General features: G+C 41.0%; 5 protein-coding genes, 1 long non-coding RNA gene and 1 other non-coding gene across 23 annotated transcripts; 3 read left to right on the top strand and 4 right to left on the bottom strand.

Annotated features, from left to right (window-relative positions):
- Positions 1-29,659: 29,659 nt before the first annotated feature.
- LRRC31 (leucine rich repeat containing 31) lies at positions 29,660-43,362 on the top strand. The gene is given in 10 exon segments (XM_059065083.1): positions 29,660-29,751; positions 29,998-30,071; positions 35,683-35,739; positions 35,742-35,807; positions 37,890-37,951; positions 37,954-38,062; positions 40,801-40,965; positions 41,186-41,353; positions 42,148-42,315; positions 43,322-43,362. Coding segments are annotated over 10 exon segments (1,002 nt in total).
- Positions 43,363-50,634: 7,272 nt separating this feature from the next.
- LRRIQ4 (leucine rich repeats and IQ motif containing 4) lies at positions 50,635-70,499 on the bottom strand. The gene is given in 7 exon segments (XM_059063912.2): positions 50,635-50,646; positions 52,973-53,105; positions 61,561-61,756; positions 62,788-62,926; positions 64,356-64,529; positions 69,496-69,768; positions 69,771-70,499. Coding segments are annotated over 7 exon segments (1,656 nt in total).
- LOC136794323 (uncharacterized) lies at positions 56,082-57,523 on the bottom strand. Its single transcript, XR_010840927.1, has 2 exons — positions 57,117-57,523; positions 56,082-56,222 (listed from the first exon to the last, which is right to left on the bottom strand). It is a non-coding gene; the product is annotated as an uncharacterized lncRNA (long non-coding RNA).
- Positions 70,500-80,421: 9,922 nt separating the features above from the next.
- On the top strand, positions 80,422-111,096 carry LRRC34 (leucine rich repeat containing 34). Of its 13 annotated transcripts, none has more exons than XM_067033988.1 (12): positions 80,422-80,557; positions 84,734-84,848; positions 85,359-85,477; positions 85,576-85,640; positions 86,633-86,716; positions 90,341-90,469; positions 93,149-93,244; positions 96,342-96,496; positions 96,876-97,031; positions 97,666-97,792; positions 99,351-99,540; positions 109,870-111,096. In XM_067033988.1, exons 1-12 carry the CDS (start codon positions 80,458-80,460, stop codon positions 109,917-109,919), a joined length of 1,386 nt encoding a protein of 461 aa, XP_066890089.1. In that variant the 5' UTR covers positions 80,422-80,457; the 3' UTR covers positions 109,920-111,096. The 13 variants fall into 13 exon arrangements, with proteins under 13 accessions (XP_066890089.1, XP_066890091.1, XP_058921058.2 ...); XM_067033990.1 differs by having other exon boundaries at positions 84,728-84,848; positions 99,351-99,519; XM_059065075.2 differs by having other exon boundaries at positions 84,728-84,848.
- On the bottom strand, positions 104,697-122,878 carry MYNN (myoneurin). Of its 5 annotated transcripts, XR_010840664.1 has the most exons (10): positions 122,768-122,864; positions 122,203-122,428; positions 121,016-121,312; positions 115,487-116,277; positions 114,378-114,537; positions 112,369-112,547; positions 111,398-111,481; positions 110,254-110,340; positions 107,977-108,297; positions 104,697-106,362 (listed from the first exon to the last, which is right to left on the bottom strand). XR_010840664.1 is itself a non-coding variant. In XM_067033983.1 (9 exons), exons 1-9 carry the CDS (start codon positions 122,802-122,804, stop codon positions 108,035-108,037), a joined length of 2,124 nt encoding a protein of 707 aa, XP_066890084.1. In that variant the 5' UTR covers positions 122,805-122,878; the 3' UTR covers positions 104,697-108,034. The 5 variants fall into 5 exon arrangements, 3 of the variants coding, with proteins under 3 accessions (XP_066890084.1, XP_066890083.1, XP_066890085.1); XR_010840665.1 differs by lacking the exon at positions 111,398-111,481 and having other exon boundaries at positions 122,768-122,869; XM_067033983.1 differs by having other exon boundaries at positions 104,697-108,297; positions 122,768-122,878.
- Positions 122,879-125,105: 2,227 nt separating this feature from the next.
- Positions 125,106-125,178, bottom strand: TRNAV-AAC (transfer RNA valine (anticodon AAC)). The gene has a single exon. It is a non-coding gene; the product is annotated as a tRNA-Val (tRNA).
- Positions 125,179-126,704: 1,526 nt separating this feature from the next.
- ACTRT3 (actin related protein T3) lies at positions 126,705-128,404 on the top strand. The gene is made up of 2 exons (XM_059065079.2): positions 126,705-126,904; positions 127,486-128,404. The coding sequence occupies exons 1-2, from the start codon at positions 126,705-126,707 to the stop codon at positions 128,402-128,404; spliced, it is 1,119 nt and encodes a 372-aa protein (XP_058921062.2).
- The last annotated feature ends 15,775 nt before the right edge of the window (positions 128,405-144,179 follow it).

The following is a 144,179-nucleotide window of genomic DNA, read 5'->3' as shown; positions in this document are numbered from 1 at the left end:
TCTGGATGAACAGCAAGGTTTCATTTATTTCAACAACACTTTATGGTTCCTGTATGGAATATTTAACGGAGAGCACTAAGTGCTACAGGATTTCCCTTTCTAGAGTGGAAATCCTGTATAGAACAATAATCAAGATAATCAAGGCCTCTTTTTCTTGGCTTTTCCTTAGAGATGAGATTGGTCCATTTCATGTAATTTTGTTGGATTCCACTAGAGCCTTTGAAATTCTTGTTTCTGAAGAACATTCTTTGCTATGTGGTTTAGAAATACAAAGGGGGATGGTGGTTGAACATAAGCCCTAAACAAATCTTTTTATTGTGGATAATTTCAAACATATACTAAAGGAGACAGACTAGAAGGATGATCCTGAGTATACCAATTATGTCGCTACAACAATTACAAACTTGTGCCTACTCTTGTTTCAGTGATGCCTTCCACTTCTCCTTCCCCACACTGGTTTATACTGAAGTAAATGCCAGCTATGATATGATTCAATCCACAAATACTTCTCTAAAAGAGAAAGACCTTCCAAAAATTACAATGACCTCATTACCACACCTAAAATAGTAAGTCTAAGTGGCATCTATTGCCCAGTCAGTGTTAAGTTTCCCTGACGGTCTCATCACTTTATTTTAAAAGTGTTTTTGTTTTATTTAATTTAATTAATTAATTTATTTTGGCTGCATTGGGTCTTCATTGATGCACGTGGGCTTTCTCTAGTGTGGTGAGCGGGGGCTGCTCTTCATTGCGGTGCGCGGGCTTCTCATTGCGGTGGCTTCTCTTGTTGTGGAGCACGGGCTCTAGGCGCGCGGGCCTCAGTTGTGGTGCACGGGCTCAGTAGTTGTGGCACAGGGGCTTAGTTGCTCTGAGGCATGTGGGATCTTCCCAGACCTGGGATCAAACCTGTGTCCCCTGCATTGGCAGGCGATTCTTAATCACTGTGCCACCAGGGAAGTCCCTCTCATCACTTTCTGAAAAGTTGGTTTGTTTGAATGAGAATCCAAAAAATGTCCACTTGTTGCATTTAGTTTACGTGCCTTGAGCTTCTATTAAGCTGTAGGTTCTCCTCCCCCTTCTTTTTCTTCGAAATATATTTGTTTAAGAAAACAGGTGGGCTTCCCCGGTGGCACAGTGGTTGCGAGTCCGCCTGCTGATGCAGGGAACACGGGTTCGTGTCCCGGTCCGGGAAGATCCCACATGCCGCGGAGCGGCTGGGCCCGTGAGCCATGGCCACTGAGCCTTCACATCCAGAGCCTGTGCTCCGCAGCGGGAGAGGCCACAACAGTGAGAGGCCTGTGTACCGCAAAAAAAAAAAGAAAACAGGTTATTTCTGTCGAGTTTCCCACAGTCTGGTTTTGCTTACTGCATTCCTGTGGTGTTAATATGTTTCACAGGCCTCTGTATTTCCTGAAACCTTGTTATGAGATTTAGATGCTTGGTCTGATTCAGATTCGGTATTTCATCAAAGATGCTGTTGGATCTCCCACCAGGAGGCACATCATGTTCAGTTCTCTCTCTACTTGTGACGTTAGTGCTATTGATAGCCAGAGCCTAGATCTTATTTCATTTGAGGTTTGCCAAATGATGATACTTTAAGTCTACTATTCCTTGAGTGTAAAGATACAGCTCATATAGGAAAGGCAGGTTCAAGCTTTATTCTTTTCCAAATATTTAGTTGGTTCACTAACATTCTCCAAAGGTGACCAATGAAATTATTTTAAAAATGTCATTATGACTTTTATAATAAATTTATTTAATGTTTGTCTTAATGCTCAAATTGTTCCATCTTTGCCCAGTTGGTGCTGTTTCAAGCTGGTGCTTGAGTCTTGCACATAAGATTTTTAACTACTTTTGGGAAAAGGGCATAGACACTCTTTCCAGAACTTTCACTCATAGAGCAGTGGTGTCCAAACTTTTTTTTTTTTTTTTTTTTTTTTTTGTGGTATGCGGGCCTCTCACTGCTGTGGCCTCTCCCGTTGCGGAGCACAGGCTCCGGACGCGCAGGCCCAGCGGCCATGGCTCACGGGCTTAGTTGCTCCGCGGCATGTGGGATCTTCCCGGACCAGGGCACGAACCCGTGACCCCTGCATCGGCAGGCGGATTCTCAACCACTGCGCCACCAGGGAAGCCCCAAACTTTTTTATTGTTAACTCCCATTAGAAAATATTTTCAAGTGCGAATCACCACTGTATGTTTATTTATAAATTATACACATGTACTATTATTTAATATATTATGTCCATAACACCCCAAATATAAATTTTAAAGGATGAGATAAAGCTGAAATAAATAATGTTTTTAAAATGATGGCCACCTAGGAGATCACTGGATATGGCTCTCTTAGCCAATATCTTGGCAATGGCAGAGAGCTCCACCTTTGTCTGGTGAAAGCCAGCCATCACAAAAGAGACCAGCGTGCTGGACTCCAATACTGGGGCCTGGAAAACTCAGCCCAGTTTCCTGCCAAGAGTTTGGCCTTGAGCACAGCTGAGATTCCTAAAGTGTCCTGGCACCCCACCAGGCTCTTTCAATGTCCAACGATCTGGTGAGCAGGCCTGAGTTGGGTAAATGTTCAGAAGAGGAGACACACAGGCTGGCTTCATAGATATGGAAACAGAATCATATTCATCTCTCTGAGAAGGAAAAATCTGAAGTTAGAAAGTATGATTTCCTTTGAGAAAGGAATCAGCTGATTAAAAAGAATTGATAAAGCAAATTACTGAAAAGTATTTTTTCATTGCCTTCCTATGCTGATAAACAAAGCCAAAGGATAAACAAATATTTATGACTCAGGCTGCTAAATGGAGGACTTTTTAAAGTAATCTGGTTGAGACAAACTCTCAAAGACTCAAGTAAAGATTTTGCTCCATCACGAGTAAGATTTCCTCAGTTGTGCTTTTATGATATTCAGTTTATGAGGACTCTCTTACTGCCAAATTGTTTTGATATTCAACTAAACTGCAAACCTTCATGCTTGTCAATAACTCTGAAACATATTTAGAAATTGTGAAACATTAATAAGTAAGGCTGGTGTTGGAAGTAATGGTGGTTTATGGAAGGAGCCTGTTGTTATCTCTTCAAGCTGTTTGAACATAAAATCAACTCTGATATTTATAAAAACGATCTTTTCTCCAAAACAATAAAAAAAAGTCAGAACAGCATCTGGCTGTACCCTGCCTCTCTTCTGTAAAAGTTTAGAAGCAAACCTGGAAAAAATAAAAATTTCTCCTTTGACAGTTTCTAAATTTGAACATGGAATTTTACTCATAATTTGCAATTGTAGCAAAGAAAGTTAAGAGCTGAAAGGACCTGAGAGAGTAAGATAATCTTTAAGAAGAAGCAGAAACTTCTAAATGGTTCATCACCTGAAATTTTACTCTAAGTTATTCATTTCTATGAGTTAAGGGTTGCTAACCCTAGAAGAATGCAAATACGCCTAGGAAGCAGAATATAGTACTGCTAACATTTTGGGTTAATCAGTCAGTTTTCCTACTGATTGAAGGGACCCAGGCAGAGAGAGTTTACAAATTTCTTGTGAGAATCTCTTCAAGAAATGGGAAATTTTTTCACCTACTGACTTTTTTCCGTACAAACACTTAAGCCCTGTTTTTGTAATGCCAACCACTCTTACTGAAAAACAAAATTTGACCAATTTTAGCATCTATAGTAGATATTTATCCCAAAAGTTCAGTTCTCAAAGTTGGAAACAAAAGGCCTGAGCTTTTTATTTTGTCACAGTCACCTTCGCCTTCAGGAGGGCTGGCTAGCTCTTCAATTATGTGATGAGAACCCACCACCCTTACTGCTTCATTTATAAAATACCTTGGGATTCTAAATGATTTTTCTACAAATGCTCACCATCACTAATTTATCCAAAAAGGAGACAAGTAAACTACATCATCATGGAAAAATCTCCTATTCTGGGTGATTTCCCAGCTGGATTAAGTACTTAGAGGCCCTGGGCGGGCAGACGTTGAAAAGACAACTGTGCTCTATTATGTTAACAAGTAAAAACAATTTCAAACTATAAAATACTTGTACAGAATCCAGCAAAGCATTTGTATTTCCCATGATGACCACTTCAATTTATTTTTCAAATATAAAATATCAAATTTTTTTAAAAAAGGTTTTTTGTTGCTTCTCTTTTTGCTGATCAGCATGTGCCTGATCTTCTTCTCCTCGGCTGACCCAGTCCCACGTGTTTTCGTCACAGAAGACAACTTGCTACATAAAGCTGGATTCATGTCAGGATTTCAGTTTCTTGGGAATGGGTTTACCAGTTAATAAACAAGTTTTTTTTTTTTTTTTTTTGCGGTACGCGGGCCTCTCACTGCTGGTCTCTCCAGTTGCGGAGCACAGGCTCCGGACGCGCAGGCTCAGCAGCCATGGCTCACGGGCCCAGCCGCTCCGCGGCATGTGGGATCCTCCCGGAACGGGGCACGAACCCATGTCCCCTGCATTGGCGGGCAGACTCTCAACCACTGAGCCACCAGGGAAGCCCAATAAACAAGTTTTTATTAGCATTTGCTAATGCCCAGTACTGTGCTGAGTACTGCAGGAAACTCCAAGTACTTTGCCACTTATAAGTATGAAGGTGGTATTTCATTCAAAGTGTTTATAACCTGGGAAAGAAAGGTGAGTACGTGAAAAATAGTTGTTACACAACATGGACCTGGAATTGAGTATCTGGGAGACACTCTGGAAAAAAGTTGGACTTGTGGGTTTTTTTTTTTTTAATTACTTAAATTTTATTTTCTATTTTGAGTAAAAATATCCAAAATTCCAAATTCAAAGTTCCAAAGATCTTCCTCTCTCCCCTATCCTTCAACTCCAAGTTTCCTCCTCAAAGGCAATTGACATTACTGCCTTTTTGTATATTTTTTCAGAGCTATCTCATGCATATATAAATAAATGTGAGTAGATATTTTCTCTCCCTTTGGAGTTACAAATGGTAGCTCGTCTGTGCCTTGAAACACAGAGGTAGTATGGTGTAGCAAGCTATCAAAAGCTGAGGCTCTAGGTGGGGGGTTGACAGCAATAGATGAGGGAGACTAAGAGGTACAAACTTCCAGTTACAAAATAAATGTCATGGGGATGAAATGCACAGCCTGGGGCATAGAGTCAATAATCATGTAATATCTTTGTAAGGTGACAGATGGTGACTAGATTTATTGTGGTGATCATTTTATAATGTACAGAAATACTGAATCACTATGTTGTGCACCAGGAACTAACATAGTGTTGTAGGTCAATTATTCTTCAAGAAACAAACTCACTCACAGAAAGAGAGATTAGATTTGTGGTTACCAGAGGCGGGAGATGGGGGGAGAAGGAATTGGAGGAAGGTTGTCAAAAGGTACAAACTTCTAGGTATAAGATAAATAAGTCCTAGGGATGTAATGTACAACATGATTAATGTAATTGACACTGCTGCATGTTATGTATGAAAGTTGTATGGAGAGTATATGCTAAGAGTTCTCATCACAAGGGAAAAACATTTTTTTTCTTTTTCTTTTCTTTTGTATCCTTATGAGATGATGGATGTTCACTGAATATACTGTGGTGATCATTTCATGATGGACCTAAGTCAAATGATCATGCTGTATGCCTGAAACTTATACAGTGCTGTATGTCAACTGTATCTTAATAAACTGGAAGGAAAAAAAAAAGCTGAGATTCTGGAGCCTGTGTTCCAGTCTTGGCTCTGTCATTTTTTACCAGGGTGACCTTGGGCAAAAGTCACTGAGACAGTTCACCAATCTCTAAAATGGAGGAAAGTATGAGTATCTGCCTCTAAAGGTTGTTAAGGATTAAATGAGCTAAGGTATATTAAACGCTCAGAACACTGCCTAGTATGTAGAAAGCACTGTAATATGTTAGACGTTACTATTTTCACATAATATGTCTTGGAGTTTGTTCCTTATCAGTATAAACAGAGGACTCTATTTATGATTGCTTAATGTTTCATTGAAGGACATACTATATTGTGCTTGGCCTTGAAGGATGAATAATATTTGGAAAATACCGGTGTTATAGGGCATCAGGAGATAGAGGAAAAGTAACAAGTTATCACTCTGCACCTTCAATTGGCTAAATTTTATTTATTTATTTATTTGCCACGTCTTGCAGCTTGTGGGATCTTAGTTCCTGGACCAGGGGTCAAACCTGGGCCCCCTGTAGTGGAAGCTCGGAGTCCTAACCACTAGACTGCCAGGGAATTCCCTAAAATTTAAAAGACTGACCATACAGTGTTGGCAAAGATGTAGGAACAAGTGGAACTCTCTCACACACTGCTGATAAGTAGGTAAAATGCTGTGATCATTTTGGAAAACAGTTTGGCAGTTTGGCAATTTCTTATGAAGTTAAACACACATCTGTCATATGAGTCAACCATTGCACTGCCAAGTATTCACTTGAGAGAAATAAAAATATATATTTGTTACTGGTAAAGCCCAATGGGTCCCTGGGGAAAAATAAGATGGTATCTACGGGATAAGGTCTAATCTCTTCCTTTGTGCTTAGTCTAGTTTCACTTGCTTTTAGGGGGTCGTGTGTAGTGGCCTTGTGCCTCACACATTGGATAAGGGTTCCCAGCACAGAACTGCTGCTCCTGACACCCCAACTTGGCAAGCTGTGTACAGAAGTGCTGCACACGACACCTCAATTCAGGACAGTGACTGTGGACCGTGTGCAGACATGCTGCCCCTGGCACTCCAGTGTGAAGTGCCGTGAGCCACAGAACTTCGCCTGAACTGCAAGCACTCCAGCCCTCCCTCTGCTCATGAGAACCCCATAAAGTAACCCAGCCAAGGGCCTTTCAGAGACAACATGTACTTTAGAGCTTGAGCTCCCACCTCTCCATTCTTTGATCAAAGAATAAAGCTTTTCTTTGCTTCTGAACCAAACTCAGTCTCATTCTACTGGCATGAAGTACACCAGGCAGGAGGATCCTTTTGGGGACCTAACTGAAAAGGGTCGGTGACAAATTCTGGCGACCACGAAGGATGGACTGTGGCCTTCTCAGCCACACCTATCCACCAGACTCCAGGCTCACCCCGGCTCCAGAGGGAGGATGGCAGAGGTTTGGGGAGGTTTGCATAAGGATGACTGACTCTGATCTTTGAGTTCACTCTGATGGGGTAGAACAGTGGCAGCCTTTGGCCAAATTCAGAGCAACTCTGCCCAGCAACCCAATACCCAGGTGTGGTAAGCACACAGCATGCCCCCAGAGTCATCTGGACTGCACCTCCTTGAGGGGATCATAGGGTGGCAGTGCTGAGGATTGGAGACTGAAACTCACACGTGTCTGCCCACTGCCTCTGGCTGGCTTCCCACGTTACCAGACAAGACGGAGCCAGGCAGTCTATCTCACTGTCTCGCCAGTAGTGCTGGCCTCTTGACCCCTGTACAAGGCAGTAGCAGCTCCAACAGGGCTTCTTGCCCTCCTTGCCAACCTCCAGGGATCAACAGTGCATTCTCCATCATCACAGTTTGGTAAAGGAAAGTGGCCTGCCGTGTGAGTCAAGACGCTACATGGGGAAAAGGCCCAGGTAGTAAAGACTGCCTGACAAAACGGAATGAGGGCACAGGATCTGCGTTCAGGAAAAGGCACCAGGGACGCCAGAGTATGAAAGGGCCCTAGGTACAAGACCGGTGACTTGACCGTTTCTGGTCAGTGACAGTCTCCCTGAAATGGGCTGGGAAGCCCCATGAGCTGTTCGCAAGGCCAGGAGCCCCATTATCAGGAAGCCCTGTGAGCTGCTGGCAAGAACAGGAAACACCCACCGTCTGACCTCACCCTGATCTCTTTTCCTTCTAATCTTCCAAGCTCCTTCCCCCTTCTGCTTGTGAGGCAAGCCTTGGGTGATTCTTTATCAACTGAGGTACCACGGACACTCCTCCCGGTATCAACCCTCGTGATCTGGTGAGTACCCTGGCGGCGGGGGTTGGGGGGGGGGAGGGTGTGGTGGGGTGGAATCCCTCATGCGTTTAGCTCTCACTTGACAGGAAGTCTAAAACTCCTTTCCAGCTGAAAGAAAGAAAGACACCCGCCTCAGCTAAGCTGCTCTGGCCTGGATGCAGTCCCGTCTTCAAGCACCGACTGAAAGTCAAGGGGAACCCCCAATCAGAGCTCACTCCTATTTGGGTCTCTTGAGGAATCCATTAACAGTCTGGTGCTGGTTCCAAATTTCCCAAACTGGAAATCTTATTTGGGTCAAATCTTGTGGCATTTGAATGCCAACAAATCACTCCAACAGCTCCGATGGTAGTTGAAAAAAAGTCATAGTAAGGGGTTGAGGGAAGATGCAGAGGGGTTCCTGAATTTGATTAGTGGAATCTTTTAGACCCATGACCCACATGGGCTGACATCTAGAGCCTCATCAATGTACTCCTAATGGGGGAAGAAAAGGCCATGGTCTTTTAAAAAGCCTGAGAGGGAGCAAAGAATAGAAACAAGGTAGGTCATGTTATTTTCAGACCAGGAAGTCAAGGGGTCCCAGATAACAAAAGCAACTGGGACCACTGGGACAATGGATAAGGGGGTAGAAGTCAAAGGCTAACCAATTATAAAAATATGATCCTAAAGGGAATCCAAGCAGCAGGAAAGACACCTGTCAATTAGAATAAGAGAAAGGAAATCAATCAAGACCCAACAGAAAACCCGTTGGCATTCCTAGACTGCCTCAGGGAATGCCTCTGTACATATACTACAACTGACCCTGGGTCATTGGAAGGGAATGCAGTCCTGAGGTCCTGTTTCATTTCCCAAAATGCCCCGACATCAGGTGCAAACTTCAGAAACTGGAAATAGAACCAGATACCTCTACCCCTTGCCTGGTTGAGGTTGACTACCAGGTGTTTAATAACTGAGATACAGAGGAAGAAAAGTCAGAAGATAAAAAGGTGTGGAGGCAAGCCCACGTCCTGGCCGTTGCCCTTCAATGTCAACTGGTCACAAGGGAATCTGGACTAACTGCCCAGACTCCACTGAGTGACCCCAAGTCCACACCGAGGGATAACAAGCCAAGGAAACTAGGACCTAATCAATGCCCGTGTGCCACATGTAAACAAGAGGGACGGGCTTCCCTGGTGGCGCAGTGGTTGAGAGTCCGCCTGCCGATGCAGGGGACACGGGTTCATGCCCCGGTCTAGGAGGATCCCACGTGCTGCGGAGCGGCTGGGCCCGTGAGCCATGGCCGCTGAGCCTGCGCATCCGGAGCCTGTGCTCTGCAACGGGAGAGGCCACAGCGGTGAGAGGCCCGCGTACCGCAAAAAAAAAAAAAAAAAAAGAGGGACACTGGAAGGAGAATGCCCTTGTCACTCCCAAAGGGAGACAGAAATGGAAGATCCTGGCCACTACCCTTGAAGGCAGATGGTCCAAACAGATGAAGAATGATGGGGCCATGGGGCTCCTAAGCTGGTGCTCCATCTGGCCCCCGAGGAGCCCTGGCTAACAGGGGACATAAGGGGAAAGCCTGTCAAATTCTTAGTCGACACCAGTGCCACTTACTTGGTTCTGAAGACCAGATCAGGCAAACTCAATTGCAAGAGTTGTAAACTTCTAAGTGAAATAAGTCAAACAGAGATAGACAAATATCATATGATATCACTTATATATGGAATCTTGTAAAATGATACAAATGAACTTATTTACAAAACAGAAATAGACTCATTGACAAAGCAGACTCCCTGACAGAAAACAAACTCACTGACTCACTACCAAAGGGGAAGGGGAAAGGATAACTTAGGGCTTTGGGATTAATATATACACACTACTATATATAAAACAGACAAACAACAAGGACCTACTATAGGGTCTTGTATATACTATATATACTTGAATATATACTATATTCAATATCTTGTAATAACCTATAATGGAAAAGAATCTGAACAAGAATACACATACATATGCATAACAACAACTTTTCTGTACACCTGAAACATTGTAAATCAACTATAATTTAAAAAAAATTGTTCGGGCTTCCCTCGTGGCACAGTGGTTGAGAATCCACCTGCCGATGCAGGGGACACAGGTTCGTGCCCCGGGCCGGGAAGATTCCACATGCCGCGGAGCGGCTGGGCCCGTGAGCCATGGCCGCTGAGCCTGCGCGTCCGGAGCCTGTGCTCCGCAACGGGAGAGGCCACAACAGTGAGAGGCCCGCGTACCGAAAAAAAAAAAAAAAAAAAAATTGTTCATCTGAATGTATAATTCTAGGCCAACAGTTATTTTCCCTCAAAATTAATAAAATATAATAAAATTAGTTTTAAAACGAGTTGTAAAATTATGGGGGTAACAGGGAAGGCCCAAGAACAGGCACTCATAGAGCCATTAGATAACCCAGTGGTTACCATAAAAACCTGTCACACACTAAATCCTGCCACTTTACTACCTACAGAAACAGGGTCCTTGGAACGTGATTGTTTAGAAACAATAGATAGTCCATGCCAGTTCCCGCAACCTAGAAAGCGAGCCTCCCCAAACCCTAAAGAGGAATGGTTCATGGACAGGAGTAGTTTTATGAGGGAGGGAAAAAGGCTGGCAGGATGGCAGGATACACAGTAACCTTCCAGACTCCAGTAATAAAAAGCATTACAGAAGATGGACCAGCGTCCCTCAAAACTGAGGGGCAGGACAAAAGACAGAGGAGGGATTTGTCACTGCCAAAGCCCATTAACAATTCCCAGGAAATAAAAACAGAATCTGGGTAATAAAATAAAGTCTCACCTTTTTCTTTTCTTTTGTGTTTAGTCTAGTTCCACCTGTTCATAGGGAGCCGCGAGCAGAGACCTCACGCCCAGCACTTCAGCAGAGTTCCCATTGCAAAACGGCAGCACCCGACACCTCAGCTCCAGCCGTGTGCAGAGACGCTGCACACGACACCTTAACCCAAGATGGAGGTGGTGGGCTGTGTGCAGAGGGGCTGCACCTGGCACTGATACGAGTGAAGGCAACGAGCACCACATCTGCGCCTGCCCAGTGAGAACTCCACCCCCCCACACCCCACCCCGCCCCGCCCCGTCCCACCCCACACCGCCCCTTCCACGAGATCCCTGTAAAGTACCCACGCCCAGAGCCTGTCGGCCTGTTGTGGAGAGTGAGTGCCGAGCTCACAGCTCTTCGTTCTCTAATCAAAGAATAAAGCTTCCCTTTGCTTCTAAACCGAACTCGGTCTCCTTCTACTGGCACTGGCGACACTGGGCAGGAGGGCCCTTGTTTGGCTTGACTGGGGAGGGTTGGTAACACAAGGACTTGTACGCAAGTGGACATAGCAGCTTTCTTTTAAATTGCTAAAACCTGGAAACAACCCAGTGTCCATCAATGAGTGAGCAGAATAAACAGGTTTTGGTGAATCTATACAGTAGAATACTACTCAGCAATAAAAATGGACAAACTAATGATAAATGCAACGTGATTAAGTCTCAAAATAATGTTGCAAAAGAGTATATACTGCAGTGAGTTCATTTATATAAAATGCTAGAAAATGCAAACTAATCTATACCAGACAGAAAATAGATTAGTGTTTGATGAGTGGAGGAGTGGGGGTGAATTATAAAAGGAGACTGGGAGGGATGATGAATATGTTTATTAACTTGTGATGATAGTTTCACAGGTATGTACATGCGTCAAAACCCATCAAATTATGTACTCTAAATATGTGCAGTTTATTGTGATAAAATATACCTCAATAAAATTGGGGAAGGAAAAAGAAAATAAAATTGTATGTATTCAAAACAAAAGCGTTAGAGCACCCATAATAAGCTAATAGAAAAACTAAAATTTTTTGAATATCCAAATACAGTTCATTTGAGTATGCATACAAAAATAGAGTAATACCAAATAACCCCCAAATCACTTGCATTTAGTTCTATTTCACGCTTTCCCTTCCTTGCTCCCATACCCAAACTGAGTATGTTCGTAGGAGAGGAAAAGTCTTTTCTTCTACCCTTCTATGGTCTCAGCTGGGTCTCTACAAAGACAGATTAATAGAAAACAAACAGAAGTTTGTTAACATCTCACACATGCATGGGAAAAACTTGGGGAAAGAGAAGAGTAACTAGAAAAGGTGGCTTAGAACTCCTGCTTTTATAGCATTTTCAACAAAAAGCAATAAATTTGTAGAGAAATGACAAGACAAAAGAAAGCAGTTTTAGGCTTCCAAGGGTGGCAAACTGTGGGAAGGTAAACATATAGGAGGAAAATAATGGAGTAAGGTTTGTTTGCAGATTCCTCGTGTTGTCTCTGGCCTCATAATTATGAGTTCAGAATCAACTCTAGTAAAGGAGAATTTATATCCTGCCTTTAGGCAGAAAAGGTGGACAGTACAGACAGTTTTTCCTCTGTTTGCTTCTTCTTAATTGCCTTCAGCTCAAAATAAATTTATGTCAAAGAGGGGTATTTGGGGGCGGCATATTCTGTTTTCCTCTACTTTTATTACTCAGTTGGGAATTTTTTTTCTTTTAATTGCTTTGTTGAGTCACTTAATATTTACTTACTGAATTAAACTGTTTTTTTTTTCCTTCAGTAGGCTATGGGAAAGAGCTTGATTGGGATGTGTGTGTGTGTGTGTGTGTGTGTGTGTGTGTGTGTGTGTGTGTGCATGCTCTTCGAGGTGGGATGTGTGGAGAGGTGGCTAGTAAGTGGCAGGGATATCTCTATTCAAAGCTGTTTCCCTTACACCAGTGATTCACAAACGTTTTTGGCCTCAGGATCAATTTTGCTCTTAAAATGTATTGGGTACCTTAAAAAAGTTTTGTTCAAATGGAATGTATGTCAATATTTACTGTGTTAGAAATTAAAGCAGAATTTCAAAAACATTTATCAATTCATTTAAAAATAACAATGAACCCATTGCATGTTAATATAAGTAAAATATTTTTATTAAAAAGATATTTTCAAAAAAAGTTAGTGAGAAGAATGGCACTGTTTTGCATTTTTGCCAATCTCTGTCATGTATGGCTTAGAAAAAGACAGATGGATTCTCTTCCTTCTTCATTCAATCTGTTGTGACATCACATATCATGTAGCCTCTGGAAAACTCCACATGTCATGTACAGTCATGAGAGCATAGGAGTGAACAAGGCAAATAACATCTTAGCATTGTTAAAGTGAGAATTGTTTTCACTCTAAGGACTTCAGTGAGAGGGTTCGTTTTTTTTTTAATTTAATTAATTTATTTATTTTTGGCTGTGTTGGGTCTTCGTTGCTGCGCACTGTCTTTCTATAGTTGCAGCGAGTGGGCTTCTTATTGCGGTGGCTTCTCTTGTTGCAGAGCATGTGCTCTAGGCATGTAGGCTTCAGTAGTTGTGGCACATGGGCTCAGTAGTTGTGGCTCGCGGGCTCTAGAGCACAGGCTCAGTAGTTGTGGCACACAGGCTTAGTTGCTCCACTGCATGTGGGATCTTCCTGGACCAGGGCTCAAACCCGTGTCCCCTGCACTGGCAGGCAGATTCTTAACCACTGTGGTACCAGGGAAGCCCAGTGAGAGGGTTTTTACCAGCCCCAAAGCTCTTCTCTGGGAGAGACCTTGAGCCCCTGTCATTAGGACCACCCTTGTCACAGCATCCAGCTGACACTCTATCCTGTTTTACAAGAGTTACCATTGAAAGAGGGTCAACAACGTTCCCAGTTTTACAAAATATTTACCAGATAAAACAGCTGGAGCCTCAGTAATGTTGGGGAAAGTGGATATGAGGCCAAAAATTACAAGAAATGCTTATGTATCTGATTAATGTTTGTCCTCAGAGCCTTAAAGATGTATCTAAAACTGGATTTAAAAAAATCTTTATTATGGCCAAATTACTCTGAAAACTGGCCCACTAAATGAAACACCTGGAGTTGCATAAGCCATCAAGGGAACAGTCCCCTGACCATATTTTTCTTGAATGGCACAGAGTTTCACTGTTTTTGTAGACAACAATAGGTAGTCATTAAGGACTCTTTTAGGGCAGAACATGGTCTTTCCAGTCAGTCTTGCCTGAACCAGTGGGTTAATTTAATGAGCAGAAACCCGGTATTGTGTTAATGATACTGTTCCTCACCACAGAATTTGAGAACTAGTGGTAATTGTGCCTCCAGGAAAAGTCTAACTTCATTTAATGTATAAATTACATAAAGCCTGTTTAAGAAACAAAAAAGTCAGAGGTTTTTGTTGTGCAGTGGTTCTTGAGGTTAATTGCTTACTCTCTCAGCGAGAAAAAAAAAATTAAAAACCACAGTAAAATTCCAATGGCAAAATCCCTCCTTTCCTACACTCAGATTGCTTCTGTTTTCATTTGATCATGTTTACTTTCATCTTTTCAGCATAGTGCAGAAGATATGTGATAAATAGGTATAGAACATTATTCTTGAGGGCTTTACTGGAACTTGTGGTACAGTACTTTGTAACAAGAATAAGGATGGGAGGGTAAAGGAGCTTGTTTTTTAAATTTAGAACAAATAAATATAGGCAAAAGAACCTGCAAAAATATAAATTGTTTATTGTCAACAAATGTTTATTGAACCCCACTACGTGCTCTGTCATCAGTATCATCAAAGGGTTCTGTGCTGGGCAATGTGCAGTGTATGCACATGTATGAGGTGTTCTACTCTGGAGTAGAGATAACACTTTGGTTGTAGAGATAAGCACTCAAGGTACTATCAGATCAGAACAGAGACACAGCATTGTATTATTATTATAATATTGCATTTTTATTATCATATTAGATCAGAGCAGAGGTGTGACAAAACGATCAAAAGGTTGAGAGATCCCTTCTGCTATAGATTGCATGTTTGTGTCCTCCCAGAATTCATGTGTTGAACCTAATCTCCAATGTCATGGTGTTTGGAGGTAGGAACTTTGGGAGGTGATTAGGTCGTGAGGGTGGAACTCTCATGAATAAGATTCGTGTCCTAAGAGAGGCCCCTGAGAGCTCCCTAGCCCCTTTTGCCATGTACCAACACAGATCAAGATGGCTGTCTATGAACCAGGAAGCAGGTCCTCACCAGGCACTGAATCTGCTGGTACCTTGATCTTGGACTTCCCAGCCTCTAGAACTGTGAGAAATAAATTTGTGTTTATAAGCCACACAGTCTGTTAAAGCGGCCCAAAGGGACTAAGAAAACTCCTGTCTGGGAGAAGCCTTTGTGGATCTGGTGTGATTTGAGCACTCAAGTTCTAGAAGAATAGAGTCATGTGGTATCACTAACACCAGCACTATTCTTCATGATTTCCTGGCCTGAAACTAAGTTTGCGGTATGTTGAATGTTTGAAATACCTGCTAGTATAAACTTCTTTGTTTCCCACAACCCCACTCCCCAAGATTTAAAGAAGGAGACAACCAAAGAATTTACATTGTGAAATTTTTTAATGAGTTAAGTGTAAATGATTCAGAAACATAAGGATTTTATTTCCCTTAAAATAAACAGAGATCCCAGCCCAAGGGGAAAATATGTGGCCAGTGCAGCTTGCTGTTTGCCATGTTCAGGCAGGGTGTGAGGTTGGGAGGACCACTTGACCAGGGCTTCTTTGCGACATGTTGAGCTGACTGCTGTCAAGGACACTTTTTGCTATTGAGTAAACTGATGGTCATTCACATTTTGCTTGATTAAATAACTTTTTTGAGAAAAAAAAATTAGACATTGTTGATTAGATATTTCCCTAGAAAAATCTAATGGAGTCAATTCTGTTTTGGTGTTGTGTAGTGAAGAGTCTATCTTTTACTGCAAAAAGAGGTCTGGCCTTTGTCCTCAGTTGCTGCTTTTTTAAAAAAAATTTTTTATTTTATGTTGGAGTATAGTTGATTAACAATGTTGTATTCGTTTCAGGTGTACAGCCAAGTGATTCAGTTATACATACATATGTAACTATTCTTTTTCAAATCCTTTTCTCATTTAGGTTGTTACATAACATTGAGCAGAGTTCCCTGTGCTCTACAGTAGGTCCTTGTTTGTTATCCATTTAAAATATAGCAGTGTATACCTGTCAATCCCAAACTCCCTGACTATCCCCCCCGTCCCCCCTGGTAACCATAAGTTCATTCTCAAAGTCTCTGAGGCTGTTTCTGTTTTGTAAATAAGTTCATTTGTATCATTTTTTTTTAGATTGCACATATAAGCGTTATCATATGATATTTCTCTGACTCAGTATGACAATCTCTAGGTCCATCCATGTTGCTGCAAATGGCATTATTTTATTCTTTTGAATGGCTGAGTAATATTCCATTGTGTGTGTGTGTGTATATATATATATATATATATATATATATACACCACATCTTCTTTATCCTTTTCTCTGTCGATGGAAATTTAGGTTGCTTCCATTTCTTGGCTATAGTAAACAGTGCTCCAATGAACATTGGGGTGCATGTATCCTTTTAGACCATGTTTTTCTCCAGATACTTGCCCAGGAGTGGGATTGTAGGATCATATGGTAGCTCTATTTTGAGTTTCTTAAGGAATCTCCATATTGTTTTCCATAGTGGTTGCACCAATTTACATTCCCACCTATACTGTAGGAGGGTTCGAAAGAAGGCATACAGATGGCCAAGAGGCACATGAAAAGATGTTCAACATCGCTGTTAGAGAAATGTAAATCAAAACTATAATGAGATATCACCTCACACCAGTCAGAATGGCTGTCACAAAAAATCCACAAACAATAAATGCTGGAGAGGGTGTGGAGAGAAGGGAACCCACCTACACTGTCCTCAGCTTCTTGACAGGAGAGTCTTTGTTAGCCTGGGGGCCAGGCAATTAGTCACAAAGTGAGGTAGGGTGGGTGTTTTGAGGTGGTATCAGTGGACCTCTTGAGGGGCTGGAACTTGAGGTTACCCACTGGATAAAGACTGGACACCGAGGCTGGAGTAAACTTTCTTGGTTGATGATATTCAATGCGTATTGTCACACATCAATGTCAAGAAAGTGACAGTGTCATGACTCCATGGGAAGAGGAAACAGAAACAGCATTTCGTACTCTCTTGGACTCTGTCCTGTGTATGTCTTCCCTTGCCTGATTCTAATATGTAGCGTTTATCTGTATTAAAGCATAACCATATCGGCTTTCAGTGAGTTCTGTGAATTCTTCCAGCAAATTATCAAACCTAAGAGTGGTCTTGGGAACCCCTGAACTTGCAACTTGTGTTAGAAGTGAGGTTGGTCTCTTCTGTGGACTGTTTTCTTCTCATTTCTCAGTTGGCTAAACTCTCACAAGTTTAAAGGCACATCTGTATGGCCTGCAAAAATCCCTACCAGCTCGGCTTTGCTGCCTGAAACCCATCAATCCTGACCTATCCTAATAAAGCGCAGGCCAGGATATTTCTCCCAATATTTTGGTCAGGAGAAATGATATTAAAATAAAGATAAAGGGCAGTTTGGGAAAAGAGGACATATACACAGATAAAGCTGTCCATCAAAGTATTTATCAGAAGAGTGAATAGAGAACTGATTATATAAATTATGATATTCCATAGAGTGAATATTATTTTAAAAATCAGATAGATATTTTTGTCCTAACATGAAAAGATCTCCAAAATAGCTTATTAAAGTATAAGAGCAAGATGCAAAGAATTAGCCTTTTTTAATTTTAATTTTTTAATTAATAACTGAAGCAAAGGGGTAAATGCTTTACTGAAGAAGTAAAGAAGTTTCAACTGTTTTCTTTGGGGGGGGGTGTCCTAACTTGGGCATAGGATTTGCTTATTGGGGGACCTGGAATTGTGAAACAGAAGGAAGAAAAGTCAGTACTGTGTGTGTTAAAGAGGAGGTTACTCTTCACAGTTTACTCCCCTCTGGGGAACTCCTGAGAAAATGTGTAAAACGCCTTCACAGTTGTCGGCTCAAGGGACAGAAGAGGGGAGCATGTACCTGCTGCACGGCCCCCAAGTTCCCCTTGGCCAAGGTTTGTCCAAGGCGGGGTGTGAACTTCCTGGCACTTCCAGGCTTGCACCTGCAGTAGAACTCTGGGCAGCTCCCTCCAGCCTCCCTCAAGGTGGCGGCAGAGAAGCTCCAGGGCCAAGAATCAGAGCTCCTGGGTTCAGCCAAGGCAGTGCTGTCCTGTGAGGCCTGCACACACCCAGGTGTCCCAGCAATGCCTGAAGCAAGCTGTGGGGAGGATGTCAGTCGGGACACAAAGATCTCTGATGTGGAGTAGCATTCTCATATAAATCCAAATGCTGGACTCGCAGCAGATGTAGAATTTCTGGAATGCCAGGTGCAGTCATGACCTGGGAAGACTCAAAGTCAGAACTGAGACGACTGGACCAAGGGGAGGCCACCACTGGCCCTGCTTTCAGGATTTCTCCCCGCCGCTCCAGCAACATGCCCTCCACACCCGTTGACGGCGGGGGCTCTCTCCTCCACAACTGTTGCTGATCTTCCTCCTCCTTTTCGCCCCTCTTTCTCCTGCCTCTGAAATTCTTTCATTGCCTGACAACCCATTCTGTATTTAAACATACACGGCCATGAATTTAGGTAATATTGGGCGGATTTACATCTCGTTTCCTCAGTTGGAGCGTTAGCTCCTTGACGACAAGAGTCATGAACTGTGTTTCTCTGCACCTATCAACACCTGGTAAAGGAACTATGGGTAACAGATGGCCAATCCATACATGGTTGATTGTGGATGCTGGCCCCATGCTGCCAAGCTCCAAGAGCAGCTAGTTTCAAGGCAAATGAATGAGAACAGCAGCACAGCCAGGGGTCATGTGTAACAAAGGGACTAAATGTGCTTGTCCTCATTGAGGCAATGAATAGATTATAAGCCAGCTTGGGTAAGCACATTCTGCTACTGGCCTAAAGTTCATTTTCACAGAGACATTTCTGGTAAAGCCCTGAGCTTAGGACTGCCTAGTCAAGAATGCACATTAGCCAGTAGAGAACATGACAATAAAAGTGAAATGGGGAAAATATGCCTCAGAACAAAGAATACGATGTGCTTGCTTTAGGAAGTAAGACTCAAGTCACGAGTTACAGAATAATGAATACTTTCCACCTTCTAACCTTAATGTTTAGGTCAGCTTCTAGGGTAGGGGGCTGCAGCAGACCAGTATTCATAGTTCTCCTCCCCTTCCTGGATTGCCCTTTTGAAGCTAGGTGGCCTCGTGACTTGTTTTGGCCAACGAAGTATTCATGGAGGTGATGCATGTCATTCCCTCACAGAAGCATTTAGGAACCGGTGGCCAAGTCTCCAAGCTATCTTCCTCTGCTGCAACAGTCATGGGAGCAGGTATTCAGATAGAGTTGCAACAAAACCGGAGCAGGAAGATGGAGTGCATACACTTAACCTATACTTACTGAGCCCCAGCTATGTGCAAATCTCTTTTAGATACTGAGGGTATGGCAGCCTCTACTCTCATGGACTTTCCTGTCTGCAGGGCAGACATCTATTAATATTTTTGACTTATATAAATCAGCATTTAACTCTGGCTGTGACTCATGAAGGGAGGTAGAACGTGTCAAGAGAGCACATCACATGGACATCCTGAGGTCTAATGAGAGAGTTCATTTAACAACAAGTAAGAGTTACCAGTTAAAGAATATCCGCAGCTGGGGTTCTGAGGCAGAGAAGGGAGTAGTGAATCTGAAGAAGAAAAGGCCAGCATGGCTGGACAAGAGAAAGTGAGGGCACAGTCCACCAGGCTCATGAAACACGTAGAAATCACATTGTACAGACTTGTGGGCTTTGTTAAAGATTTCAATCTCTTTTTCTAAAACTTATTTTGGCATTCCTGAAACAATTAATGGTCATGTATCACCCTCCTATCATACTTTTCTCCACCCCGGAAGCCCTTGTGGAATGGCACGGAGTTCCTTCTTGCTGAGAGAGATTTAGGCAACTTGAGAGATTGAGCATGTACTCCTGTCCTATGAGGTTCCTGACTGGTGTCTCCCACTCCTCCATAGCTCCCACCATCCCAGCCACCCAGTATCGGGCAGGGTTCTTCAGAACAGACCAGGATCTGCTCTAGTTAGATTGGCAAAAAGGGATTTGTTACAGGTACTATATCATTTATGGAATCACGGGAAAAATGGATTCTGAGTTGTGTTTCCAGGAAGACTCTAAAGCCACCCCATATTACTGGGCCACCAAGAAAACTGCTGCCCTGTCACAATGAGGCCTCTGCCTGTTGAAACTGGAAGCAGCTGCTACAGCTGCTGACCCCAAACCACACACATCAGGAAACTGGACATCACATAACCCGTCCCTCTCCCCATGTACCTCAGCTGCAAATTCAAGGCTTGCACAAATGCACCGGATCAGCAGAACCTAAATCACATCCAGAGCCTAGCTCTGGGGGAGGCTGGGAAAAGGCATTTTAAGTTTGTAGTCTCTGCAGTAGGGAAAACCTGCTGGACGGGGTTGAAAGAGATTTTGAGCGTGTAATTCATGGTGTTCATCACACCACATCTAGAAAGAATCAAAGTGAGATCCCCACTTTTGAAAATCTTCCATTTCTCACATTAGCTCTTTAAAATCCTACACTTATCTAGTGCCACTCTCCCTTGTCTTTCTATTGTCTTTTCCCCATCAAGAATAAAGCCACTGTAAAAGTGTGTATTGCTCCACTTCTTTTGCATTTGGCTAAAGCATGTGCCTTTCTCTCCATCTGTTCCTTGCTTTAGGAACATTAGAAGCTGTAAGAGGGCAAGTTCCTTATCACAGATGAGCTTTGTCAGAACCCAGCACTGCGTAATGTATACATGCTTATTATACAAATGTTATTTGTCTCATTAAGTTCCTCTGTAAGGAAGCTGCTCCTGTTTTGAGAATTTAAAAGGGAGCATAGGTAATGCAATTGGGATGAGGTGCATTGAGCCTCCAGCTTAAGGACCAGGTGAAGGTAGATACTTCAAACCTCTCCAGGCCTATAGTATTTTCTGTGACTAATCAGACAGTGCTTTTACAACTCTCTAATTTTCTTTGCATTTCCTTTATCTTGGGCTGCTTTCAAGATCAGGACATGTCTAGGTAGAACTTTGATTCTCAGAATTCTGCGAGTCCTGATGTTCTCCTGGTGCTGGGCACAGGGGAGGTCATATCTAGGTAAGGAGAATGTTGGGAGCATCTAAACCCATCTGGTGACTTTTTGAGCTCAGATGGATACGTTCCTCATGCTACAACAGTGGTCCCCAACCTTTTTGGCCCCAGGGACTGGTTTCCTGGAAGACAGTTTTTCCACGGACATTGGTGGGGGATGGGGGAGGAGATAGTTCAGGCAGTAATGCGAGGGCTGGGGAGGGCAGATGAAGCTTCAGTCACTGGCACGCCACTCACCTCCTGCTGTGCGGCCCGGTTCCTAACAGGCCATGGACCGGTACCGGGGACTGGGGGTTGGGGGACCTCTGTGTCACAATTTGCCAATAAGGAGATGAGTTCATTGCAGGAAACGACTAATGACCAATAGCCCTAAAACGGGAGAGAAGATACCATGGGCGGGCTTGTCACTACATCCTTCATGATAACTCACGGCATAATAAGGGATGCATGGGTGGATGATGATATAAGGGACTAAGTTTTAGGGGCTGTGGAGAGGCCAGGAAGGTATTGGCTGCACCTAAGATCCTACACTCAAGACTGGTCTCTGTCCTCTGTTACCTTGGGACCCCAGAGGGGCCTTGGGTACAAGTGGAGGGCCTCACAGCAAAGAGAAACCATCATTCCTACTCCCTGGTGGTTATTTCTAGATCTTCCCATGAGCATCCGATTAGCCCTGATGGTTGGAATAAATGCCAGCTACCTCATAGTCCTGGTGGTGATCATGATTATGATCATGATGATGTCAGAATCTAACATTTATTGAGTTCTTGCTATGTCACAGGCACTATAATAAGCATCTGACATGGATCATCTCATCTAATCATCACAAGATACTCCGTATAGTATGTTATTATTATAACTTCTATCTTACAGAAGACAGTATTGAGTCTTAGAGGTTATAGATGTCCAGGATCACCAAAAAAGAAGTAGCTGAGAAAAACCTAAATGTAATAAGATTTTATTCAGGCAACATATTCCAACTCTTCTATTCTTTTGTCTACTATTTACATCTGTATTTCTAAATAATACACTTATACTGTCATTTCAACTTAGGTACTATCTATTGTCTTCCTGGTAGGGCAGATGAGAATTTATTTCTGTAAACCTCTACAAATTTCCCCTTTCCACGGCCCTTCAATATGGTTATTCCAGAGTTTTGTAATATAACATTTACTGTTATATTATTACAGCTCTGTAAAAACTGTCCACATCTTAACCATAAAGTATGTCAGAAACGTATATACATTTTTTTCCTGTAGTTAATAACAGCTTCATTTTTTAGTAACAGCTTTATCAAGATAAAATTCACAAAATATAATTCACTCATTTAATGTGTACAATCCATTGGTTTTTAGTAGATCCACACAGTTGTGCAAACTTCACTACAAACAATTTTAGGACATTTTAATCTCATCGAAAAGAAACCACTTACCCTTTAACTATCACCTTCCCCTACCCCACTTTCCCTTACCCCTCTCAGCTTTAAGCAATCATTAGTCTACTTTCTGTCTCTATATATTTGCTTATTCTGGATATTTAATATAAATGGAATCTTATATGTAGTCTTTTGTGTCTGGCTTCTTTCACCTAACACAATGTTTTCAAGGTTCATCCATGTTTAGCATATATCAGTACTTCATTACTTTAAAAAATATATATATATATATATATATACTTTTTTGTGTGTGTGGTACGCGGGCCTCTCACTGTTGTGGCCTCTCCCGTTGCGGAGCACAGGCTCCGGATGCACAGGCTCAGCGGCCACGGCTCACGGGCCCAGCCGCTCCGCAGTATGTGGGATCTTCCCGGACCGGGGCACGAACCCGCGTCCCCTGCAACGGCAGGCGGACTCTCAACCACTGCGCCACCAGGGAAGCCCTAAATATATATTTTTTAAATTTTTATTTATTTATGGCTGTGTTGGGTCTTCGTTTCTGTGCGAGGGCTTTCTCTAGTTGTGGCAAGTGGGGGCCACTCATCATTGCGGTATGCGGGCCTCTCACTATCGCGGCCTCTCTTGTTGTGGAGCACAGGCTCCAGACGTGCAGGCTCAGTAATTGTGGCTCACGGGCCCAGTTACTCCGCAGCATGTGGGATCTTCCCAGACCAGGGCTCGAACCCGTGTCTGCTACATTGGCAGGCAGACTCTCAACCACTATACCACCAGGGAAGCCCCACTGCATTACTTTTTTTAGGACCAAATAATATTCCATTGTATGAAATCACATTTTATTTATCCATTTATCAGTTGATGGACACTTGGATTGTGTTTACCTTTTGGCAGTCTGGCCGTTCCTCAAAACTGTTGACAAACAAATGTTGGTTTGTCTTTGCCTATCTTCTATTCACAGCTCTCGCTTTCTCTCTAGTCCTTTCGTATCTTAGAGCAGTTTTTAAATGCCCATAATTCTTTGATACTCCTTCCTTCAAAGAGTGGAGCTCTTGGACTTCCCTGGTGGTGCAGTGGTTGAGAGTCCGCCTGCCGATGCAGGGGACATGGGTTCGTGCCCCGGTCCGGGAAGATCCCACATGCCGTGGAGCGGCTGGGCCCGTGAGCCATGGCCGCTGAGCCTGCGTGTCCGGAGCCTGTGCTCCGCAACGGGAGAGGCCACAACAGTGAGAGGCCCGCGTACCACAAAAAAAAAAAAAAAGAAGAAAGAGTGGAGCTCTTTCTTCACCTTGGGTATGGGCTGGACTTAGGGACTCACTTCTAACGAATGGAATATGGTGGGAGATATGGTGTGTGACCAGCTCACCGCAGGCATCACAGCTTCCTCCTTGCTTTCACCCACGAATCATGTGCTCTGGCATGTCAGCTGCCAGTTTGTGAGAATATATCAGGCAGCCCTATGAAGAGGTCCACATGGTGTACCTTAGGAGAGGAGGGTACACCAGTACTGCTTTCCTAGCTCGTTGGAAATAATAATAGCTTAGTTTAGTTTAGTATTTAGTCTAGTATTTAGCTCTTGTCATGCTAAAGAGTCAAACGGTATTGCCTTATGCTTTTTGAAACTACCTTTTCTTCCCCTTCTCCCACTTCATCTGGATCTTCTCTTGCCTTTGCTCGTAGTAGCTCTGTGCTGCTCAATTTAGATTCTGCTGCCAGCAGATCCTTCTCCGTGACAGACTTTGTCCTGGAAAGGAGAGTCAATTGGTTAGTTCTGAGATTTAATAGGGCCCAGACTGTCCCACACCACCTAATCTTTCCTTTACCTTCACCCTTAGAACCTAGCTCTGGCACTGTTCCCCAAAAACCCAGTTGGCTTTCTATGCTGAGTGGGCACATTTAGATTTTAGGGTAAGTACCTTTGGCAGTTTGATTATAAGTCGGATGCCGTTCAGTGCCACCGGAAGACCCTTTGCCTGCTTTCGACTTCCTCTTGCCCACTTGTTGATACCCTTCTGGTCTTTCTACTGTCAGTTAATCTGCCCTTTCCTTGTGTTTGAAGTTCACAGGATACCTTACTACTTTTATAGTAGATAATTGTTGTGCGTCTGTTTGGTGGTGGTCACTGTTAGAGGAATAGGTAGATTCAAAACTACACGATTGACACTTTAATCTTGCACAGAAATGATCACATTTTTAATTTCTAGAAGTTCCTTTATTCCCTAGATTTCCCCCTTTTTACATCTTCTGATTCTTGGTTTATGGGCCCAAGAACTCTCTAAGTATAATAGTGATTTAAAAACTTTTTTCTTCTCCTTACTTTGTCCTTATTTTCTCCAAGTTCCCTTTTTCTTACGGTTTCTGCACCTCGTTTTCATATTAGAGTCTTTCCTCAACTATCTTGAGGTCTTTGGTTCTCCGAGCACTTGTAGAATGAGGGGCTCTGTGTATATAGGTAGGACTTGTCAATCAGTGGGCTTCTCTGTAATTGCTTGGGCAGCAACAGATTCATTTAGTTGAGGGACTCTACACAGTCAATATCTGCAGATTTTTTGTCTTGGGTTGGTCAGTTTCCCAGGTAGGTGTCCCCGCACCTACCTCTATTGGGCAGGGGAAGAGGGTGATTAAGCTTGGTTGCCAGTGTGTTCTTAGAGGAACTCAAGGAGGCTTAGGGAGAGATCTCATGCTTCCATGCACAGACTTTACTTCACCCCCTATCCAATAAGGTACTCGAACCATGACCAGTGTCTGAATCCAGATCCTCTGTGTGTTTCAACACTTTCTGAAAATAAACTTTCTATCTTTTCCAGGGTAGGGATGAGGGCATTCTCCTGTCTGCCCCGGGCTGAGAAATGGAATTTAATAGTTTAACTTCTTATACTTTTAAAGTAATCATCCTGTTTTCAGCCCTACCCATTCCTACCTCTTCCTTCAGAGTTACCTGGTATAATTACTGGTTCACTTACTGAACCTCTGGGGATTCTGAAATTTGAAAAATCTGTTACCCCAAACTTTGCAGGTAATTAACTGTCAAGTCAGGTAAACGTACCTTCCTCATGCTCTCTAGATTCCAAAATTTTGTTGGCATCTGTCCAGTTCTCTTTATCCTTACAGATTCATGAAGTGATTGTGTTTTTCTAATTCCTTAATTGTTTAAATGGAGTTCAAAAGGAGTGGAGGTAAACACATGTTTACCTTTGTCATCTTTTTAATAGAAGTTTTGTCATCCTTTTAATACATCCCTTTTCTGCTTAAATTAACTGAGAATAGTAATATTAACTAATGCTAGAAATATATCTGCAATAATATGTTTTCAAGGCAAGAGGTCTGAAGAGGACTGAAGTAAGCCCATCAGACATGTAACTCAAGACACTGCATGCCACCAGAATGATTTAGAGCTGAGTGACTGAAGTTGCTAAAAACTACTTAGGCTTTTTACTTTATACTTATTAAAACTTATTTAGACATTTAGGTATGGATTTTTAAAAATTATGTCATACTTGTACATACATAAGAAGAAAAATAAAAGCAGAAATTGATTAAGGTACTCTTAAAACTTCTTTACATTTAGAGTCCTAACCTTCTGAATCATGTTTTTTAAATATATTTTTAAAATATTTTAATTGTAGTAAAAAAGCCCCACAAAAAAGTTACCATCTTAACCATTTTTAAGTGTGCAGTTTAGTAGTGTTAAATATATTCACATTGCTGGAAAACAGATCACCAGAACTTTTTCATCTTACAGAAGTGAAACTCTGTACAGATTAGACAACTCCCCATTCCCCCTCACCAAGCCCCTGGCAATCACCGTTCTACTATCTGTTTCTATGAATTTGACTGCTTTATATACCTCATGTAAGTGGAATCATACAGTATTTGCCTTTTTTATGACTGGCTTTCTTCTCTTATGTCCTCAAGTGTCATTCATGTTGTAGCATGTGTTATGCTTGCAGGGGCTCCGGACGCGCAGGCTCAGCGGCCATGGCTCACGGGCCCAGCCGCTCCGCGGCATGTGGGATCTTTCCGGACCAGGGCACGAACCCGCGTTCCCTGCATCGGCAGGCGGACTCTCAACCACTGCGCCACCAGGGAAGCCCATGTTATGCTTTTTAATAAAGTAAGTTTTGTGGAGAAAGAAAATGCATTTCCCTTTAAGAAGCAACACTGAAAATATGATTCACTCTGAAAACACTGGATCAAAAATTTTAAGGCCTTTGAAAGCATTCCTCAAAAATGCTTTAAAATATATGTTAAGCCTGAAGTGAGAGAGTGGCATGGACATATATACACTACCAAACGTAAAATAGCTAGTGAGAAGCAGCCGCATAGCAGAGGGAGATCACCTCTGTGCTTTGTGACCACCTAGAGGGGTGGGATAGGGAGGGCGGGAGACGCAAGAGGGAGGGTATATATGTATATGTATAACTGATTCACTTTGTTATAAAGCAGAAACTAACATACCATTGTAAAGCAATTATACTCCAATAAAGATGGTAAAAAAAATGAAATATACATTAAGCCTAAACCTAAGGATGGAAAAGAAAAAAAAGTATACCTCACTTTTACAAAAACAAAAATTGCTTCAGTGCAAGAGAAATTACATGCCAAATATGTATTATCCTTGGTTTCATGGCAAGTTACCTTACCTACTGATAATACAGTAAATATAATACAGTAACTACTCTGTTAAATGCCAGCCATTAGTTTTCCCAGAGGGCTCTTAAGTGAATGCCTCTGATCCTGGGAGAAGAGGAAAAACCCTAGTTTTTAGCTGCTGTAGTCTGGTTATGTTGTGATCTGAAAATTTCCCCAAATTCGGTTTCCAGGATTTACCTTCACAGAGTAAAACCCAGTGCAGAGACAAGGGGGAAGCCATTCTTAAAGTTGGAGTTGGTGTGGCAAGCCTGAGTACTTGCACACGTTTGTATATAAAGAGAAATTTCCCAAATACATTTTGAAAAAAATTCTTCTCTAAGCGTGAGCTTGGTAACATACTGCTTAACCCACTGTATATTAAGAAATATGCAGGTGCTCTCCCCCCTGTTCTCACAAATCTGCCTTTCTCGCACTTGTTCCTTTTCTGATTCCCTGTTAGCTCTCATTTGCTTCCTTTTCTTGCTTTCCTCTCCTTTCTGCCTTCCTTGTTCCCTACGGTATTTTGTTTCCTCTTCCGGTCACTCCAGTCCTGTATAGTTTCTGACCTTCCCTGGCTCCCTGGGCTTTCCCATCCTGCTCTGCGGTGTACTCATCTGCACATAGAACCCAGCGGGGCCTCACCAGCTGGGTGGGGTTTCACTTGGGGAAATTACCACATCCTGGAGCACCATGCAGCAGTGTTTTCTTAAGACGTGGGAGCTGGAGTCACAGCAACTGTGCGGGGGGGGGTGGGGGGGGTGGAGTAAAAGCATTTACTGTGATGGCTCTCCAAAGAATGGCAGTGTATAAACCTCCCAAAGGTGAAAATGAGTGAAAATGACCATAGAGGTAAGTCTTGGGTGGGAGCCAGGGGACCATTGAAAAGAAAAGCATGCCCGGAGGGATGGTGGAATCCGGATGGGGCAGTCTGGGCAGCAAGTTGTGGCTGGATTCACAAGCTGAAGGTCTGTCTTTCCCACCCAACCTACTGAGGCTCGGTCAGCTATGGGGCTGTGGCTGGGACACCTGTCTGGTTCCATTGCTGTCTGTTCGTGCGTAAACCTGGTGGGCCGGATCCTGCTTCTAGTTTGGAGAAAAAAAAAAAAAAAAAGGATGCCCAGTTGTGACTTCTAAAATAGTACTCCGGGTATATGGAACAATCCATCCCCCAAGCATGGAGGTGGGCTCTGCAAAGTCATTTTGAGGATCGCCTGTGTGCAAAATGTTTCTTGAACCACTCTGGAACATTGTAAGACCTACTTTATAGGGAGGAAGCCATGAACATTGTAACTTTAAGAATACCTTAAAAAAAAAAAAAGAATACCACCTATTAGGCCCTAGCCTAAGGACAGAATCTAAATTTTATTAACAGAATTTAAAATTCTGGGCTTCCCTGGTGGCGCAGTGGTTGAGAGTCCGCCTGCCGATGCAGGGGACGTGGGTTCGTGCCCCGGTCCGGGAAGATCCCACATGCTGCTGAGCAGCTGGGCCCGTGAGCCATGGCCGCTGAGCCTGCGCGTCCGGAGACTGCGCTCCGCAATGGGAGAGGCCACAGCAGTGAGAGGCCCGCAAAAAAGAATCTAAAATTCCATTTATAGTTTTATCCTTTTAGTTTCAGTCTTGAACCCTCCCTTAAAATGTAAGCAAATCCCCGGAGGGATTCACAGATTGACCCTTATGATTCTTGAGCCTCAAATCATACCAGAACTACCCCTAACCTCCATCCTCCATTCTTGCTCCAGGCAAACCAGAATTCACTCCTAGAGGCAACCCCAGTCTCCTTTACATCTTCATACCTGGAAGTTTCTGAGCCTGATTTTTCTGCCTGGGACACTTCCCTCTCTCTCCTCTTTTTAGCTATCTCAGTTCTTCAAAACCCAGGCAATACCACTCATCGTTCAAAGGCCGTGCTCCAAGACAGGCTTGGTCCAACCGTGGGTTCCCTGACTACGTGGGTCTCTCCTCCCTGACAGCCCTTGTTCCAGTGTAACCATCTTTCCACCAGGTTAAGACTTCAGTGACATGAGCTGTGTGTTTATCATTGAATCTCTTAGCATCGAGTTCTGTAGTGAATTAATTCTTTACTGCCAATGTGTTTTTATGGGGTGTGGGTGAAGGGCTGCAGTAGAGAAGGTGAGAATGCCAAGAGAAAAAGGAACGGTAAGCCAAGAGATGCGACTGGGGTCCCTGGGAGCAGACTCCTCTGGGTGACAGTTTTGCAAAGGGCCAGACAGCTTAGAAGCATGCTGAGTGCTCTGACACTATCCCGGAAGGTAACTTAAATAGACTGTTGAAATTTTAAAAGTATTGACACATTTAATGCAATTGCCAGAGGTATTTAATGAATTGTATCTCACAATAAAATAAGGCAAAGTTTAAAACTCAAATTTGCTTTGGATTTGTATCAGCTACCATCTGTTAGTTCCAGGATCCTGGGTTGCATCATTCTTATATTTTAAACACTACCAGCAATAAAAACAAAGTAAGGGGGAAATAAAGACAGGTGTGGGAAGTTAGGATTTCACACGGGCTTGACAAACTCTTGTTTTCTTCTGAAATCCTAGAAAACAGAAAACCACAGGAAGATGGCTTATTGAGAAAGACTCCCTTCAACTTGTCCATGAGTCAAACAGGGAACAAGAGTTCCTCAGATGGAGAAACTCAACACCAGACTTCATTTGTCAACAAATGCATCAGGGGGTCAAAATTCAGGTCCCCCAAAGCTGAAAACAGAAAAGAGAGCAGGGCTTCCCTGGTGGCGCAGTGGTTGAGAGTCCGCCTGCCGATGCAGGGGACACGGGTTCGTGCCCCGGTCCGGGAAGATCCCACATGCCGCGGAGCGGCTGGGCCCGTGAGCCATGGCTGCTGAGCCTGCGCGTCCGGAGCCTGTGCTCCGCAACGGGAGAGGCCACAACAGTGAGAGGCTCGCGTACCGCAAAAAACAAAACAAACAAACAGAAAAGAGAGCAATGACCTTAAAACAACTGATTTTCGACCCAGCGACGAGACACCAAAAACTAATATGATGATGAGTCTGTTCTAAACATTTATTTTGTTAAATGCTTTAAATAATTTGCTCATTTTACTTTTTTGTTTTGGCCGTGCCACATGGCTTGTGGGACTCCAACCAGGGATTGAACCCGGGTCCCCAGCAGTGGAAGCGTGGAGTCCTAACCGCTGGACCACTAGGGAAGTCCCCTCACTTTCCTTTTAAATTATCAAAAGTAATATGTTGCAGAAAGGTTTAGAGAAAAATACCCTATTTCCTTTCATTCTAACACAAATGGTCATTTATTCAAGATTTTTTTCAGCCTTTTATTCATATACATGCATTTATGGTTAACCAACCAGTCAGACACTGAGTATCTGCTATGTGCCAGTCACTCTTATTAGAAGTACAGCCATGAAAAAGAGAACATTTACGTACATAAAGAACCAAAAGCAGATATAAGTTCAGTGCGATAAGTCATATGAAGACAAAGCAGGCTGAGGAGACAGAATGGTGGGCTGGGGGTGCTATCTTAGATGTGGTTGGAAGGAAGGAGTCTCTGATTTGGTGGCATTTGAGCTGAGATCTGAAAGTCAGCCACGTAGAATGAATGAAGCCAGCTACACAGGTATTTGGGGGGGAGTAGTTTTCCAGGCAAAGGGATGTATAAATGAAAAGGCCCAAGATGGGAGTGAGCCTGGAGTGCTTGAGAGCAAGCCAGGAGGTTAGGCAGGCTGAAGCAAGATGAGAGATGGAGAGAGGATGAAAGTAGTAGACCAGTCAGAGAGGTAGCTGGGGCCAAAAGGACGTACTTTGTACAGTTATAAGCGCTTATAAAGCCCACTTGATCTTACACGGAGCTGTGATTCTACTGAGACATATTATACTGCTCAGTTCTCATATTGTTACATGATGCTCATATGCCTAATTTTGACAATGGCATAATATTCCATTACATGCCTATGCCATAATTGCTTAAGTTCCTTTTCTGCCCTTTAGTGAATATCTTTGGCTTTCCCTCTCCCCTATTTTCTGCTTTACTGTTTCAGCTAATTAGCACAAATTCCCAGAACAGAGATTACAAAATACAAGGCTTATGAAAATATTGCTAAATCTCTCTCCAAATTTGTGTCATATACAATGCCATCACTATATTATTAGATTAAATGTATTTTTAAAACACTTCAAACTTTTTATGCAAACATATACAAAAGAAGAGAGAACAGTATGAGTCCCCATAGGACCACCTCCCTCTAACAATTACCAGTCCATGGCCAATCTTGTTTCATTTATACTTACTCTCATGTCCGTCAGGTTATTTGCACCAAATACCAAAAATATCATTTTACCTGTAAGCACATTGAATGCATTTTTGGAAGTAAAAATTAAGAAGTCTACCGTTAAAAGAGGGCAATCAGAAAGTTGTTGATATTTGTTCTAAAGTATGATTTGGAGCTTCAGGAACATGGTTAATGGATACCCATAACCATGATTCAATTAACCGTGCAAGACCAGTCAGCTGATTATCCCAGCTGGGCAACACCATGCGTGGCTTCCCCATGTCCATTTCTCCCCAAATCCAGTGGCCCCTGGAGTCATGTGAATTCTGTCCTCCAAACAGCTCTGGGACCTCATTCCTTCTCTCCGCTGCTGTCCTGGCTTTCGTCGTCTCTTGCCTGGACCACTGCCACAGCTTTCTCCCTGGTTTCTCTGCTCCCGGTCTTTGTGGCCAGCCTGTCCTCCACACTGCTACCGGGTGCTCCTTCTTTTTTTTTTTTTTTTTTTTTTTTTTTGCGGTACGCGGGCCTCTCACTGTTGTGGCCTCTCCCGTTGTGGAGCACAGGCTCCGGACGTACAGGCTCAGCAGCCATGGCTCACGGGCTTAGTTGCTCCACGGCATGTGGGATCTTCCCGGACCAGGGCACGAACCCGTGTCTCCTGCATCGGCAGGCGGATTCTCAACCACTGCGCCACCAGGGAAGCCCCCGGGTGCTCTTTCTAAACCACAGATACTGTGGTGTCTCTCACCGGTTTAAAAATCCTTCACTGAGTCTTTCTTGCCTTGAAGAGAAAGTCTATACTCTCAAGCATGGTCTTCAAGGTGTTTGTGATCAGTTGACTAGCTCTTCACAACCTCTGCCTTCCCCCCAATCTTACGTTCATCCTCTACTCCTGACATTCTGACTGACTGTTTTCCGAACTGGCCACATCCCCCCGAAGTGGGTCCCTGTGCCTAGAAAGACCTTCCCTTGTGGCATCCTCCCTCTGCACCCCTCCCCCATTTATCCCTCCCTCATGTCCACCCACCTGGCTGACTTTCACTCACCCTTTAATGTGCAATTTATCTACCACGTTCACCTGGAAGCTTCCCAAGACGCACCCACTGGACTTTGGACCCTCTGTAATGCGACCGTGGCTTTCTCGTCTGTCTGCTCCATTAGACAGGTAGCTCCCTGGCAATGGGAACTTGTTACCTTGGTTCCCTGTACAGCATCACCCATGTTACAAACGTGTAAAAATGTTTTATGGAAGCATTGGGATTCTTGGTTGTAAACAACAGAAACAAGCCCCTACAGATTTAGCTTGGAAAAGAACCTAATGAGAAGATACTGCTTAGCTCACAGAATCACCTGGAGAAGCAAGAGCTCGGTTCAGCAGTAAAGCAGCCAGAAAAGGCCCCGAGTCACTCCATGGAGCTGCTTATGTGTGGTCACTTTGCACCCTCCACGGAGAGCCAGCCCTCCTGCCTCAGCCAACCTGTAGCAGCTCTGACTCCTCTGTTTTATATATTGAGGTGTGACATAAGATATTTTTTGAAGGAAGGGTTTTATAGATTTTTTAAAAAAGAAATATATGGTCTGTAAGGAGATGTCCATGGGCCTCATAAATTGGTACTCATATTTATACTTAGGTGGTTTGATAAAGATTTGTCATCTTGATTTATTTTGGTAATTGAGGAACTGTAAAACTAATATTCATTCATTCGTTCAGTTATTTGCTCATTCAACAAATGTTTACAAAGTACCTCTGATGTAAAAGGCATTGCAGAGTCCCATCTTCCTGGGAAGACTCAGTAACTTTAAATCACTATGCTCCTGAGAAATGAACCAGGCAGGAATTATAATTTCCATTTTATAGATGAGCAAACCAAGGCTCAGAGAAGTTAAGGGACTTGCTTACCTGATGGACCCACGAGTTGAACCAGGTTTTCCAGTTGTGCTGCCTTGGACTTGCCAATCTTATAAATATTACAGAGTGCCCAAGTAGGCTGTGGTCTGAGAAGAGATTTCTGAATCTGTCAACTGGTTGGTTGGTGGACCGCACCCCACCAGCCTGCAAATCTTGTAGCTGCTCAGCCTTGAGACCAAAGAAAAAGCCTGGAGACAACAACAGAGACATCAAAGTTCATTGGTTAAGGGGCATCTTACACAAAGGTCTTGGAGCAGCACTCCTTCCATGGATGGCCGACAGCAGACAGGACACGGCAACAACCTCCACTACTTGGTGGAGAAGGAGGCTACCATTTATAGGGGAACTGATGTCAGGTGGGCTCATCAGTTACCACAGAAACCAGCAGCAGGGGCAGGGGGCAAGCACGCAGGCAGTTACTGATTAAGCCCTATAATTAAGAGGATTGGATAGTCATGTGAGTGAAGCAGGGCCTGGTGGAACAGGGGATGGACAGAGAGCGAGAGAACAGCCATCTTGAATGGCCTGACCATATGTAGGTCATTGGTGGTGACCTCTGAGAAACTATTTATTTGGCTAGGCGAGTGTGGCAACCAGAATGTAGAGGGTTAATTGGTAACTGTGGTGAAGAAGTGGGGTCAGCAAGTACAAACCATTCTTTCCAAACATTTGACAGTAAAGGAAATGATTGACAGAACAGTGGCTTGAGGAGAAAACAAAGAAAAAGAAGGTTTGGTGAGGCTGGAACTTGAGCATGATTGTAGATTGAGCCTATGGAGATAGAAAGCTAAAAAACAAAAGAGAGAGCAATAAGATACAATGCAGAGAAAATTTTTTTAAGAACAAAAATTTTAAAAAGCACCTGCACATAATGGGCTTTGGAGTCGATTGCTCTGGGTTCAAATTCTGACTCTGCTGCTTACTACTTAACAGTCTCTCTGAGTCTCAGTTTCCAAATTTATGAAATAGTGTAATTGTGACTCTTTGCATTAAGTCTACACAAAATGCCCTGTACTCACATCCTCCATCCACAACTCTCCTCACCCAAAATTAGGGCTGCCAGAAAAAATACACACAGTATTTGGGACATACTTTTACTAAACAATGATTCCTTGTTTACCTGAAGTTTAAGTTTAATCGGACGTGCTATTTTTATTTTTCCTAAATCTGGCACCCTACCCAAAACAAAACACCTGTATCCGATGTACCATAATAAAAATTGAAGGCCAAAATGAAGAGGTAAACGGTAGGTGGATGATGCTGCCTCCTACTGGTAGAATGTGGCAACACCAACCGTCCCTGCAAAGATGTATAGCCTGTAGACGGTTTCCTTAAAAATAGCAAGCCACCAAGAAAACAAAACAAAACAAAGCAACAAAACAAAACAAAAATAGCAAGACACACTGTGGAGGAGAGGGGGAGTTTTTATTATCCTGCTAATATTTTAGTCTAAATTTACTACTACTGTAATGCCATTATCTTTTCATTTCCACTGGTACTAATACATTTCTTTTTTGCTATGTGGTTGTATATGTTTTGTCAGGGGTAGTAGAGTATTACTGCACATTCAGAACTTATGCTTTCCTGTTGGATTCCAGTATACTCTTTGCATGTGTTTTAAACTGTACATTTTCACTTACAAAACCTCTTTAAAGTCACTGTCAATACATGCCTATTCATTTTTCCTTACAAAAGTATGATGAGTTTCACATGTGTCTTAAATGTTGACACATGCAGTAGGTAAAGCCCTGGTACATAGTAGGCACTCAATAAAATTATAGCTTTTTATTTTTATTTATTTAACTTTAAAAAATTGTAGTGTGGTATTATTACAGTGGAACTTGGTAAGGGTGCCACATAACAAGTCCCTTATAACGAGGACACATGAGGCCTTCTGCGTGTATTCTCTGGCAGGAGTTGAGAAAATACAAAAGCTCTCCCAGGGACCACTCTCTCCGGATGTGTCCATCGAAGGGTCTAGGAAATGAGCAGCGAGTGTTTCACTCGCTCCCTTTATCCATCTGAGGCTCCTCAGTGGTGACTGCGGTGCTTCCCCTTCCTCACCTGTCTGGTTAGGAGGCCAGTACCTGGGCAAACCCCCAGCATTGCATTCAGCAAAGATGTTTGTGCATCCTTCCAGCGGCGCTGTCTTAAACGCTGTGCTAACAAGTTTACCTCTTTGTCCAGGAGCAAAGCTCCATCTACATGCAAGCCCAGGTCAGGCCACGAAAGAAAAGCCACTGAGTTCGTCAGGCTCCTTTGTAGGAAACGGGTCACTGGAGCGGCCGGTGTTGACCACCGACCGCAGGAACAGAGGTCACGTTTTGTCCCCTTCTGAGGTGGGGTTTCACAAGGGACCAGTTCAGAGTTGTTGTCTGTCTTGTCACTTGTCTTATGGTGATCATTATGCCTCTTTAATACACTCTGCCATTCACAGCAAATTTTTCTTTATTTTTATAATGCAGCTAAGACTATCACTTCAGAAATGGAATTAAGATCCAGGATGGAGGAAAATGAGCCGTTCCTGCTGTCGACAGGTGTCTAGATTTGAACAACTGTAGACTAACAACAGCGGATGTGAGGGAGCCAGGTCTGTATGGAGTTGACCTTGCCCAGAGGCACAGAGGGCCTTTGGGCTGGGATGAGCAGGGAAAGTGCTTGGTCCTCCCTCGGTAACCCGAGGTCTGCAGGGTGGCCCAGACAACTCAGGAAGCGCAGATGCCACGCTATTTAAAAACAACAACAACAACAAATTAATTGATTCTTCCTCAAGCTTCAAAGATTTGAGCCGAGTTTAAGAGGGAGGTTTGTTTGTTTTTCCTGAGCAATTTTACTTCTCCACTGATTACCTCCAGCTCCCTGAAACACATCTGTTCCTGCATAGGATGTAAGCCCATCCATAAAACTGAGCCCTGCTGGGAATTTAAAGGGGCATCTCGCTGTTATCTGTGGAATGAAAACTATCACTACCAGCAATTACTGCTCACACCATTTTACACAAAAGTGCAACTACTGTTTGTGACACTCTAGCAGGAGTTTGGTTGCGAAGAATCATCTTCCCAACAGCACTGTCACCACCTTTTTAAAAAACTCTCTTTTTTCAGATACCTTAAATCAAGTCTTGAATCAAATTGGGTGTGTCTACCAACAGAGGTATCAAAAGAACTGCGTTTTGAGTGAGGGGTCCTTGAGCATTTTAATTAAAATCCATGCCATTATATTTGAGACAGATCTCTTATGAGGGAGCTCTAACCATGCCTGTGATTCTCAAATGCCTATGTACATGTCAGAATCTCTTGCAGAACTTGTGGAAATGCAGGCACTTGAGTCCAACCCAAACCCACCGAATTGAAATATTTGAGGGTGGGCCCCAGGAATCCTATTTTTCCCCTTCTTAATGTGTTCAATAGGCTCTCATACTTTATAAAGTTAGGATCATGGTGAACAAGATGAAGTTGCTAAAGTGCTTTGAATGCTAGTAGAAAGAAAACATATTTTTGCCCCCTAAGCATGTTTTTAGAATTTCTTCAGAATTGTGGAAGGTCAGGAATTGCTATGCCTGTAACTCTAGAAGCTCACCATGCTGCATCTGACTGCTGCCACTATTTTAACATTCAAGACAGATGTTTAAAAGCAAGCAAGCAGGGCTTCCCTGGTGGCGCAGTGGTTGGGAATCCACCTGCAAATGCAGGGAACACGGGTTCGGGCCCTGGGCCAGGAGGATCCCACATGCCGCAGAGCGGCTGGGCCTGTGTGCCACAACTGCTGAGCCTGCGCTCTAGAGCCCGTGCTCTGCAACGAGAGAGGCCACCGCAATGAGAGGCCCGCACACCGCAGCGAAGACTAGCCCTGGCTCTCCACAACTAGAGTAAGCCTGCGCACAGCAACGAAGACCCAGTGCAGCCAAAGATAAATAAATAAAATAAATGAAAAGGAAAACATTTAAAAAAAAAAAAAAAAAAAGCAAGCAAGCAAAGACACTTTCGCCCCTTGACATTGGCATTTTCCACTCTCCAGTCTTGTTGCTGCAGGAGATAAAAATGACCTTTGAGAATCTTGTTCACAGAGAGTAGCTTCAATTTTCGTGAGCAAAGGAGGAGACTCAGAGAAGGTTCTGGTCAGGGTTTGTGCCAGTCTAAACCTGCACATGTTGGCCCATGTAGGTATAACAGGAACTTTATAAGGTGGTGACACCCAGGTGATCAAGATAACAAAGAAAATGGAACGGGCACCCTCATTCTCAGCAGTCCTGCCACCGGAGTATTCCCCAGACCTTCAGCCTGAGGGTCCAATAGGACGACAGGGTGACGGGTGTCAGGGGGTTTTGTGAAATAAAAGGACCAGTATACACATTACAGTGACAGTGGTAGTAAGAGTCCTAGCAGTAGAATTACAATTTCCACTACAATAAAGGAGTTCTTATGAAATCTTATGGAAACACCACTGCATTTTCAGAGTGCAGTTATTTGGCAGAAATAGAAAATGTCCCAAGAAATAGGTAAAGTAAATGTCACAATGTCTCCAGCTGTGCGGCTGAGAGATCCCTGCTTTGTGGAAAGTCAGCAAGTCCACCCTCCTTCTATCTTCTTACAGAGCAACAGGCAGTGGATCCTATTTACTACAAATCACAAATTACACATGCAAATCTGTTTTTTCTTGTGTTCACTTCTAGTTGCTTTGCTGCCTTCTCTCCCAGACTTGGAAAAACTGGATATTTCCTGGAATGATTTCATATCATAAGCAGAACCCTCCATTTACTCGTGCAGCAAATGCATCTTGTCAGCAAGTTAAAAATCTTGAGGCTGGGTAGTTGCAGACTTACTGCTGATGATGTTCGAGCACTGGGTATGATGAATGCTTCCCTTAAGAGATGGCTCCTTTGGAAGGATCTTTGCAACCCAAACCCTCAGGGGTGAATTATCTGGGTCACCACCCCCTCAGGTGCCCATGGACCAGGATGAGAGCGCTGCCTGTACATGATGTGATGCTGTGTTGAGCACGTGTATACCTTCTAAGGAGCTGTGTAACCTGCACCTAGCATTGTGCTAAGCCCTGGGATAGAGAAGGGAACAGGCTGACCAAGCATCTGTTCTCATGGAGTTTAAGTGGAGATAGTAAGTGTAAAATTTGCTTACTTTGGGTCTGTTACCTCATCTGTAAATTAAAGAAGTTGGGATAGATAATAATTAAGTTGCTTTCCAACTCCAAAATAGTACTTCTCTCTTCTATTTTCCCATTCCCATTTTTTTAAAAAATGATCAAAACAAGATTTTTCAATTAAAAGCAATGATTTAAATAGGACTAGAACCTCAATTAAGTTAGTTTATAGTATATCAAACATTGGTTAACATAGAACATAAGATAAAATTTGTCATGCTACTAACCCAGCTGCTTTACTGGGTTATGAATGCTGGGTTATCTGGAATGCTTGCTGGTTTTAGATGCAATTAATACGTTTTCTGTCTTCTTCTTGTCTGAAGTTTCTTATTTCGATCATGTACTTTGATCGTTTACATCTCTGCAAAGATTTCTGTAAAAGCAACAAAATTTATGCCAATGTCTTCTCTCTAATCCTTCCCTAGAAAATGGGGGCCAGCTGGTTCACCCTTCCTATAGCTAAGGAAAAACGTTATACATCTCAGAGCTGGCCAGATCCTTTCAAATCCTAGTCCCACTTCTAATTCTCTTTGTGACCATGGACAAAATACTTAAACTTTCTGAGCCTCAGTTTTATTATCTCTGAAAAGGGGTGATATCCACCTCAAAAAAATTATTGTGAGCATTAAATAATTTCTGTAAAGTACCTACTAGGTGCTTGACACATAGTAGGCACTGAATAATCGATAATTCTTTCTTCCCCTATTCCCTCATCCAAAATTACCTTTCTGTGGTTTTTCATAATCAATTTAGCCCCACTGGTTAGCAGCTGGTTATCGTGTACCAGGGTCTCAAATTTAACATACTCTTACTCAGGCATGAAAAGAAGTATAGATTATTTTCTATGACTAATCTAATCTTTTTCATGATCTACCATCCTTAAGAAACCAGGAAGTGGAATTTCTGCCCTGGGACCCACTCTAAACTCATCTGGTCCAGGAGAGAGTCTGCACCCTTGTCACTAATGTTTTGTATCCTTTCCCCTCTCCCGGAGATTTTGTCCTCTCTGGAAGGACTTCTGCATCCTCTCCACCAGGAGGGGCTATCTTATCATCCTTACTCTGCTTAGCCTTAATGGCAGATGGAGTATAAGGAGAATAAATGGTTTACTGATAAGAAAACATAAATCAGGAGGCATTTCAACATTATTACACCTGTTACAATTGCTTAGTGCAGGATTGCAAATGCCTAGGCCCTCCAGTACCATATGCACTGCAGACAATCTTGTATTCTTTCTCCCTGGTCCTGGGGGATGCCTCAGGGCAATACATATCCATGCCCCTGGCAATGGCATACAAAATGACACCTGTTTATCCCTGGCTTATGATATTACAATTCCTGGAGAATTTGCATTTTAACCTGGGACTCCTGGACTCCAAAAACCTTAAACCATGGAATAAATAACCAGTGGCAGAACTTTCTGCCCAGTAGTGGATGGTGGAAGAGAGGCTTCTGGACACAGTGGACCTTCCAACACTCTTAACTGGTGCTAAAATTGACTCCAGACATTGAGAAAGCACATTTGTTATGTGTGTGGCTCACACACAGAACCATTCTGTTCTGCCCCCAAAACAGTGAAAATTATTCCTAAGGGCTGATCTCCCCACACTTCCCCTGTTCTCTCCCAGCTTCCACTCTGTAGCCCTCAGATGTTTCCTGTATGAAATGGTATCAGAAATGTCGTTTCACCCCCCTCACTGCATCCTCCTCCACCCCAAGGTTGCATCACTGTTATGAGCTACTAGTGCCTGATGCTCTCTTACTGGTTCCTCCCTGCAGTGGTTGGATCAGTTGTATGTGATATTCTTGATGTCAAAGTGAGCTTTTCCTCTGTGGTGGCCAGTGCCCTGCTTTGCTTCTACCTCTGGCCAATCTTCCTCTGGCCAAAATATAAACAATGGTTATGCTGGGGAATAATATTATGGGTGATTTAAATCTTCTTCATTTTTTTTTTCAAATGAGGAACATTCTATTAAAGGGCTTCTTCATGTTTTATTTTCTAAGTCTTTTACACTTCTACCTCTGGCCGAGCTTCTCAGCAATGCTCATCCCCGGAGAAGGTGGATGAGAGAAAGTAGATGGACTGGTAGAAATATTTACCACCATAAAAACAATTCGGTAAAACCACCCCTACTAACAGGTGTTTGGGTGTTTTTTTTGTTTTTTTTTTTTTTTACACAATGTTTGCTTATAAGCATGGCTTCAGAACTCTGGAGGGACTAGACTTGCTATGCCTGCACACATAGAAGCTCACCGTGCTGGGAGTGGACAAGAACTGGGTCCTTTTCTCCTCCCTGTTCCCTGGCATCTAACCAGTAGCTGGCCCGGCTTCAATACTCTGAAAACAATGGCTGTATTGATTTTGAAATGAATTCCCTGCTTTGCAGATTAGCGATCAACCTGATCTTTGGGCCATTTTGTAACAGGATAAGCACTTAAAGCGTTGCCTGAGCTTGAGTTGAATTTGTCCTGGAACAGTAAAGTGGGAGGAAACTTGCCTCTGATCCTCCAGACATTCCGAGAAGGGAGCAAGATACAAATGCTTGAGCTTGTGGACTATGCCCTCACGTCAGAAGATGGGGCGTGTGTGGGTAAGTGGAATTTGGAAGAGTCCTTCCCAGGAAAAAAATGTGAAGGCACCCATGATTGGATAGCTTGGAAATCAACGTTGGCTATGTTTTCTCTCACCCTGAATTGAAAGAGTGGTTCACTATATCCCGGGTCACATGAAGATGTACCTCCCTCCTGCCTGCCCCAACTTTCACACCCTGCATCTTTACTGAGTTGTCCTTTGGATTTCCTTCCTTCCAGGTCAGTTGCTACTTAGGCTGCAAAACCTTGAAGTACTTGATCTTTCTATTAACAGAAACATCGGTGGCAGTCTCAACAGTATTATTGCTCAGGGATTAAAAAGTAGCTTAAATCTGAAAGTCTTGAAGTTACATTCATGTGGATTATCACAAAAGAGTGTCAAACTACTGGGTGAGTTAGCAATGGCTAAAGTTTCTATATAACTTTATATTATACGGAATTTTTAAGCTGTTAGGAAATACAACAAAATATAAACAGTGCTTATGTTGGGGAATAAGATTATGGGTGATTTAAATCTTCTTCATGTTTTATTGATTTTCTAAGTCTTTTACAGTGAGCATGTACTTTCATCATTACAAAAATAATCTTTAAAAACAGCTGACTCTGAAAAGGCCAGGATATTTTAGGTCTGAGAGGAGACACTGTGCAAAATAAGTGTGCTACTACAGCAGTCCATTTTTCTCTTACTTTTGAAAATGCCAGCATTATTTTATGCTTAGTAGTAGGAAGGAATTGGTACTGATAAAAAGAACAGCTTCAGTGACATCTGTAGTTAAAATTTACTCTGCTATAGAGTATCCACATTAAAGAATAGGAAATGAAATGTGTTTTTGTCCCTTCAACTTCTAGAGCCTGTAAAATCCTTCTCCCTGGCAGTTTGAATAAGTCTAGAATGCTATGACAGCACCAATGCTCAAGGATAGTAGGGGAAGATTCATTAGTTGAAAGATTTTGATCAAAACCATTGACGATCAATGCAGATCACAGGGAGTGTGTATTTGAAGCCATTGTCAGGTCCGAAGGGGTAGATGGTACAAAGTGGACAGTTATCCCACTGTCTGGGCTTTTGTCAACATAGTGTACATACTGTCTCAGTCTCCCTTCTCCACACCTGCCCCTCTCCTGCTCCACTCCTGCCGACTGCCTTGTAATATGTCAGAATGGGGTTCTGACCTTCTTTGTGGATGCTGCTTTTAGATACTTGTGTGAGCTGAGGACACTAGACCTTTCCTGCAACAAGGAGATGAGTGGAGGGTTTGAAGACTCCCCGGGGCTGGCCACGCTCGAGCATCTGGAGGGGCTGGATCTTCACCAGTGCTCGCTGATGGGCGACCACATGGTGTGGCTGAGTAGGTACTGCAGAGCCGAGGGAGGACTCTTGGAGCCTTGCCACGTGTTTGCAAACCTGGCAAATTTGAGATGTGCTGTTTATGAAGTTACCGGAAGGATCACATCATAAAAGTGTTGTGAATGTCCCGATACAGTATTTGGCAAATAATAAGTGCCCAGTAATTGTTAGTGAATCTAAACTCCTCCTATACACATCCGTAAAGGATAGATGTGGCACTCGAGGGAGAAAACTTTTGAATTTATGGGGCTGTTTAGAAATGGATCTGGTACTGTTACAAAGTGTATTACAAATAGGGATGTAGAAGGAAAGCCCAAACGAAGGGTGTTGAGTCTTTCTCACTAACCAAGTGAAGCCTAGGCACTTGGATGCAAATGAAGTTACAGAAAGTCAGTGGGACGGTGCATAACGGGTGTACATTACAACTTTAGGTCACTACGCTTACTTTCCTAACCACAGACATAGTCCTGTAACCTGTAATGTGTAAGTGCAGTTTCCCCTAACAAACAGCAAGCATACTCTTGAGATTAAGGGTTTTATTCCACCTGCAGCCACAATAAACCTTCAGAATGCATCCAGACTCTGACCATGGCTTACCATCTAGACCTCTACTACCCTGGCCCAGCCCACTGTCACCTCATGCCTAGATTATTACAAGAGTCCAGATGGTTTTCCTGCTCCTCTGTCACTCTGACTGCATTCTCTATTTCTTCCCCCCATTGACCACACCAGCCATGCTATGCTCTCCCTCCGTACTACGGGCTCCTCCTGTGTAGGGATGGATTTTTTTTTTTTCAGTATCTCTCTGTTGTTCATGCACTGAGTCTGGCACATAGTTGGCAGCCAGTAAATGCCTGTTGGGAATGTGATTGATTGAATGAATCAATCAATCAAGAATGAGAAAAAGAAATTGTTGTTGTTGTTTTTAGTACAATTGGGGGAGAAAAAGAGTAAAATAGGTCTTTAGGTCTAATATTGATGTTTAGCCCTGCTAAGTTATTTCTTAGACTCTTATACCTCAATTGGGGAAGATGAGAAGAGTTCATGAAGAGTTTCATGAAGATTTTAAAGTAGTAAACAATCCCTTTTTGGGCTCCAGGTGGAGACTGTGAAGTGTCACCATCCCCTTTTCTTATGAATGTCGTACCTGTGGAGACACTCCTGAATTACCAATCCACCAGATTCCAAATAATGAATTTCCCCTGCTACAACTGAGTAACACGAACGTCCTGTCTCATCTTATTGCTCAGAGGAAGATTAAAGTGCTAGAGGATCTGAATTGTTAACGTTAGTACAACAGAGGAATTAGCCTCTGTTATCCAGATCTGCAGCCACTAACACGGGTAAATGGCCCCAGAAAGGTAATGGTTATTTAATAAGTGTAGTGCATTGCATTGTTCTCCCACTTAATTTTGAAAAGATGGAATTGAAAATACATCCTGTTTATACCTTATGATGTTAAAGAATTGAACATTCTTTTATGTGATGATTCTCGATAGCTCCAAAGGAATGGAATTACAGGTCATTTAGCCAACAACGTTTGATTGATCATCTAATTGTTCAAGGCACTGTTCTGTGGGCTGAGGGAAATTCACAGGCAGGAGCTTCAGTCTGGTGGGGGCAGGAATAAACCAAATACGTGGTGAAGTACAAGGTGCTGGGGGCATTAGAAGAGGGAGACACCACAGCAAGTACCTGCCCTTTTTTCCTTCCCTTCCCCTTCCTTTCTCCTGTCCTTCCCTCCTTCCACTAACATTTGTGCCTCTGATTTCCAGGCTCTGAGGCACACTCTGGGCACGAAACAGCCCCTACACACAGAGCTCACCTTTGGAGAGGGCAGGCAGAAGACAAGCACATACACAAACAAATCACATAACGGGGGTGCTGGGAGGAAAAGAAAATAGGGAGATGTAATAGTGACCAAAGGGTTACTGTGGCTTTGGTGGCCCTGGAAGATTCTGAGGAGGTGAGCCAGCCCCACAGAGATCCCAGGATACTGCATTTCCCACATTGGAAAGAACTAGGGCAAAGGTCTGGAAGCAGAAAAAGCAGCAGAAAGATAGCGAAGCAGGGGTAACTCCTGGCACAGCAAGGGCCTTCAGGACCCCACTCCAGTGCTGTTAGCCACAGATATCTGTTCTGATTTCTTGATTTCATTGCCTTTCTAGTACTTCTGACTTATATTCTGAGAAAAGAATGATCGTATCAAACATTAATTGAGCAGTTAGTGTGTGCCAGGCACTGTACCAGGCATTTTACATATACCAAGTCGTTTTATCTTCCCATTGCCTCTGTGAAGTAGTATTGTTATTCTTATTGAGAAAACTGAGGTTCAGAGAAGTTAAGTAACTTGTCCGAAACCACACAGTTCTTTAGTAGCAAATCCAGGATTAGAACCACCAGTTCTGTCTCCAAAGTCTTTGCTCTTAACTTCTAGCCTTGAGAGAGGCTTGGAGAAGAGCCCAAGCTGCATACTGGGAAGAATGGCTGGTGTGTATGTGGTGTGTAATTGTGTGTAAGGCAGGGTAGGGGTCAGAGAGGGAAGAGCTGTGCTTGCTGATCAAGAAGACTGTGGGACCCAAACACCCAGAAGACCCTTTGCGAGATGCTGCCTAAAACATGTCACTGTTGATGTTTTAATAGCCCAGGTAATCCCTTTTCTCTCGCGTTTTCAAGAATTGGATTTATCTGCCAACAGAAAGATGGGCAGCTCTTCTGAAAACCTACTCAGCAGGCTCTGATTTTTACCAGCATTGACGTCATTGTTAATCAACAACTGTGCTTTGGAAAGTGAGACTTTTACTGCCCTGGGTAAGAGCATTCCCCAAATCCCTGCAGGTACCGGTACCATAACATCTGAGAGGGGAGTCCTCTCTTTGCCTACAAATGAATTTCATTCCAAGGCTCAGCTGTAGACAAAGTAAAGTATTAATTTGTCTTTCTTTCGAGAAATATGCTCTCTTAAAAGTGACTTTCAAAGCCACATGAATGATTTCTGGCATTGTAAATTTAACATTTAAAATTTAAAGTGTACACAGTTGGCCCTTTGTAACCATGGGTTCCAAATCCATGGATTCAACTGACAGCAAATCGAAAATATTTGGAAAAAAATTTCCGGAAAGTTCCAAAAAGCAAAACTTGAATTTGTCTCATTCAGGCAACAATTTACACAGAGAGCATTTACATTGTAATAGGTATTATAAGTAATCTAGAGTTGATTTAAAGTATATGGGAGGATGTGCATAGGTTATACGCAAATACTGTGCCATTTTAAATAAGGGACCTGAGCTTCCATGGATTTTGGTGTCTGCAGGGTGTCCTGGAAACAATGCCCCTGTGGATACGGAGGGACAGCTGTATAACCAACTCTGAAGGCTCACATTCCTGGTAACTTGTACAGTATAATTTGGAATTGCTGGAAAGGGAGGCAATTACTAGTGTGTGAGCCTAGCTGGCTGCCTAGCACCTAGTCACAACAGGGTTTGTTGTCCTCTCTCAGGAATCTTGGCGTGCCTGCAGACCATGGATACAGCCCGGCCTGCATCAGGGATTTACTAAATCTGACATTTCTGCCTATGCTGGGGCAAGGGCACTGTCAGTGAGTAGAGGGAGACATTTTGAGGCAAAGGGACTTTGCCCAATTTTCCCAAATATACCACCCAGGCATCCAACACTTTAAGCACATGGTGCCAGGGGTCCTCAACCACCTCCAGCTTCAGTGATTCACTGGAGGGACTCACAGATCTCACCGCTGAGATTTATTACAACAAAGGGATACAAAGCAAAATCAGCAAAGGGAAACATGCGTGGGGCAGAGTCCAGAGGACACCAGCCCCAAGCTTCCAAGATTCCTTTCCCAGCAGAGTCATAAGGATGCGCTCCGTTCCTGCAGCACGTTATGGTGACATGGTCTGAAATGTTTCCTGGGAAGGCTCGCCTGAACCTTCAAGTCCAGGGTCTTTAGTGGGGCTTGGTCGTGCAGGCACCCTCTACGAAGCACATACCAAAATTCCAGACTCACAGAAGAAAAGCTAGTGTTCAGCATAAATCATCTTATTTGTACACAAACACTGTAGGCACAAGGAACCACCCTTATAAGCTTATTAGGGAAAGGTGACAGCACTTCCAAATTCCAAGTTCCCAGATGTCAGCCGAGGGCCAACCTTGCCAGCAGGACTTTGTAGGGATAGTGGTCTCAGGCCTGCTAGGTTAACTCTGTTTTGTATACATGCACAAGACTAGTGTGGTTGGATTCTGGTGCTTCCCAGGTAACAGTGAAAACAGAGCCCTTCTCTCTGACCTTCCCTCGAGGGTTATGTCTGTTGACACTCCCTTAAAAATGAATTGTCCTATGGACCCAGCAGGGCTATTATTAATGAAATAAAGGCATTCTATTAATAAAAAAAAAACAAGTAGTTATTTATTAATATCTGTTAATAAAAATAAGTACATATAATTTATCGCAAGTTTTAAGAACTCTCTATTTAGGGTACTCTTGCTCTCCTTTTCAGCCCAACTATGCTGTTTGATCCACAGGGTCTTGGTCCTTGCCATGTACTGCTCCCAGCTCTCCCCCAGCGCTGCTTATCTCATTGGCCATGTGTCTGGATGGGGAAAAGTAGCAGGATATGAACGTTTCTTAACCTGAGGTCCATGGCTCCTCCCTTAAGAGAGTCAGTCTATAGTTAGGCCTGGGCAGGGGGCTGTGAACTCCCTAAAACTGATTCCAATTCTTCTGTTGGTGGGGAATGTATGGTACATTTTTCTGGCTCCAAAGCACCTGGGATCAGACATCTGAACAACTTAACAACTCTGTGCTTCAGTTTCCTTGTCTGTAAATGGAATAATAGGATCATATCTCCTAGGGTTGTAAGAATTAAATGGCTTATTACATGTGAAGTTCTTGGAAATGTGCCTGGCTCATAGTAAATGCTCAATAAATTCCAGTTGTTAATATTATTATGGGGAGAGTCTATACATTTTACTTAAAAAGTAAATTTGGGGACTTCCCTGGTGGTCCAGTGGTTAAGACTCCACATTTCCACTGCAGGGGTGCAGGTTCCATCCCTGGTCGGGGAACTGAGATCCCACATACCACACGGTGTGGCCAAAAAAATAAAGTAAATTTTATTGTAAAAGCCAGTGGTTGCCTGGAGCACTTCTGGTAAGATCCAGATTCCTTCATGTGATCTAACAGGCCCCCTGGTGGCTCTCCCCCTTGCTCCCTGAACCCAGTCTCAGTTGGCTTCTTTCTGTTCCTTCGTATCACCGAGCTTTCTCCTGCCTTTGACCTTCCTGTTCTCTAGAATTCCCTACCCTCCAGTCTTTCCTGGGGAGCTCTGCAGGTCTCAGTGTAAATGTCCCCTTTTAAGACAGCCCCTCTCTGAATTAGAAGTCCCTGTATCTTCCTTATAGCCTTTATCAGAATTTATAATTATGTATTTACATGTGTGGTTTTTTAATGTTGATACTTCCCCCAGACTGTTACCTTCTTGAGGGCAGGGATTGTGTTTACTCTTCACTGCATCCTTCAAAGCACATTTTCAGTATTAGTTAATAAGTCAGTAAGTAGATAGGCAGGTTAGTAGATAGATAGACAGACATACAGACAGACAGACAAATTTCTCAAAGGGGGCTATAATCCCCCAAATGGCTAGGTAAACACATACACACACACCCCACATTCCACTGCTCAGACTAATGTTGTTAGGAAAATTCCACAAAAAATAAATTTGGGGACAACATGAGATTTCATAAATATACTTCCTAGATGAAAAATGTTGAATATTTTTAAAGAACATTCTGTTTTTAACTTTGTGTCTTCTGCCATCAGAAGGCACAACTCTTTTCAATTATAGCTACATAATCAATGGATCATAATCGAGTAGATATTACACAAAATTACATCATCTGACATAAATCTTTAGACAGTCCCTGACTTACAACAGTTTGACTTCACACTTTTTGGCTTTACGGTGGTGTAAAAGCAATACACATTCAGTAGAAACCATACTTAGAATTTTGAATTTTCATCTTCTTTCAGCCTAGTAATATATACATGGTGCAATACTCATGCCATCACGAGGGTAAACTTAACAATCACTCTGTACCCAGACAACCACTACAAAAAATAGTATTTTCATGACCTATGATACTCTTACCCAGATTTTTAAAAAATATAACGCATCTAAAATACTAAAATATAATAAATAGAGTACTCACATCATTGGAAAATTCAAATAGCATAGGAAAGGTAAAACAATGTCTGAGATTTGCTTTAAAATACTAAACAACAAACAAACAAAAAGTAGGGAAAGGGGACTGGATGAGCCAAGATCAGTGGAATGAAAAGAGCGTTGAAGCTGATTGATGGGAACATGGGAGTTCTCACTCCTATTCCATCTATTTTTTATATGTTTGAAAATGTCTGTAATAGAAAATTTTCTAAAGGGAAAAAGCATGCACATTATCTTTAACACTTAGCTAGGTCTTGAGAACATGGTGAGTAATGTTCCGAGACAGAAAGATAGGAAGGGACACGATCGACAGGAACACCTAGGGACCAAATGCAGCTGTTGAGTGTCCCTGACTGGGATAATGAAAATGATGGGGATGGAGCATCCCACTTGGTGTGGAAGCCATGATGTGTGAGGAGTGATTGAAGGACCAGGGCGTGTTTAGGCCTACAGGGGGGACATTTGAGGGGACCTGACTGTTGTCCAACACTGCATGGTTGGCACGAGGAAGGAGCTGAGGTTCCCAGCAGGCTGAGATGGGCAGTGGGGAAAGTCAGATAGGGCCTAGAGGCATGGCTTCCTCCTGCTGAGAGTTGCTTCCCTCTGTTGGGGCAAAACCTTGAAGAGGGACTTCAGGCAGAGTTGGGCTGGTCCCCAGTAGAGAAGCTGTAAGAGGGATTTCTCTCTGATCATCGATCAGGTTGAATGAGGAGCCCTCCAAAGTCCCTTCCAACTCTGAGAGTCTACACATCTCATCTCTATAATCCATTCCTGTTTTTGGCTAAAAAGGGAAGCATGTCCTGTCTGCTTTGGCTGTCTCTCCTAGCTCCTTTTCTTAGCTTCATCATTAACTGCCATTTGGGGTAGTACTGTGATATGTGCTATTCAAAGGAAAACTTGATCCATGTATTAAAGTCTCTAATTGACCCATGAATTAGAAATTATCCAAGCATATTTTGCCCATGGAAAGTGCTCAATTAAATAACTGTTGAATGAAGAATTAATAAGCAATGAATAATTAAACAGCAAGAAAACTGTTTAGAAATGGTCCTGAGTTAAAGCCAGTGAGCCATCACTCTTCACCTTTAATTAGAGAAAAGTGTGCAGTAAGAGTTGGGACTCCAGTGGAGCAGAGAGCAGGAACTCGACAAAAAAGACACTCTTTGGAATGGGATTTGGAAAGAGAAAGAAAAATCCATTTTCAAGCTGTACATGAAATGCAGAGAGGAAATTTGTTACTAGAGTAATTTCAGATGCCCTGAATAAAACTGCTAGTTAGGGCTTCCCTGGTGGCACAGTGGTTGAGAATCTGCCTGCCAGTGTAGGGGACATGGGTTCGAGTCCTGGTCTGGGAAGATCCCACATGCCACGGAGCAACTGGGCCCGTGAGCCACAACTACTGAGCCTGCGCATCTGGAGCCTGTGCTCTGCAGCAAGAGAGGCCACGACAGTGAGAGGCCTGTACAACGCGATGAAGAGTGGCCCCCCCTCGCCGCAACTAGAGAAAGCCCTCACACAGAAACGAAGACCCAACACAGCCATAAATAAATAAATTTAAAAAACAAAACAAACAAAAAAAAAACGGCTAGCTAATAACATTTCATTACTAAGTATCAGTCCTGACATTACGAATCCTGGAGCTACTGGGTTGTGTTATTGGAAGTGGGAAATGGTCACACTAGAAAGTATCCTTGGCTTTTAGCATTTAGAGTGATTTTGTTTTTCAGCATTGGTAACCCAGGCAGGTCACCTGGCCAGGCTGCGGAAGCTGGACCTGAGCTATAATGACAGCATCTGTGATGCAGAATGGACCATCTTCTGCCAAAACCTGTGGCTCCTCAAAGAGTTAACCGAGCTGGATATTAGGCTTCAGCCATCAGCTTTTCGGGAGTGTGGACAATGGTTTAGACACTTGTTATGTGCCGTGACCAAACTTCCTGAGATCACTGAAATAGGAATGAAGAGGTGGGTCCTCCCCGCCTCACAGGAGGAAGAACTAGAAGGCTTTGACCAAGATCACAGAAGCAGCATTCACTTTGACCATGGTGGGTTTCAGTAAGCTGACTTCTCAAGGCTCAACTAAGCTACACACCATCCTAAGGGGGAGGAAAAAACAAGAGTGAATCCCGGTGAAATCAAGGAGTATCAGCTTCTGGGCTGTTTGGTGGGATTTACAGTACAAGAGATTTGTAAATATATATTGTCTATAATAATCTAATGTGAGCATGTCTTTATTCTCTATTTTATAAAATAAGAGTGACACTTTTCAATGGATTTTCATTTGTTTTGATATATAGTTAGTTCATTTACTGTTTAGAAGCCCTGACAAAAATGCTTAGATTCTGGTACTGCATCTCCTTTTGTCTTGCCCTGGAATTTTCTGCCTCTCTTTTCCTAAATATTTTAAATATAAGGGTGTGTGTTTATGTGTATGTGCGCGTGTGTGTGAAATTCTAATGTGAAAGGCACTAACTGTGGAACATTTTCATGCTCTTCACCATTACATGTATCTTAATGTGGTCCACTCACATTTTTATCAGAAAATATTCCTTTCAGTGGTTAATCATTTTATGTTCTCTTGGCTTATATCTCAGATATAAACCATGAACACTAATGATGGCCACTGACATACAAATCTTCATTAAAAGTGGTCAAAAATTCAAAACCCAGTATGAAAAAATACCTTGTTAAAATAAAGTAAAATATTTTGTTGCTAAAATAAACAAATTAACATATTACTTCTGAGCATTTCTTTGACATGGAATTTGCCACATAAAACCTACTTAACTCATTAAAGTTTCTGTGCTGCTCTAAGTGATGTTTAGAATTTTTTATTTTTTTCTTACTAGAGCATGAAATTCATTGCATGGCAGAAGGGTCTGTTCACACATTTCTATTCTGATACGCTCCAGTCAAGTTATGTTTTGCTTTCTTCTTGCTACACTAATAATTCGTATTGCAATCATTGCTTGAAAGACATGTAGAATTTGAAATCAATACCACTCTAAAAGAAAAAGTCATCATGGGAATTCCCTGGCAATCCAGTGGTTAGGACTCACTGCTTTCACTGCTGTTGGCCTGGGTCCAATCCCTGGTCGGGAAACTAAGATCTCACAAGCCATACAGTGCGGCCAAAAAAAAAAAAAGAAAGAGTCATCAGGGTGAGGAGGTCTTGAGTGGTATAAATGGGGATGTTTTAGGTAATGATTCTTCACTTCTTTGGGCATTCCCATGAATTCCATGAACACCTGTGCTCACGCAAAAACCTATGAACAAATGTTCATAGCAGCTTTATTCATACTAGCCAAAAACTGGAAACAGAGCAACACCCTTCAAAGGGTGAATGGTGAAACAAACTATGCAGTACTACTCAGCAACCAGAAAGGAATGAACTATTGATACATGCACTACTTGGATGGACTGGAAGTGAATTATACAGAATAAAAAGGCCAGTCCCCAAATGTTACATACTATGTGATTCCATTTACATGATCTTCTTGAAATAACAAAATTACGGATTGGAAGAGGGGTAGGTGGTAGGTGTGACTAAAAGCAATAGTACAAGGTAGATTGGTGGTGATAGAAGAATTCTGTATCTTGATTGTGGTGGTGGCTTCACAAAAGCTACATGTAAGAAAATTGCATTGGACTACACACACTCACACACACACAGACACGCACACGCACACACACAGAAGTGCACGGATAAGTGATGGAATCTGAATAAGCTCTGTGGCTGTTAGTGATGTCCATTTTCTGGTTTTGTTACTGTACTATAGTTATGTAGGATGTCAACACTGAGGGAGGGTGAAGGGTGCATGGACCTCCCTGTACATTTCTTTGGAACCTCCTGTGAATTATTTCATAATTAAAAGTCTTAAAAGTAGACATGGGCTTCCCTGGTGGCGCAGTGGTTGAGAGTCCGCCTGCCAATGCAGGGGACACGGGTTCGTGCCCCGATCCGGGAGGATCCCACATGCCGTGGAGCGGCTGGGCCCGTGAGCCGTGGCCGCTGGGCCTGCGCGTCCGGAGCCTGTGCTCCGCAACGGGAGAGGCCACAACAGTGAGAGGCCCGCGTACCGCAAAAAAAAAAAAAAAAAAAAAAAGTAGACATGATAGTACAGTGAACCTCCATGTACCTATCACATGCTTCTACAATTATCAATTTTTGGCAAATCTTGTTTCATTTGGATCCTCCACACTTCCCTCTCCCTGATATTATTCTGAAGCAATTCCCAGGCATCACAGCATTTTTATGCATCAACATTTCAGTAAAAGAACCTTTATTTTTATACAACCATAACTCTGTGAATAATTTTTGTGTGGTAGGCATCTAATTCCTAGAGATTTTGCCTTCTTAATCCATCAGGGTTCATTACCTCAATTCATACATTTATAGAATTGTTTCTTAGTTTTCTTTACAGATTTTCCTTTTACATCCTTCTTTCCTTTCTTATCTTTTGGAGAATTCCTTCCCTTCTTTTGCAATTTTAGCAGGTCTTCAAATTTCCCAAATCCTTTGCATACCATTATTCCACATCACCATGCCTGAATCCGAAAACAAGAACAGCATCAGCTCGTATCACAATGGACTGGCGATGGTTACAGCTCTTTGTTCTGGTATGTAGTTTTCAAGATGTGGAGAATGGAATGTCACTAGAACTCTGAACCTTATTTTCTCTCTTTCTCAACTGGCCAGTCATCCAGGCAAAGCATTTTTCAAGTATTTGGTGCTTCATGTGCCAGGCACTGTTCTAGACATTTGGGAAACAGCAGTTAAATACCAATGTCACTGACCTTGTGGAGCTCACATCCCAGTGAGGGGAACAGACAATAAACAATAAACACATGACTATATAATTTGACAGATGGCGGAGGTGACAGTGCACAGCAAGGGGAATGGGTTTGCCTGTACCCTGCCTTCGTCTTGTTCCTGGACTACCTGTGCTCCAACCTACAGGCAGCCCTTACTTGTTCTTGAGATCCTATTCCTTCGCACCTACTCAGGAAATCTCTTCTCTAGTAGACTCTTCGAACCTGCCAGTGGCTCCCCATTTCTCTCAGAATAAAAACTCAAGTCCTGGCCTCTCACCTTCTGAGATGGCCCACACTCTGTCTGTGGAGTGTGTTTCTCCCAAGGTCACTTTCACCTTTTGAGATGGACGGCATTCTGTCCATGGAATGTGTATCTCTCTAAATAAATCCACGTCTTATATAAAAACAAACAAACAAACAACCTCCCCCCCCATAACTCAGGGCCTTGCAATGGCTTACAAAGCCCTATCCGATCTGCCTCTCCCTCCTGATCTCTTAACTCTCTCCCTCTTGCTCACTTGCTCCAGCAATGCAGGCCTCCTCACTGCTCAGACACACGCAAGCACTGCTCCAGCTCAGGGCCTTTGCCTTTACTGTTTCCTCTACCTGGAACACTCTTCCTAATATTCAGATGGTTCACCCCTCCACTTCTTCAAGAATTTGCTCAATTGTCATTCTATGGACTGAACTGTGTCCCCTGCTCCCGCAATTTGCATGTTGAAAAGGGTAAGCTGCGACCAAGTGAGAGAGTGGCATGGACCTATACACACTACCAAATGTAAAATAGCTAGCTAGTGGGAAGCAGCCGCATAGCACAGGGAGATCAGCTCGGTGCTTTGTGACCACCTAGAGGGGTGGTATAGGGAGGGTGGGAGGGAGGGAGATGCAAGAGGGAAGAGATATGGGAACATATGTATATGTATGACTGATTCACTTTGTTGTAAAGCAGAAACTAACACACCATTGTAAAACAGTTATACTCCAATAAAGATGTTAAAAAAAAATTGTAAGTGAAGATGTTACCTAAAAAAGAAAAAGAAAAGCCTTAATGCCCAATATGGTGGTATTTGGAGATTGGGCCTTAGAAGGTAATGAGGTTAGATAAGGTCATGAGGGTGAGGCTCTCGTGATGGAATCAAGTGCTCTTATAAGAAGAGACATCAGAAAGCTTGCTCTTTCTCTGTCATGTGAGGACATGGTGAGAAGGCAGCCATCTGCAAGGCAGGAAGGGAGCTCTCACCAGAAACTGACCATGCTGGCACCATGGACCATCCCAGACTTCTAGCCTCCAGAACTGTGAGAAAATAAGTTTCTGTTGTTCAAGCCACCCAAGCTATAATATATTGTAATGGTTGCCTGAGCTAAGACAGTCATTTTCCCAATGAGGCCTACCCTGACCATCTCATTAAATTGAAACCCCTATAAATCTAAAGAAAAAAAAAAGATACAAATGTTATATACAAATGTTATTCTGTTATTTACAACAGAAAGAGACTCACAGACTTAGAAAACAAATTTATGGGGCTTTCCTGGTGGCGCAGTGGTTGAGAATCAGCCTGCCAATGCAAGGGACACGGGTTTGAGCCCTGGTCTGGGAAGATCGCCCATGAGCCACAACTACTGAGCCTGCGCGTCTGGAGCCTGTGCTCCGCAACAAGAGAGGCTGCGATAGTGAGAGGCTCGTGCACCACGATGAAGAGTGGCCCCCACTTGCCGCAACTGGAGAAAGCCCTCGCACAGAAATGGGAACCCAACATAGCCAAAAATAAATAAATAAATTTATTTATTTAAATAATCCTTAAAAAAAAAAAACCAAATTTATGGTTACCGGGTATGGCGAGCTGCGTCTGACCAGCAGAATAACAGTCGCCACACGCTAGATTCTTCTCGTATCACACTTTATTGGAGTACAGCTTGGTTAAGGAAAGATGGAAGGAAGACGCCGCAGCCTTAACGGCAGCTGCCTATATAAGATTCGGGATACTGTGCAAGTCTCTGATTGGTTCATATCGAAGGCATAATTACACGTCGCCTTCGGACTGGTTACTGCTCTAAAACCTTGTTAGCATATCTCAACGCATGCGCACTGGCTACAGGATGGATGACTCAGCTTTTTCTACCCTGCTTTGCGGCAACGCTTTGCCGCGCCCCACATCTCCCCCTTATTTATTTACTGTAGCACAGTGAAGTTTTGCCGGTACACATGCTCACACCATGGTGTGCTCACGGTTCAACGGCAGTTTTCCACTGGCACATCCATGACACCCTCCTGCGTGCAATGCCATCATAGGGCGGCAGGGTGCAAGGGCTGTCGATGGCACATCTACGACACCCTCCTGCGTGCAATGCCATCATAGGGCGGCAGGGTGCAAGGGCTGTCGAGACCTAAAACAGAGCTCCCTATGGAGGTGCAATGGCAGCAAGGCCTCTCCGTGCAAGGGCAGTCATCTGGGATTATTCAGGGCAGAGAGCCAGGCAGCAGGGGAATCACCTTCACCGATAGCCAAAAGCGCCTGAGTGAGCAGAACCTTATCTCGACGCGCTCGGATACGAATTCGACAGACCAACCAGAGACATAGCACAATCCCAAACAGGCAGCAGGCTGCAAACGTAGCTACTCCCACCCACTCTTTGAAAAAGGAGAAAGCAGAGGAGAGCCAAGAGGTAAAGTCCCCGAAAGTAACTGGCTCCAGTTTGGTAGCATTAAGCCGCAATATTTGAATCTTCCGATCACTCTGCTTTTATTGAGTGCATGATCATCCATTGTTGCATCATCCGTGCGACACTCGGCATCCCTTTCGAGTTTCTCTTCCACGCTCCGTGTCAATCTTGACGGCACCCAAATCGGGTCCTGATCCTGTGGAGAAACACAAAGAGATCCCCTGGATCGAGCAATAACGCGATCCGGGCCTTTCCATTGGTTGGATAACACATCTTTCCACATCACTGTACTATATTCTTTAGCGGCTGAAGCAGGGGTCTGTACAAGCGCGGAAGCTCGTGCCGCAGCGGGGGCATATAATGGCTGACGAGCACACGGGGAACTCCCATACTGTCCCCGTTCATACTCTGCAGCTGCCTCTTCTAAAGCTGCCTCTTCTTTGGGATTCAATTCTTCCTGAGGTAAATGTAAAGGTTTAAACTCATCTAAGAGCGGATACAATCTTGGCGCCGGCCCTTGTTTTTCTGCTTGTTTTTCTTTTCTTCTTCTTGGATTTTTAGGCCTATTTACAGTAGTCCCTACATTTTCGCCTTCTGACGCACTATCTTGACACATACTAAGAGCCTTGCGTCCCCTTTGAATTATATCCTCACATCCTCCCCCTTTGAGACACGAGTGTATCAACCTCCACAACGGGAGGGTGCACCGAGAAAGCTCTCCCAGCTTACTGTGCTCAGTTAGATCTCTGCCGAGTTTTTCCCATGATGGAACAGTCAAGCTGCCAGACACTGCAAACCAGGGTGCAGCGCCATCAATATCTTGTAATAACTTGCTTATGGCTTTCTGTGACAGCTTAAGTCCCCAATCTCTCAATAATGCTTGAATGGGTTCATGAAACTCAATGGCAGTTTCGGCAGATGAGCTATTCCCCATACCGCCGATTCCTACTGAAAGCAGCTGGAGAACACTCGAACTGTTTACCGACCAGGGGTGCGCACTCGGCCACGCCGACAACACACAAAGGAAGAACGCGAGGACAACAAAAGGAACAAAAGTGAAAGCGAAAATTTACCTGACTGGACTACTCACCGACGGTTCACTCCGACGGTTCACTCCGTGTGTCGAGTTCTGAATCGGTCCTCCATGCGAGGTGCAACGATTCCCGGGTTTCGGCACCACTTATGGCGAGCTGCGTCTGACCAGCAGAATAACAGTCGCCACACGCTAGATTCTTCTCGTATCACACTTTATTGGAGTACAGCTTGGTTAAGGAAAGATGGAAGGAAGACGCCGCAGCCTTAACGGCAGCTGCCTATATAAGATTCGGGATACTGTGCAAGTCTCTGATTGGTTCATATCGAAGGCATAATTACACGTCGCCTTCGGACTGGTTACTGCTCTAAAACCTTGTTAGCATATCTCAACGCATGCGCACTGGCTACAGGATGGATGACTCAGCTTTTTCTACCCTGCTTTGCGGCAACGCTTTGCCGCGCCCCACAACCGGGGGGAAGGGTGGCAGGGGAGGGATAGATTGGGAGCTTGAGATTGACATGTACACACTACTATATTTATTTATTTATTTTTTTGCAGTACGTGGGCCTCTCACTGTTGTGGCCGCTCCCGTTGCGGAGCACAGGCTCAGCGGCCATGGCTCACGGGCCCAGCCGCTCCGCGGCATGTGGGATCCTCCCGGACCGGGGCACGAACCCGTGTCCCCTGCATCGGCAGGCGGATTCTCAACCACTGCGCCACCAGGGAAGCCCCACACTACTATATTTTAAATGGATAACCAACAAGGACCTACTGTATAGCACAGGGAACTCTGCTCAATATTCTATAATAACCTAAATGGGAAAAGAATTTGAAAAAGAACAGATACATGTATATGTATAACTGAATCACTTTGCTGTAGACCCGAAACTAACACAACATTGTTAGTCAACTATGCTCCAATATAAAATAAAAATTAAAAAAAAAAGCTAACTGAAGTAAGATCAGACGAAAGAACAGAGATTAAATATAGTAAGTGGCTACTTTAGTAGTCCAGTAGGATGGACAGCAGTCTGATCTCCCCAGTGTTTCCTGCCTAAATAAATGTTTGGACCAAAAAAAAAAACAATTGAAACCCCTATAACACGCACTCACCCACACACTACTTCTGGCAATCTCAGTTCCCCTTAGCTTGAGCTTTTTTCCAATACCAATTAATCACTTTCTAACGTAGTATACAATTTTATGTTTTATATTTCATGTTCTTATTCCTGTCACAGTAGGCTTTAAGCAATATGAGGACAGAAATATTTGTCCATTTTGTTCAGTGAATGTATTTCCAGTGCCTGGTACATAGTAGCAGCTCAGTAAATATTTGTTGAATGAATGAGGTGGGTGGAGGTATGCTGTTTTATATAAGGTGGATGAAGGGCAGATATGTGGATATTCGAGCAGAGGCTGAACTAAGTGAGGGCCGGTCTTGTCCACATCTGGGGAAAACACCTCTGGGCAGAGGCAGGAGCCAGTGTTAAGGCTCTGAAGCAGGAGCACGCATGGGCCTTGAAAAAACACCAGGGACCCCATTTGTGACTGAAGTAAAGTGAAAATGGGAAGGATGAGATGCAGAGTGGAAACAGCAGATCAGTTAAGGTGGTGATTTTCCAGGGGAACAGTATTGCCCAGGAGGGGGGATTCTGGAAATTTACAAGGCTTTTTGTGTGTTAAGATTGAACAGACCTCTATTTTGTGACATGCACCCCGGTCCACAAAGACTTTCCAAGAGTGTGCAGGCTTAGATAGGTTGGAAGCAACTCATTTCCAGAGCTTCAGCTTCCATCCGTACCCCTCCCTGAAATGTATCTGCCAAGGAACACAACTGCTGATCCTCTAATTGTAGCTGCCCCTTCACAACTGCCCCTCTGGCAGCCTCTCATCTACCTGAATATGACCAGGGGGGTTGCCCTGGACTCCAAAAACCTCTAGGACACCAAAAAAAGAGATAATTAAACATAGTAGGACTTCCCTGGTGGCACAGTGGTTAAGAATCCGCCTGCCAATGCAGGGGACACAGGTTCGAGCCCTGGTCCGGGAAGATCCCACATGCGGTGGAGCAACTAAGCCCGTGCTCCACAACTACTGAGCCTGTGCTCTAAGCCCACGAGCCACAACAACTGAGCCCCTGTGCTGCAACTACTGAAGCCCGTGCGCCTAGAGCCCATGCTCCTCAACAAGAGAAGTCACCGCAATGAGAAGCCCGCGCACCGTGACGAAGAGTAGCCCCTGCTCGCCGCAACTAGAGAAAAGCCTGCGTGCAGCAACGAAGACCCAACGCAGCCAAAAATAAATAAATTAAAAATGTATTAAAAAATAATAATAATATTGATGTTGGCTCTAAAGACTGGGTAACCAATCCTTTTATAAGTCAGATGGTTTCCAGCTCTTTGCCTTCAAGAAAATTGAAGTTAATTTGTCAGTTTAGAGCCTGCTATCTATTTTTTGAGATATATCTGGAAGAAGTTCAGAGATATGTGAGGGCCTGTCAACAATATAGGCAAGAAAACCACCTTTTTCCATTCTTGTCAACTTAAGAATTTAAACGAGGGTTTCTCATCTGTAAAATAAAAAATAGGAATGGAACTGATGCCAAACTTTATCTCATTCTAGCAATAATTAATATTTATGCAAGGATTATAAACTATGTGAAAAAGTCTTTCCAAAAATCCTGTAAGTCAAATAATTAAATATCAAAATTTATAATAGATTTTATATTGTTTTGGTCAATTTTATACTGCTACTAATTGCACTAAGACTCAGTCCAGAACATTACAACACTGTGATCATAGAAAAAATTTTTAATTTAAAATTTTAATTTATATAAATATTTTTGTAGCCTAGAAGTATGAGGTGATCCATAAATGACATACACACACACACACACACACTAAGGTTAATTCTGAGGGGAAAGTGGAATGGAAATACACGTTCAAGAAGAAAAAGAAATGACATAAAATTTTTGCATGTAAGATAAGAACTTGTTTAATTAAGTATTTTGTAAATTAATGTTTACTGACATATCAAATCATAATGGTACTTAGATTCCATTGGATACATTTAAAATACTGATCTAACAACTCTATTTTAAGATGTCAGTATGTAAAATTCACTGGGAAGTAAATCCTTTGCAATGCTTTAAACTTAGTGGCAAAAAAGGTTAAATATCAGTTTTAAAATGTGCAAGAGGGTGCATGGCTTTTCAAAATGCTTTTAGGAAGTATCCCCCAAATATTATTTTAATTCTTCCAGTGTAGTCATTCCTGAGTATATACATATTAAAATTAATATTTTAATATAAACTTTTTTCCTTTATGTTGCAGCTCGGGCATTATTTTGATTTACTAAAATTATGTTTGTGGTAGCTTATATATATATATATATATATATATATATATATATATATATATATTTTATTTTATTTTATTTTATTTTATTTTATTTTTTTTTTTTTTGCGGGCCTCTCACTGTTGTGGCCTCTCCCGTTGCGGAGCACAGACTCCGGACGCGCAGGCTCAGCGGCCATGGCTCACGGGCCCAGCCGCTCCGCGGCACGTGGGATCCTCCCGGACCGGGGCACGAACCCGTGTCCCCTGCATCGGCAGGCGGACTCTCAACCACCGCGCCACCAGGGAAGCCCCCATAGCTTATATTATCTATGAGTTTAACTTCAGAAGCGTAAAGGAGGTATCACACAATATTTACCAGGAAAGGGAGGATGTTAGGTCTTATATGATTGAGGGCCATTGATAAAGGGTCTTACAGACCAAAGACTAACTCTCATTTCAGGTAAAATGGAGAGTTGTCCACTTCAGCAGAGGCATGGCAAGATCTGACCTAGGTTTTAACAGCGTAGGTCTGACTGCTGAGTGGAAGATGTATCACAGGGGAAGCAGGGGAGGAAGTAGGGACACTAGTTGGAGCGCTAATGCAGTCATCTGGGTTTGAGATGATGGGGGTTTGGACCAATTGAATGAAGAATACTGGATACTGACTGAAGTGGACACGTTCCTGGGCTGTCTGGGATATCCTTATGTTTCCATGGGCTTGGTGGGCAAGGAAGAGAGTGACAAGGCTCTTAGCCCTTTGATGCCAAGTTAGGGGCAGAGCAGAACTCTGGTCTCTAGACCTCTGATCCATAAATGCTTTCATTTCTAATTTTTCAGCCTCATCTTACTGACTTTGTTAACATAAGCTTTTCACTCCAGTGAATAGTCCAACTGTTTTAGATAGTTTGGGAATTCGAAGTTTTGGTTTCTTTTGCCTGTTTGTCGGCTTCTCATCTGACAAATAGAAAAGGAACAGACAAAAAAATGCTAGGATGATGTTAAAAACTTTCTCGCTTAGCCCTGGGGATATAAAAGTAAATAAGAATCTCTATTCTCAAGGTATAGATGTGTAAAGAGCAGCCTCATAAATCTATAGTGTAACACTAATCCCACTCCAAGCAACTGTGAATATGTTATACAAAATTTTGGCCGATTTTACCTTTGTTGCCAATGTCTTCATATTTCTTCTTTCTTTAAGGTACGCGCATACAGCCTCAGTGCCGTCAGCACCCACTATCATTGGCGGTTCTTCCATGGGATTGCACATCAGTGTCAGAACTTTTAGATTCGCTAGACTATCCAGATTCTCTGGAAGATGGGTGATCAAGTTGTCCTCGAGCCGTAATTCTTTCAAAGCTGAAATGATTTTTTTAAAATAATGAATTTGTCTTAAAAACAAGCAACATTAAAGCATGCATTCTTTAGTCCAATCACTCTGAAATGTTTGTTTCCTCCTATGCCATGTAACAAAAGACAGCACATTTAATGAGGCAAACCAAGTTCTCTTTTTTATAACAACTCAGAGTTGTTGGAGCCAGTGTAAATCAGTGTTAGAGACAGGAAAATAGTAAATACTAAAAAATGTTGAGAACGTTCCATTCCTCCAGGGATCAAAGAGAGGATAAAAATGCATGATCAGGAGCATGACTAAGGAGTACCTCATACCCACCCCTGCCGCTAATCTTTGAACTATGTCCTATGGGTATGGGTAGGCAACAGCTTCCACTCATATTCCTTCATCCTCCTTTCATTAAAGAATAAGTCATAGCTTGAAAACACATCTATAAACCTGAAGATTCAGCACATTATGGCAAAAAAAAAGTTTTTATTTGATTCCAGTAGGATCTCAGCAAAAGCCTGTTCAGTGAATGGATGGATTTACAAGTAGTGGTTTAGCCTAGTGGAAAATGTTTGCATGTTCAAATATGAATCATGTATGATTTTTCATGTCAATCATTTAGCTCCAAAAGTCCCCCCTTGCTAATTTCATTACTCTGGGTCAATCCTTTTCCTTTTATTCAAGTGACTTATTGACCTAATGCAAATTTAATACAGGACCCCCAGCTCCAAATTCTGGCAGGTAGTAGATATTCAGTAAATTCTTGTTCATGGCATAATGACTATACAGATGAATGCTAACTTTCTTAGCAGTTGCTATTTTCTTTTCAATTCTTAATAAACAATCTAATTGCCTTTGTGAGGCTCTTAGCTGTACTAACCTGGCACCTGGCCTTCCCCACACCACTAGGAAGCTCTGAAATGAGATGATGGGGTAGGTCTAAGCTCTCATCACTGAGACTGATCTTTAGTAGGGCAAGGAAGCCTTCAATCACAGGACATGCTGGCCTCAAACTCCACTGGGCTGTGGACCTACAAAGATTCCTCACCTTGTGCTTGGCAAATGGCATCTGGAAGTTGCTTAATCAGATTGCAGAGGCAATCAAGAATTTCCAAGTTGGGCATTGATCCCAAGGATACAGGCAGGTACTCGAGATAATTGTTCTCTACATACGTCTCTTTAAGACTCTGAAATAACGTGAGAGTATACCATAATGATCCTTACATTGATAAAAGAATTATGGTAAACAGAGTCACCTGTGAGTTCCCATGTTCTTTCTTTTTTTTCTTTTAATATTTATTTACTTAGGCTGTTCTGGGTCTTAGTTGCTGCATGCGGACTCCTAGTTTCAGCACGCATGCAGGATCTAGTTCCCCGACCAGGGATCGAACCTGGGCTCCCTGCACTGGGAGTTAAAGAGTCTTACCCACTGGACCACCAGGGAAGTCCCTCCATGTTCTTTCAATGGGGATATTATGCATTGGATTAAAGGGAAAAACACATTTAAAGAATCATCATCAAAAACTACAATTATTTTTGAGTTAAGCCATCAGTTGCGGTTCCCATGTATGCATGGAAAAGAGAACATGGGAATCTAGTGTTTATTTGTTTCAGGAGAACTTTATGGAAAAACAGTTTGGATCATTTAACTACAAATATCATTTTCTCCCTTCCAACAGCTAATTCTCTGTGGCAGTTGCTACAGAACTGCAATTGCCACAAACATCAGTGCAACGTTGCCCAAGTGGATGTAGCCAAAATGTACAGAGAATAGGTTAACTATTTTCAGATTCACTGGGCAAGCTTTTAATGTTTGCATTTCGCCCTAAGATTTTGGAGAGTGTGGCGTGACATGTACAAGGAGCAAGTTGATGAAAGGAGTTCTATGAACACAGGGCAAAGGAATAGAGAATTCGGAATAGGTGAGAAGTACCTGTTCTGTACATGCCATTGCTCAGTTCCATGACTGGGAGTTATGTAGTGGCTTACACCTACTTTATCATTATTAAAGTGTAGCACTAGGAACATGAAAAAAAATTCTTTAAAGTACACATACATAAAGACACACTGGTATGGCTACTTTGAATGATGTCATCTTGTTGCTTTGCTAGGATTTAGCATAGTGCTGTGGACCCATCTTCAGCATGAACCTGGTGCAACAGTTAAGTACACCATGATATGCCTTCCACCATGCAGGGAGGGAAATCAGACTGTCCCATCCAAAATGCAGACTCCCAGCCATGTCATCTGTATGATACCTTAACTTCAAAATAGTATAATTTTCAGGGAATATTTTTAAAAAGTGGAAATTAATTGGAAAGTGGTATGGCTCAGTTTCTGCAAATAAAACATGCCAAACCACACAGTAGAAACAAGTATGGCTTGACATATCCAAGAGCAATTACAATAAAATGTTCTTGGAGTATGGATCCCGGCGCTGTTCAGGAAGACAGTGGAAGCCTCAAAGTGTAACAGTGACTGCTTGCTGGGAGCTAGGAATCTTGTATGGATGATTCCACATGCAACCTGTGAGAACAACACCATGTCTTCTCAATATCAGCCAATTTAAGGAATCAGGGCATATAATTCTTTGCCTGCTCGTTTGGGGAGGCTTACCTGTAGTTTCCTAATGCATTCTGGCATACGGGTAAGCTTGGCTCCCTGATCTTGGCCAATGTATAATTTCTCTAAAGACTCTAAAGAAAGGATTTCTTCTGGAAAGGAAGAAAACTGATTTCCAGTTAGTCCAAGAATCTTCAGTTTTGAAAGTAAACCAAAGTCTGAAGGTAACTGGAAGTATTCCAAAAAGATAAGTTTCAAGTCAAGATTATTTTTAACAGTAAGAAAATAAATTGGGCTTTTAGTTTTGAGGCAGAATGTTTAAAAAATAAGTAGAGGGCTTCCCTGGTGGCGCAGTGGTTAAGAATCCGCCTGCCGATGCAGGGGACACGGGTTCGTGCCCTGGTCCGGGAAGATCCCACATGCCGCGGAGCAAGTAAGCCCGTGAGCCATGGCCGCTAGGCCTGCGCGTCCGGAGCCTGTGCCCCGCAATGGGAGAGGCCACAGCAGTGAGAGGCCCGCAAAAAAAAAAAAAAAAAAAAAAAAAAAAAAAAAAAAAAAAAAAAAAAAAATAAGTAGAGCAATTTAGCATCTCCTACTGATGAAAAGTTAGCCCATATGTTTGCATATGTAGTATTCATAGTCATAGATCTAAAGTCTGGAGTTTTCTACTTTTCCCCCAGCCTCTCTGCTCTTTACTTTTATGTGCTGGATAAAATTAGAGCAATTTTTAACCTACTTTATGGCAAATTTTTAAGCTGTAGTGTATCAAATGCTTGACTCTACTGAAAGAAAAAGTACTAAGCTTATTAGTGTAATATTGCAACTATAATATTCATAATTAATTCTGTTACTGGAACTGATCAATTTAGTGACATGACCTCTCACCCTTAAAGGCTTTAGCTCAGCAATTCTGAAACTTTAGCTAAAATCTCAGTTGGAAGGAAACAATGAATTACAATGATATCTTCTGCCCTCCAGTGAATCCCAAGGCTATCTGTCCTAGTATTAGGCAGACATTTCACAGACTCCCACTCCCAGACTTTCAGAGTTGGAGGCCTTAAAAAGGTCTCTCTATTCTAACCCTCTAATATGGTGGTTGAATATGTTCCATAGCTAGCCATCCAGCCCATATTTAAACACCACCTCCTGGGATGAAAAGCTCATTGGATGAAGGCCACTACTTATCAAATTTCCTTCTCCTGTCAAGCCAAAATCTGTGTCACTAATACATCCACCTATTGGCCTCTTTCTGACCCTCTGGAACCACTTGGAGAAATCTCATTCTTAAAATATGTGACACAATCACCCTATTGCTTATGTTACAGAAATACCTATTTTCTTGTAGGAAAAAAGTCCCAACTCTGTGTCTTAATAGCTTCTTAACTCATTTTGAAGTATAGTTCCCTGGGAAATCCTTCCTCACAGGTCCTTGCTTCAGCCTTTGGGCTTTCCTACCCCCATTCCCTAATCTGCCACTCTACTTTTCATGAGAATGGTTAATAGAGTTTGCCTCAGCCCAATCTCTCTCTAGATGGGTGGAATAGGTAAATAATTAGTGACTAGATTATCTCTATAGTGGGCTTTCTTTTGACCTACAGGCAAAAGTCTCATACACTTGGAATCTGCCATAAGCCACTTCTCTCTTTATTGTGTAGTGTGAGGGTTCATTTTCTTAAAAAGTTGTAAACTGTTTACAGTTTTATTTATTTATTAACATTAAAAAAAAGAAAACTTAGAACAAGTCAACCTCCAGAGAAACTGATGTTTAAGCTTTCCTTCTTGGCTATTTCAAAATTCTTCATTAGGCCCTTAGATCCCTTCAATGGGAAGCATCTGCATTCAGTGCAGTCCAAAATAATGAGGAAAGAGTTTTCAATCTAACACTTCATTATAACCTAGTCATTTCACTCTTATTGCTGTTTACTTAGTTCATAGGTTTTGCTTTTCTTTTCCAAAAGCCCACTGAATTTTAAAGACTTTTTTCCCCAGGATATTTAAGATCTAATAATCCCATCATAGTCATATTAAAGTATAGTGTAAGTAAATTTGGATGTACAGAAAACCTGCAGAGCTTCAAATGAGAACAATTATTGCTGACACTATAATTGAGCTGTAGCCATTCTGAGGTTGAATTTTCCCCCTTAATAGAGTGAATGAAAAATGTTACCAGCCAAATCAGTAAACAAAAGATGTTGCAGCCACCTGACAGTGAGCCCTGAGGGAACTCAGGATGGCGACAGATGGGCTGCCCACTCCCAAGCCCTCAGCCACTGCAGTCACCCTCCAAGGTGCACCCTGAGGAGACTCAGGATGAGAAAGCACAGGATACTGGCCCTAGATAGCTGAGGCGCATATCAAGGGAAGGATTTCAGGGAGCCCAGACTCTTCCATCTTCCCATACACAGAAAAGCGCTAAATTCCTTAACTTGAGAATTTGGTTTCCTTTAATTAACAGTAATCTTTTGAAGTTCCAACTACCTGATCTTTGTTGCAAAAAGTCCTATATATCCCGGCTCCTCCCTTCCCTCTGGGGAGCAGTCCCTCTGAGCTAGCTGAGAGGCTGTGTCCCTCGCTTAAGTCCTCAGTTTTGTCCACCAAATAATACATAATTCTCAACTTTTAGGTTGTCCGTCTTCTTTCAGTCAACAATAGAAATGTACCATACAAATAAATCCATCTAGATAACACACTGAAAGTTAGCAATTTTTGCCTACTGGCCAGGCTTCTAGCGCCAGAAGCCCATGAGATAAATTTTGGGGCGTGAGAGATAAGGCGTTGGCTTAAAGGCAACGTGTCATTAAGGAGAGAAATGCATTGGGAGGTTGCTGGAGGCATAATAGGAAATTGAAAAAGGAAGACAAAAGCGGCAGAAATACCATCATAAGAACTGAAGAATAATAAGCACTGGTACATGGAGATTTTCATGTTCAACATAGTAACATTGAACGTGTTCACATTTCGGTGCAGTTTGACTTGCAGTAACACTTGGTATTGGATGAGGCTAATCTTTGTTAAGGAGCCATCTGTGTGTGATTCCCTCCTCTACCCTGATTTCTAGAAATGTCTCACAGGAAAGGGTTAGGTGTCACTCATGACTTAATAGGATTTAAGTGAACTTCCCAAGGGCGCTTTATATTTTGAGCCTTTCACTCCAACTGTGGAATGACAGACTTTGTTCACTATAAGAGGAATTTCTTACATGAGCTGCAGAAGAATTGGGAGACCGGCAGAGAGGGTTTCTCATAGAACTTCTAAAATCCTCCAAGGTGGGCTGCTACCTAAGTAGAGATTAAGTCCTAGATTCTCTTTCTAAATCTTAAAGTCATCATCAAAATATTTACTTCCTGAAAGGCAGTTTTGAAACTCTCTAGCAATGAGGAAAACAAACAAACAAAAAAACCCCCCAAAGTTCTAGAGATTGAAAGTCGAGTAAAAGATTAAAAAAGAACAAAAAGGGCTCCCCTGGTGGCGCAGTGGTTGAGAGCCCGCCTGCCGATGCAGGGGACATGGGTTCGTGCCCCGGTCCGGGAAGATCCCACATGCCGCGGAGCGGCTGGGCCCGTGAGCCATGGCCGCTGAGCCTGCGCGTCCGGAGCCTGTGCTCCGCAACGGGGGAGGCTACAACAGTGAGGCCCGTGTACCACAAAAAAAAAGAACAAAAAACAACTTTAGGACTAGGACTTTTATAATGTATGTATGAAGTACATGAGAGTGGTGTTCACGGCTAGGAAAAACAGACCTAATATTTGGTTACTGTTGTTGATTTCCAAACCTCCCTTTCTCTCTCTCTACAGTTGTCTCTTGCTTTTAACAGAACTCTGTTCTTTTAAATTTTCAAATATGAAAAAAAATAATAAAGATATATTCAATATCTTGTAATAACCTATAATGGAAAAGAATTTGAAAAAGAAACGTATATATACACAACTGAATCACTTTGCTGTACACCTGAAACTAAACAACATTGTAAATCAACTATACTTCAATAAAAACATAAAATTTTTAAAAAGCATCTGTACCCACCATCCAAACCTTTCATTAATAAACAAAATGGGGCTTCTCTGGTGGCGCAGTGGTTGAGAGTCTGCCTGCCAATGCAGGGGACACGGGTTCGTGCCCTGGTCTGGGAAGATCCCACATGTCGCGGAGTGGCTTAAAAAAATTAATTAAAAAAAAAATAAAATAAATAAACAAAATGAAATACTGCAATTAAAATTGAGTTCTTATGATCCCATCCTCATTTCCTTGACTTCCTCCCTCTTCCAAGAGGCAACCATTATTAGGAATTTTGTGAGTTTTTTTCCAGTACATATTTTTATACTTTTATTACATATAAAAATATCCATAAAATGCGTTCTGTGTATGCAGTTTTGTGTGATTAAAGATTTATATGCGATATTATATTCTGCAATTAGGTGTTTTACTTTTTTATAAACATCACAATTTTGAGATCTATCCCCATTGGCGCGTATAACTCCAGCTCACTTAAATTATCGTGTAGTATTTTCCATTTTACAAATATACCGCAGTTACTTGCGAATTCCTCTACCAACTGACATTTAGATTATCTCCCGTACATCATGATTATCAACAATGCTATGATGAACGTTTTTGAACACACCACCCTGCATACATGTGGGAGAGTTTCTCTAGGGACAAACTGATTTTGCAGTTTCCCATGAATGGAACATTAAGGCCTAAGGTTGTATGTGTCAGAGAACTCTGCTGTTTCAGGAAAACCCCTTAGGAGGTGGTCTTGTTAAGAACATGAACCCTGCAAACCAGTGCTGTGGGTTGGCAACCTGACTCTCTCAGGTACAGGTGTGTGGCCTTGACAAGTTAGTTAAACTCCTCATGCCTCATTTTCCTCATAGATCATTGAGGATAATATCACCCACATAGAAAAGTTATTGTGAGGATTAAATGGGATAATATCAATACATGTAAAACATTTAGCCCAGTGACTGGCACATACGTATTGTAAGTAAACATCAGCTACCATTTATGATCACTATTGCTATTCGGGGGGAAAAGTAACATAAATGGTGACCCTGTTGGATAAATCTGTTAACCCCGGATTTTCACTCATAAACTCAGTTCGAATTTCCTGATGTTTAGACAAAGAACTACACCAATTTAGGGCCGGAAGGGCCCTTGGTGGGAGCATAGTGACAGCCAGGAAGGGGATCGGTACCTGGCATATTTTATTATCATCCAGCGCCAGGATTTCCAGGTTCTGCAGCTCACAGATCTGCAACGGACAGTGTTCCAGATGGTTCTGGCTGAGATCGAGGAAGTGCAGGTTAACCAGGCGTCAGAAGGGGCGGCACAGCACCCGCAGGCCGGTGTTGTGCAGGTAGAGCAGGTGCAGCAAGGTCCATCTGCAAAGGAGGTGCGGCACCTTCTCCAGGTGGTTCCCGCTCAGCCCAATCTCCGTCACCTGCGAGAGCTGGGCCAGGGTGTGCGGGAGATGGAGTGGAGGCGATTGTGGGATAAATCCAGCACCGACAGGTTGAAGCACTGGCACAGCGACTCCGGGGGAACAGGCAGGCTGTGGTAGGCCACGTAGAACTTCTTCAGCTTCGCCAGGTTCCCAGTCTCTTCTGGGATGACACTTAGCTTGTTCTCATCCGGGTCGATGATCTCCAGGTTGTAGAGACCACACAGCTCCAGAGGGAAAACTTCAAATTGGTTTTGCTTCAGGCGGATCTCCCTCAGTTTGGTCTGGTTCACCATTTCCTTGGGCAGAGATTTCAGGTGGTTTCCAGCCAGTCCGAGCAGCTCGAGGTGGTGAAGGTGTTTACAGACGAGGATGGGGATCTCCGCCAGGTCCGTGCGGTAGAGACGAAGCTCACGCAACTTGCGGATGCCGCTGAGGACCCGAAGGGAGGAGGTCAGGTCCAAGCCCTCCAGGTTGCTCAGCTTCCCCAGCTCGGGGCACAGATTCTTCAGCTTGTTCTTGTTCAGGTAGAGGATCCTGACATTCCTTAAATGCTGAATATCCTTGGGGATTTCTGCAATCTTGTTGTTTTCCAGATGCACTTCCTCTAATTCTCGTAAGCCTAAAATCTCCGCTGGAATGGTAAGCAAGCTCTGATTAGAAACGTCAATGAAAAATGTTTTATCAGAGACCTGTTGTGGATCATTTTTCTGATGAATTCTAGATGAATGTTCTGATTTTGTGCTGTCATTTGACATTATTCTGATGGAAAGTTCAAATATTCAAAATCTGAAATGTTGTGAAAAGAAAGAAAAAAATATCAGTTTACTTGCCACCAGATTTGGTATCCTTAAGAGAAATAAAATTTAGTTGATTAAATTTAGTGCTCACTACGACACAACATAAAATGTAGGTTTTTGTGTTTCATGTTGGGAGAGGACTTCTCTTTCTCCTAATAGGTTGGCTCATATTTTAAAAAAAAGATTGTCTAATTTCAATTTTTAGAAATGCCTCTTTTGATTCTATTTTCAGGTTGGATGTGGAAGGTTGCAAAAGATCATTGCTCTTACCATAAACACCGAGAAAACATTAGGAAACAAATATTATTTTAAAATATTGCATTTTGGGGAGTTCTCTGGTGGCTTAGTGGTTAGGATTCCGGGCTTTCACTGCCGTGACCTGGGTTCAGTCCCTGGTCAGGGAACTGAGATCCCGCAAGCCGCGTGGCCAAAAAACGAAACAAAAATTGCATTTTTCCTTGAATCCCCCAGAGAGCTGTGGATGTAAAGAAGGCCAGTAGAATTAAATTCTAGAGATGGACTAGCCGTTCCTAAATAAGGAGAGACCAGTGGGCACTTTCATGTCCGGTGGCATTTTCAAGTTTGGGGGCTGGTGGGTGGAGAAGCCAGCCTGCCATAGGCATGGGCAAAGGAACTTCTGGGACAAGGAAAAACCAGCCAAACTTTTAACAGCCATGTGTGAACGGGCACGGTGGATTAGAATCTGTGAAACCGAGAATAGTCATCAGTCAGATCCATTAAACTATAACTTGCTTAATAAATAATAAACCGTAACCTGTCTGCACTGATCAAGCTCGCTTTAATTGTTTTTACAAAAACTTGCGTATCCTCCAAGCATCGAGTAGCCTAAACAATACGTTACAAGACCACCCCTATAGATAGTATTTCTGACGTAGGAGTTGTAAGGTGTTTGCCCAATTTGTTTTTCAGGAACTTGGAGTCAGCTATGGTCCAGTTGGCTCTCCAGCCAGTTAAGACTGGTTGGGACTACTGACCCTGCAACTGGGCATGCATGAGGGTCCGATCGGTGACCATTTGCCATCAAAGGGTCAAAAACTCTACCCTCAGAGCATGCTAAGGCCACCATATTCTGAACACGTGTCCCACGAAGAAGCCAGTAGCTAGCTTAGCTGTGCCTGCACAGAACGACGATTACCTCACTTTTTTCTTATCTCCAGTCACCTTTCCCCATGCTCCCCACGCCTCAGGCCACCCTGCTTCTTTATCTCATAAATATGCGGAGCCCCTTGTCTTTGGGGAGGTGGATTTGTGACTTGTTCTTTTGTCTCCTCGCTTGTATACCTTGTGAATAAACCCTTTCTCTGCTGCAAACTTCCACATCTCAGTGTTTGGCTTGCTGTGTTCTCAGGCGAATGAACCTGGTTGGTTGCATCAGGAGCTGAACGCAGAGCCAATTCTCCCCACCAGCTAGTTCACCCCTAATTGACTGGGGCTGACTCCGTGGCCTTAGGGCAAGTTTCAGGTGGGATGAAAAAGGGAGATCCTCTTGTCTCATGGTCTTAGATCCCTAAGCCTGGCTGGGGGGAAGCATTTCAATCCCTAAGTAAGACATTTGAAATTGCAGTGAATGGAAATGAGTTAAAGTTGCAACCCAGAAAGAAATTAAAGGGACAGATAGATCATGTCCATGGGTTAGAACTCTCAATGGTAAGATGTCAGTAGTCCCCAAATTGATCTGTTATTTCAGTGCCATCCCAATCAAAATCTCAGCAAGCTTTCTTTTTTCTTTTTGGTAGAAGTTCATATGCTGATTTTAAAATTTATATGAAAACGCAAAAGACTTAGAATTGCAAAAGACAATCTTGAATAATAACAAAAGTGGCAGACTTACACTACTAGATTGATAAATCTTACAAGTCTAAGACATCAATTTTGTATTGCAGAAGACTAAGCCCTTGGTTATTAATACACACACGCACATGCACAGCCTAAGGGGGAAGGCAGGGAAGGCTATGACATGATGGTGGCCAGGTTGATAGTGGCATCTCCGACTTGCCTTTTTGGGTGGCGGCTTTCCTGCTGGAGGACTAGGCCTCGCATCCAGCACAGAGGCCCAGGCAAGATGGAGGAGGGGGAGTTTCCAGCCCCACACTTAATATTATTGCTTCTTTTCATCTTGTTTATGGTTTCCTTTGTTGTGCAAAAGCTTTTAAGTTTCATTAGGTCATATTTGTGTATTTTTGCTTTTATTTCCATTTCTCTAGGAGGTGGGTCAAAAATGACCTTGTTGTGATTTAAGTCATAGAGCATTCTGCCTATGTTTTCCAATAAGGGTTTTATAGTGTCTGGCGTTATGTTTAGGTCTTTAAACCATTTTGAGTTTCTTTTTGTGTATGGTGTTAAGGAGTGTTCTAATTTCATTCTTTTACATGTAGCTGTCCAGTTTTCCCAGCACCACTTATTGAAGAGGCTGTCTTTTCTCCATTGTATATTCTTGCCTCCTTTATCAAAGATAAGGTGACCATGTGTGTGTGGGTTTATCTCTGGGCTTTCTATCTTGTTCCATTGATCTATATTTCTGTGTTTGTGCCAGTACCATACTTGTGCCAGTCTTGATTACTGTAGCTTTGTAGTATAGTTTGAAACTGGGGAGCCTGATTCCTCCAGCTCTGTTTTTCTTTCCCAAGATTGCTTTGGCTATTTGGGGTCTTTTGTATTTCCATAAAAATTGTGAAATTTTTTGTTCTAGTTCTGTGAAAAATGCCATTGGTAGTTTGATAGGGATTGCACTGAATCTGTAGACTGCTTTGGGTAGTATAGTCATTTTCACAATGTTGATTCTTCCAAATCCAAGAACATGGTATATCTCTCCATCTGTTTGTATCATCTTTAATTTCTTTCATCAGTATCTTACAGTTTTCTGCATACAGGACTTTTGTCTCCTTAGGTAGGTTTATTCCTAGGTATTTTATTCTTTTTGTTGCAATGGTAAATGGGAGTGTTTCCTTAATTTCTCTTTCAGATTTTTCATCATTAGTGTATAGGAATGCATGAGATTTCTGTGCATAAATTTTGTATCCTGCTACTTTACCAGATCCATTGATTAGCTCTAGTAGTTTTCTGGTAGCATCTTTAGGATTCTTTACGTATAGTATCATGTCATTTGCAAACAGTGACTGCTTTACTTCTTCTTTTCCAATTTGGATTCCTTTTATTTCTTTTTCTTCTCTGATTGCTGTGGCTAAAACTTCCAAAACTATGTTGAATAACAGTGGTGAGAGTGGGCAACCTCGTCTTGCCCCTGATTTTCGTGGAAATGGTTTCAGTTTTTCACCATTGGGAATGATGTTGGCTGTGGGTTTGCCATATATGGCCTTTATTATGTTGAGGTAAGTTCCCTCTATGCCTACTTTCTGGAGGGTTTTTAATCAGAAATAGGTGTTCAATTTTGTCAAAAGCTTCTTCTGCATCAATTGAGAGGATCATATGTTTTTTATCCTCCAATTTGTTAATATGGTGTATCACATTGATTGATTTGCATATATAGAAGAATCCTTGCATTCCTGGGATAAACCCCACTTGATCATGGTGTATGAGCCTTCTAATGTGCTGTTGGATTCTGTTTGCTAGTATTTTGTTGAGGATTTTTGCATCTATGTTCATCAGTGATATTGGCCTGTAGTTTTTTTTGTGACATCTTTGTCTGGCTTTGGTATCAGGGTGATGGTGGCCTCATAGAATGAGTTTGGGAGTGTTCCTCCCTCTGCTATCTTTTGGAAGAGTTTGAGAAGGATAAGTGTTAGCTCTTCTCTAAATGTTTGATAGAATTCGCCTGTGAAGCCATCTGGACCCGGACTTTTGTTTGTTGGAAGATTTTTAATCACAGTTTCAATTTCAGTGCTTGTGATTGGCCTGTTTATATTTTCTATTTCTTCCTGGTTCAGTCTCAGAAGGTTGTGCTTTTCTAAGAATTTGTCCATTTCTTCCAGGTTGTCCATTTTCTTTGCATATATTTCCTTGTAGTACTATCTCATGATCCTTTGTATTTCTGCAGTGTCAGTCATTACTTCTCCTTTTTCATGTCTAATTCTATTGATTTGAGTCTTCTCCCTTTTTTTCTTGATGAGTCTGGCTAATGGTTTATCAATTTTGTTTGTCTTCTCAAAGAACCAGCTTTTAGTTTTATTGATCTTTGGTATTGTTTCCTTCATTTCCTTTTATTTATTTCTGATCTGATCTTTATGATTTCTTTCCTTCTGCTAGCTGGGTTTTTTTGTTCTTCTTTCTCTAATTGCTTTAGGTGTAAGGTTAGGTTGTTTGAGATTTTTCTTGTTTCTTGAGGTAGGATTGTATTGCTATAAACTTCCCTCTTAGAACTGCTTTTACTGCATCCCATAGGTTTTGGGCCATTGTGTTTTCATTGTCATTTTTTTCTAGGTATTTTTTTGATTTCCTCTTTGATTTCTTCAGTGATTTCTTGGTTATTTAGCAGCATATTGTTTAGCCTCCATGTATTTGTATTTTTTACAGTTTTTTTTTTCCTGTAATTGATATCTAGTCTCATAGAGTTGTGGCCAGAAAAGATACTTGATACTATTTCAATTTTCTTAAATTTACCAAGGCTTGATTTGTGACCCAAGATATGATCTATCCTGGAGAATGTTCCATGAGCACTTGAGAAGAAAGTGTGCTCTGTTGTGTTTGGATGGAATGTCCTATAAATATCAATTAAGTCCATCTTGTTTAATGTGTCATTTAAAGCTTGTGTTTCCTTATTTATTTTCATTTTGGTTGATCTGTCCATTGGTGAAAGTGGGGTGTTAAAGTCTCCTACAATTATTGTGTTACTGTTGCTTTCCCCTCTTATGGCTGTTAGCATTTGCCTTATGTATTGAGGTGCTCCTATGTTGGGTGCATAAATATTTACAATTGTTATATCTTCTTCTTGCATTGATCCCTTGATCATTATGTAGTGCCGTTCTTTGTCTCTTATAATAGTCTTTATTTTAAAGTCTATTTTGTCTGATATGAGAATTGCTACTCCAGCTTTCTTTTGATTTCCATTTGCATGGAATATCTTTTTCCATCCCCTCCCTTTCAGTCTGTAGGTGTCCCTAGGTCTGAGGTGGGTCTCTTGTAGACAGCATATATATTGGTTTCGTTTTCGTATCCATTCCACCAGTCTATGTCTTTTGGTTGGAGCATTTAATCCATTTATATTTAAGGTAATTATCAATATGTATGTTCCTATTACCATTTTCTTAATTGTTTTGGGTTTGTTATTGTAGGTCTTTTCCTTCTCTTGTGTTTCCTGCCTAGAGAAGTTTCAGGAAGAAACTTTAAACTTCATCTTAGCTGCCTAAAAGAATTTAGATAGAGGGCCTGTTCCCTCAATAGAGCTATCACCAGAGATATCTGCCCAAAATATGGGGTAGATGTGTTGGGGGAAACTCTAGGCAGAACCTAACGATCAGAGTCCATCCTGTATCCTATTGTCTCTGGGTGGCCCAGCAAACATTTATTTACCACACATTTGCTTTTCCATCTCCACGTGAATTACCTTCCTTCCCTTTGAAGCCCCAAACCACTACCCCTAATATCCTCTTTTGTCTTTAGCTGAAGATGATATTTAAGGTGAGGTTTTCAGCCATTCTGGTGAGTTATTCAGTTTTCCTGGGTCTCTCCCACGGATCCACGTTATTAAATTTTTGTTTGACTCTCTTCCGTTGATCTGTCTCAGGTCAATTGAATTCTTAGATGAGCCAGAAGAACCTAGAAGGGAGATGCAAGTTTCTTCCTCTCTGTCAGTAAGTAAAGTGTTATTCTGTGAATCATTAAAGCAAATCATTGAATCCACAAAGGCAGTCTGGGAACCTCCTTTGGTAAAAGTACCAGTGACAACCCAGGACTTTGGAGTGCTATCCGAAGTAGGAATGAGTCTTGTGGGACTGAGCCCTAAATCTGTGGGGTCTGTGCTAACTTCAGATAGTGTCAGAACTAAATTATAGGACATTTAGTTGGTGTCTGGAGAGAACTGGAGAATTGTTTGTTGTGCAAAACCCACACATTTGGTGTTAGAAGTGTTCTGTGAGTAGGAACTGATGGTAGTTAGTACTGGGATATTGAGACTCTTGATTTTTTTTTAAGAGAAATGGTGTGGGATGGTTGGGTGGGGGTGGGAAACCTATTATCTGATAATGATCTTTGAAAGGTTTGTAGAGTGAGGAGTTCCACCAAGCTGGGATCCAGCAACCCTGTCCTTTTGAAAACCTCTAGTCAGTGACCTAAAGATGAAAAAGGACTTCGTGGAACATTCTTTTGCCAGACTTGTTGGCTCGTACTGAGCAGTGTGCCCCCATCCCTACTGTTGCCAAATTATTGATCTGAAATAGCTTCTCAGGACTTATTTCTTTTAAATAGACTCAAAGTGGCATTTTATCCATTTCAAAAATGTTTATATCTTTCAGTCCCGCACCAGACCTAGTAATTTATAAACAAAACCTTTTTTCTTCTTTTTCTTTTTTAAAATTTCTGTTTTCAAACTGTTATCTTGCATAACGAATGAGCAAGAAAGCATTGGGCGGGCTTTCCTGGTGGTGCAGTGGTTGAGAGTCTGCTTGCCGATGCAGGGGACACGGGTTCGTGCCCCTGTCCGGGAAGATCCCACGTGCCGCGGAGCGACTGGGTCCGTGAGCCATGGCCGCTGAGCCTGCGCTCCGCAAAGGGAGAGGCCACAACAGTGAGAGGACCGCGTACTGCAAAAAAAAAAAAAAAAAAAAAAAGAAGGCATTGGGCACTGTTCCATTTACTAATCATTGATATACTTTCTCATCTCTTCAGAAAATAAGACTGTAGACTTCATATAACTCACTCTTCTTTTATCCATGGGCCAAAACATTTTTAATAACAGAACACCAATTTTTCCATATTCAGTACCCAAACAACATGCATGCATTAACCCCACCAGAAATCAGCACTTCAGCAGAAAATTCAACCAGGAATTTACTCTGCTTGCTAGCAGCTCAGTTGAGCCATCTGAGAGTTGGGAAAAATAGCTAATGAATATAGTAAATATTAATTTCCCCAGATCCTTTGAGTTCTATCTCCATATTATCAGGAAATAACTTACTAGACCATATTATCTGTGTTTCCTCATGACACGACTTCCTTAAGTCATAATTAAACACCATGCTGTTGGCTTTTTAAAGAAGATAACAATAAAAGAAAGAATCATTTGAAAAATATTTCTGGATCTTCTACAAAACTATAGTCAAAGATATGTCTATTAAGTTACTTATATAAATATACACCTACTAAGCCTTCCTACTGTAAGGTACCAGAGAAATGTAAATGCTGCCTTTTATTGAAGCATGGGGATCGCATACAGTCAGCCCTCCATGTATGATGGTTCCACATCCATGGATTTGATCAACCTCAGATGAAAAATATTCGGCTAAAAAAATCCAGAAAGTTTCAAAAAGCAAAACTTGAATTTGCCGTGCCCTGGCAACTATTTCATAGCTTTTACACGGTATTTACAGCTGTTTATATAGCATTTACATTGTATTAGGTATTATATGTGGTCTAGAGGTGATTTAAAGGATGCAGGAGGATGTGCATTGGTTATATGCAAATACTATGTTGTTTTATATAAGGGACTTGAGCATCCACGGATATTGGGATCCGAGTGGGTCCTGGAACTAATCCCTGAGGATACCGAGGGACGACAAGGAACAATGACATCCTTGAATATTTTCTTTGGTTCTGATTTCTAGAAAGCTCAGATTTGAGTTAGACCTCTACTCCGAGTTCTTGACACATAAGCACCCAGCGAATCCACTCAGCATCGCTCTCCCCTGCTTCCCTACCCCCCCAATCAGGGAGGGTGTTTTTTTTCCCAAGCTACATCCCTCCTCCATACCTGGAAATCACTGGGGGTGATGAGAAAGGTACTAATGGAAATGAGCTGTACATGTGGTGTCTTTTTGACCATCCTATTTGATACGCATTTTGACACTGCAGGCTGTCGTTTTGTGTAAATACTGTTTTTGTTTTGCTAAGGCAGATGGGGAGAACAGTGCTGTAGGTGCTGTTTGTCTGGTTAAAGCAGCTCTTTCCTGTTTATTCTGTTCTGACCCTGTTTGTTAGTCACTCTCTAGAACAAGTCTAATTCTGCCCTTCTTGCTCCTTTGGAAGAGTATTCTTCCCTTCCCCTGGGGCAGCAATTAATTAATCCTCAGCCTCTCTTTCCCCTATTTTCTTAACTCAAAATACTTTAAGGGAGGAATAGGGAAGGGGGGGAGCTGAATTGCACCTGCACTCACACTTGAGTATTTCAGGCTACCTCTCAACTTTGTTGGTAGCACGGGGGTGGGGGTGGGGGGGGGGTGTAAATGAAAACATAATTGTCTTCTCTATCATCATCATGTGTAATCTGAAGAAATACTTCAAGTGATGCTTAAAATCTGTGGGCTACACAGGGTTTCAAGAGACCTCTGCCTTGCCTGGCACAATTTCTTGGCAGTGGAGCAGTGGTCTGGAATTGGCTGGTGGGGTAGTGGGAAGGTGAGAGGACTCAGACATTTTGTTTTTCACCTTTGAACTGTCTTCCTAAATGGCCTGTGTTTACCTTGAGGATTTTCCTTGCACGTTTGCTCAGGCAAGGAGTCTCTGACTGGCTCCAGAGTCCTCTACAGCAGGGGTCCCCAACCCCAGGGCCACGGACTGCACGGCCTGTTAGGAACCAGGCCGCACAGCAGAAGGTGAGTGGTAGCGAGCGAGCGAAGCTTCATCTGCCCTCCCCATCGCTCACGTTACTGCCTGAACCATCCCCTGCCCCTCTCACCCCCCACCATGCCTCCCCCCCCCCCCCCCCCCCCCCCCCCCCCGTCTGTGGAAAAATTGTCTTTCACGAAATCCGATCCCTGGTGCCAGAAAGGTTGGGGACTGCTGCTCTACAGGGGCCTTCCAATTCTCTTTGATCTATGGTAACCCCAAATAGAGGGCCTTCCTTCCCTCCCTCCTATTCTTCTCTCCCCCAGGTGCAAGTACAAATCCTGACCATGTTACCCTGTAACTATCGCTGGGTTCTGTCTCCTTCTCATTCCCCAAAGTCCAGTCTTAGCTGAGGCTGTATGATCTCTCCTGAGCTGCTTCATACTGCATCTCCCCTAGGTCGTGTCAAATCCATCCTCCATCAGCTGTTCCCCATCTGAGAGCTCCCAGCCCCTGCCCCATAACAGCTGTGCTTCTCAGAGGATGCACAGGACTCCACGTGGATCTGGCCTCGCTTGCCACACAGCTTCACTTTCGCCCCCAATACAGACACAGTCTGGGCTCATCTGGGCAGCCCCAAGAACCTGAACATCTCCAGAAACGCACAAAGCAGTTTTGCCCTCTGGCAGATTCACCCGGGCCAGTCAGGATGACACCTCTTCCAAGAAGCCCTCCCTGATGCCCCCACACCTCCACAAGACTGATCGACAAGCCCCTTTATGATCCCTTACCTCCGCGCCCTATCCGTGCTAGTGCCACTCTGTGCTTTTGCGCCTGGCCTCCGCAGGTATTTGCACACTTTGGGGAAAGGAGTGTGTCATAAACGTCTTTGTATCCCCGGGCCCTAGCCCATTAGCTGTGCCCCCTAAACCTCGAGAACTTCTCTCTGCAAAGGAGCCAGGGTGCCCTCCCTCAGTGTGTCTTTAACCCAGGGCAGGTGACCTGGACCCAGACGGGGTGACCAAGGAGCCTCCATAGCATCGGCGGTCACTGTCCGCCCAGTCAGGCCTCACGGACCAAGGGAGTAATGGCGAAGGTCGCCACAGCCGGCTGGTTCCGGCGCTCAGGGTCGCGCGGTGGATCTGCTCCCGGCGCAGAACTTTGGCGGCCTGGGGCGTCTGGCGCACGCGCGCGGTCGTCATGACAACGCCGCTGCCGCGGCCCGCGGGAGGCAGAGAGCATGAAGCGTAGCCCGCAGCAGGCCAGGCCTGAGTCCCGGACCCCACCTTCCGCCCCATCTACGACCCCTACTCCAGCGTGGGCTGCGGCCGACGATAGCGGTAAGAAATAGGGTGTGCTTTGGCGCCGGCCTGGCCCGGACGAAACGCGCGAGGGCTGTCGGGGCCAGGCCGATTCTTCCGAGCAGACTTCGGGCCAGAGGTGGTCAGGCGGGAGGGTGCCCCAGGGAACCCCAGCTGTGGCCGGAACTTCAGGGCGGAACCCCAGCTGTGGCCGGAACTTCGGGGCGCCCCCAAACGCAGGCGGGAGCGGAGCCCCAAGTTCCCGCAGCGGGTACGCAGTTCGCGCGGTGGGTTGTCCTGAAGTACTGAAGTGTGTGTGTCGCTTTGCTCTTACGGTCTCTGAGAAGGTTGTCTGGATATACTTCTTGGGCCCCTTTTTGTGCAGTCTCCAGAAAGCAGGGCCCAGGTGGGCGAGAGGGTCTGGAAACCGCTCTTTGCACCTCTGCGCCAGCTCGGTTTTAAGTATTTCTGCACCCATGAATTATCTGGTAGCAAGTATAGTGTGAACGCCCTCTCCCTCCACCATTTCCATTTTGGACACTTGTGTTGTAGATATGGAATTGTGCCAGAAGCCTTCGTATTCCTCAAAGCATCATGAGATGAGCATTGATATACTCTGCTTTTAGCATAAGAGGAAATTTAAGATGGAAGAATTTAACTTGCAGCGTCACACAGACGTTCTGGATAGGCACCCAAGTCTGACATCCTCAACCCTTGGATTTCCCAGTACTTGGCTGTTCCAGTATAGGAGGGCATTGGGGACCACCTCCAAAATGAGCCCTTAACTAGAATTTTTTAAACAGGCTGTTAAGAATACAGAAAGGGAAGTAAAAATTATTTGGAATTCAAGACTCCTGTGTGGATTAAAAATGAAATCTAGGGTAGAGTCTTGACATTTTCTTGTGTAATTGGTTATTCCTAGGTTTTGCTTTACAATTTGCAGACTGGTTTATTATTTTCTCCTAATATGAATACACTATAGGAAACAAATTATTGGTGCCATAGAATCCTGACATACAATACTTAGGTGAATTTTAAGTAAAAGAGAGAGTAGCAGAAAGATTTAGCCAAAGCTTTAAAATAATCTACATCCATGGCCAGGTAATTAAATACAAATATTCTTGTAAATTTCTTTAGCTTGTAATCTAAGATTCCTTCATGTCTTCACAAAAACTTGACCTGTAAGTCTGACATCTGTCTGCGTGTCCTGGATACGGTTGTGCCAGCCGAGGGCAGGCAGAGTGAACGTCAGAGAAATTCTCAGGGCAATCCTCTCTTCTCTTTGATGACATACTTAAGATCGTTTAAAAATCAAAATGGAGTAACTGTGGTACAGGCATGCAAAATGAAGCCAAGTGGCCATTGTGGATATGATTTCAGCTTCATTCCTTCATCACTGAGAACTTGAATTTTCTCTGAACTGTATCAGACTCAAGGACACTACCAGCTGTTTTCAAAACAGAATCTGCTAGCAGCTGCTAGTTGCAACCTTGTAGTTTCAAATTACCCCCACCTTTGCAATTTTGTAATTGTTTCAGACTCCTAACCAATCCTTGCTTACCAAGCACCCTTACTTCTTGCCAGCTCCAATCCTAATTCTTGACAGTTTTGTAACCTTGTGGGTTTTTTGCCTTTATAAGCCCCCACCATTTTGTAGTCTGGTGGAACACAGTTCAAGTGCTTCTTGGATCTGTGTCTCCTGGGTTGCAGTCCTAACAAACCCCAAATAAACACGTTTTTATTTCAATCAGGTCTCTATTTCTGAAATTTTGTTTAACATTTTTAATACCGAGGAAAGTAGTAGCCAGAAGAGAGGAAAGAAACCCAGTGGGAGCCCAGCTCCAGGAAGTAAATCCGTTTGAGATCTACTGCTTTGTTTTCTGTTGAGGACGCTAAACTAGCATTTTTTGGATTGCATTCCATGTTAACCATGGTCACGAAAGTCCTAAGTCTGGGAGCACTTTTAAACCTCCCTCCCGGCCAGGCTCAACAATCTGAGGAATCTTTGAGCACCTGAGAGTTTTAAATGTCCTGGTAAGTGTTGTAGATAGGAATCTGTTTAGCATTGTTCAATTCATCATTTCCCAAACTTATTTGTCAATAAAACCTATTCTATTTAGAGCATCTTTGATCATCTTGTAGATTAGTATTCCACAGAACACAATTTGGGAAATATCGTGCTAAAGTATTATTTAAATACATGAAAATTTCCTAAAGTAAGTGAAAGATTTCTTTAAAAAATATTTTTTTAATTGAAGTATAGTTGATTTACAATGTTGTGTTAGTTTCAGGTGTATAGCACAGTGATTCAGTTATGCATATGTATATATAGGTATATTCTTCTTCAGATTCTTTTCCATTGTAGGCTATTACAAGATACTGAATATAGTTCCCTGTGCTATATAGTAGGTCCTTGTTGTTTATCTATTTTATATCTGGTAAGTGAAAGATTTCTTAACGTACATCCATCCACAAGACAGAAATTATGCTGACATTAAAAATTTTCAGAGAATATCTAATGATATGGGAAAGCTGCTCACAATGTTAACTGAAGAAAAAAAGGATACAGAAAAAGAAAAATAATAGGGAAGAAATACCCCCAGACCTCAGTTGTGGTGGTTCTTTGGTAGTGGGATTGCTGATGAATGTTTCTTTTCTTTTCTTTTTTTTTCTTTATTTTCTTTTTGATATTGAAATTTCCAAGTTATCTGAAATAAGTGTGGGTTAAATTTATTTATATATTTATTTGGGCTGCACTGCAGTGCAGTGAAAGCACAGAGTCCTAACTACTGGACCACCAGGGAAGTCCCCTAAATTTATTTTTTAAACGTTTATTTTAAAAAAACTATAAGAAAAGTTTATTTGCTTTCACTTGTAATATGATGTTCCTCATCTTAAATCTTGTTTTGCACATTTGTTTAGCACTCTTTAGTTCATATAGTGCAGAAATCCACTCAGCAAATAAGATCTTTGAGATGTAGAGACTTAGAGAAGCTGGATCCTAAAGACCTCAGACTGATTGAATAGTGATATCTCTGAGCATGGACTCTTAAAGAGACATACCCAAAAGGTAGGACAGAAAATACAGACAGTGGTGTGTGCTTCTAAGAAAAGTGCCAGCATACCTTCTACCCACGAAGGCCTGGGCCTCAGAAAGGATGCTTTTAAAGTAATAGTGAAGGGGAGGGGGGAGGGATAAATTGGAAGACTGGGATTGATATATACACATTACTGTATATAAAATGGATAACTAATAAGGACCTACTGTATAGCACAGGGAACTCTACTCAGTATTCTGTAATGACCTATATGGGAAAAGAATCTTAAAAAGAGTGGATATATGTATATGTATAACTGATTCACTTTGCTGTACACCTTAAACCAACACAACATTGTAAATCAACTATACTCCAGTAAAAATTTTTTTTAAGTAATATCGAAAATAATAAGACCATTAAGGAAAAGTGCAGGTATAACAGAGGAACAAGTTCTTAACTCCTGTTTTGTTTCTGTCTTCCTTATTAAGGACTGGACAGGGAAAAAATCACCTTTAGAAAGAGGAAATGGAAGGCCAGGGTAGGTGAAGCGCTTCTGTGAGCTAGGCCTCAACTTGGTGTTAGGAAGAATAGACAGAGCTGTATTCAAATGCCATCAACGTGCATGGTATAGAGGGTCTCCAAGAAGCCTATTGGACTTGGTGATTTTTCAGATCCCTTTTGAGTTTAGACTCTATGATAAAATTGTCTTTGTTTGAAGCCATGATAAGCAACCTTGAGTCACCCTAACCCATTATAGCAGAGTAGGAAGAGACTTTGGAGTCAGTATGATTCTGTACTCTGCCCTTATTATCTGTATGATTTTAGGCAAGATATGTAATTTCTCTGGACATCATTTTCCTCAGTTGCCAGGCCTGTTACATAACAGAGGTTAGTTCTCCCTTTGTGTCACTTCAAAGTTAGTGTCTGCCCACTGTCAGTGGGTACTTCTATGGCCCTAGTTCTCCAAACAGCATTTTTTTTCTCTCCCATTCCTTCTTATTTTTCTTTCCTTTCTGTATTCTTAACGTCATCTCCTTTTCTTCACCCTGCCCTCAACTCTATATGCGCACATTTGTATCTTTGAAAGAAGTCTAATTTTTTTTGGCGGCGGGGGGAAAGCTCCTGGGATAATGTATATGTGATGAAGGGTAATGCATTTATTTTTCAAAAGCTGCAGAACCTATTGGCGGTCTACAGGAATATTATTATGAGCTGTGTATGGAAAAGTCCCAGGAAATTAAACCTTTTATATTGCATATACTCCAAGAAGTGGATGGAGAAATTGAAAAGGGGTAAGGAAGACAAATACTTGATTACATCAGTAACATTCACTGATATTCATCTGTGTGAAAATCCTGGAACACTGAGTGATTTGAAAGCCATTTGCAAATGCTTGATAAAGTGAACATACTTTTTGATTCAGCATAGATGATCGACATAGTTAGGTCTCGGAGGTAGTGGAGTTTACTGAAAAAGGACTAGACCAGTATTCTCCAAGTCTGGGTTCCAGATTTGTCCTTAACTCCTGTGAGCTGGGTTTACTTATGCAAATCATTGAAGTCTTCAATGTCATTATCTGTCAAGTGGGAATACTTTGGTTGTCTTGTGGTTGAGAAATTAAACTATGCATATATTAAAGTGCTTTGCAAAAGCTGTAGAATATTCAGTAGTTTTAAGTTATTTGATATAAATCTGTATTGTGGTACATACTTGGTTCCAGTAAATGCTATCCATGATGTTACTAAACATGAAGGAAGAATACTTTCATTTCTTTACTGGATTTCTTTTTTATATTTTAACAGTTTGGCAGGAATCACATTAAATGTTGCTGGTAACTGTCACTTAATGCCAGTAGAAAGAGTAACAGGTGAAGATTTCTGGATTCTTTGCAGAATTTTAGAGAATAATCCATATATTAATGGTATGTCTCCTTAAGAATCATTCCTTCCAGCTTTCATTTGCCTGATTTTAAGTGTTCACTAGAAGGAATAACAGCGTCTATTCATCTGTGTTCTTCAGGTTTGGATGTTAGATATAACCTCATAAGTGATGTTGGCGCATCCTATGCTGCAAAACTGCTTCAGGTATTATTTTATTACAAAATGTTCTTGGTTCATTTTTTTTCTCCCAGGACCCAGTTAAGAACCAGCCCTTTCTTTGGAACGTGCAGGGTTTCAGCACCCCTAGCCTGCTAAGCTAACCCTTTATTGCAGACTTCACTTTGGAGATACCCAAGCTGAAATGCTGTTTTATGGTTGCATTTTATTTAAGAAAGACAGTGTGGTCCACCAATCAGAATAGATGTCGTTAAAGAAAAGGCTTTGTTTCAACCTCAGAAGATTGGAACATACGTATGTATGTCTGTATTTTCAGTTAAAATAAAATGTTTAAAGCAGCATATATCATTTTTTATTCTTCCCTTAAATTGGCTTTTTAATTTCCTATTTGTTCCATTCTCATCTGCTACAAGTGCTTCTAATGAGCTCAAAATGATCTTAAAATTCTCATGTCCATGAAATGGCACACAATGTAAGGACAGAGTGAAGATTAAAAAAAAAGTGAAGTAACCAAGTTATTTTCATCAACCACAAATAAAAATTCTGCAAAAGCATTGTCATCAAAATATTCTTAGTTCTGTTTACAGTGAAATCACCTAGTCTAATGACACACACAAAAAACACTAGTTTTGCAAAATGTCAAGTGTCCTTACTGTGCCATATTTATAACACTTGAAATACACTAAAAACCCATTTGTGTATTTGGTCTCAGTAGAGCTAGAACCAAGAGCCTCCTGAGTCATCTTGCAAACTTATACACTATGGTTAAGTACATAAAGCACATCCATATTTTGAATCATTGATCAAAAATATATAGTTCTTTTATATTGCCATTATATTTGTTTAAATGATCATGTTGATTTTTTTCCTTAATGGTCCTTTCTTTTCTGGACCTTGAAATTTCCTGGTTATAAAGATTTTTTTTTGGAGGTAAACACTTTTACTTAAAAAGTGTCTCTTACATATTATTGATTTCTAATAATACATATGTAATAGCTTCTTTTCTCTCCTTATTTTAGAAGCAACATAATCTCATTTACTTAAACCTTATGTTTAATGACATTGGGCCTGAAGGTGGAGAACTGATTGCTAAAGCACTACATGTAAGCATTCGTATACCTCAAACTAACATTTTATTTGGGAATTTTAACTTCTTTAGTTTTAGCTTGGAACCAACAGAAACAAATGTTAATATCATCTTATTTTAATATTGTGTGAATGTGTATGTTTTATTTCACTTCAATTTATTAAAATCTGGACATTACATGAGCACTTTTGAACTCATTTTAAAAAATAAACAGCTTTATGGATAAACCATAATGGAAAATATAAAAAAAGAATGTATATATGTGTATAACTGAGTCACTTTGCTGTACAGCAGAAATTAGCACAACATTGTAAATCAACTATACTTCAGTTAAAAAAATAGAGAATAAAAAAATAAAGAGTTTTATTAAGATATAAGTCACATATACAGAATTTACCCTTTGTAAGTGTTCAATTCAGTGGTTTTTTAGTATATTGAATACAGTGGACCCTTGAACAGCACAGGTTTTAACTGTATGGGTCCACTCATATGTAGATTTCTTTCACTAAATACATGCTGCAGTACCACACAATCCACAGTCAGTTGACTCTGAGGATGCAGGACTTCGGATATGGAGGGCCAAATGTAAAGTTAAACTCATTTTCAACTGCACAGCCTAACCCCGTGTTGTTCAACAATCAGTTATATTCACAGTTATGTGACCATCACCACTATCACTGTTTTTAGAACATTTTCCCCCCAAAAGCCCTGTACCTGTTAGTAATCCCTCTCTGTGCTTCTCTCTCTCACTCTCTAGCACCTGGCAGTCACATCTACTTTCTACCTGTAGATTGCCTATTCTGGCCATTTATAAATGGAATCGTACAGTATGAGGCCTTTAGTGACTGGCTTAATGCTTTCAGATTTTATCCATGTTGTAACATGCTTCATTTCTTTTTATTGCTAAGTAATATTCCATTGTTTGGAAATATCACATTTTGTTCATCCATTAGTTAATGGACATTTGGGTTTCCACTTTTTGTCTGTAATGTATAATGCTGCTATGAATATTTGCACACATTTTTCTGTGCATGTATGTTTTCAGTTTTCTGGGGTACATACCTAGGAGTGAAATTGCTGGTTCATTTGGAAACTGTTTAACATTTTGAGTGACTGCCAAACTGTTTTCCAAAGTGGCTTTCCCTTTTTACAATTCCACCAACAATGTATGGGTGTTCTGATTTCTCCATATCCTCACCAGTACTTGTTATTGTCTTTTTGATTTGAGCCATCCTAGTGGGTATGAAGAGGTTTTGTGGTTTTGATTAGCATTTCCCTAATGAATAAAGATGTTGAGTATCTTTTTTATATGCTAATTAGTCATTTGTTTATCTTCTTTGGACAACTATGTTAAAATCTTTTGCCCTTTCTGGAGTCCCTTATTAGATACGTGATTTGCAAATATTTTCGCACATTCTTTAGGTTGCCTTTAACTTCCTTAGTGGTGTCTTTTGAAGCACAAAATTTTTTAATTTTGATACAATTCATTTTATCTATTTTTTCTTTTGTTGTTTGGGCTTTTGGTGATGTATCTAAAAAGGCTACAACTTCATGACTTTGCCTAATCCAAAGTCATGAAGATTTACACTTACATTTTCTTCTAACAGCTTTTTGTTTTGGCTCTTTCATTTAGTTCTCGGATACATTTTGAGTTAATTTTTATATATGATGTGAAGTAGGAGTCTAATTTCATTCTTTTTCATGTGGATATCCATTTGACCCAACACCTTTTGTTAAGACTGTTCTTTCCCATTAATTTTGACATCCTTGTTGAAAGTCAGTTGATTATAAATGTGAGGGTTTATTTCTGTACCCTCCATTCTATTCTTTTAATCTATATGTCTATCCTTAGGCCAGTCTCACAATATCTTGACTACTGTAGTTTTGTAGTAAGTTTTAAAGTCAAGAAGTGAGTCCTCTGTCTTTTTTCAAGATTGTGTTGGTTCTTCTGGGTCCCTTGCATTTCCACATGAATTTTAAGTTTATCAATTTCTGCAAAAAATGCAACTGGGATTTTGAGAGGGATTGCTTTAAATATTTAGATCAATTTGGGGAATATTGCCATCTTAATATTAAGTCTTCCGATCCAGGAACATGGGATGTGTTTCCATTTACTTAGGTCGTTTTTATTTTAATTTTTTATTTTTTTAAATATTTATTTATTTTTGGCCACACTGCACAGCATGTGGGATCTTAGTTCCCTGACCAGGGATTGAACCCACCCATGCTTCTTGCAGTGGAAACTCAGAGTCTTAACCACTGGACTGCCAAGGAAGTCCCTGTTTAGGTTGTTTTTAATTTCTTTCAACCATGCTTTGATGCTTTGTAGTTTTCAATGTGCAAGTCTTGCCCTTTTGTTAAATTTACTCCTAATGTTTTATTCTTTTTAATGTTATTATAAATGGAATTTTCTTAATTTCATTTTTGAATTGTTCATTGCTAGTGTATGGAAATACAGTTGATTTCTATATATTGATCTTGTGTCCTGCAGTCTTGCTGAACTCATTTATTAGTTCTTTTTTTTCTTTTTGGCCGGTTTGTGGGATTTTAGTTCCCTGACCAGGGATTGAACCTGGACCCTCAGCAGTGAGAACATGGACCCCTAACCACTGGACCGCCAGGGAATTCCCCATTTATTAGTTCTAACAGCTTTTGTTTTGTTTTGGTTTGGGTTTTTTTGGTGGATTCCTTAGAATTTTCCACATATAAGATCATGTTGTATGCAAACAAGAGTTTTACTTCTTTTCCAACCTGGATGCCTTGTTTCTTTTTCTTGCCTAATTATCCTATCTAGACCCTCCAGTACAATGTCAAATAGAAGTGGTGAGAGTGGACATCCTTGCCTTCTTCCCACTCTTAAAGGGGATTGACTTAATTTTAAAGATAATTATTTATACTTGTATGTCCAAATATTTATTCACTAGGACAATGAAACGTCTGTAATTTTGTGAAAGATTTATCAAAAGAAATGAAATAAGGAATTAAACTTCACAAATGTCTGAGAAATTGTATCACTTTCAAAATGATATGGGGGAATGTGAAGTGATTGCTTAATGGGTACAGGGTCTCCTGTAGGGGTGATAAAAATGTTTTGGAATTAGCTAGAGGTGATGGCTGCACAATACTGCGAATGTAGTAAAATCCAGTGAATTGTACATTTTCCTGCTTATTTTTTTTTCTGCACTGTGTAGCTTGTGGGATCTTAGCTCCCCAACCCAGGCCCTCGGCAGCGAGAGCATGGAGTCCTAACCACTGGACCGCCAGGGAAGTCCCAAATTGTACATTTCAAAATGGTTAATTTTGTGTTATATGAATTTCATCTCAATTTTAAAAGGTGGTGTAATTTTCTTAGAAGATAAATTTATAGATTTTCTAATGAAAGGAAAATTATTAAAATCTGCTTCATTCACAGGTCATTATTTTGGTATCTATCTCCTGGGCATTCTTTCTACTAAACTATTTAACTCGATTTTTATCTATTATGGGAAATTGAATGTTACCTTTAAGGAATATATCCTGTTCTATCTCCATGAAAAACTGATGAGTCTGCAAATAGTAATATAGTCTCCTAACTCATGTAATCTAAAGAGAATTCTGTGGGTTAAAATTTTAACCAAGTTTTGCCTCTTTTCCTTTTCAGAAGAATACAACTCTGAAACACCTAAGAATGACTGGAAACAAGATTGAAAATGAGGGTGGAATGTTTTTTGCTGCAATGCTACAAATTAATTCATCCTTAGAGAAATTAGATCTGGGTGACTGTGATCTGGTGAGTTAAATTGGGTATGAGATAGTCACTCAGATGTTGGATCATTCTCCCTGGAAACTAGTACAGAGAAGTGTCATAGACCAGCTAAATGACAGTCTTATGAATGATTAAGCTTGTCTCTAAGGTCTAATATCAGATAAAATATTTCTTTTAAGTAATAATCAGATTATAATTATATTATGGAAGAATATCCAGTGAAATAAAAATCTTCCTAAACTTCCATCTGTTACCCTTCTTAACTTGTATGGGATTTTCTTTTTTCTTTTTTTTTTTTGTGGTACGCGGGCCTCTCACTGTTGTGGCCTCTCCCGTTGCGGAGCACAGGCTCCGGACACACAGGCTCAGCGGCCATGGCTCACGGGCCCAGCCGCTCCGCGGCATGTGGGATCTTCCCGGACCGGGGCACGAACCTGTGTCCCCTGCATCGGCAGGTGGACACTCAACCACTGTGCCACCAGGGAAGCCCTGTATGGGATTTTATAAAGAAGATGATTATGTTCCTTTTAATTAAACAAATACTACTTAGTTCGTATAATATAAATTTTTTACTTATGGAAACATTTTGCAGTGAGTAGTTATGTTATAGCATAAAACCTAAGAGGATGCTAAGAGCTGCTCTGAGCCTTCATCTGGACTAAGAATGAGAAGTTTGTCTGTTTTGCATGTCATCAAATTCTAGGCTTCATTTTCTCAAACATGCCTTCAAACCTTCAGGCCTACTGTTAGGAACCTATTGTTAATAGGTTAATGCAAAATTACTGGGACAGGAAAACAGTAAGATGGGCCAAGGAGGCTCTTTGGGGTAATAGGCTTTAAAGCTTAAGAAGGGGGTAGATGCAGCCAGTATGGTCTTGGGAAAGCATTAATTCAATGTACAGTTGACTCTTGATAACACGGGTTGAACTGCTGGGGTCCAGTTATATGCAGATTTTTTTCAGTAGTAAATACTACAGTTGCTACAGGATTCAAGGTTGTTTGAATCCATGGATACCAAGGTACACAGTTGATCCTTGACCCTTTAAGGGTCAACTGTGTATTGTCTACACATACCAGTCACAATTGTAGATTCTAAGGATACAAGAGTGCATCAGATATGGTCTCTGCCCTTATAAAGGTTATATTTTAATTAGGAAAACATCAGTAAATTAGAGAAAAGTGCTACAAAGTTGGCAAAGTACTCTGATAATGGGCAGAAGGTAATATGCATGATAGGATGGTTACCCGAACACCTGAGGAGTTCGTACTTAGGAGTCGTGAAGGATGAGAAAGAGCTCCCTTGAAGAGGGTCCATGGCAGAACATTCCAGGCAGGGGGTCCAGAACACACAGACTCTAAGATAGTGCTTCCCCAAATGTGGTATGGGTAGCATACTGACTGACATAACTTGAGGTAATTTTAATACATATTTATCTTTACAAATGCTTTCTATTTATTTCAAGGGATTGTGGCTTTCCATTTATGGTAGTGACACAATTTTAAAATAAATATAAATGAAAAAGTGAGTTGATTTAATGGAAAAGTATTAGGTAAATAGTAAAACTGATACTCAGCTATGGCAAAAATCATGAGGGGAGTACATGAATGATGAAATACTGAGTCTGAGAACTAAAAAGCCAGAGTAGCTACACAAAGGGAGTTAAATGCAAATTATGGAAAGGCTTTAAGTTGAGGGGTGACATGATATGATTGGTGCTTGTAAAAGATCACTCTTGGGCTTCCCTGGTGGCGCAGTGGTTGAAAATCCGCCTGTCGATGCAGGGGACATGGGTTCGTGCCCCCGTTCGGGAAGATCCCACATGCCGCTGAGCGGCTGGGCCCATGAGCCATGGCCGCTGAGCCTGCGCGTCCGGAGCCTGTGCTCCGCAACGGGAAAGGCCACAACAGTGAGAGGCCCGCGTACTACAGAAAAAAAAAAAAAAAGATCACTCTTGTTTCTCTGTGGGGAATTAGAGGGTGGTGAGAGGAAGCCCACTGACCACTTAGGCAGTTTCTGCAGTAATTCAGGTGGGTGATGAGGACTGGCGTTGGGGTGGTAGCTACAGAGATGGACTAATTTGAAACATCTTTTGGAGGCAGAATCTGTAAGACTTGCTGATCAACTGATAGGAGAGTAAGAGGACTGGTGAAGTGGAAGAAAGCCCAGGTTTTCTGGCATAACAACTAGATGTGTGTGCATCACAGAGATGGCGGAGGACTAGGCCCTTCCAATAAGGTAGAGGGACGCCTGTGTGAGCAGTGAAAAATGTGATTAGTAACCCTTTCCTGCCACAAACACACACTTAAAGTACTAGTATGAATGTAAAAGAAAGCTTGCATTAAGGATATACACTATAAGTATATAGAGCCCTAGCTGGGATCCACTTGTGTGTCTGTATTTCTGTGCATCATATAGAACCTTGAGGGGTTAGGAGCAAACCTAGAGGTAAACACGGGAGGAAATGGATACTGAAACCTTAAGAAACTCCCCATGTATGTTACAGATTTTAGGGCAGAGAGAAAATAACACAGTAACAATTCATTTCTGAATTTGATCAACCTACAATTGAAGGATCAGGAAATTACTTAAACTTTTTAAAAACACAATTTTGATTTGTCAGAATCCAGATTACTGGTCTTGAAATAATTCGGGGTTAATTTATATACTTTGTCCCTTTCCTTAATGAATTTACCTGTTTTTAGGGAATGCAGAGTGTGATAGCATTCGCTACAGTCCTAACTCAAAACCAAACAATTAAGGGATTAAACCTAAACCGACCTATACTGTATGGTGAACAGGTATGTATTCAAAGTGAGCAGTTAATAAGGCTACATGTGAATAAAACGAAGGTACTACTTACTGAAGGTTATGTCAAGATTCATGAATGCATTGTATTTTTAGAACTTTAAACTACTGTTTACAAAGAAAAACTTGAAAGGAAAAATTTAAATTCTTGTAAGAGTTTTATAAATATGGTTTTAGATGTTGCTTATTTAAACAGAAAACATGTTGTCTATTTAAACAGAAAACATGTTGTCTATTTTTCTTATAAACTCATTCTCAGTGAGTAAACCTGTGAGGGGCAGAGGTCTTAAGATGAAAGCATAAATGATTAAAGTTTTAAAGGCTGGAAGATTATAAGAGCCCAGTGTGAACTGTTTTGTTTGTTCTTGTTACACTGACCGTGATGAACCATTATGTTTTTGAAATCCTGAGCTATAAAGGCAAACTGCATATGAATAGCAGTCTGGGAGGTCTGGACTTGGTGCTTCAGATAAGCTGCACGCTAGAGACAGAGAGACGGTGAAAAACATGGTTCCAACTCTCAAGGCTTAACACTCTTTTTGGTGGCTCTCCTCTCTTATCAGCAAAATGCTAGGGAATAAGAACTCGTTTTACTATAGTCTAAACAAAAACAGAATATCTACCAAAAGAAAAAGTTCAAGGACTTTGGTCTTTAAATCAGCTACTTCACTGTTCCCCATTAGTATGAGTAATTGAGAATTAACCATATTTTTAAAATAGTTTTCATATTTGTAAGTATATTTTGCATTCGTCATCTACATAGATCTCTCCCTTTGAATTATCTCTGTACTTTCCTGTATGAACAATTTTGGAATTTTGTATCATGTTAATTGCTTCATGTTTACAAATTTAATCTCAAAAAGACAACCAGAATCCTCAAATAGAAGAACCTACTTTAAAGACCAGCAAAATACCTGGCTCGAAGTAAGCATTCAGTAAATTGCTTCATTTCTGATTCTTCACTCAGTAAATATTTGAATGCATCCCTAAACAAGAAACAATGCTGGTGCCAGGGATAATGTCAAAGCACGTAGCCCTCATTTTCAAAGACCTTTTTTTCAGTCCACATGGAGGGAGATCCACAAGTCTGGAGAGTGATATGCTCAGGGTGCCTTGGGAGCAGGAGAAAAGACATAGAAATCAATGCAGGGGGATGAGAGGTGGCAGGGAAGCTTCTCAGATTGAGGACATGTTAAGAGATCTGAAGGCTGAATCAAAATTTTCCAGATTAAAGCCCTGAGGAAGTATGTTAAACTATATGAAATTGCATTAAAAGCACAATTCCTCTTTTAAATGTTGAGTGGTGTCATTACTCCTAAATCCATCTGAGAATAGTTATTGAAAGCCCAGGGCCCCCACTAGAGATAGCCCGCAAGCACAGCAACAAAGACCCAACACAGCCAATAAAAAAAAAGCCCAGGGCTCTTTCTCAGGCCCCGGACCTTGCTTGCTCTTAGCCTGGTGCTTCTGAGCAGTCAGCTAAACTAGCCTGCTTTCTATTCCTCTCCAAGGCAGCCACCACCTTCTAATCCCTGACAGTACTATTCTCTTAAATGGTTGTGGAGTAGAATCTTCTTGTGCTTCCTCATACCTGCTGTTCCCAAATACAAGCCAGCAAACCTATTTCATTTAAGGGTTTTACTGTTCATTATCTGGGGAGCTTAGGAAAACGCTGATGCTAGGTGCCACCCTAGGCCAGACTAAGCCACAAACTCAGTGAGTGGAGCTAAAAAAAAAACACCAAAAAACAAAAACCCTTTACTATTTGTGATACTAGTTCCCTTTCTTAATAAGGATGGTCCCTCTTTCAAATTTCTTGACCTAAAAATGCAGTCAAGACATACATCATATCTGTATTGAGTATGTCCTCTGCTCCAGGCACACTATGCAGAGCAATACTGGACCTCCTAAGTGGTCAGTTTTCATTTAAGATTTCAGACTACAGCTTCCCTCTGGATATGGATTTTCAGTGTCAAAGCAATAACTTAGATACCGTATTATAGAATATTGAACAATAATAAATGCTTTGTGGTTTTCTATAGAACACCAATTTTGTGCCAGGTACTTTTGTTAATTTATTTACTTCTGTGAGGGAAGTAAAATTTTACCTATTTTATATAGAAAAGGGAACTGGGACTCAGCTAGATGAAATAATTCGCCCAAAGTGATAAAGTTAGTACAAGGCAAAGCTAGCATTTGGACAGTTTTATTATAAAGCTCATGTACAATCTTCTATTGCTATGTGATTTTATTTAACTTTTATTTTTTCTCAAAGTACTTTTAGATAATTCAAGCATATATGGCTATCCATGATCAGCATTTCCAGTGACTATAAAACTTATAAAAACAGCAATAATGCATCAGGACTTTTATCATAAAATACTTTGGCCCATTCATTTTAAGACATGCTTTGATTCTGTTAAAAATTTAAAGTGCTTGGTGTTCAGATCCTCACTGAGGTTACACACCTTTTGCCTGGAAGCAGCAGAGGGAGGGAAGGAGGGAGGGAGGAAGGGAGGGAGTCTAAGAACTGCAAAGAGTGGAGATCAAGAGCAAAGGTTAGAAACATATGTAAGGGGCAAGAACACCTTGTCTTGAGAGGACAGCAGTAAAGGAGCTTTCATGCTTAATTTTTATTTTTATTTTTTGGCCACACCATGCAGCTTGTGGGATCTCAGTTCCCTGACCAGGGATTGAACCTAAGCTCCAGCAGTGAAAGCTCCGAGTCCTAACCACTGGACCACCAGGGAATTCCCTCATGCTCAATCATGGGACCAATTATTTTGATTTTTTTTTTTCCTGCTGAGATGGTTGTTGCTTTTTTAGTAATGATTTTTTTTTAACCAGCCTCTCTTAAATCACTTAGTCACTGCACTTTACAAGTGCCTGCTGCCTGTTTCTAAGACAGTAAAGATATTTGTGGCAAAATGATTTTTTTAAAAAGCCATGCCAAACAAATTGCAAATTGTAGACTAATAGTCTTAACTGATAAAATCTTTTAAAAAAGCGAATTTAAATAACTTTGCATGTTTGGAATAAACATGTACTGCTTCAAAATTACATTTTAGAAAAAAGACTATCTATTTTTAGGAAGAGTCCACAGTTCATCTAGGCCACATGTTGAAAGAAAATAAGTGCCTTGTTGAACTACACGTGTGTAAGCATGACATAAAAAACTATGGTATGAAACAGTTATGTGATGCACTGTATCTGAACAGAAGCCTACGCTACCTTGATGTAAGCTGGTAAGTGATAACATATATTAATTCAGGAGTTAAATCATGGGAATAATCTCTGTAAATATTCACTGTAGATAAGATTCTTTGTTAGACACTAATTCCAAAAATTCGGAAATGCAACCATTGTTGTCAACTTTTTATCTTGAGCCTTAGTATTTATTCAGCTTATACCAATATAATAACTTGAGAGCAATTTAAATATGTAAACCAGAATAGAAGCAACATTTTATGGCAAATTTTTATTAACTTTTTTGGAAATTGAGTGATTAAAATCTTAACTAAAATAGAAAGTACTTATTACCATATAAGTTTTCAAGCATGCTATCTCTATGAAAAAATAATACTTCATATTTCCAAATATAACTACATATTTTTCCTTTCCCAGCAATAAAGTAACTCAGGATGGAATGGTGTGTTTGGCCGATGTACTGAAAAGCAATACTACTCTGGAAGTAATAGATCTTTCTTTTAACAGAATAGAAAATGCAGGAGCAAACTATCTCAGTGACACTCTTGCTTCACACAACAGGACTCTTAAAGTGTTAGTATGGTTTTATATTTAACCAAAATAACAGAAAAACTTAATTTTTTTAGAATACTAACCTTAAACCTCTTACCTCTTAAGATTCATGGTGAAATATGAAAACTCAGTTTCTAAATTGACATATTAAGTTATAGGAAACATTTCAATTTCTTCTATTTTTCAAAAGTAATGTCTTTTAAAAATTAGATTGATTCTAGTTATGACTGCTTAAAATGAATGAGAAAATTCTTACTTATTTTATCCTGAATTCTAACAGAAAAATTATAATCATTCAATATGATCAAGACTCTAAAATAAGAATGAATCAAAGAAGAAAATATTACTTGGATGACTTTATCTTGAAAAATATATCTGTAATCCACCCCAAACCTTTACTGCATAATAAATAGAAAACAATAGACTGTTTATTTCCAAAATGTAGGTAGCTCTACTTAGGTACTTGAAGTATCCAATTAGAAAACTAAGTTTCTTGGATTTTAGGAATTATTAGGTCAATATTTTGATTATACATTAAATGTATTTAATGCTAAGACTTAACACAATAAAATGTGTGTAATAAATGCTGTTGCTAGCTTACAGCTCTTTGTGGAACTGTTGGTTTCCAGGGTTATTATTTTTTGGTTTTCCATAGGTTGTCAGTGGTAAGCAACAACATACAGGGAGAAGGACTTGTTGCACTTTCACAATCAATGAAAACAAATCCCACACTCTCTAATATCTACATTTGGGGAAACAAATTTGATGAAGCTACATGTGTGGTAAGTTTTTTTCTTCACTGAGGCTTTTTCTGGGGTTTTCCCTATAACGTCAGATGTTATATACAGATGCCTTAGACATGATTACAAAGTATAACGAGATACTGCAGTTTTGATAAATTTTAATGTTAAGTCCTAAAAATTAGCTACTGGAAAGTTTTGTCGTTGAAATAGGAAAAGATATCAAATACTACATATTAGTATAAAGATCACTGAATTACACAGTCCCAATTTCTCCAAAGTATTTTTAAATCACAATTGTTGATTTATTTTAAATTTGCTGTGGCACAATCTCCAATCTGTTACCCAATAATTAAACCAAGACACAGAATTTGGAAAGATATAGTAAAAGCTGTCAAAATATTTGGTGTGTTGCTTATGTAAATAGAGAACCCTTGATACTACTTTCAACACACACAAAAAGCATAGTAACAAATAGTTTTCATTTGGAAAGAAGAGAAAGAAAATTAAGATGTTAGGGGACTTCCCTGGTGGTGCAATGGTTAAGGGTCCACCTGCCAATGCAGAGGACATGGGTTCGAGCCCTGGTCCGGGAAGATCCCACATGTTGCGGAGTAGCTAAGCCCGTGTGCCACCGCTACTGAGACCGTGTGCTCTAGAGCCCACGAGCCACAACTACTGAGCCCACGTGCAGCAACGAACACCCAAGACAGCCAAAATATATATATACATATGTTAGAATTCTCAAAAACTGCCAAAAGACTAACCAGAATTCTATCACTAAAAAGGCTAATAAAATGTACCCTATTAAAAAAAAATCCTTGATTTCAGAAAAACATCATATCCACATTCTATACACTAGAGGCTGAGCTGAGTTGGAACTACTAATGACAAGCTACAGCAGAAAGCAACTAGACTTTTGAATCTTTTACTGTCTAATTTCTGCCTCTCTCTATAATCACAACCTTACTGACAAACTAGTTTAACATGTTTGTACGACACTTTTATGTAGATATCAATATCCATAAGAGATATACAAAGAAAATTCTACAATGAAGAAATAATTTGTGGCCAGCCAGGCCAGCATCTAATACTATGGGAATGGTCTCTCTAAGCCTAAATCTGTAGATTAGGCTTCAGGGGATCCATGAACTCCATACAACTGTATGCCAAAATCTGTGATTGTTTATTTTTCTGAAAAATGGATCCCTGGCTGTCATCGGATCTTCAAGGGCATATACAACAGCACTCCATCCTCATTTATGAGTCGGTCACCTTAGGACTTGAAAATTTTGACCATGAGACCTTTGGTCCACAAAATTGGTAATACGTAGAATTGTTATCTCTGGGAGTCATGAAACAACAAAACATGCCTAATACCGTTAAAACTTAGAAATAAGTTTTGTAAGATTGTAATTACCTTGTGTGGAATTAAATGAATAAAAACTACAATGCCTGGAAAATATTAAAATTCAGCAGTGTTATTCACAATATTTTATTTTAAACTATAAATTATCACATCTAATTTGAATGTTGAAATTTAATCACTGTAAAATGAATAAACTATTTTCTTAATGATAGTTTTTCTTAAAAATCCTAGGCATATTCAGATTTAATTCACATGGGCCGTCTAAAATCAGACAATACAGATGTGGAGCCATTTGTGGTGGATGGACACGTGTACCTTGCAGAAGTCTCCAATGGCCTTAAAAGGCATTATTACTGGACACCAGGTTATGGAGAAGCTTGCAGCCCATCATCTAATGCAGGTCTTACTCTTGTACCAGTAGGTCAATATCTATGAAAAGCAAGCTTTAATTTTCATATATTTGTCTTATTACTTTTCACAGAGATTACATTTTATTGTCCATTAAATTTTCTTTCATAAATTAGAACAGGTGAAAGAGATACTAAACTGTGAATAACTGTCCACTGTGAAAAACTGAGTAGTATAATTTTTTCAAAGAAATTTAGCAAAATAGGGACTAAAATTTGAACACCTGGAGAAGGAAATCAAGGAACTAATTTCTTTTTATAAAAAAAATACACCCAAAGAGTAAAGTAGCATACAAGGAAAGGTCATTATAGGTATCCTAACTGAAAGTTGTCATGAAGTGGTAAAAAGATTTCAGGTGGCAGATTCCAGCGACTGTCAAGGGGTTTAGAGGTTGAAAAAGTATTTTAGGTATTTTACAAATGGGTATTGATACAATTTCACAAATACAGGCAAATATATATAAACATACACATATACAAATACATATAAATGTATACTTTCCAAACAAGTCAGTGCTGCCAGTGAACTTTTTAAAAAGATAATTCCCTCTTTTGGAGGATGCCAATAACATTTTCATGATTTGATGGCAAACAATTACTGTGTCTGTGGTCAATCCTGTTTTCAAATTAAAATTTCTATGAAGAGGCAACAGACACCACGATCCTTTGATTACAGACCCATGTTCACAAATTAATTCATACATACCACTTAACTGTTTAATCTGAATGATTTATTACTGCTAAAGCTGGGCAAAGTGTGAGGAAAAAAAATTTTAGGTGAACAATTTAAAGAGGTTACTTTAAGTTCTGCAGTCTAAATGGAAAAGCCATCTATCTCTAAACGCTGAGAGAGGAATAAAGGTGACAGCTTACAGTTGTCAAAGTACTGGCCTTCACTTAAAGTACTGTGAATTCCTCAAATCATAGCTGTATTTATTCAAAAAATTTAACATTACAAAAAAACCCCACGTCACTGTCCATTCCTTTAATAGATTAAAGAATTAAGATAAAATAAATATGCCCTACTCACTACTTAATGATTTTTAAAGTTTAACAGGTTTTTCCTTATATTCAGCACCTCATACCACACTTACATACTCCCTGGGGAAACTGCGGTGGTGGTGGTGAGGGGGTGGCACAGATGGTGGTGGTGGTTATGAAATGGGAAGAACATCTGAATAAATTATATGAGCCATGATTTGCACTTAATGTTCTACAGCTACCGAGCCAGAAAAGACCTAAATGCCTTACCAAATCCATTCTCATGCTTTCAGAGAGATGAATTTTATTTTACTCTTAGTTATTAGCTTTTATCAAACTTTAGTTTCCAATGTTCTCTACATGTTTCAGATCTTACTTTCTTTCCACTTTAAGATCTCTCCTCTGCAGATATAAAGACTAGCTGTTTTTTACAAAGTTTTTTTACATTATTACATGCTGAATATAGCTAGAAATAATTAACTGTATCTAAAAAAAAGTTGTAGGTCCGAGGAAAGTCATGTCTATATAGTGTTAAAAATGCAATAGGAAATTTTTAAAAATTTGTCTTTTGATCAAATTTGAAAAACTGCAGAATTCAATGAGTGCAAGAAAACCATGGTATAGAAAAAAATACATTTCTAACAACTGTCATTACATTTGGAAAACATTCAGCTGGTGAGGAAATGCTACTCCTAGCAATTAGAGAGCCAATAATCTCAGACTTGAGAAACACTATGACAGACTTCTGTGACAGACACTTGAACATCTGTCCAAAGAGTAAAGAGAGTTTAAAATGAAGATACTAAATCAGCATTTTTTTTTTAATTTTTTGCGGTACGCGGGCCTCTCACTGTTGTGGCCTCTCCCGTTGCGGAGCACAGGCTCCGGACGCGCAGGCTCAGCGGCCATGGCTCACGGGCCCAGCCGCTCCGCGGCATGTGGGATCTTCCCGGACCGGGGCACGAACCCGTGTCCCCTGCATCGGCAGGCGGACTCTCAACCACTGCGCCACCAGGGAAGCCCTAGATCAGCATTTTTTAAAGTATGGAGCATCAGAATCACCTGGGGCAAATGTTAAAAATACAGATTCTTAAGAGTGAGAGCTACTGAATCAATTCCTGAGGATAGTCTGGGGAATCCGCATTTTTACAATCCAGGTCATCTTTAATCTCACTCAAGTTTAAAAACCAATGCTCTGGTTTTCTCATTCTTCAAATTAGTTTCTTTAATATATACTTGTTTTAAATGGAAGTATCTAAGTGAACAGGCGGATGAATTATCGCAAAGCTAACCCATCTGTGTTAACCAGGACCCAGATAAAGATAGTAAATGCCATTAAGCTTCCCCAGAACCACCTCCAACCATCTTCCAATAGACAACCACTATCATGATGTCTAACATCACAGAGTAGTTTTGCATGTTTTGGAATTTTATATAAATGGAATCATACAGTATATACACGCTTTGTGTCAGACTTCTTTTGTACATTAGTGCAATTCATTCATGTTTAATATAGCAGTGTCTATTCAGCTTTCATTGTTTTGAAGTATTCCATAATATGCTGGGTAGTAGAGGAGTTCACAGGATTCTGAAAGAGATACTCCCAGGCTAGGACACAAGCCATATCAAAGTAAACCTTCCTAATGCAGTTTGCTTTCCCAAGCTACTCTCTGTTCCTCTGTGCTACAGAGGGGACCCACAAGTTCCTATATTCTCCCAGGGGGAGACTGACAAGGTAGCTGAGTGGGAAGCAAATAGGTAAATGGGAAGTAGGCTTATCTGGAGCCTGCAGTGGAGTGGCATGTGCTAAACCTGCAACCTGACTTACACGGGACTGCTTGAGACATTTTTGCAGAAGTCTCAGAGCTCTCTTCTCCACATCCAAGAGAACTAAGGTGAAGCCAGGTCAGCCAAGAATTACTGGGCTCTGACCAGGCTAGGAAAAACCTGATCACATATTTTTACAAGCTGTTGCCTATTGCATGAGAGGCCAGCAGGATGCCCAGAGAATAAAGAGTGAAGACAGTGTCTTCTCTGATGCCATTTTGTCATGCAGGCCTCCTCTCCTCCCCATATATGTGGACAGCATTTTAGAGAGAAGACAAAGGGTAGAAATAAGACAGCAATTTTCAAAATGTTTAAGCACTACCTTAAGATATTTTAAATTCTAGCTGCTTTGTATAAGATTAGGTTTTAAAGTGCCTAGGACTAAAAGTTAATTTTTTTCCAGACTTCCCACTGGGTGCGAGAGTTCTGTAGGGAAATTCCCCTTCTTCTGCACATCTGAATTGCAACGAGCAAATCTGCAATCATATATATGTTATACATTTCCTTCCATTTTCCTCTTAGCAATCATCCTTTAAAAACTTTTAAGATCCAGCTCAAATCCAGCCTCATATTACAGTGTTGCAGACTCTATTATGCTCATCATTTAACAAAGTTTCAAGTTCGAAGCAAAAAAGCAAGAAATAAAGTGGTTTATACCTTTTAGATATTTGATAAAATGATCTTGTTTGCTGTACGCACTCTGCTTTTCAAACTAAATGGTAGTATTCATTATGTCTTATCTACTACTCAAAGCATATCCACCTGGGCTCTACTCCTACTATTATTACTGCAGCTGCCTTTCTCAGGGGATCATCATGCTCCAATTACCCAACCAAATTACTCAACCCAATGTTGTCTTTGATTTTGCATCCTACCTAATTTCTCTGTACCACGTGATCAGTACAAAGCCACTTTTGTCTCTGTGAAACTTGCATCACCCCGGTTTTCTTCCTATTATTACTTTCCATCTCCTTTTTTGTCTTTTGCTCATTCTTAAAATGCATTTCCCCCAAGATTCTGTCCTCATCTTTTGTTCTTCTGTACCATCTCCCATGGTTGCCTAAATCATTTCTATCACAGTAATTATTAGCCTTATGCTGCAAGATCTGTTTCTCTAGCTTTAATCTCTGCTGGGTTTCAGTCCCCATTTCCAACTACTGCTAGACATTTTCACATAGGTATCTCACCACCCATCAAATTCAGCACATACAAAATAGTCTTCTCTTCCATAAACCTCCCCCTTAACTTGCCTAGCAGTTAATGCCACCTCCATATACTCAAATCGCTGAGGATCAGAAGTTAGGATTCTAAGTTGAAACTGCCTAACTATACACAACAGAAACTGACTCAAGCCTGCTTAAGAAAAGGTGGATTTAGTGAATTTGTGGGTTCAGTCCCTGGCTGGGGAATTAAGATGCTGCAGGCCGCGCGGCACAGCAAAAAAAAAGAAAAAGAAAATAAAGGGGGGGCTTTACTGTAAGAATTTAATAGGCAAGAATCACTGGCATCCAGAACAAGGAAATGAAGCATAGCTGTGTGACCTCAAGAATGGGACTGCAAAGCCAGAAACCAAGCCACTTCTCTCACAGGGCCTCAGTCGCTTGGTTCTGCAAACCTACTTCATCCCCTTGCTTCGCTCTATAGGTCAGCTTTCTCTGCTTCTTCACTATTTCTTTCAGACTTTGGCTTAAGCTTCAGTGACTCTGGACCAGATCTAAATGATCTTTTCTTTTCCATGTACACCAATACCTAGTAAGTCTCTGAATTTCATAGCTCAAATTCTTAAGAAAGTCGCTCAGTTTGGCCTAAGAATTGTTTCTCCCTGGTAAGGTGTTCATCAGCTGTGGTCACAAGTATGGAATCATGTGTTACAAATGTGGCTGTCTAATCCCTGCCCTTCAGCAGTCAACTGTAGTTGAGTGTGTGAGATCCTGGATTATAAACATGGCTATCTAATCCCACTCTTTCAGCACAGGCTAAAGGTAGAGGACTATTTCAAGGTGGTATAGATACAGTGCTAGATGTGTCTTTGATTCCTATCTCTGCCACCACCTTTCAGACTTTCTCTCCATTCTCCCTACCTCAGTCAGCTGTGTACAGATTCCTCCCGTTAGCCATCTCCTCTTGTTTGCCTATCCAGGGGAGTAACAGCCCCTTCTCTGTCCATTCAACTTCCATTGACTGCTCAGCATTTCCTTTCTTTGCTTCCTCCACTATAACACTTGGCATTCAGGCCTGTCTTTCCCACTTGACTGTAAACTTAAAAGAGGAGATTATCTTATTCATCTTTACAGCTTTATGTGTTCTGATTTCAATAATTTTCCAGCATTTGAAATAATGGCCAGATACTTTAATCCAAATATCTGATTCACATCCGTGGTGTTTATTTCAGTATATTCTTGAAATTAAATACCCTATTTCTGAATGATGACTGTGTTTACATGATAATTATCTAAAGTCCTTAAGCAAATACACCAAATCTCTGTTCAGTGAAGGGGGACAGGGGTTGTAGAGGATAGACGAGTAGACCATATCACTGTCTCAAGAAATGCTCCAGTAACTAAATATTGGTATTGTTCATACATAATGAGTAAAAATGTAGAATTTACAGAAATTGCATTAAAGTACAATTTCTTTTTATTTGGTGGTATTTCTAGCCAAGTTCTAAAGACTCAAAATCTCTGAGTAAAAAGTGAAAAGTTATATCAAGAGCTTCATTTATCAAGAGCCCACAGAGAGAGACTTCCCTGGCAGTGCAGTGGTTAGGACTCTGCACTTTCACTGCCGAGGGCCCGGGTTCAACCGCTGGTCAGGGAACTAAAATCCCTGCAAGCCACATGGCATGGCCAAAAGAAAAAAAAAAAAAATAGAGCCTACGTATCACATATCAAGACCCCAAAGGAAGAACACCAAGAAATGTTTAGGATAATAGTTCTCAGTGTTTGGTATGCATTAAGATCACCTATGGAGCTTTTCAGCATGTTCTGGAGATTGTCTGATTCAGAGAGCCTAAGGTGGGGTGAGGCTTGGACACCACTATTTTTAAACTATGTTTCTGATATGCATCAAATGTCAGTTACTGTTCTAGGATATTTTTTAAAATGAGTACATGTAGATTGTCTTTATATAAGCACATTTCAACTACTCATTTGCACAATTGCTACAGAAATGAAACATACAGAAAAGTGACACACTTGGTGCAAGAGAACTGACAGAACCTTTTCTTTTGAAAAAAATAAAACAATTTTCTAAAAATCTGTCTATCAAAATCATTCTATGAAATTAAACATAAAACAAATACCAGCAAAAAATCATTTATATATAATCTATGGTTTTTTAAAAAGCCTAAAATCTAACGATACAGAAAGAATAATCTAATACAAATACAAAACAAAATTAATTTAGAAAATAATTTCTCAATAAGATGTTCAGCATCCTAAAAAGACTTTCAAAAAACTTAGTAATACTTACATAATTAAGAATAGAACTTTCCCAAAACACTGCACTGTAGCAAATATATTTAAAGATGAATTTAACTGATAATTGTGAGTGTTAACGATAGCAGATACAACTAAAATATATGCATATTATGATAAAGAATAATACAGCATTATGAGAAGAATGACAAGACAAAGATACTCAGTCTTCAAGCTTTCTTTACATGTCATTGTGGAAGAGTGTCAAGCCACGTCAATTTAAAATAAAATTATTTTAGCTAAGAAGCAGATAATATGATGAAGAGAATAAATCAACTTCAGTCACTCCAATCCAATAATCCTAAAAATAATAAATTTAAAGGCTAATTTATGTAAAGGAAAATACTAATTATCATCATGTTAGAGGAAATTTGGTAACTACTACCCTTACAGAATTATGACATCACTACAGCAGTTTTTAAAAAGAAATTTTGTTCATTAGATGCTTGGATTAATGAAGATGTGAATTAAATATAGCCTCTCCATTTCAGCAGACTTCTTAAAAAGGCTGAGTCTTAATTTTCTTTAATTTCTTCACATTCCAATAAATTCCTATTGAATTTAAGCCAGAATAGATTAGTTGAACATTTTTATAACTTTATAAATTGTATTTAAACCCAGTATATTAATACATATGCATAATTAGATTTCTTAAATTAAATACTAAGTTTGATTATGTTATACAAAGGCAGTATTTCAAACTCTAGGTCAATCCCACTGGTGGCAATTTATTGTAAAAATGCTGCATGTGCTATAAAATGGTGATGATCTTTACAGTTTAGAAGAATTTAGTTTTATTAAGTCTTCTACTTGGTTCCTATGATTAAGAACCTCAGAGAAAATACAACTAAAGAAATCAATACCAGTCGAAAATACATTAATTTTGTTACAGGTATAGTTTAAAAGCAGAAAACAAATGATGCATGGCAGAAATAAGAAATAATGTCACCATGGTGTTTGATCAGCAGTATAGGAACTGACTTTGAGAAACTGATAATTTACTGTCCAAAGATTAGGCAGTGAAATAAATCAATATGTGGGAAAAATGGGAGAGGGAAGAATGGTAGTAAATATCAGAATAAATCTGAATTTTCTAAGTTCATTAGGAAGGAAAAGGACTACTGTGAAACTACGACCACCATGAACTGTTGCGGTTTAATCTATAAAAATCTAAAACTTGAAACTTACAGAAAACTCAAGTATAAAATGTTTAATAAACTGGCTTTCTGATAACTCAAATGTTCACTTATAACAAGTTAATTTCTTAACTATTTATGAATATAATGTATCAAATTCAGAAGACAAGTGTTTTATACTATGCATTAAGTTTCTATTTAAAAAATTCTTTTTAGGATTTTATATTTTAAAAAGTGCATAAGAATATAAGAGAGGCTTATCAAAAATTTTCAAAACTCAGTATATTTTCCTCATCTCCAGTAATCTAGAAACCTATTAAAACAATCTGCATCAAATCTGAAACTGTCTAATTTAATAAGATAAAAACACCAAATATCTATTTAAAATTCATTTTGAAAATGTAGTCTCAGATAATTCAAATCAAAAGTACTGACCATTGGTTTTATCTAGAATACTGAGTTCTAAATGAACAAAATTTATATATAGTTTTCTAGTTTTTAAGCACTTTTTGTTTCATTAGAAAAGTTACCTCCAATGGACTATATTAGTAGAGAAATAGCACAGTTCTTACTCAGTACCTAAATTTTCTTAGGCAGAGATACGAAATTTTCCTCCCATAGTTTACGTACTGGTCTATAGGGCTTAGTAACAGCACCACTCTTGGGCTGATACTATTATGGATTTTGTTTAAATTTTGAGGGGAAGAAAATAAACACATCCCACAGATCGTAAGTGAGTCATAAACTGATAGATTCCACTTCAGTAAATGAAAGGCAATTCTAAAATGAAAATAAATATGGAATTAAGGCAGCTCTAAAAGATAGTAAAACTTATACACCCCAAATAGTGCTACTGTAGTATAATTCATTCCTTTAAAAGCTGTGTGTATAATGTAGACATAAAAGCCAAATATCAAAATAAGCATTACACAATTATGATGCAGCATCAGGTGCTTTTACTTCAGTGAATGAAAAATAATGGCCACAACTCAAGTGAAGGGTTAATTTAATATGAATATATGCACCTTACCAGAGATGTTTATGTTTACTACCAGAGACGATTTAGCAATTCCATATTCCTCACAAAGTCAGTATAATTGTTGTAAAAAAATCAATTGTGGTTCTGAATACCCGTTCACAGTTGACCTCAACAATGTATCTGATGTAGGAGACTGATTCTCTGTGACAGGCAGAAGCATGTGGTGGTCCTCAGTCCCAAGTGGAAGAGTTAGTGGTAAAGTCATATCAGAAGGCTTCACATCCAAAGTTTCTGATAAAGGACTTTTTTGTATGGAATCTTGTTCACTCAAGGGATGATCCTCTATACTGGAATCTAGAATTTTATCTGTACCTGAAATGGAAGGTAAAAAAAATCACCATCTTTAAAAACAGAACAAAAACCATGAGGAAGACTCAGTCAGATTATTTACCACCCCCAGAACTTGCATTTCAGCCCCACACCTTTAGTCACAGTTTCTTTTCTGCTGATTTGCCCTTTGTATTATCTATACAAATCCATTACGGGCCTCAAGATTAGGTTTAAGCACCATTATAAAAATGGACGTAATTGTGCTAGACCAGGGTAAGCTGTTTCCTATCTACTTTATCACTCATTTGTCAGTTTTTCATATACCACCTTGTGACATCTGTTTATCTTACTGGTATGTAACATTCTACTTAGGTGTGCCTTGAATGCTCAACAGACTATAAATTCCTTCAAAGTAAATGTCTAATTATACTTCTCTAATTCCTTCAAAGTACCTTATAGTACTACACACATAATTAAGTACCTAGTTTGTTCACTGAATGTATTAATGAGTACTTCATATTATTCTGTGAGTTCAAGTTCAGAGGTATGGCACTTTCATTTATTTTCAGAAGTAAGAAATTCTGTGTTACTCAAGGGAGTAATTACACTACTGACTAAAGATACATTTTTCTGTTCAAATTTTCCACTAGCTTTACCACGCTCTTCTCAAAGTACTGACATGATTTCAATCTCACTAACCTTGTTAGATAAAATTGCCTATTTGCTTTTTTAAAGTTATGATTCTGTTTTTGTCAGACTATTCTTCAGTTCAGCCAGCCAAGAATACAACCTGCACTCTCTTGTTGCGATGACTCTCTTCACAATATTCTCTCTGCCTGGGATGAACATTCCCTTTCCCATCTCCACCCTTTGAACTCTTCTCCACCTTTTAGTTTCCCTAGAATTAAGCCTTTCCAATACTCATCTCAGAAGGACTTAATCTCTTCTTCAGTATTCTTGCATCTCTATTATATCCTGTATTTTGTGTTGTAATGAGTTATTTATTTAGATTTCTGGTCTCCCACACCAGATTGTAAGCTCTTTGAGGACTAGGACTATGCCTTGTTCAACTTCATATACCCTGCATAGTTATGTGTACTTTAGAGGTATTTAATAAATGCCTGTTGAATTAATGACTCACTGAAGTTTTCAGACATTACTACCTCAATCCTTATGATGTTTATATTTACTATCATCTCTGCACAGTGAAGAAGACTAGTGTTTTGTTTCTAATCATGACAGAATGGTAAGCACAGTGGAACTTTCTCAAGGATTCATTTTAAATAACTGACTAAAAATTTTGTGGTCTGGCTTTCCATTTCATGCATCATAACAATTTGGGGATACCTGTTTCCCTATTTCTTCTTATACGTTTTTGGAGTAGCATTCATGATGCTCCTTTCTTCACATAACTACAGTAAATCCCAGTTAACCTAGATTCTAGTATGGGAAAGAGTGATATATAGCTATTTATGTAGTGTCTCATTCTTGCAATTGTTCATATATCAGGTTTTAATTTATTTATTTATTTATTAACATCAGGGGTTTTTTTGTTTTGTTTTGTTTTTTTTGCGGTACTCCGGCCTCTCACTGTTGTGGCCTCTCCCGTTGCAGAGCACAGGCTCCGGACGTGCAGGCTCAGCGGCCATGGCTCATGGGCCTAGCCGCTCCACAGCACGTGGGATCTTCCTGGACTGGGGCACGAACCCGTGTCTCCTGCATCGGCAGGCGGACTCTCAACCACTGCGCCACCAAGGAAGCCCCATATATCAGGTTTTTAAAGGAGGAAGTATTTCAAGCAATGTTTATTACAAGGTCAATATGGAAAGAAATTCAGAGTGAACTCATCTGTACATTATAAAGCTACCTTCCTCATATGTGTGCACCTAGTTTTAAAAAATATATATCTAATTTAAACTGTTACAATGTATATCTCAACATTTTAAGGAATAGTACAAATATGAGAGCATCAAATTTTTAAAAAACAGAAGCATTTACCAGAATGGACTTTTGTTTTGTGCTTCTTTAAATTTTTAATATCTGTGTAAGAATTTCCACATAATTCACAGATAAATGGTCTTTCTCCTGAAAAACAAGTTAAAAAATTAAAATTTCAATATTTCAGAAGACACTAAGGCAAAAATATCAATGTTCACAAACACAATGCAAACATTATATTGTTTAAATTTAGTTTCAAATTACCATTTTAATCTCTTGGTTCTAATATACTGAAATGAAAACTTCTATACACATAGGCACTCCTTTCCTTTATAATACAAAGCATACCTATTTCAAGGAAAAATCAAGCATTTTCACTAACAGAACCTTCAAACTAAAAAAAAACTTACTTTTTTATTTCTATCAGACATTTAGTGAGTGCCAATTATATGCCAGACTTTGGCTAAGAGATGTAGCTGGGGGAAAAATGCATAATTATGGTTTCTGCCCTCGGGTAGCTTATAAATTAGAAAATCCTTTAAAAATACTCACAGAATAAAAATACTACAAAATTATAATTCTTCTGAAATAAGAACTGTTCATTGCTTTATAATGCAAAGTAAGGAACATGAGGATATAGAAGTTGCCAATAAACTTATGAACTGTTTACTAGGTGCTCACATTATACTAGATAGGAATTACAAGAAATAACTTTTAGAAAGAAAAAGAACAGTACATTTTCAAAGTGGTGTTCTCCTTTGTTTTAAAAATTTTTGTGTATTTCATATTTTCTTCATACTACTTATATACTACCTTTTACAATAACCATGTCAATATTAAAATATATTCCTAAAATGTGCATACTGAACATTGTTTAATAATAAAATCTGATATTATCTTGGTATTATCTATTCCTTTTCATTTTTTGGTATTATCTGTGTAACTTTATCCAAATCATTTAAAAACCATTGATTATCTGGCACATTTCTTAGAAAACCTACACAATTCTTGACCAAATTTAATCCATAATCCCAACAACTAAAAAAAACAAAAATAAACAAATAAGTTGATATTCATACATTAAAATATAGCTACAGTTAGAGTACGATTAGATACCATATAGTCCATAATGGTTTAAAGTCAAGGTTTACATAAAAAGAAATTAGAGAGAACAAAAAATAATACGTTCTCCCTAAACACAGACCTGTATGGGATCGAAAGTGTTTGTTGAGTTCTCCTGAGGAAATAAAACTTTTCCCACAAATACCACATATGTATGGTTTTTCACCTAGATGGAAAATAAAAGATAGCGAAGTGGTGTACTATACCAATATAATATTTATCAATTACAATAATCTAAAGTAAGCTGTTGTAAAATATTATTTAAATTAAAACCTCTTTGTATTGTATTTTAGAGGTATTTTCAGTGTGATCCAACTTAAATGAACATTAGTAATTACTTTACACTGTTCATGTAACCTGATGCTTTTCATATAATAAAACTTTCTCCAAATATCCTTCTAGTAGACTAGACGTGGGCAAGAAGTTTGATTTTTATATAATGAAAAACATGAAAATTCATCAATCTGTATTTCAATTTTTGCTATCTATAAGATTATTAAAGGGGAATAAAATCATTTAGGAAAGATCTATTAAAAAATTAACCTACAAAAATACGAAAAATTTTGAACAGGTTTCGCTTCAAAATTGCTACTTTGGGTTTGAAGTATCTATTTAATTTGCAAATCTTACAATGTCTGTGTAGAAAAAGTCCTAAGAAGTTATTAAATCAACGTTCTACCCAAACTCATCCCAACCCCTTAACTTTACAGTTTTATCCAAGGGAAATGAAGCTTTAAGACCCTAAGGAGTTCTTCTAAGGTCATAAAAAATGTCTTATTAACTCATTTATATATTGTCAAAATTATCTGATTTTAATGTATATAAGTTACATGATAAAAAATTTCACCCACTGTGTATTATTCTAGAAAATAAGTCTGCTTTTATATCTAAAATTTATGTGAAAATCAGAAACACAAAAAGCTTCAAGAAGCACAGACACAACAGATATATAACTACAAAGCCTGTAACCTACTTTTTGTAAAGGCTCAATTTCCCTTTTTCTTTTATTTACAACTTTCCTTATTTTAAGCCATCTCTGTGTCAAATCCTTACCGGTATGTTTTCGAGAATGAGTAATCAGAGAACTAGAGACAGCAAATGCCTTCCCACAGGTGTCACACACATAAGGCTTTTCTCCCGTATGCCTTCGAACATGATAGGTCAATGTGCTGGCTTGGGCAAATCGCTGTCCGCACCTATCACATACATATGGCTTCTCTCCACTATGCTTCCTATTAGTAAATAAATATAAAGATACATGTTGGCAAGAAAACAATCTAAGGATCACGCCACACAGCAAACATTTTTCATACAATTCTTCATGCAGTATCTTACTTCATTTCATCTTAACAGATCAACAATATGTATTTAAAATCAACAGTTTTCAATGTATACTGTCAAGATTAAATGTTCTGGTTTTCAAAACATTAGTTCTGAGATTAGTTCAAAGTTTTGCCATCAGCCTTATGTGGTAGCCAAGTGTGCCCATAATACTGCAGGCAATTATTTTTGTCTGTCCATTCACTCACTCTTCAAAACTCTTTCCTCAAACCTTCAGCACCTCCTCACCCATCCTCACTCTCAGCTGATGTCCTTGCTTCCTGTTTCACTGAGAAAAATTTCAGCAATCAGAAGTAAATTTCTACCACACAAATCTCCACCTATGGGCATCTGTATTTATAGAGTTTGCTTTTCTTAACTCTAATATGAGAATGACAGTTCTTCTGAATCTAACTACTCCAGTTTATATACTTAAGATACTATCCTCCTTGCCTACTCAATGATCATTCTTGCAATTTCCTCCATCCTATATCATCTAGTTTCACCACCCCTTTGGATTGTAGCATACAAATATACTGATGTCTCCCATCTTAAAAAAAAAAAAGACCCCTGACCTTACTTGCTCCTCTATTTTCTGTTCCCCTTTAGTAAAATCTTGAGTCTCCAATGGTTCTACTTTCATTTCTTCTCTAGTAGCCTCTGCTAACACTGCTTTTGTCAAAACCACTGCTAACCTCTCAGTTTGCCAAATCCAATAGTCAATTCTCTCTTAATCTCCCTATCATCAGAACTTGACACAATGATTACTCCCTCTGAAATCATTTCCTCCACCTGGATTCCAAGACAGCCCAATCTTCTGGTTTGCCCCTATATTGGTTGTTCTTTCCTAGTCACTTATAATGACTTGCCCATCTCCCAGAACTCTTAATGTGCCTTATGACTCCATCCTTTGATCTCTTTTTTATCCATCTTCATTCTCTTGGTGACCTCATCTAATGTTATGACTTTAAATATTATCTACTCAAACCAGTCCCCTGACTTCCAGACTTAGATAACCAACTATCTAATGCACGTTTCCATTCAGATGTCTAACAGTCATCTCAAATTTAACATGATCAGAACTCTACTCCTATACTCCTGTACTCCTACTTAAACTGCTTTGTCCACAAATCTCCACTTAAGTTAATGGTAATTCTATCTTTTCAGATGCTCAGGCTCAAAACCTGAGAATCATTTTAAATTCTACTCTTCTTTTTTTCTTTCATACCCCACATCCAATGTGCAGCAAATTCTGTTTGTTGTACCTTTAAAATACATCCGGAATCTGACTACCACTTATCTCTTCCACTGCTATCTCTCTGACCTGAACCACTGTCACTCTCACTTGGGTTTTATCTATAGCTTCCTAACTGGTAACTTTGCTTCCACTCTTGCAGTCCTACAATCTTTTGCTTAACATAGCATCCACAGTGATCCTCTTACAATGCAAGCAAGATTACATCACTTACTTCTCATTCTCAAGAGTAAAAGCTTTATAATGACCTACAAAACCTTCACCATCTGGACACCCTAACACGATCCTGATCTTATTTCCCTCCCTCACTTATTCCCCTCCAGGCACCATGGCTCCCTTGTGGTTCCTTCACTGTACTGAGAATACTGTGTGGTGGTACCACAATTAGAACTCTACTGTCCTGAATTCTCATACAATGGTCTATTTAAGGCTATAGTGAATGACAGACTCGAAGATCAAACATCTGTTTTTTCGTTTTTATTTTTACCTTGCATGAATCTTGAGATTGCTAGAAGTTGCAAATTGTAAATTGCATACATCACATTTATAGGGTTTTTCCTCACCATGATGCATGCGACTATGGAAGACTAGCTGGCATTTCTGAGCAAATCCTTTATCACACAATTCACATTTGTATGGCTTCTCACCTAAAAGTAAATAAAATTTATATTTAGAAGGAAATATTGTTTTAGTTGCTTAAGCCATACAAGCTTTCAAAAGAGTTCAACAACAGTACTAGTTTCAGTATTCAGAAAATATTAACTCTAGAAGTAAAAAAGCAAATAGTCTATTTTTCCAGATTGATTACTGAAACCACCAGTAGAGTTAAAAGAAATTCGTGTTTCTTAGTTCATAATAGTGAAAAGTGATCAATGAGAAAAATACATAATGTATCTTAAAAAGCACAAATCTGGGTCTTCCCTTCCCTGGTGGTGCAGTGGTTGAGAGTCCGCCTGCCGATGCAGGGGACACGGGTTCGTGCCCCGGTCCGGGAAGATCCCACGTGCCGTGGAGCGGCTGGGCCTGTGAGCCATGGCCGCTGAGCCTGCGCGTCTGGAGCCTGTGCTCCGCAATGGAAGAGGCCACAACAGTGAGAGGCCTGTGTACCGCAAAAAAAAAAAAAAAAAAAAAAAGCACAAATCTAAGTGTACCAATAAAGGTAAATATAGAGGCTGAGGAAGGAATGTACATAAAATTTATGTTCAGAAGTTCGACAAAGAAGCAGGTGGTGAGATGTGTTGGTAAAATCTGAGAAACAGCCTGAGTTGTAATTACTTTTTATTAGTTTTAATATATTGTCTGTTAAATATTTAGCAAGGTAGAATTAAATTTATGCTTATTGTAATTGTGAGAGAAAATGGTTTAAAGAGTTCACACACTGGGACTTCAGAGCATCAGTTACAACAAAACAAATAGCCATTAAATACTTGGTCACAATTACAAAGACATTTTCAAGTCTAACATGCTCAACACTTTTATGAATACAAGTATATACCAAATTTTGGTCACAGTCAACATTGTATGTTAATATGTTTATAAAAATATTATTTCAGTCACAATATAAAAACAATTATACTTTCCACAAACCAGTCTTACCTGTATGAGTTCTTACATGCGTTTTCAGCTGGTTACATTGGGTAAATGCCTTTCCACACAAGTGGCAGACATAAGGTTTGACTCCTTTATGTATTCTCATGTGCCTTCGCAAGCTGCTGGCTTCTGAAAACACCTTCCCACACGTGTTACACATTGGTTTGGCCTTGGAATACCTCTGATCCAGCTCTTCCCCGGAGCTCTCCAGCTCGTAAGAGTTCTTGACACTGGCTATATTAGACATAGAGTGCTCTTTCAGAGCACAGTTTGGCTGTGATTTTCCACGTTTCCGTTTCACTGTAACAGTTTGCACAATATCTTGTGCTGGAAAAGTATTTTCCACAACTGATGTCAACTCAAGTTCTGAATTATTTCTTTGTGCAACTTGTTCTATTACAGGTGTGGACAATTTGTTTGCATCTAGATATACTTCAACAGATGCATTCTCTAAAATGTCACTGGGATATTGCACTGTTTTATTCTGCCCTGTTTTCTGGGAGTTGAAGGCCTTCTTCTTCTTTTTAGCTTGAGATGACTTCTTTGCTAAAGCCCCTTGTTTAGGATTTGCCTGAACTAAATCTGTAGACCCTTCTGATTTCTCCCGACTGTTATAATCTCGTAGAGTAAGGAGACAAGTCTGTTGATTCAATTCAATGTTTCCGGTAATACTAGATATCTCTGTAGAAGAGGGATTAGCAATAAAAGCAAAATCTTCCATCTTTATTTTACATTTAGTGACCACCTCTTCCACTTTGAGATAGTCAGCAGCCTGATGGATTTCTTTAACATTCCAACTGTAAGGAAACAAGGCTAAATGACAATGTTCTGATCAAAGAAAAAACGTTTTTGAAACAGAGCTACACAAATATTTCTGTCTTTTAAGACCTAATGAAGTAGAATGATACAAAAGGCCTAAGAGAACAAATTTATTAAAAAATTTATTCACTCAGAACGTTTAGGCAAAAATCTCCAGTTTTACAGAACTTGAAAAGATGAAAAGTAATGGATTATTCATATGTACAACCATGGAAAAACAAAATGTTAAAATTTCTACTTGTTAAGAAAACAGCTGGAATTCAAAAGTGGCTGTTAGCAACTTACTGCCTCTTCCCATTTCTCCTGAGGCCTCTTCAGATACCAACCAACTTTTCTGGACTGGCAACAAGAAGAGTCTAAAGAAATTATTATCTTCCTCTGCTCCCCTGTGAGGGACTTCAACTGCACTTCTCAAACTTTCCTGTGCATGTGAATCACCCAGGGATTTGTTAAATGTAGATTCTGATTCAGTAGGTCTGCTTTGGGGCCTGAGCGTCTGCATTTCTAACATATGCCCTGGTGATGCCCATGCTGCTGGTCCATGGATCACATCTGGAAGAACAAGGTTTTAGAATGCACTAAGCTCTCTCTAGCAACCTTCCCAGCTTTACTGTGTGTGATCCCCAACCCAAATTAGCTGGAGAGTTTGTCATATTAGAGTTATGTAGAAAAGATTAATGTTCAACATTCCAATCAATATTTACTGAGCATTTCACTATAAAATGCTTAATCTGCCGACTCAGGAGCCCGCGGTGTGGGATGGGGTAGGGTGGGCAGCTGCCCATTAGACCAGCAGAGCAGGACTGCAGGGGTGCGGCCCTCCCTCCCATGCCCTTCTGTTCAGATACCCAAGGGGCCCATGTGCACCCCTGGCATCACATGGCTGAACACAAGACCCCAGAGGTTTCCACAGTCTTTGCCTACCAGGGGGGCTGGGGCGGCCCTGCCAGCCCATCTCTGAGCAGAGCATCCCCGGATGGGGCAGAGCTGTATATGGCTGGGCTAGACAGGGAGGGGTGGGGCAGTGGGCTCTGGAAGGGGCTGATGGTAGCAGATAGGGTGTTGCCTCCTGCCTGCAGGTGGGGAGCACCCTGACTGAGTGGGTGGCGAAGGGTTGGTCACCAGGCCCAGACCCCCAGCTCCTTTGGTTATAGGCTGACATCAGAGTAGTGGCTCATGGGAAGCAGTTAGCTGGAAGGTCTGAGGCCCGGCTCACAGAGTCGGGGAAGAGCTGGGAGAAGGGGACAGTACCGTGAAGGCAGATAAGGGGCAGCAGCCTCAGGTTTCTGCCCCCCACTCCCCTTGTGTTTTCCAAGTCAAAGCCTGCAGCTTACTTTAAAAAAATTTTTTTAAAGAAAAACAATTTATAAAAGCAAAAAATTAAAAATCTCCTTATTGTTAAATCTTTTAATATGTATTGTTATGTGTATTGAATAAAATGTGAAAAGAAAAAGCAAAAAAAAAAAAAAATTTACTGAGCATTCACCATGTGTGGTACTGAGAGCGATATTACGAAATATCAAATAGTCTCTGCCCTCCAGAATTTACAATGTAGTGAAAGCCTGGCTGTTCAGTTACGCTAGCAATGGCTCTGGATTACTAGCTGAATTAATTAGAATAAATCAGCATCTTTGGGTGCTTCAATTTTCTTAGCTGTAAAGTCAGAGAGCTGAGTTGGTATTAACACTAAAAATATGCCCTTTTAATTATCTGACAATGGATACATACATACACATACATACATACACACATACACACCCTCATGTAACCTTCCTACTTGTCATTTTCCCCAGATATTATTTAATTCTTCAGAAAAATTAAGTAGATTTATAGGCTAGTTTGGAAACCTAATCACCACTTTTAGTGAACATTTTATTCTCTGGGAAAATCCATCCCAGGTTCCTAAACATACTATAAATAAACTTTTGGAAAATAATCTGTTTGTAAACTGACTCCCTTAGCTAAGAAAACATTACTTAAAATAGTCTTTTCTTATGGCCTTTGGCTATAATTCTGGAGCAAATAACGAATGATCTCTGTAATCAAGTTAACTCCCCGTTTGCAAAGATATAGCATGAATGCCCTAAACATAAATACAATCTTACTCATCTTCCGTACAAAATGCTTTTTGCATGTATATAGCACTGTCACTCTCTAAAAACATTACATTTCTTAAGCATTTTTATTGACTCTGTTACACAGTCTACTATTAAATTACAACAAATGAGAGAGACTATTAGAATGAAAACCAAATTTACTCCATCACTGATTATACTTAGGTCTCAAATTATAATTGTGCTTAGTGCTTCATAAAATGAATCACCAATAAGGTGAGATAGCCTTAAAGACCAATACAAACTAGTATTGAGTCACACACTAACTGTTCAGTACTAAAACAGTAATTCATACAATTTATCTATTTCACAGATAGCCTATAATCTCAGTTACAATTAAGAGAATCAGCATTTGTTTATGTCAATAACTGATCTGCTTTTGTTTATAAGCATGAAGCTAAAGTGCCTGCAAACTTGCTTTCACTTTTTGAATAGTCACTGAAAGTCATTTAATTACATATTGCCAGGTATATGGCTAACTGCTTTACATGAGTAATTATAATCCCCATTTTACATACAAATGAAGGATCAGAGGTCCAAAGAAGTAAAGTAACTTGTCACTGAGTGTTAGAACTAAGATTTGACCAAGGTAATCTAGCTCCTGAGTCCACTTAATTCTTTATTATCCTGTTTTCTTAATCACTAAGTTGTACAGACTTTCTATTTTTGGTATATGTCTTCTCTTGCATTTGTGTCTGAGCTCAATTGGCTCCTCAGCTCCCCAAGAAAGACATGTATCAAAAAAGACTCAGCTAGGGACTTCCCTGGCAGTCCAGTGGTTAAGACTTCACCTTCTAATGCAGGGTGGGCGGGTTCAATTCTTGGTCGGGGAGCTAAGATCCCACGTGCCTCAGGACCAAAAAACCAAAACATAAAACAGAAGCAATGTAACAAATTCAATAAAGACATTAAAAATGGTCCACATCAAAAAAAAGAGATTGAGCCAAATATCTGGCTCTTCTTCATACTGGTTTTTTGCATGAAGGCTCAAAGTAAGGCACTCTTCATCGTGTTGCAATCCGTTCAAGATTTTTGGCAAAGTTACTTGAGAAAGGGAAACCACTAAATTGAAGATCAACCAAAATTCACTGGTTTTGTCATTATTTTATATTATGTATTCTGAATTTTTAGATCAGAGGCATTTGTATAGCCAAGTATTCAGTAAATTTAAATAATATCATATGACATTTATCTATGACACTGCTTTGTTCCTTTAATCAACTTACACGGAACTGACTCAAAAATTTCATTACATCAAAATTTAAAAGCAATTCCAAACAGCATGAATGTTTCCTTTTCAATAGGATTAAGGAACATCCTAATTCCAGCTTTTCAAGAAGTATATTTCCACGATAAGCTGCACTGTAAAAAGAGGGAAGAACTTTGCTTAATATGTACATGCATATAACTATAGAGATCATCTGGAAAACAATGAAAGAATATTTACCGAAGTGTTAAGAGTGGTTATCAGTGGGTGGCAGAATTTCAGGTATTTCCTTTTTTGTTTTTTCCCTAATTTTTCTCCAATAAATGTGGAATTAATGGGCTTGTAGAGTAGGATAGAGAAGAGGAAATAAAGGAGGGAAAGTAATGTTCATTGGGAGGTAGTAAATCCTAAATCTTCACAGTAACAACCAATGTAGTTAATATCATCTCATTTTTACAAATGGAGAAACTGAGGCCCAGAGAGGCTATATCTTACTCAGAGACATGGTGACTTGACAGGCAAGATCTAATTCTAAAGCCCATAATCTTTCTATGTCAGATGATGATCTATTCATGTTTACACTTTCGTAAAAGATGGAGAAAAGACAGGAGTAAGCTAATTGGTTTCTCCTTCCTTTTATCCCCACCACCTTTCCCCCAACAAGTAAACATATTAGTATTAATCTAATTATATAGTTCATCACGTATGAAAGACACAAAATGCCTGCATTATCAGATTCCTCAGAACCTACTTCTTGTCAGTGCAGTGACAGCATTAAGCATCTCAGAGAAGCATCCTAGCATCTTAGACCAGACTTAAGCATTAGCACTGATAGCTCTACCAGGCAACAGGAGTCATGGCCATTAACACACCAATGAAGTTATTTTCCTGAATCAAGATCAGGAAGAGGTCCTGCAGGTTGCTATTTACAGCTGGAAATGGGAGCACTATTAAATGAACACAGAGATTCTTCCTTCTTTCTCCACCTATACCTCCCCACCCCAAACACCTTAAGAGGTAGGGGATAGAGAGTGAGAGAGAAGACCAGAGGAACACAAAGACCAAAAAGCAAGGGGAAATTGGAATTCAATTAAAATTCCTCATATTTTGATCTTTCACTTTACATAACTGAAATCACAGGCTTTGTTTCAGTAGATAAATCAAATGTGTCAAAAACCATGCTTTAATCATATTAACATCTGTACCTTTTGTGCTTATGAAATGTGGTCTGTTTCTCTCAAATCAGAGACACTGACTTTATTAAAAACAACACTGTGCACATCAATATTTGAAGACTCAGAGTTCAGGGACTAAATGGAAAAAAAAACCTAATCTGTTTTAGCTCTAAAGACTACTGACCAGCTTTTATAAGTGGAAATAAAATGTGTACCTTACCTGTCAAGATTTAAAGTTCCTGTGTATATAAATTCCAAGAGTTTCTGAAATCCATCAGCCTTCACCTGACTCTGATCAAGAAAGACATTGTTCTCTGAAGTGCTTCTGTAGATCGCACCAAAATACTCACTAAACGAGGCAAGCACATTCCTATGAGCTTTAAACTGGAATTCCCCAATTACTATGGTGCAGTCACAAAGAAAACCTGCTTCCCGTTGTTTGTTCAGTCTCTCTAAAAGGTGCTCACAGTGGTGCGAATACTGCATTTTGATATCAGAATCGAATTTTACCCTTGTTCTAAAAAACAAAAAGAAATAGTAAATCAGTAACCCTAAATTTTCATCAAACTTTTCACCCAAGCAATTGGTGAGTGAAGAGACACAGAACATGAACCAGAATAAAGTCTGTTCTCATTTTATATCCCCAGAAAATTCTTATCAAACAGATATGGATAAAACTGCCGAAGGGATAAATGCCTTTCTAGCTTTTATTTCAGCTTGGTAAACTAACACAATCCTTTGGACACGTCAATAAATGGCGATGTGCGAAAACATTTTCCACAAAGTGGGAAAAAAAAACACTGCAAAATTTCACGCTTTTGCATCAATTGAACCTTCAGACTTTCAAGCTCAGTAGGCACATGTATATTACGAAAAAAATTAATAAACCACTATGAAATGATTTCTTGGGACAAAGGGGGAAAGGACACGGTATGAGTTCTTTAAAATTGCCCTCAATCGCTTCTCGGCCTTTTGGCTAAGATCAAATGTAAAACTCTCAAATCACTGAAACCTGTTAGCTTCCTCGGAGCACAGTGGCTTCAAACGCGAGGCGGGCGCCCAGGGGGCGGAGAACGAGCAGGGCCAAGAGTTGTCAAAGGTTAGGTCACTCGCCCCAGGAGGCCACAGCCCTCCCTACCCCGCCTCCCCTCGAGGTAGCATCGGAGAGTGACTGCGAAAGCCGGTCTCTCCTGGCTTCCGCCTCCCTGCCCTTCGCCGAGCTCCCACTCCCGCGAATTCCCACAGCAGAGGTTGTGGCCAAGGCCAACACCGGAGCTGCCTCGCCCAAGCTGTCCACACTAACACCTTCACTCCGACCTGAGCGCGAACTCCAAGGAGCCTGCCCTCCAATGTCCCAGGGTCTGGAGAGAGCGGGGACAGCAGGCTGAGGGCGAAGACAAAACTCACCTATAGCAACCCAAAGGGGAACACAGTTTCTTCACCCTCTCTCCGCCATCTTGGAAGGACGTCACCGCGCCACGCTCCACCTCTCCCTTCTTCCTCCACGGCGACGTCACATCCGGCTCCGGGCGTTCCGTGGCAACATCGTAGGTTCTAAGATCTCGGACGGCCGATGCTGGCCTGTGGGGAATAGTCTGGCGTACAGAGACACCGCTACCTAGCATGCCAGGAGCTAGGGAGAAACAAGGAGAGTCTTGGATACGAGATCTAAGTGCTCGCTCACAGCGCCACGCCTGTCTTCCTCATTCTGAGCATTCTGGTTGGAAGACAGTCAGCATCTCGCGCTCGGCCCGCCTCCTGGGCCGAGGCTGAACCGCGCTGCACCGCGAGCCTCTTTCCAGGAGCCAAATAGCGCATTGCATGCTGGGGCTTGTAGTTAGTTGCTCGTCGTCTCCCATCATCCTCCCCTTCCTTGAGGCCCCACGAGTAGGAACAGCTGCTTTGTGTACTCGGGCTCTGGGCCATGGGAATTTTTGAGCTGAAACTGATCACCCCTTTTTAGTTTACGTACCCGAAAGCTCTTGGGGACCCACGAGTCTTGTTTGCATCAGCCAACTGGAGCCCAATTTCCAGGATACCCTTACGTGGTGATTGAAGTCTGAGCTGCATGAATGCGGAGCAGAGCAGTAGGGTACACTGGGCATGCGCATGGGAAAAGGTGGGCTTTGTACCGGAAAGGGTTCTGCGTCTGGACTAGAAATTTTTAATACAATTATTTACATCGTATTCAGATTTTGTACAGTGAGAGAAAGGGGTGCCAGTTATCTGCGTAATATAAAAAGACGCAGAAACGGTAAGATAAGTCGTGCTGAAATGTTAGGGTGAATTATTTCATACTACCCGCGGACAATATAATCTAAGAAAACCAAAACGTCAACATTTTTTCTTGTTAAAAGTTGTAGCACAGGGAGCTCAGCTCGGTGCTCTGTGATGACCTAAATGGGTGGAATTGGGGCGGGGTGGGGTGGGAGGGAGGTCCAAGGGAGGGGGGGAATATATGTATATATCCTGATTCATGTAGCTGATTCACTTAGTTGTACTGCAGAAACTAACATTGTAAAGCAACTATACTCCAACTAAAAAAAAAAAAAAAAAGTTGTGTTAGGACCACAGGAAATTTACTCGTGATTTTATATTAAAGGACAGTCTCAACTTGAATTCTTTTCTTCTCTCTTGAGATTTTTTACAACTAGATTCTGTTTGCTCTCTTTGTAAATTCTTTCTTCCCTGTAAGAATCATGTTTGTGAAAAAACCCACAACCGTTAGGTTTATAAGAAAAAAAAATGAGGCTGGTTCTTTCTTGATTTCATCTTTATGAATATAATTTTTTTCTGATTCCACTTTATTTTTGTCAGAATCCTTTTCAGTAATTTATTAATTCAGAAATATTTGTCTCTACTAGGTGTCAAACAGATACTAAGAATATGGAAAAAGCATAAAACATGGTCTCTGGCGTTTAGAGAAATCAGCAATCTCAGGGGAAAAACTAATGGAAAACCAAATGACCTGTAATACAAAGAATGCTCGGGGCAACAGGGCTTAGCTTATTTTTTACGCGGTGTTTGATTACTCTTACTAGGCTGTACATTATATTATTTTTTCAGTATCAGGTTGTGAGTTTTAAAAAACTAACAGAAAAAAACACCTTTTTAAAAAAAGTCTGGAGCACTTCTTCCATGTGCAAGCCGTTAATAAAAAAAATTCGGTGAACAAGTAAACTAACATCCAAGTTGAAAGTTCAAATTCCCAAGGTACTGCAAATTACTATCAGGATTATGTTTTTTAAAAAGCCAACATAACCCAATCCAAGATGGGCAGAAGACCTAAACAGACATTTCTCCAAAGAAGATATACAGATTGCCAACAAACACATGAAAGGATGCTCAACATCACTAATCATTAGAGAAATGCAAATCAAAACTACAATTAGGTATCACATCACACAAGTTAGAATGGCCATCATCAAAAAATCTACAAATGCTGGAGAGAGTATGGAGAAAAGGGAACCCTCTTTCACTGTTGGTGGGAATGTAAATTGATACAGCCACTATAGAGAACAATATGGAGGTTCCTTAAAAAACTAAAAATAGAACTACCATACGACCAGCAATCCCACTACTGGGCATATACCCTGAGAAAACCATAATTCAGAGTCATGTACCACAATGTTCATTGCAGCACTGCTTACAATAGCCAGGACATGGAAGCAACCTAAGTGTCCATTGACAGATGAATGGATAAAGAAGATGTGGCGCATATATACAATGGAATATTATTCAGCCATAAAAAGAAACAAAATTGAGTTATTTGTAGTGAGGTGGATGGACCTAGAGTCTGTCATACAGAGTGAAGTAAATCAGAAAGAGAAAAACAAATAGCGTATGCTAACACATATATATGGAATCTTAAAAAAAAAAAAAGGTTCTTATGAACTTAAGGGCAGCACAGGAATAAACACGCAGACATAGAGAATGGACTTGAGGACACAGGGAGGGGGAAGGGTAAGCTGGGACGAATTGAGAGAGTAGCACTAACATATACACACTACCAAATGTAAAGTAGATAGCAAGTGGGAAGCAGCTGCATAGCACAGGGAGATCAGCTCAGTGCTTTGTGACCACCTAGAGGGGTGGGTTGGGGGGGTGGGAGGGAGACGCGAGAGGGATAGTATATAGGGATGTACGTATGCATATAGTTGATTCACTTTATTATACAGCAGAAACTAACACAACATTGTAAAGCAATTATAGTTCAATAAAGATGTTAAAAGAAATAAAATAAAAAGCAAACATAAGGAGCATCACGAGACCCTATTAAGTGGACGTAAACAGGGGAAAAAAAAAAAATTTGTTTCCGCCCGGTTTCGAACCGGGGACCTTTCGCGTGTTAGGCGAACGTGATAACCACTACACTACGGAAACCCGCTTGCTGACAAAGCCTGAGAAAGTCCTTGATATCGCTGTTGTAACGTGCAATTCACAAGCACTTAAAGGTAGGATTAGTGAAACTTTTAACAGAAAGAACAATGAAACCAAAAAAAAAGGAAAAGTAACCGTATGTCCAGTTGGACACTACTACCATTTCAAAAGTTGGAATTTGCATACACTTTATTCAAAGCCCCTAGTTAGAAACCGGTCATCCGTTGGGTGCACTTTTTTGATGTTTACTTTCTTCTACAGAAAAGAAGTGTTATATTAGTTTCTTTTCTTCGCGTTACTCTGTTGAGAGTCCCGGATGAGTTTCGGGGCTTTGGCGGGTTAAGAAGGGCTGGCCGCACGCGAATCCCGGAGTCCCGGCTCACGCAGCGGGGCGCAGCTCCGCGCAGCACCAAACTCCCTAGCTGTTACTTAGCTAGCGAGAAAGCGATCCTTTCAGCCGCTGGTGGAGGGACGTGTCGTTAGCTTTTGAATTTCCTCCTCTGCTCTGTACTTGTTTTTGACGGCACTTGTTTCAAAATCTTCTACAGGGTGTGCAAAATTGAAGAGGTTAAAAAAGAAAATCAGACATCAAGATGCACTTTTTTGGCACGCAACATGCATAAATTTTTCTAAGACTGAGCTTCATATGACCTAAGGAATATCGTTTTTCCTGCAAAGAGGCAGACACATCCTTATGCCTCAGAATCAAGAATTTTTAGGGAATGAGAATGAGCTTCCATATTACACTGGGGGCAGGGGCGTGGGGTGGGTAACCTGATGGGATTGCTTAAAATTTTTTTAAGTGAGATTATACTTTTTTGGTTTTGAGTACATTTTGCTTAGAAAACACGGGGAAAGAAACACAACAAAGTACTGCCCAGAATATATAGAAATAATAATAAAAGTATTTAAAACCCACTTTATGTCCTAGCACTTTTCCCCTTTCTCTTTTTACAAGTTGACGAAATTCTCTTTTTAGAAATTCAGAAGCATGAACAGTGCGTCCCCTGCTACGACACTTTACCCTGTCAAATCTCTCCACCTTTTTCCAGTTTCGAGGGCGCATTTCAGAGCTTCCTACAGGCCCTTGGACAGACATCTAATAACCAGAATGTAATGGCGTTGAGAAATAAAACTGTTTTTATGGCTCATCTAGGTATTAGAGAAAGCCTCTTGTGAAGAGTTAGATTTGTATCTAGCTTTTTGAGAAGAAAGTCAGGTTTTCCTGATATTGGTATTCCCGATTCCAAGGGGGTGAGGAGTGGTCCAACCCGGGTGAGACGCAATCGTGGGTGGCACTTTAGAGTGCACCTTGCATCCATTGAGTCCCCGGCCTGGGACTCCCCCCTCCCCCGCCTTCCCCCCAGCCCCCGGCTCCCACCAGCCCGGCTCAGGCCCCGTGGGGCCGTGCCGGGGTCTCTATGACGCGGCGTTCCAGATCATCGGACCGTCACATCACTTTCCGGGCTCCCCGCGCAGCCCGCAGCCAGGGCAGCCGGAGCGGCCGGGCGACAGGAGGCGGCAGCAGCATGAGCTACTACCAGCTACCGGTGGTGATCGACAACGGCTCAGGAGTGATCAAGGCGGGCCTGGCTGGGTCCCGGGAGCCCCAGTTTGTCTACCCGAATTTTATAGGCTGCGCCAAAGGCCAGACCTGGGGGGCAGAGGGCGCGCAGGAAGTGTGCGTGGGAGACCAAGCGCAGCAGCGGAGAAGCTCACTTTCCATCAGGTACCGCCTTCTCTCGGCGGTCAGGACCGCGTGGAGGCGAAGTCGGGGGAGCCCACAAGAGGGGCCCAACACTGAGAGAAAGGATAAGAAGTGAGGAACAGGAAAGTCTCTGCCAGCTATCATTATTGCAAACGCTCGAGCCGCAAATCTCTGAGGGTACCACATACCTAAAGAGTGAACATAACTTGCTCGCTGTATCTATTCAAATGTATTCAAAAGTACAAACACAGTTATCGTTCATAAAATACAAGTTCATTTAGGAATGTTAATTCAAGGTACCTTTGTCTTCTGGGCTATTTGTTTTCAACTAACTGATATTAAAACTGTGAAGATTTCCCTATTTTTTTTAATTTTAAGTCAAAAAGGGTATTCTAAAGAGGCAGGGAAGATGGAAAGCAACAAAAATTGCAGAGGAAGGTAGCTGGGCTATCTTTTGCCGGCAGTTACCATCTCTGAGAGGCTCTGGCGGGCACTGCCCATAAAGGGCTACTGGTAATAAATATGGGGATGAACCCATGTTTGAAGAGAGTAGACACTGGAAAAATTTAAAGCTGCCATTTATCTTACTGCTTTTCCTACAGCTACCCAGTGGAGCGTGGTCTCATTACTTGCTGCGGGGACATGGAGATCATGTGGAAGCATATCTATGATGATAACCTGAAGCTAAAGCCCTGTGATGGCCCAGTCTTGATTACAGAGTCAGCACTGAACCCACTGGCCAACCGGCAACGGGTCACTGAGGTGTTTTTTGAGCATCTGGAGGTTCCTGCCTTCTACATGTCCATCCAGGGGGTGCTAGCTCTCTTTGCTGCTGGCTTCACAACTGGCTTTGTGCTGAATTCAGGTGCTGGGGTTACCCAGTGTGTACCCATCTTTGAGGGTTACTGTCTGCCTCATAGTGTCCAGCAGCTAGATCTGGCAGGTCTTGACCTTACCAACTACCTCATGATGCTGTTGAAGGAGCACGGCATCATGCTGCTTAGTGCTTCAGACAGAAAGATTGTCACAGACATTAAGGAAAACTATTGTTATGTGGCAATGAACTTTGAAGAGGAAAAGGCCAAGAAAGCTGATTGTATAGAGAAGGTTTACCAACTACCTGATGGGAAGACACTCAAACTCCATGACCAGCTCTTTCATTGTCCAGAGGCCCTCTTCTCTCCAAGTCTCATGCATCTTGAGACCCCTGGCATTGATAAGATGTGCTTCAGCAGCATAATGAAATGTGATACAGATCTGAGGAATTCCTTTTTCTCCAATATTATCCTTGCTGGGGGATCAACCTCTTTCCCTGGTTTAGATAAGCGGCTAGTTAAAGATATAGCAAAGGTGGTGCCTGCCAACACCCCTGTGCAGGTTATTGCTCCCCCAGAAAGGAAAATATCAGTGTGGATGGGAGGCTCTGTTCTTGCATCCCTCTCTGCCTTCCAGGACATGTGGATCACTGCTGCAGAATTTAAAGAAGTCGGACCCAACATAGTACACCAAAGATGCTTCTGAATACAGATAAAATGGTTAGAAGAAAATGTTTTGAGTACATGTACAGAAAACTTTGGATATTATATGTTTCTGGGAGAACAAAATATTTCAGTTATTGGAAGGTCCATGTCTCTGTTGCATTTCTATAATGGGGGAAAATAATGATGAAGCAGTCAAATAACATATTTATTGAGTAGAACCAAATTAAATGCTAGAGGAGACATTACTCTTTTAATTTTATTTATTTGGCTGTGCTGGGTCTTAGTTGTAGCAGGTGGGCTCCTTAGTTACAGCATGCATCTGGGATCTAGCTCCCTGACCAGGGATCGAAGCCGGGTCGCCTACATGGGAGCGTGGAATCTTAACCACTGCACCACCGGAGAAGTCCTGAGGAGATGTTATTCTTTACCTTGGAGATCTTACACTTCCTTTGGAGGGAGAGAGCAATTTGTGGTACAACATGATATGCGCCAAATGAGTGATACAGATTGAAGGTTGTTGAAGTTTATGGAAGGAAGGTTGCTATAAGGGAAGATTTCATAGCAGAAGTATGCCATCATAAACGGGTGGCATTAGGATGGGTGTGGGAGCATAATAAAAGAGGGCAGATATTCAGAAGAGAAAAGTGGAAATGAACAAGAAGCTAGATAAGAGGATGAACAAAGCATATTCAAGGCATGTTTAATACACTGGTTTTGTTAAAATGAAGAGCTCATATTGAGCAGACTAAGAGCAATGACTAGGAAGGTAAATTAAGGCCAGAGACTGGAAGGCTTTGTTTTAAATGTCCTATAGGCAAAAAGGAACCATTAAAGATTTGAAAACAGGAGACATAAGGAAATTAAGATGAATGTGGTAGTAGTTTGGAGGATAAATTGGACTGGCAAAGGCCCTGGAGATTCAGTGATCAATTAGACAGTTGTTAGTGTAGATATAAAGTAGTCAAGTCTTATACTCAAGATTATAAGCAATAGGAATTAAAAAGAAGAAATTATGAAAAACTGACAAGTCTTGGTGCCTAATTAGTTATGAAGGGGAAAGAAGGGTCTGAAATGACAAAGGTAGCTCAGAGAATGATGGCAGTGTTGACATAACTCAAAGTATGTAGTATCTGCTCTATGCAAAGCACTGTACTAAGTACAGTAAGTGCTAAATCAGGAGTCATTGTGTCCTTAAGAAGCCAACAGTCCAGTGTGAGAGGTGAAATTCATACTTTAATTGCAATAATATAAGGTGGAAAGTGATTTAGTGTTCTAAGAGAAGTATAAAATGGGACTCATAGGAGGGAAAACAACTTGAAGGCCCAGGGAAGGCTTTTGGGGGATGGGCTTGAAGCTGAAATTTAAACCTAAAAGAGTGCCCGTCCTTCTAAATTTAGGGGCAGTATATGTGGGTTCAGGTCCAGGCCCTGCCACCTACCAGCTGCATGATTTAAACAAATTGTTTAAACATTTTGAAGATCAATTTCCTCATTGATAAGTGGGATTGCTAATCCTAATCCCTATCTGTCTCACAGGGTCCTTATGAAATACAAATGAGATAATGTCTCTATGGGAACTTTCAAAATGTTATTTTTTGCATATAGAATTAGACAATTTATAGGTCCAGCTCATGCTACTTCCTCCATAGTCAAAAATCGATTATTTGTATCCTTCAGCACATTATATTACTTGTACTTTTATTGACCACTTAATTTATGCAGCCTTATCTTTTGGTTTGCTTGTCTTTCTCCCTTACTAGATATGTTCTTAGAGGACAGGGATTGTCCGCTTTCTCTTTTCATCTCTGTCCCCTTCCCTGATGACTTCTGTGGTGCACTCCCAGTAGATATGCAGATATATTGAATTGACCAGAAGCACTGCTGATGGCAGAGGAAACATTAGGGCAAAGCCTCCAAGGTGTAAAAATCATGGGCATGTACAAGCAGCAGGAAGTAATTCAGTTTGGCCTGAAGCATTTGTGAAGAGGTGCATTTCATTCTTTGACATGTGTTTATCATTTTAGTGATTGTAAGCAAAACTACTAGATTGGATAAGGTGTAGAAAATGATTATATGAGAGCAGTTTGAATAGTCGATGCTGTACTCACTAGTCACAGCACTGTAGAGAGAATTGTTGCAGGAAGGGGGATCCTCTTCCAGGGCCCGAGAGTGGGCTCTTGTCTAACACTCGGAAATGAATAGTCCGAGGAGACACACATGCTGACAAAGCAAGAGGCTTTTTTGGGAAGGGGCGGCGGGGCGGAGAGCAGCAGGGTAAGGGAACACAGGAGAACTGCTCTGCCACGTGGCTCGCAGTCTCGGGTTTTATGGTAATTGCGTTGATTTCTGGGTTGTCTCTGGCCAATCACTCTGAGTCAGGATCCTTCCTGGTGGCACACGCATCACTCAGCCAAGATGGATTCTAGCGAGGATTCTGGGAGGTTGGTACAACACATGGACTGGAGTCTCCTCTCTCCTTTTGACCTTTCCCAAATTCTTCCGGTTGGTGCTAGCTTGTTTGTTCCGCATTCCTTACCAGGACCTCCTACTTAAGATAGCTCTTGCAAGTGGTTACTATGGTACCTGGCCAGCGCAGGCGGTTTCAGTCAGTGGTTCCCCTAACAGAATGATTCCCAACCCCCTCACTTTAGAATTCTTAAAGTGCTTTTTTCCTGAAAGAAATGTCGGCTAACCTGTTTAGATACATTTATCTAATTTAAACTTCAACATCCCAGAGAGATGGACAAGACAAATTCCCATTTACAAATTAAGAAGTTGAGATGTAAAGAGGTTAAGAGATGTAAATTTAAAGTGATCTCCAAAGTAGCTTGCTAGGTTAGGCAGGCGCACGGTTCTTAACTGTGGTTTCTTAGGCAGTTAACCCAACAACTAGCCTGGAATATTCTGTACAGACTCTAGCCTCTTCATTGGGGTCATAGATGATCCTGTAGGGCCTTAACTATACTTACACCCCTACTTCCCTATCGATACTTTTGAGCTTTAAGCTTTTTCGGCTGGCAATAAGATACTGGAATGTCCCCCCTGGGCAGAAACCGTTCCGAGCAAACAAGTATGGCGGGGGATGAAACCTCGAGCAAACCAGTATGGCGGGTGATAAGAATGATTAAGCCAGAGTTTAAAGGTCGCCCTAGCCAACCATAACTCATGTGACTCAACCCCCCACCACAAAAACACGAAAATGTAAAGTAGGCATCCGACAGCTAACCAATCAAGGAACTAGAGCCAAGACCCCACTCCGGTCCAGGAACAAACAAACCAATGAGAAAAAAACCCTTGATATATCCACACTTTGCATAATGAAAAATGAAAGCTATAAAATGTATGTGATTCCGCTTGGGGGGGTTCCTCTTCGGCCTCCTGCGTGAGGACCAAGGAACCCCGGTGCACCGGCTCCTAATAAACCTCTTGCGTGTTGCAGCGACTCTCGACTCTTGGCGGTTCTTGGGCGAGCTGGGATTCTTCGGAGACCGTTCAGGTCTAACAATCCTTTTCAGGTAATCTAGGGAAAGGAAATAAAATGCGAAATTTCCGTTTAGTTATATTTTCCCCTATCTTAAATCATATCAAACCAATCCCCTTAACATTTTACTTTTCTTTCAGATCGCGGTGCCAATAGTGACAACTCCATGAAGTTCACCCAATTGAAGAGTTCAACTTTTAAGATTAGCCAGTTATATGAAAAACAGCATGTACCGGCCAATATAAAAACCTGCTACAATTTATGGTGCATTGTTCTTTTTTAACACAATCACAACACAACATTAAAGCAAAGTCAATGACTGAAAAGCCTTTATTTCCTAATGAAAGGGAGATTCAGTCCTCAATGTTGAGATCGAGGAGTAGATATATGTAATAAAACAACCTCTGCTCAATAAGTTGAAGAGGAGGCATTCTAAGGAAGGGAACAGGTCAGGATCGCGGAGGCAGCCCAATGAGCCAAGCCAAGATTCTGTTCAGGAATCTATTTTGGTAAAGTTCTCTAACAAATGTGATGATCCGAACTGAGAATCACTGTTTTGGCCCTACAATTTTTGTATGAACTCCATTTCTTTAAGATAGTAACGTGCACCTCGCCTGATCTGTAAGAAATGGAAAACAGCGCTAAGAAGCATTCCAGTTAGTTTTCAAATTACAAGTCAATACGTCTGAAGAAAAGATCCAAATCTCCCCATAAGGAACATGTGGGTGGAGCGGCAATTATCCGTCCTCATGGCCGGAAACAGAACTTTTGAAAAAAAATTTTGCGAGACCGGCTCTCGCGAGAGCCGCGGCAGGCGGGCCCCAGCCAATCCGCGCAGGCGGCGGCCGCTCTCTTTATAAGGAGACGCTGGAGGAGGCGCTGTGGGTTGCGGAGGGTGGGCCCGGGAGGGGTGGCTGCCATTTCTTGTCTAACCCTAACTGAGACTGGCGTAGGCGCTGTGCTTTTGCTCCCCGCGCGCTGTTTTTCTCGCTGACTTTCAGCGGGCGGAAAAGCCTCGGCCTACCGCTATCCACCATCCAGACTGAAGCAAACAAAAAATGTCAGCCGCTGGCTCGCTCACCTCTCCCGGGAACCTGCGTGGCTCGCCCGCCCAGGCCCCGCGCCCCGCCTGAGGCCGCGGTCGGCCCGGGGCTTCTCCGGAGGCGCCCACTGCCGCCGCGAAGAGTTGGGCTCTGTCAGCCGCGGGTCGCTTGGGGGGCCGAGGGGAGGCCCTTACCGCAGGGAAAGGAACGGAGCCGGTCCCCGCGCGCGGTGCGCTTCCCTGAGCTGTGGGACGTGCACCCGGGACTCAGCTCAGACACTTGCAGCCGGAGGAGCTGCGGGGGTGGGTCGCGCGGGCAGTCTGCTTTTTCCCTGGAAGGAGGGACTCCGTTGGTGCGCGTCAGTCTTCCCTCGCCGTCAGTGGTGGGCCTGTGGGCCTCCAAACTTGCAGATTGGACCACAGTGCGTGCAAATCAATTGCCAGACGGACACGTGGAGGCACCTCCAAAATTGGTCCCAATGAATGGGCAGTGAGTCGAGTAGCCAGCTAGCCGTTTCTGTGTAGGGCTTTTTTGTCCTCCCCCTCCTCTGGTTTTGTTGCCCTTTATCATAGTATCACAACGCAGTTCCTGCTCTGCGGATTTTGTCGAGGTTTTTGCCTCTTCCGAAGTAGATCCCGATCAGTCCCGACAATCGCGTATGGAAGAGCAGTGATTTCTTTTGTGAGATTATTAAACACTTAATATTTGTTAACTGGAAAATCTAGTCTGTTCTTAAAACCGTGGAAATTCTGTTCCTTAATGGTCGTTGGTTTTCATCTTTGTCTCCGTCTTTGGATGCAAAGTATTAAGTGGTGACGGAGAAGTGTACGAAGAAATATATATCCCTTCCCCCCACCAAGAATTGGGTCCGGTTTCTTTGTCAAGGGGCGGGGGGAGCGGAAAGAAAAAGGCCCATTAGGAAACAATCAACAGGTCGTTCTGCCCATTCGTCTCCGAAACCTAACTTCCAGGTTTATGTGGGAATTGAAGTCAGTGCCTTCACTTCCTTGAGACAGCTATTCTGGCGGCAATTGCTGGGAGAGTACCTAGCAGCCTGAATTGTAAAGGCAATTATCTGTGATATCCAGCCTGGAGCTGGACCCGACAATGGAAAAGAAAAATGAGGACCATGTCAGTATCTACATGAACGTGTCTAGCATTTCATCCTGTTCCCTGAAGTAGGTCTCTCAGTGTCGTCTAATACAATTCTTAGCCTTCAGTTAAGAAATGTGAAAAACCTGGACTGCACTGTTTCTGGTAATGTTCTCTAAGAAGGAAAAAGTTTTCCCATCGGCATGGTTTTGTGGAAAGAACATGGGTAAGTTAGTGAATGACGTTCTAGTTCTGATTTTGCCAAAGATTTTTCTTGGTTTTTCAGGTAACTCAGCTAGCTTCACTAAGCTTCCATTTACTCAGAAAGTGACCTTTTAAGATCGCTTTTGAAGACTGCCAGGGTTCCTTGAACTAGAAATAAATAGATGTCTTTTGTTCCTGCTCCATCTAGTGGTACTTTTGCTTCTCCACATGTACAAAATTTGTGATGGAGTCGGCCCTGAGGCAAGGATGGCCACCTACTGGGGAGAAGGCTTTTTTTTTTTTTCTTCGTTTGGCCTCCTGAGGCTTGCAGGGTTTCCCAAACACATGCCCCCTGCAGTGGAAGCCCAGAGTCTTAACCACCGGACTGCCAGGGAAGTCCCTCTCTCTCATTTTTAAAAAAGAAAGTAGTGATTTAATAAATACAATTTAAAAGACCACAGCCGTTTTCTAGTTCTTACACTTGAAATCCTCTCCTTGACAAATGGCTTATAAACATTCCAAAGGAAAATTCTCAGTATTATGAACATTTGGTATATTTTTTTTCTGTTTTGGCAGAATGATTCTCTTCCTTAAATTATATAATTTTGGAGCAAGAAGGGGCCATAGAGTTCAACCAATGAGATAATTTACATGACAACATTTTGGAGGTAATAATTATGGCAAATGTGACTTCTTATTGCTACAAGATTTGAGTCCCTCTACCAGATGAAGAAACTCCCTTGGCTAAGTTAATTTTTTGCAGAGTTGGGACCAGCAATTAGCCCCCTGAACTTTAAAGTCCAGTGTTCTGTTTACTCTGTGGCACCTTAATGCTGCGTTGGCTTGCCTGGGAAAGATGATTAGTGTTAGCTCCACCACCATTTTCTGGTTTAAAATAAAATAACATCCTTAAAGGTTACTTGCCTGTGAGCTTAGTTTTCATCCCCTGCTCTCTTCCCTCCACAACCTTCTTTGATAGGATTTTGTGTTGGAAAGTCTATTGTGTGTTTCACTAGTTTACAAGTACAGTTTATTCTTGTTATTTGTGGTAGTATGTTCTATAATGTCACCTTAACACTGAATTAGTGATACGAAACCATTTCTTCTAGGGGAAATACAAGATTAGGTTCCTGAGAGCCTCTAGTCACATCATTTTCATCAACTGATCAATGAATAATCTTGTTTTATGTGTGTTTCTTTTTAAAGACACCTTATTTAATATATATTATTGATTCGTTAACATTGAACTCATATTCAGCAACACTATATATAGCTCTTGCCTGTATATGAGCTTATTTACACATATCTTTTCTGTAGGCATATCACAGCCTTCTTTCACTTAGGAACACCAGACAGTACTTCAGCACTATACTTGGGGTCATTTTAAACAGCAAAATCATCAACAAGCACAAAAATGAAAAAAAAAAAAAAGTGCCACTAAATAGATCACAGAAAGGGCACTTGTTTACAGTGTTCTTTTTGGAATAAGTAGGCAGCGTGTCACCTTGTTGGACCTCAGTGGGGAAACTTTTTGTCAAGTGACTCAAATTTTTCACTGCTCAGCATGTGTCCATGAATGACTGTAAAAACGTTGTAGCTACTGATTTTGGGGTTACAAATAAATTTTAGTAGGTGGATTTACAAATATGGAATCTGCAAATAGTGAGGATTGCCTATACTTCAAGGTCTATGCAGCCCCTGTACCTGAGAGAGACTGCATGTATCCACATGGCCCCTGAAGTACTTGGGGCTTATTTCATGCCATTAAGATTATTTAAACAGTGATTTGCAAAGGGTTTTAATGGGGGAAGGGGTAAATTAAATTTGAAAACTATTTGTCTCATTTATTTATTTTTAGTTACTTTTGATGAATTTCAAATAATGAGAATGTGAGAATTTAATGCTTGTGAAGGAAGTTGTAGCTTTTAAAATATTGAGAAACATGGGTTTGGTTTTGTCTTTAGAAAGAGAGGCTTCTTTTCCAAGGTCCTGGGTTGGCTGTAGTGTTTGATTCTGAGGATGATGTGAGTTTTAATTTAGTTTGTCCTGGTTCTGCAGTCAAAAATTCCATATTGGCCTGGCTCAAGACATAAGAGACAAATAGAAGACACCTGCACCCGCACTCACACAAAGTGTAGAGGAAAAGTAGTTTTAAATTAAACTAAGGTGAGGATGAAATGACAAAAGGCGATTGTCATTCCTTCCCCATTTATTCTTGTAAGGTAATAATGTGTGATGGAAGTAAAAACAGCAAAAATACTCAAGGCTTAGGCCAAGGTTTGCACATTTAAATGTCTGCAGTGCAGCAAAAGGAAACAAAAGGGAGTGAACCACACCAAGAGTAAGACTGTGGAGATGGTGGGGAAATATCCTTTTTAAAGGGGAAGCAGCCTTGTGGGAACGGAGGCCTAAAATTGGAAATATTTCAGGGGGAGACAAAAAGTTTAGTTTATGTGAAGACTGATTTTAAAATGTAGATAGTTAATTTAAAATAAAATTACATATTGTGTGTGTGTATAGTAAAGAATTTGGATGGCTTTTGTTCCTGAGTCCTGAGAAGTAGCTTCCATATCCTTGGAATTTCCTGATTGGTAGGAGTGCCTTTCTTATTCCTGGTGGGCCCCTCCGACAACACCTAATGGCTTATGGGATGACCTAGATGGGACTGGTCACATCAACAAGACCAAACATGTCCTTATCAGCCAGACCTCCTAGGAGAGGAGTGTGGCTAGAGACTGACTAATGACTCAACCAACCATGCTGACGTAATGAAGCCCCAGTCAAAACTCTGGACACTTTGAAGCTTGGGTGAGGAAGCTTCACATTGGGGACCCTCCCAGACCTCACCCGTTATATCTCTCTCTTTGGCTGGTTTGGATTTGAATCCTTTTTCTATAATAAAACTGTAATCGTAAGTATAGCACTTTTCTGAGTTCTGCGAGTCATTCTAATGAATTATCTAACCTGAGGGGTTAGCCAGCTGAATTGTAGCCAGCTGGTCAGAAGTGAGGATGGCTTGGGGAACCCCAGACTTTAAGCTGGTGTCTGAAGTAAGGGCAGTCCTGTGGAAAACTGTACCCTTAACCTGTGAAGTTTGGCCTAACTTGGGTGTTGGTGTCAGAAGTCATTGCAATGGGCCACTCAAAAAACCTTTTGAGGAAAAATCTGGCCCATCATAGCTACTAATCTGTGACCTTTGGCTTATGCAAATTCAATGATACCAGAAGTCAGGAATTATTTTCCCAGAAATATGGGAGTTTGGGCCATCCCACCAGTTAAAAGGCCTATGCAAGATAATTGTATGTGAAAGGAGGCTATGCTCTTAGCATCTTATAGGCCCCGGGGAATATCACTAAAGACAGAAATTTCAAAATAAAACTTTAATAATATTCTGAAAATAGAACTGGAACGCCTCCCCCACATGTAGGACTTAGGATACCTATGATATTTGCTCTTATGAATCAGCCTGAGGGATAGGCCTGTCCTTCAGCATCCATTCTGTCAGGTCCTGGTGGGGCTGTGAGGGTAACAGGGGAGAGTGAAATCTGACTACAAGTTGGATCTGTTTCTTTTACTTTAACCTTTGCTTCCTGTTGCTTTTGTTCACTAAAAGGATACCGCCTATACACAATGGCCTGCCTCAGGGAACACTGCCCCTCTGCCTGAATGTTAAACAAAAGTGCCTTTGTTCAGGGAAACATCCTGACCCTGTCCACCTGTGGATGGCTGAAGAAAGAAGAAATTAACACATCCCCTCCCCGAGGCTGGCCATTCCAGGGGACATATGTGAATCTTATGGCCTTTTTACTTTACTTCCTCCCCCTCTCTGTTCTATAAAAGAAACCGGAGTCCAAACCCCAGTAAGATGGTTTTTCAGAGACACTAGTCTGCCATCTTCTTGGTCTGCCAACTTTCCAAATAAAGTCTTATTCCTTATCTCAACACCTCATCTCCCGACTCACTGGCCTGTCATGCAGCAAGCAGAGCGATCTTGGACTTGGTAACATGAGGAGGCTTATACCATCACTTGGTGGAATTGAGGCCATTTCTCCCATACCCTTCCTCCACCTTGGTTTAGATCTCTCTTCTTAGAAAGTCATCACAGTGTGCAGTATTGAAACCAAGCAGGACCCTGTGGGGCTCCTGGGTACAAATCCTTTCTGTGTTGCTCATTTCTATTAGGTTGGCCAAAAAGTTCATTCAGGTATTTCCATAACATCTTTTTTTTTTTTTTTTTTGGCTGCATTGGGTCTTCATTGATGCGCATGGGCTTTCTCTAGTTGTGGCAAGTAGAAGCTACTCTTTGTTGCGGGCTTCTCATTGCAGTGGGTTCTGTTGTTGTGGAGCACAGGCTCTAGGCACACAGGCTTCATTAGCTGCAGCATGTGGGCTCAGTTGTGGCTCATGGGCTGTAGAGCGCAGGCTCAGTAGTTGCACAGGCTTAGTTGCTCCACGGCATGTGAGATCTTCCCGGACCAGGGATCGAACCCATGTCCCCTGCATTGGCAGGTGGATTCTTAACCACTGTGCCACCAGGGAAGTCCCTTCCATAACATCTTATGGAAAAACCCCAACACACTTTTTGGCCAACCCAATAGTTTGTAGGAAATAGGCTTCACTCAGCCTCCATGAACTTTCCTGAACTAAAAAGGGCAGGTTCAAACAGTTGCTAATCAGGGAGGAGAGAGAATGCAGAAACAAGGGAGGAGCAGTCAAGAAGCAATAGTGTAGCCTTGGGGCAGGGTCCCGGTTCCTCCTCAAGGAATATTTATAACAATATCTTTGAGTTCTTCTGCAGAACTAAGGCCCCCACCCAGGTGGAGGATGGCAAGTTCAGGCTGAGCACAAGATTCCTGGAGCACCACCCTGGGTTACCTCACCAGCAACCAATCAGAAGAAAGTCATACACCCTGCAGCCCTTGCCCTGAATTTTGCCTATAAAAACCAATGGGAAATTCAGGTTTTTTGAGCACAAGCCACCAGTTCTCTTTGCTTGGCCCTGCAATAAACCTTTCTCTGCTCCAAACTCTGACGTTTTGGTTTAATTGTCCCCTCTGCATCATGCACACAAACTTTGTTTGATAACAGTATCTTCAAATTCTCATTTCTTCCTTGAGAGAAAAAGGAAACAGGAAGAAATGGTCAAACGATTTTAACCTGGGTTCTGACCTGGCCAAAAGAATCTAGTATTAGTATAAGAACTTCAGATTCCACATTTATTAAATGGATATACTAAGACTTACCATTAATGGTTTTATTAAAGAGGAGAGGTAGGTCTTATTCTCATAGTTTGCAAGGAATGATTTTACAGCACTCTGATAGGAGCATTGTGGCTACTCCAGCAGAAAGTGGTTTTGATTTGTGTTGGGTTTACAGGTAAAGGATGTGTGGATAAGGGTGGAAGTGCTAATGTCAAGTTTTTAATATAACACTGATTATGAACTTGATGCACATCTGCACTAAGACTTGTTGTTCTAGGGACTTCCATGGTGATCCAGTGGTTAAAATTCCATGCTTCCACTTCAGGGGGCACGGGTTCAATCCCTGATTAAGGAACTGAGATCCAGCATGCTTCACGGCTGGCCAAAAAAAAAAAAATAAAGTTGTTCTAGATGATGTTCACCATCCTATATTTTGTCTTGAGAGTTGTAGGTTTTTACTTTAGTGATATTTATGTGTGTACCATGGCTGTCTATGTTGGAAATGTTAAAATGAATAATTATAGATATTTAAAGCAATTCTAGGAAAACCCATCAGAAAAAAAATACAACAATGAAGAAATAAAAATACTGAATTTTTATATCAATTTTTGAATGAGGATATTATAGCTAAAATGAAAAGCATTATTTATACATATCATTTGCAGAAAATAGTTGAATTCATCTCACCATTATTTAGAAAGTAAGTAGCTTACTAAAGTGAAGCAAGTGACTTATTTTCAACCTTGGAAGAAAAACACAATTAAAGCTGCAATTGAACTGTAGTGGCACCAAGGAGTTCAACTCGACCTCATATGCCAGATGATAATCATCTTTCAAGTGTACAAACAAGGAAGCATAGTTATCAAAGAATGAGAAATACATTTGTTCAAAGGCCATTTACTGCTTTAACAAGAGGTGAAAGCTTGCCAGAAATGTATAAACACCTAACACGGTGCTATTCATAGGCTTAACATGTTCAAAGACTTGGGGGGCAATTTAAAAATATCTTTGAAGTTGTGGGTATTCATCATCATATCTAATAATGCTTACTTTCTAGAGCCCCTCTATAAGGAGGGCAAAGCAATTTATCTGACTTATTTTCATGACATCCGTGTGAGATAAGGCAACTACCATTATCTCCATCTTGTAAATGGAGAAACTAAAACACTGGGAGGTAAAATCACTTGAAGAAGGTCAGTAGCAGGCCCAAGAATTTAAACATACACATTAAAGCTTTGAACTCCCATTTTAGTTTAACTACAGAAAACTAAACAAAGAATTAAAAAAATAAGCATCTCATACTTTTTCTTTCTCCTTTTCAGTTAAAGAATAATTAATGGTCAGTCATTTTGTCCTTGTTTGCCTTGGTAAGGAAAACTGTCTAAAATCAGGCTTTCCACAATAAGTAGACTCTTATTACACCGGAAGGAATGAAATATTCGCAAAGCTGTGACATTCATTTAACAAACATTTACTAAATGCCCCGTCTGTAACATGTTGCATTGTTGAGACTTCAAAGGTGAAAAACATATTCCCCATCCTTAAAGGTCTTCCTGGAGAGTAAGATTATATAAGCAGATTATAAATTGCAGTTCAGTGTTATTTAAATTTAAGTAAATTCTTCATTTTATTCCCCAAATTCTTCCTCACTTTTCCCATCTCGGTAAGTGCCGCTGCCATACACTCAATTGCTCAAACCAGTAATCTGGGCATCACCCTTCCCTCATTCTCCCCTCACCTCATCATATCCTCTGGTCTATCTTTAATTCATTCCATTGCCACCACCTTACTCCAGTTCACTATCATCTCCTTCATAGACCTTCTGACTAGTTCTCTGCTTCTTATCATGTCCTCTACTCACCACCAAGTCATTCTTCACAAAGCAGTCTGAGTGAGCTTATTGAAATACTAACTGAACCGTGTTTCTTCTCTTCAGTGGTTTCACATTGCACTGGGAATAAAATCTAAAATTCTTATCAAGGTTTTGCATGATCTGGTCCCTCCTTACCTCTCTAACCTCATTTTAACTACTCTTCTCTTGCTCTGTGCTCCAGCCACCCAGGGCCTCCTCCTTTTGGTTCCCAGGACTTGCCAAGATCTTTCTCACCTTAGCTCCTCTGCTTGAATTGCTCTGCCCTGGCACTTGCAGTTTTGGGCACCTTTTCATCGTCATCTCAATTTAGATACCATTTCCTTGGAAGCCTCTCTGGCCCCCTTTTAAAGCAGATTCCCCTTCCTAGTATGACATTATGTTGGTTACCTTCATACCATGTTCTCCTGATTTGTAATAAATTATTTGCTTATTGTCTGTCTTCCTCACTGGGCTGTAAGGATAGAGGCAGAGACCAAGTCATTTACCTCATTGAAATATCCCTGGTGCCTAGTATATAATAGGTACTGAATAATTATTTGTCAAGTGAAATGAATGAGTGCTACTGGGACAGAGAACAGACCACCTAATCGTAACTGCTATTTTACCAGCACAGAGGCAAAATGCTAAATAGATACTGCCAAGTAATAATGCTTTCTAATTTTTTTCAGTTATAAAATTAATGTAACAGTACCACAAAAAAACGTTAAGAAGTAGAAAACAATCACATTTCAGTAAAACTCAAGTACCATTGATATATTTATATTTCCTTTTTGTATGTATATTTTATATAATTATAGCTGATATGTACATTTAATGTAATTATTTTTCAAATTCTGCTTTTTACCCTTAGTAGTAAATCACAGGCATTACTTTTTGATATTACAGATCCTTCAGAACCATTATTTAATATTGTTACTTAATGTTCCATTGAATGATTGTACAATAACCTAGATAACACTTTGCCTACTGATGGATATTTAAGTTAATTTCAATTATTTTCCTGCTACAGTGGATAATTATTATGCACAACATTTGACATATTTTAATTTATTTTTATTTTTGCCCACGTTGAGTGGCTTGTGGGATCTCAGTTCCCCCACCAGGGATTGAACCCGGGCCACAGCAGTGAAAGCCCGGAATCCTAACCACTAGGCCACCAGGGAACTCCCTGCCATATTTTTAGCTTATTCATTTATTTAATTACTAAGAGTGCATGACTAACACAAGGGATAATATTGGTTTGAAGGAGAATTGTCCAGACTTGTATAGTACGTCTGGGTAATCTACCTATTTTTCTTTCTCTTCTAAAATTTCTCCAAATAAAATTTTTTTCTGGATTACCACATACCTCTGCTAATCTAAAGCACTAGTTCTGGCCACAGCTTCAGACTTTGGGTAATTGTGTAGATTTAATCATTGATTTCTAGAGTCTAGGAGTTTTCTAGAGTCTAGAGTTTTCTAGAGTCCTTCTACTAAAATGAAGGACACATTATATCTTTCCTGTCTTATTTCCTCATCCTCTTTCCTACCTTGCTTTCACGGCCAGTCAGTTTTAACAAAGCAGAGGTAAAGATGACAGGGAGAATGAGAGAGAGAGAGAGAGAGAGAATGGCTAAAACCAGAGTGAGTCTATTTCTTGGGCAGCTTTGTGGTTCTGAGTTACAGGGACAAAGCATATCAGTGCAGGGGCTGAACATGGACATAATGGTGCCTCTCCTACATCACACCCTCCTCGTGCATTCAGTTGCAGCCAGGCATTGTAGGTGGGATGGATTGACCCTTGCCTATTTCCGGAATGATTCTAATCCCATCTCCCTTGCCATTGTGATTGTTCTGGGATGGTCCAGGTGAAACAAGTCCAGCACTTCAGTTTAATGGTTGAGTGAAGTAAGGGTCTCTCTCTTCAGATGGGAATGAAGAAGCCAGAAACCAATGTTGCTGCTATTAGAAACTAAGAGGGAAACTATTCTGAGGACAGAGTCAACACATAAAGAAAGGCAGAATCCAGAGAAACACAGAGAGAGAGGTGGAATCCTTAATGGACTGCACTGAAAATCTTGCTCTACTTCTGGACTTTTCAAATACATGAACTGATAGATCACCTTGATTGTTTAATTCAGTTGGAGTTGAGGTTCTTGTTGCTTCTACTAAAATTACTTTAACGATGCAGAAGGACTGGCATGACTGCCAGTTTTACCGCTATGTTGACAAGAAATGGTACAGTGATTTTGTCCTAAAAGAGGGGTTAAGATGGCTTCTGTCCTAGAAGGAAATGTTCTCTGTAAGATAGGAGGCCTGCCTCAGAGACCTCTGGAACCTGCTCTTCTTCCACTTTAAACTCCCATGCCCTGGACCCCCAATGATAAGTGGCATTGCCTTTTTTTTTTTTTTTTTTTTTTTTACGGCACCAGGCAGCATGTGGGATCTCAGTTCCCAAGAACCAGGGATCGAACCCACACACCCTGCATTGGAAGTGTAGCGTCTTAACCACTGGGCCACCAGGGAAATCCCAGCATTGCCCTTTCTAAAGACAGGACTTGCAACTTTCAGATACTATATTTGCAAGTGAATTTTCTCCTATTAGAGATGCTTTGTAGCTATCAAATACCATGGATGTGGCTTGTGATTATTTATACTATCAAACGGCAGAGGCACAGGGGCTGTAATGTTGAGGCAGAACCAATCTTGACAATAGACCTATGCTATTCAGCATATAGGCCCAAAGGCTAGGAAGTTGAAACCACAGAGTGTGCTTGGAATGCTTACCCTAAGAGGAGAAAGAATCTTTTCTTCTGTGTGTGTGTGTGTGTGTGTGTGTGTGTGTGTGTGTGTGGTATTGATGTGTAGCTTTTCAATAATGAGATATACAATAATGAAAACTTGAAGTTCTCCTGCCCTTCTCCATCTCCCACTCCTATTCTT

This window comes from Kogia breviceps, chromosome 5 (assembly GCF_026419965.1).
Source record: "Kogia breviceps isolate mKogBre1 chromosome 5, mKogBre1 haplotype 1, whole genome shotgun sequence".
NCBI classification, from domain to species: domain Eukaryota; kingdom Metazoa; phylum Chordata; class Mammalia; order Artiodactyla; family Physeteridae; genus Kogia; species Kogia breviceps.
Note: the sequence above shows the minus strand (reverse complement) of the source record. Positions and strands in the feature narration are given on the sequence as shown.

Excerpts from the sequence above, each read along its gene's own strand:
- LRRC34 (XM_067033985.1), top strand. The coding sequence starts at position 80,458 with ATGAAGCGTAGCCCGCAGCAGGCCAGGCCTGAGTCCCGGACCCCACCT. Across the intron at positions 84,849-85,358 it reads GATGGAGAAATTGAAAAGGG|TTTGGCAGGAATCACATTAA; the intron begins GTAAGGAAGACA and ends ATATTTTAACAG. Across the intron at positions 97,032-97,665 it reads CACAACAGGACTCTTAAAGT|GTTGTCAGTGGTAAGCAACA; the intron begins GTTAGTATGGTT and ends GGTTTTCCATAG.
- ACTRT3 (XM_059065079.2), top strand. The coding sequence starts at position 126,705 with ATGAGCTACTACCAGCTACCGGTGGTGATCGACAACGGCTCAGGAGTG. Across the intron at positions 126,905-127,485 it reads AGAAGCTCACTTTCCATCAG|CTACCCAGTGGAGCGTGGTC; the intron begins GTACCGCCTTCT and ends CTTTTCCTACAG.
- MYNN (XM_067033982.1), bottom strand. The coding sequence starts at position 122,865 with ATGCAGCTCAGACTTCAATCACCACGTAAGGGTATCCTGGAAATTGGG. Across the intron at positions 116,278-121,015 it reads GGAACTTTAAATCTTGACAG|TTGGAATGTTAAAGAAATCC; the intron begins GTAAGGTACACA and ends GTTTCCTTACAG. Across the intron at positions 112,548-114,377 it reads AATCTCAAGATTCATGCAAG|GAAGCATAGTGGAGAGAAGC; the intron begins GTAAAAATAAAA and ends ATTTACTAATAG.